General features: G+C 45.9%; 3 protein-coding genes and 1 long non-coding RNA gene across 9 annotated transcripts in view; 2 read left to right on the forward strand and 2 right to left on the reverse strand.

Annotated features, from left to right (window-relative positions):
• Window positions 1-12,310, forward strand: part of NCF1 (neutrophil cytosolic factor 1) — a 14,420-nt gene extending 2,110 nt beyond the window's left edge. Inside the window, exons 2-11 of one of the 2 annotated variants that reach the window (XM_082670389.1) lie at window positions 2,302-2,382; window positions 5,163-5,238; window positions 5,390-5,555; window positions 6,590-6,645; window positions 8,061-8,183; window positions 8,686-8,793; window positions 9,640-9,757; window positions 11,070-11,174; window positions 11,724-11,869; window positions 12,061-12,310. In XM_082670389.1, the coding sequence (XP_082526515.1) occupies window positions 2,302-2,382; window positions 5,163-5,238; window positions 5,390-5,555; window positions 6,590-6,645; window positions 8,061-8,183; window positions 8,686-8,793; window positions 9,640-9,757; window positions 11,070-11,174; window positions 11,724-11,869; window positions 12,061-12,191 (1,110 nt within the window). In that variant the 3' untranslated portion in view covers window positions 12,192-12,310. The remainder of the gene's footprint in view (window positions 1-2,301; window positions 2,383-5,162; window positions 5,239-5,389; window positions 5,556-6,589; window positions 6,646-8,060; window positions 8,184-8,685; window positions 8,794-9,639; window positions 9,758-11,069; window positions 11,175-11,723; window positions 11,870-12,060) is intronic. The other variant, XM_082670390.1, reaches the window with a different exon arrangement.
• A 6,831-nt stretch (window positions 12,311-19,141) lies between these two features.
• LOC309832455 (general transcription factor II-I repeat domain-containing protein 2) lies at window positions 19,142-72,638 on the reverse strand. The gene is made up of 16 exons (XM_082670269.1): window positions 72,287-72,638; window positions 64,202-64,305; window positions 56,977-57,115; window positions 47,245-47,364; window positions 45,541-45,724; window positions 45,360-45,388; window positions 43,863-43,917; window positions 43,506-43,549; window positions 39,863-39,940; window positions 30,349-30,405; window positions 27,531-27,593; window positions 26,207-26,284; window positions 25,197-25,280; window positions 23,215-23,398; window positions 23,063-23,091; window positions 19,142-20,957 (listed from the first exon to the last, which is right to left on the reverse strand). Exons 2-16 carry the CDS (start codon window positions 64,298-64,300, stop codon window positions 19,354-19,356), a joined length of 2,847 nt encoding a protein of 948 aa, XP_082526395.1. The 5' UTR covers window positions 64,301-64,305; window positions 72,287-72,638; the 3' UTR covers window positions 19,142-19,353.
• Window positions 72,639-83,932: 11,294 nt separating this feature from the next.
• Window positions 83,933-119,701, forward strand: RCC1L (RCC1 like). Of its 2 annotated transcripts, XM_082670484.1 has the most exons (11): window positions 83,933-84,283; window positions 94,380-94,509; window positions 96,644-96,772; window positions 97,625-97,691; window positions 98,235-98,286; window positions 99,989-100,073; window positions 102,605-102,786; window positions 105,635-105,722; window positions 106,560-106,733; window positions 109,133-109,218; window positions 116,463-116,671. In XM_082670484.1, exons 1-11 carry the CDS (start codon window positions 83,969-83,971, stop codon window positions 116,538-116,540), a joined length of 1,386 nt encoding a protein of 461 aa, XP_082526610.1. In that variant the 5' UTR covers window positions 83,933-83,968; the 3' UTR covers window positions 116,541-116,671. The 2 variants fall into 2 exon arrangements, with proteins under 2 accessions (XP_082526610.1, XP_082526611.1); XM_082670485.1 differs by lacking the exon at window positions 109,133-109,218 and having other exon boundaries at window positions 116,463-119,701.
• On the reverse strand, window positions 101,628-116,473 carry LOC309832573. 4 transcript variants are annotated; one of them, XR_014297696.1, is made up of 6 exons: window positions 116,380-116,473; window positions 114,148-115,418; window positions 112,459-112,933; window positions 112,046-112,130; window positions 102,906-102,959; window positions 101,628-102,819 (listed from the first exon to the last, which is right to left on the reverse strand). It is a non-coding gene; the product is annotated as an uncharacterized lncRNA (long non-coding RNA). The 4 variants fall into 4 exon arrangements; XR_014297697.1 differs by having other exon boundaries at window positions 112,459-112,924; window positions 113,976-115,418; XR_014297698.1 differs by having other exon boundaries at window positions 113,976-115,418.
• Window positions 119,702-128,121: the final 8,420 nt, after the last annotated feature.

The following is a 128,121-nucleotide window of genomic DNA, read 5'->3' on the forward strand; positions in this document are numbered from 1 at the left end:
TTCTAAAATACGCATAAACTTGTTTCAGAATAATTACACCCACGCCACTATTAACAATAAACCTACTAACCTATTAAGTCAAATTTAAGTTTTCTTTGCAGTTCTTTTGGTCCTTTTGGACTGAGAATACTGAAAGTGCTGCAACTAAAAGCTGCTTGGATTCTTTTCCATTTTCCTTTAATATTTAGGTTATCACCCATTTTATATATAGTTAAGTTCATTTGTTTCTGTTTGTTTCCAACTTTAAAGTTAAAAAAATCCTTGTTGATTTAATTTTACTTCTAAATATGTAAAATATTAGCAGGTTCACCCATTTAAAGTGCACTATGGCTTTGGGTATATTTAAAGTTCTTCAACTATCACAACCATCTAATTTTTATCATCCCCGTTGGTAGCTATTCTTTTTATTCCCCAAGATTATATTCTGAGAAACTTCAAATATACAGCAAAGTTGAAAAAAATTTTTACAGCAAAACAAAACCAAACAAAAAACCCAACCAGGGACCTCCCTGGTGGTGCAGTAGTTAAGAATGTGCCTGCCAATGCAGGGGACACAGGTTCAAGCCCTGGTCCTGGAAGATCCCACATGCTGCAGAGCAACTAAGCCTGTGCACCACAACTAACTGAGCCTGCCCTCTAGAGCCCACAAGCCACAACTACTGAGCCCGTGTACTGCAACTACTGAAGCGTCTAGAGCCCGTGCTCCGCAACAAGAGAAGCCACCGCAATGAGAAGCCTGTGCACTGCAACAAAGAGTAGCCCCCATGCGCCACAACTAGAGAAAACCTGTGCACAGCAACGAAGACTCAACGCAGCCAAAAATAAATAATTAATTTAAAAAAAAAAAAACAAACTCAACCAGACATATGCTTACTATCTTGATTATACCATTAACATTTCCTATAGTACTTGCTTTATCATGTATGCCTCCATCCATCCATCCACCCATCAATCTATCTTATTTTTGGTGCATTTCAAGGCAAATTACAAACATCAGTACACTGTCCTAAATGTTGGGTTGGCCAAAAAGTTCATTCCGGTTTTCCCTTAAGACCTTACAGAAAAACCTGAACGAACTTTTTGGCCAACCCAGTACTTCAGCATGCGTATCACAACTAGAGTTCAGTATTTTTCTGTAGTTTTTTTTTCTCTTTTGATGGAAAATTTATGTAAAATGAAACCCACAAATCTCAGAGATACATTTGCTGAGATCTGACAGTACATCTCCCTACGTAACCCAAACTCTCATCAAGACGTAGACTGTAAAAAATAAAAAATAATCAAAAGAAAAAGATGTAGACCGTGACCATCACCCCATCTCACACCCCAGTCATTCCTCCCCATCCCCAGGTTTTTTCCACCTTAACTTAGCTGTGCTTGCTCTAGGATGTCATAGATATGGAGTCACACGTAGCCTTTCGCGCCCGGCTTATTTCGCTCAGCATAATTGAATGATTTTGAGATTCGTCCACGTGATTGCACATAGCAGTAATTTGTTCTTTTTTGCGGCTGAGTGGTATTCTCCTAACTATTTTTGCAGGCCTATTTTTCCTTCCTGAGGTTTTTTGTTTTGTTTTTTTCTTGTTTGTTTTTAAATAATGGCTTTTTTGAGATATAATTCCCATGCCATACGATTAACCTATGTGAATTGTACAATTCAGTGGTTTTTAGGATACTCACAGAGTTGCACAACCATCACTACAATTGATTTGAGAAGATTTTCTTCATCACCCGTACCCGTTAGCAGTCAAACCTCAGCCCCCTTACCCCCAGCCCCGCCCAGCCCCTGGCAACCACTAATCTACTTTCTGTCTCAATAGATTTGTCTCTTTTGGACATTTTGTGTGTGTGTGCGTGTGGCCACATGCGTGGCTTGTGGGATCGCAGTTTTCCGACCAGGGACTGAACCTGGGACCTTGGCAGTGAAAGTGCAGAGTCCCGACCACTGAACCACCAGGGAACTCCCTGGACATTTCATAGAAATGGAACCATACAACAGCTTACTGAGTTCTTGTGTTGTCTGAGGCCAGCCCTTTCTCTATCTTACCTTCTGTTGACTCTCATACCAGCCTTAGCAGTGAGGTCCTACTTTTACCTCCAGTTTACAGATGAATTTGAGTTAATTTGAGAGAAGTCATCCCTCTTGCCCTGGGGACCATGAACTTGCTGCTCTTTCTATGGCCCAGGTTACCCCAAAGAGCATTCTGCCTCCCACCCCCAGTCCTGTGGGCTTCCACCATGGGGTGGGGGGCTGCCCAGGTGCATGGCTGAACGAGATGCCCTACCTCTACCGCCCCCCAGGTCTACATGTTCCTGGTGAAATGGCAGGACCTGTCTGAGAAGATGGTCTACCGGCGTTTCACTGAGATCTACGAATTCCATGTGAGTGCCCTGTGTTGGGGGTCCAGGGAGGGGATGCCACACCCAGTCCCAGTTCTGCCCTTTGGGGAGGGGAGCGGCCTAGGTGCTGACCAGGAGCTGAGGAACCCAGAGTCCCCCCGTCCCCTCCCAGCCCACAGATAAGGGGGCATTATTTTTTTTAACTTTAAAAAGCACTAAAGCAATTTTTATTTTGGTGAAATATACATAACATACATTTACCACTTTACCCATTTTAAGTGTACAAGCCAGTGGCATTAAGTACATTCACAATGTCACACAGCCAACACCACCACCCATTTCTGAATATGTCTGTCTTCCCAAACCAAAACTCTGCACCCATTCCACAGGATCTCAAGGGGGCCGTCTCAAGGGCCCTGCTTGCTCTGTCCCTGCAGGGGACAGCCTGCCAGTGTCACCACCGCAGGTGTCATCCTAGGAGCTTGCTCTTTCACTCACCGTCACTGGCCTGATGAGGACCCCTGGTGGATTAGAAGGAGGGCGGATGATCCTGACACCCAAGAAACCGGGTCCTCTTGCTTTGTGGGTGCCTGTTATCACCAAGGTTTACATGAGAGAATCCCTCAGGGTTCCCAACACCAGTGGCTGGTTGGACAAAATTGGGGGTGGTCATCGGGGGTCACAGTGCACACAGTGCTGGGTCCTGGTCTAAGACAGGGTCATATGGATGGAGGGGCCACAAAAGCCAGATGGGTTCCCCCAGGGCCCACTCCACACGCAGGGCCCTCCTTAACCAGGGAAGGGGCTTCAGGAAGCGTGCAGGTTCCTGCACTTCTCTTCTGTGAATTATTTAAAGTGAAATGCAGATAAATGCAAAGAAAACTGTAACCAGCCTTGTACACCCAGCACCTGGAGTCACAGCTGATATCACTGGGCCGTTTGCTATAAGGCGTTTTTTTGTTTGTTTGTTTTAAAATTCATTTTATTTTTGGCTACGTTGGGTCTTCATTGCTTCGCGCAGGCTTTCTCTAGTTGTGGGAACGGGGTCTACTCTTCGTTGCAGTACGCAGGCTTCTCACTGCGGTGGCTTCTCGTTGCAGAGCACGGGCTCTAGGCACGTCAGCTCAGTAGTTGTGGCTCGACGGCTTGAGAGCACAGGCTCAGTAGTTGTGGCACATGGGCTTAGTTGCTTCGCGGCTTGTGGGATCTTCCCAGACCAGGGCTCGAACCCGTGTCCCCTGCATTGGCAGGCGGGTTCTTAACCACTGTGCCACCAGGGAAGCCCTAAGGTGTTTTTAAGATAAGGTGTTTTTAAGATAAAGGAGATAAAACATTACAAAAGCAGTGGAAGTCGCCCTTCATCTCACATCCCGTCCCAGCTCCTACCCTGGGTGGCCACACACACGCACACGCACACGCACACGCACACACACACACACACACGCACAGCACAGAAACAACATGCAGTAGTGTGGAGCCTGCATTTTCTGTAGTGCATATAAATGCCATCAGTGTGCTTTTTGCCTCTTTCTCAATCTTATTACTGTCACTAGGTTACTTTTTTTTTTTTTTTTTGCTGTACGTGGGCTTCTCACTGTTGCGGCCCCGCCCGCTGCGGAGCACAGGCTCCGGACGCGCAGGCTCAGCGGCCATGGTTCACGGGCCCAGCCGCTCTGCTGCATGTGGGATCTTCCCGGACCAGGGCACTAACCTGTGTCCCCTGCATCGGCAGGCGGACTCTCTACCACTGCGCCACCAGGGAAGCCCACTAGGTTACATTTTTTGAGACTAGTCCATGCTGATACTTTGTGGGGCTTCATCTCACCTCTTTAAACTGTTCTGGGTTATTCCATTGTAGGATTAGCTTCTTTTATTAATTGGTCGACTCATTCATTCATCCAACCACTATTTATTGAGCACCAACTAAGTACCAGGCACTTTCTACTTAGTGAGAAGGAAATGCTGCTGAAAGGCATAAAAGACAGATGCAAATCCTTGCCCACCCTAGTAGACCTTATGTTCTAGTGGAGGAGTCAGGATAACAGACAAACAAAAAAATAAGTAACTTATATAGTACGTTAGATGGTCCTTAGAATTACAGAGAAAAATAAAGCAGGGAGGGGAGGTGGGAAGGGTGGGACAAGGAAGGACAGTTGTCAGGGAGGAGGCCTCACTGAAGTGGGAGATGTCTGAGCAAGGACTTGAAGAAGGAGAAAGAGAGAGAGAGACTGAGCTATGGATCTGTGTGGGGGAAGAATGGGAATCGCACATGCAAAGGCCCTGGGGCAGGAGTGGGCCTGGAGCATTCAAGGGTGGCTGGAGCAGAGTGAACAGCGGGAGAGTGGGGCAGGAGAGGTGAGCAAGGCAGGCAGAGGCAGGTCACATGGTGCCTTGTAGACCAATGCGGAGCCTTTGGCTTCCATTCTGAGTGAGCTGAGAGGCAGGGAGGGTTCTGAGCAGAGGAGGGACAGGATGCAACTTAGGTTTGCAGAGGATCCCTCTGGATGCTGGATTGAGGACAGACAAGGGAGGGGGAGGGGTGAGTGACCTAAGAAGGTTATAATAACCAGACCCGGTGGAAGCTCAGACCAGGGTGGTGGCAGCAAGTGTAGTGAGAAGAATCAGATTCTGAATAGATTTGGGGAGCAGAACCGAAAGAATTTGCTGATGGATTGGATGTGAGGTGGAAGAGAAAGAAGAATCCAGGATGCCACCAGGAGTTTCCAGCCTGAGCAATGGGAAGGGTATTTAGGTCATGTCCAATTTTGTGTTTTACAGTGCTGTAATAAAACAGATTCCTTCACATCTGCTTTTCTGTCTAGAAAATCTTAAAGGAGATGTTTCCTATCGAGGCAGGGGACATCAACTCAGAGAACAGGATCATCCCCCACCTGCCAGGTGAGGAGCAGGCCTGAGTCACCTGGGCAGGCTCACCTGTCCCAGCTCCCCTCACCTGCCCTCCAATTGCCCCTTCCACTCCCACCCTCTCCGGACTTGACCTTTCGAGTGTGCTCACTGGTCCTCTGGTGCCCCTCCCCGGTCCGCCCAGCCCCGCGGTGGTTTGATGGGCAGCGGGTGGCCGAGAGCCGCCAGGGCACCCTCACCGAGTACTGCAACTCACTCATGAACCTGCCTGTCAAGATCTCCCGCTGCCCCCACCTCCTCAACTTCTTCAAGGTGCGCCCTGACGACCTCAAGCTCCCCACGGACAGCCAGTGAGTGGCGGGAGGAGGAAAGGTGGTGGTCAGACCCTTGCCTGGAGCGGGTGGGACTATCCCCATGTTACACAGGAGGAGCCTGAGGCTCAGAGAGGGGAAGTGACTTGCCCAAAGTCACACAGCAGGGAAAGCCAAGGAGGCAGGATTCCAACTCTGGACACCCCCAGCATCCCTGCCAAGTTTCTACCTGGACCCCTCTGAGCCTCAGGGTGCTGGGGGTCGGGGGGGAGGCACTGTGGGCTGAGGGTCTAAGGTCCTAAGTCCTTGTCCTGACTCTGAGGCTGCCTGGCCGTGGGACCTGGAGCCTTCTGAAAGCAGCTTCCCCTTCTGTGACTGGGTGGTGAGGGCCAGATGCAGTAGTGGGTGCTGGGAAGAGTGCTTACAAACTGTGAAGTGTGGAGCCCCCGAGAGGACGTGGGGGGCCGGTGGCCTCTGTTCCTTCCTGAGCCTGTCTCAGGCCCCTGCCTATCCTTTGTCACCTCATTCTCTGCCTGCCCTCGCCCCAGGGATCTCCTGTGCTCAGGGCCCTGCGTGGACAGCATCGGAGATGCTGATGAGATCTCGCGGGAATGTGCTGCAGAAGGTCCTTCTCTCTGTCCCCCTCTGGTACTGAGTGCTGGGGGAGGCCTGGAGGACAGGGCTGCCGTAGAGACAGCAGGGCTCCAGCCAGTGCTTCTGGACCCTTGAACACATCCCCGGTCCTGGGCGGGGCAGTTCCCACTGGCCCTGGGGTTAGGGGCGCCCACTCCTGTTGGCTTCCCTCTCGAGGCTCCAGCAGAAGGGAGCTGGCCCACGAACCTTCTCCTTTGGGTCTGCAGGAGGCTGGGGCCCCTCCTCGGGCTGGCTGAGCAGAGCCTGTCCTCCTCAAAGCCCTGTCCTTCTAGTCCAGTTGCTACCTTCTCTCTGCGGCGGCCCCCATTTCCCACGTTCCTTCTGGGAACTCTCTTGGCAAGTTCTTCTGTAGGTCTGCCCGGAGCATGCTGTTCTCCAGGGGAAGCTGAGCGTCTAACCCAGACTGTTCTCTGATGCAGGGTGAAAAAGCCAGAGACATACCTGATGGCCAGAGATGGCAAGAGTAATGCTGCAGGTGAGAGGCCGGGGTCAGCCAAGTGAGGGTCACCCTAAGGGACTGCTGACACCATCAGGGACCCTGAGCTCGGTGTGTGCAGGGAAAAGAGCAGGAGTTGAGAGCAGCTGTGAAGGGTCTTGGTGGCTGCACTGAAGTGTTGGGGTCTTTGAGGGTCACTGGTCAGTGAAGGGAGCTCACCTCCATGGCTGCAGCGCCCAGCACAGACCCTGGCTCCCAAGAGCCTAGAGGATGTTCTGGCTGAATGAATGAACAGATTTAGGGGCAAAAGTGGCTTTTAGGGGTGACTCAGGGGCATGACAGTATCTAGTCTTTATTGCACGATAATTATTAATAACATTACCTAACATTTATCGAGCACGTACCCTGTGCCAGGCGCTGTTTTAAATGTTTTCCACGTATTAACTCATGTAATCATCTCTATAATAGTATGAAATAGGTACAACTGTGCTATTATCCCCATTTTGCAACTGGACAACACTGAGGCTTGATTTAAGTTGAGATTCTTGACAAGGGACACACAGCTACTAAATGTGGAGCACGATCTCAGCCGGTCGGTGGGACACACGGTCAAGTCCTCTGGGCCACTCAAAGTGTGGTCCAGTGACCAGCAGTGTCTTAGGTCAGGCTGCCATAACAAAGTGTCATAGAGTGGGTGGCTTAAATAGGAGAAATGAATTTTCTCATAGTTCTGGAGGCTGGAAGGCTGAGATCAAGCTGTGGGCAGGTTTGGGTTCCGCTGAGGCCTCTCTCCTTGGCTTGCAGACGGTTGCCTTGTTGCTTTGTCCTCACATGGCCTTTCCTCTGTGCATGCAGCTCCCTGGTGTCTTTTCCTCTTCCTATAAGGACACCAGTCCTATTGGATCAGGGTCCCACCCTTATGACCTCATTTAACCTTAATCACCTCCTTGAAGGTTTTATCTCCAAATACACTCAGATTCTAAGGTACTGGGGGTTAGGGCTTCAACATATGAATTTGGGGGTGGGGGGACACAATTCAGCCCATAACAGGCGGCAGCAGTACTGCCTGGGGGCTGGTTAGACATGTAGCCCCTCAGGTCCCACCAGAGGCCTGTGGAATCAGCACCTGTGTTTCCGCAAGATCCCCGGGTGATTTGTGTGCACCTTGAAGCTGAGAAGGGCTGCTCGCTACCCACATCAAATGAGAAAGAGACCGTGTGTAAAGTGTGTGACCAGTGTCTGGAACACACTGGGTGCTCAATAAGTGCAGGGCTGCGAAGACTAGCTTGTCTTTGCTGCTTTCCAGCATACAGGGCGTGTCTACCCCTGGCCTGTCCGGAGCTGGGTGGGGACGGGATGCCAGTGCCTGTTCAGGTGGCCTACACAGGGCCCACAGGGGAGAGCCAGGACGAGGCGCCAACAATGTCCACTCACCCTGCCCTCCCTCTACCCAGACATCACGGGCCCCATCATCCTGCAGACGTACCGCGCTATCGCTGACTATGAGAAGAGCTCAGGCTCCGAGATGGCTCTGGCCACAGGCGACGTGGTGGATGTCGTGGAGAAGAGCCAGAGTGGTCAGCCTCCCCGCCCAGCCTGGACCGCCCTCCCCTGGTGCCTGGGCCCATGGCTACAGGCCCCCACCAAGGCTCTGCCCCCCAGGCAGCCCCAGGCCTCCTCCCCGCCTGGCCCACTGGGGGGCTCTGGCTCCTTCAGGGGCCCTGACTGTTCTCCCCACACTGTGGGTCACCCTCTCTCTGAGAGTGTGCCCCAGGGCAGCTCTGGGGATCTGCACACATTCTGGGCTGTGACTGTGCGTCTCTGGGGGTTATATCCGGGTGGACAGGTGAACTTCTCACCATGTGTGTGATGTGGGTTCTGAGCTGTAGTTCTGTGACCCTGTGGGTACTGGTGTGTGTGATTTTGGTGTAGAGTGTGGTGAAGGTGACATTTCTGGATCTGAGTGTTGGACACCTGTGCGTCTGTGTCTGAGTGCTCTCACCCACCCCTACCCCCCGCCGATGGCTGAGGGAGGCTCCCAGACCCGCCCAGACCTACCGCCCCGTATCCCTGGCACAGGCTGGTGGTTCTGCCAAATGAAGACAAAGCGCGGCTGGGTCCCGGCGTCCTACTTGGAGCCCCTGGACAGTCCCGATGAGGCAGAAGACCCAGAACCCAACTATGAAGGTGCCCCTCCCCTCCTTGGCCTCAGGGGTGGGAGAGAGGGGCAGGATTGAAGAGCCAGAAGTGACTGCTTTGGGGTCAGACATGACTGTGGGCTGGGCAGGAGGGGAGGCAGGGCTGAGACCCTAGGTTGGGTCTGGGTAGGGTAGGAGGTGGTGCCCTTGGTCAGGACAGGGGGAACCAGGAGGTAGAATAGAGGTGAGGGGGATAAGGTCAGCCTGGGACACAGTGTGGCAGCCAGCCTGGGGCTGGGTCCAGTGGGAAGCTGCATGATGAGCCAAACTGAGGCTCAGGAAGGAGGGCTGCCTGGAGTGGGGGCATTATGGCTGACTAGAATGGAAAAACTGGCAGCCCCTGGGCTGGATGGGTCCCACGTGGGGTTTGAAAAAATTTAGTATTGGTTGCCCGTAATTTGCAATAGAAAGATCTTACAATTTTATATGGATTTATGACTCCTCTTTAAAAATCGGGAAAGGCGTGTGTATTGGGCCTGCAGCCCCACATGCCAATAGTGGACTGGAGTTGAGTAGCTCAGGTGCCACTGGATGGGTGCTCTACCTCTGCACTTTCTGCCTAGCCACTCCTCGTGTGCAGGTGCCTGGCCAGGTCTCTGCAGTCATGGGTGCTCCTGGCCTCTGGTGTGGGTGATGGTGGGTAGGAGCGGGCGAGCTCCCCTGGGTAGAGTAGGCAGAGGGCACAAGTCCAGAGTGTCTCCACGAGGAGGGGGGAGGGCTGGAGGAGAGAGGTCCTGGGCTCCAGCTGGAGGAAGCCCCAGGCCCAGAGAGGAGGGGCGGGGTGGCGAGCCCCGTGCTGGTAGGGGGCTTCACACTCTGCCCCTCCCCTCTCCAGGTGAGCCCTACATCACCATCGAAGCCTACACTGCCCTATTGGAGGATGAGATATCTTTGGAGCAGGGCGAAACCATCGAGGTCATTCATAAGCTCCTGGATGGCTGGTGGGTCATCAGGTAGGAGAGCTGTGCCCTCCCTCCCACTGCACCTGCCCTGAGAGTCAGCCTGGCCTGGGGTTGGGCCTGCGTAGGCTCAGTGCCGACTTGACTGTGTGACTCTGGGTAGGTCACTGCCTCTCTCTGGGCTGTTTCCATTTTGGAAGCAGATTCGTGATAATCCCAGCCTGCCCGTGTCTCAGGTTTCAGTGTCCTTGTCTGAGTGGGCACACCTTTCCTTTGTGACTTGGGGTCACGTCCCCTGACCAGTCCATCTATTCATTCTCCAGCAACACAATTAATTGTATTAATTATTATATTTGATAGCTGCTAGAGCAGACCCTGTCATCCCTTTTCCTTTTAAAATCCTTCATTGCAATTTCCATCTGTTTATTCCTCCAAGTGAACGTAGGAATACTAACTTGCTTTCCTGGTTCTGGGGAAAGCAGAATCCCAGGGTCTTGCACACGATTTCAGAGCCCTGAGTCACAGGGCCCATCCGTGACCCCAGTGAGCTTGTGGCCACAACAACCCCCCATCAGCGTAGCCCTTGGCTGGGGACTTTGAGGCAGGATTTCTCAACCTTTTATTTTTAAAATTTTATTGGCATATAGTTGCTTTACAGTGTTGTGTTAGTTTCTGCTGTACAGCAAAGTGAATTAGTTTTTTGACCCAACCTCAGTTAACCCCCATTATGCAGCCCTGAGACAATGTTTGTGAGTCTCCCACCAGCCAAGAAGAATCAGAGTTTTACAGAGTGAGGTTTGTATTATGCAAAGGTTGTTGTTTTTTTACTACCAAATGCAGTAGTGAGAATGGAAAGAAAAAGCTTCTCAACAAATGGTGCTGGAACAACTGGATATCCCTATGGGGGGAAAAAAATGAACCTAGACACCTGCCTCACACCATACATCTTTATTTGGAACATTTCACAGATTTTACCAAGCACAAAACCCAAAACTAAGAAGCTTTTGGAAGAAAGCATAAGGGAACTTGGTGACCTGGAGGTACGCAGAAGTTTCTTAGGACACAGAAGGCAATCACCATGAAAGAAAAAACTGACAAATACAATATTGCAGATGTTTTGTAGCAAACACCTGTCCCTGGGGAGATGGATCTGCTAACTTCCTCCCCCTCCCAGCGTCACAACTGGGAAGGCCTGTGTGGCATTGATGAGGAAACTGAGGCATACAGGTGCAGGGTCTAGTGTTGGCTGCCGTGTCTGCAACCTCCCAGCTGCCTTGACCCCCAACTGTTTAGAGGGAGCCTTGACCCCATGTCTGAGGCCCCGCCCCTGCAGCTGCTCAGGCCTCAAGGGCTGCCTCTGTTGCAGGAAAGAAGATGTCACAGGTTACTTCCCATCCATGTACCTGCAACAGGCAGGGCAGGACACAGACCAGGCCCAAAGCCGGATCAAGAGGGGAGCGCCGCCCCGCAGGTGAGCAAGAGCCCCCGGGGCGGGGCTGAGGAGGGTATACCACGGCTTCCGTCTGTCTGTCCAGGCCCTGGATAGGCAGTGCTGGGGCAGGGGAGATGGTGCAGGGCGCTCAGCCTGGCGGGGTAGGCAGCACCCTCACTGGATGGAGGCCCCCTCCCACCCCGCTCCCTCTCTGGGGCTGGCACGGGGGCGGTGGGAAAGCAGAGGGAGGTGGTAGCTCCGATGCCTAGAGTCCTCGGGATGGCCCGTGAGGGCTGCGGCAGTTCGGAGGGCTTTCCTGGGGAGGGGGTAGGCTGGAGGCTGGTGAGGGGTGTGGGAAATGGGCCTGGGCTCTGAGTCAGGGCAGGGGTCCGCGTCGGTGAGGGACAGTCGCCTTCATGCCCCGCCCAGGCTGTGCTGGACACCCCCCACCCCGCCTCCTTCCCACTCTCAACCTCCCCGGGCTAGTCTTTGGACTCCAGGGGTGGCCATGAGAGTCCCCTCGGGCAGGGACGCGGGAAGGGCAGGGACGTGGGGCGATGACCAAAGCCCCTGTCCTGCTGTGCCCAGGTCGTCCATCCGCAACGCGCACAGCATCCACCAACAGTCACGGAAGCGCCTCAGCCAGGACACCTATCGGCGCAACAGTGTCCGTTTTTTGCAGCAGCGTCCCCGCGGGGCGCGGCCGGGGCCCCGGAGCCCAGGGAGCGTGCTGAGTGAGTGAGGGCGGGGGCCTGGGGGCAGGGCCTGAGTCTGGGGGGCGGGCCCCGGGGCGGGCCGGAGGTGAGGAGGGATGTGGCCAGCATCGAGGGCGATGAGAGGCGGGGCCTTGAGGGGTGGGGCCTGAAAAGTGAAGAGAGGCGGGGCCGAGCAGGCGGGGCGGGCCTCAGCTGGCGCTGTCCTCCAGCAGAGGAGGAGGAATCGCTCAAGACTGAGCGCCCCAAGCCGCAGCCGGCCGTGCCCCCGAGGCCCAGCGCAGACCTCATCCTGCACCGCTGCAGCGAGAGCACCAAGCGGAAGCTGGCCTCCGCCGTCTGAGGCCGCCCCCACATGACGCTCTTCCCACCTCCAGCCCCTATCCCTGTATATACATGTATAGAGCCTGAGGTTTGGCGGCAGAAGGCAGCCCTTGGCCCCGCCCCACCTAGCTATTCGCCACCCTTAATAAATGTTGCTTGGAGTGGACTGATGGTTTGCAAAGTCGCGCTGCGGGCTGGGCAACACCCTTGGTATTTCTAGAAATAGGACTGAAGGCTGTGAGCTCTATTGGGGGAAGGTGCAAGAACTGAGGTCCGGTTGCATACTTTACTGGCCTTGCCCAAGACCAAGTTTGCACAAGGCCAAGTGCAAGAGGAAACCCCAGTCCCCTCTGACTGTTTGTCTGACAGACTGCCTGCTTGAACTCTGGCCTCACTGCAGAAGAGTTCTGAAGAAGAGTAGACACAGTGCATAGTTGGGAGGGGAGGGGAGCCAGGGCCCTAGGTGACCTTGTGTGTGCACCCCGATTACCAAAAAAAATGTAATTTAGGTATAGGGAGACACACCTTAGATGTAAGGACATAACACAAAGTGAAAGTGAAGGGATGGAAAAAGATACTTCATGCAAATGGAAACCGAAAGACAGCTGGAGTAGCTATACTTAGATAGAACAAAGACTGTAATAAGAGACATTGGCACTACATAACAATAAAGGGGTCAATCCAATAAGAGGGTATAACATTTGTAAATATTTATGCACCCAACATAGGAGCACTAACATATATAAAGCAAATATTTACAGACCTAAAGGGAGGAATAGACAGCAATACAATAATAGTAGGGGACTTTAATACCTCATTTACATCAATGGATAGGTCATCCAGACAGAAAATCAATAAGGATTTTCCAAGATAAATCATATGTTAGGCCATAAAACAAATTTTAACAAATTTAAGAGGACTGAAGTTATATCAAGCATATTTTTTCTAGCCACGATGGTATGAAACTAGAAATTAATTACATGAAGAAAAGTGGAAGACTCACAAACATGTGGAGATTAAACAAGTTATGAACAACCAGTGGGTCAAAGAAGAAATCAAAAAGAGAAACAACAGCAACAACAAAATACCTTGAGAAAATGGAAATGTAACATACCAAAATTTATCAGATGTAGTAAACACAGTCCTAAGAGGGAAGTTCATAGCAATAAATGCTTACCTCAAGAAACAAGAAAAGTCTCAAACAACCTAACTCAACACCCCAAGGAACTAGAAAAAGAAGAACTAATGAAGCCCAAAGTTGGTAGAAGGAAGGAAGGAACAAAAATTAGAGCAGAAATAAATGAAATAAAGACTGAAAAGAATAGAAAAGATCAGTGAAACTAAGAGCCGGTTCTTAGAAAAGATAAACAAAACTGACAAACTTTTAGCTGGACTCAGCAAGAAAAAAAGAGAGAGGACTCAAAATCAGAAATAAAAGAGGAGATGTTACAACTGATACCAAAGAAATACAAAGGATCATAAATGACTACCGTGGGGACTTCCCTGGTGGCGTAGTGGTTAAGAATCCGCCTGCCAATGCAGGGGACATGGGTTCGAGCCCTGGTCTGGGAAGATCCCACATGCCACGGAGCAACTAAGCCCACGAGCCACAGCTACTGAGCCCACACGCTGCAACTACTGAAGCCTGCGCGCCTAGAGCCCATGCCGTGCAACAGGAGAAACCACCGCAATGAGAAGCCTGTGTACTGTAACGAAGAGTAGCCCCCCCTCGCCGCAACTAGAGAAAGCCCAGCAACGTGCAGCAACGAAGACCAAACACAGCCAAAATAAATAAATTTATTATTTTTTAAGTTTACTATTCTTGAAAAATCAAAATAAATAAATAAATAAATGACTACTGTGAACAATTATATGCCAAACTAGAAGAAATGGATAGATTGGACAACCAAGAAAAAATGGATAAATTGCTAGAAACATACAACCTACAAAGACTGTGATGAAACAAAATCTGAATGGACCAATTATTAGCAAGGAGACTGAATCAGCAATAAAAAAAGTCCCCCAAAACAAAAGTCCAGGACCAGATGACTTCACTGGTGAATTCTACCAAATATTCTTCTCAAACTCTTCCAAAAAATATGAGGGAAACTCTTTCATATTTTATGAGGCCAGCATTACCCTGATACCAAAACCAGACAAGGATGCCACAAAAAAAGAAAATTGCAGGCCAGTATCCCTGATTACCATAGATGCAAAAATCTTCAAAAAAGTATTAGCAAATAGAATTCAACAATACCTTAAAAGGATAACACACCATGATCAAGTAGGATTTATTCCAGGCATGCAGTGATGGTTCAATATTCACAAATCAGTCAATGATACACCACATTAACAAAACAAAGGATAAGAATCATATGATCATTTCAGTAGATGCAGAAGAAGCATGTGACAAAACTCAACACCCATTTAGAATGAAAACACTCAAAGCAGGTATAGAGGGAACATACCTCAACATAGTAAAGGCCACATATGACAAGTTCATAACTAACATCACACTCAATGGTGAAAAGCTAAAAGCTTTTCCTCTAAGACCAGGAACAAGACAAGGTTGCACACTCTCCCCAATTTTATTCAACATAGTATTGGAAGTCTTAGCCAGAGCAATCAGGGAAAAAAAACAACGAAATAAAAGACATCCAAATTAGAAAGGAAGAAGTAAAACTGTCATTATTTGCAGATGACATGATATATGTAGAAAACCCTAAAGACTCCATTAAAAACTCTTAGTACTAATAAACAACTTTAGTAAAGTTGGAGGATACAAAATCAACACAAACATCTGCTGCATTCCTTTATGCTTATAATGAACTATCAGGGTGAGAAACTATCAGAAGACAATCCCATTAACAATTGAATCAAAAAGAATAAAACACCTAGGAATAAATTTAACCAAGGAGGTGAAAGACCTGTATATTGAAAACTATGAGACATTAATGGAAGAAATTGAAGAAGACTCAAAAAATAGAAAGATATTCTGTGCTCATGGATTGTAAAAATTAATTTTGTTAAAATATCCATACTACCCAAAGCAATATACAGATTCAATGCAATCCCTATCAAAATTGAATGGTATTTTTCACAGAAATTTCACAGAAATAGTACAAACAATCCTAAAATTTGTATGGAACCACAGAAGACCCCAAATGGCCAAAGCAATCTTGAGAAAAAAAGAACAAAGCTTGAGGCATCACACACCCCAATTTCAAACTATGTTACAAAGCTATAGTAATTAAAACAGTATGGTATTGGCATTAAAACAGGTGCATAGATCAATGGAACAGAGTAGAGAACCCAGAAATAAACTCATGCATATATGGTCAGTTAATTTACAACAAAGGAGCCAAGAATATGTAATGGGGACAGAACAGTCTTCAGTAAATACTGTCTGGGAAAATTGGACAGCCACATGCAAAGGAATGAAACCGGACCACTATCTTACACAATACACAAAAACTGATGACCAACTTAAGTGTAAAACCTGAAAACATAAAGCTCCTAGAAGACAACATAGACAGTAAACTACTAGTATAGGTCTTGGCGATGAGTTTTTGAATCTGCACCAAAAGCAAAAGCAACAAATGCAAAAATAAACAAGTGGGACTACATCAAACTAAAGGCTCCTGCACAGCAAAATAAACAATAAACAAAATGAAAAGGCAGCCTATAGAATGAGAGAAAATAACTGCAAATCATATATTTGATAAGGGGTTAATATCCAAAATATATGAAGAACTCATATAACTCAATATCAAAAACAAACAATCCAATTAAAAAATGGACAGAAGATCTGAATGGACATTTCTCCAAGGAAGACATACAGATGGCCAACAGGTACATGAAAAGATGCTGAACATCATTCATTCAGGGAAATACAAATAAAAACCACAATGACACAGCACCTCATACCTGTTAGAATGGCTATTATCAAAAAGACAAAAAAATAACAAGTGTTGGCAAGGATGTGGAGAAAAGGGAAGACTTGTGCACCGTTAGTGGGAATGTAAATTGGCTCAGCCACTATGGAAAACAGTATGAAGTTTCCTCAAAAAAATTAAAAATAGAACTATCATATGATCCAGTTATTCCATTAGAATCTGGGTATTATGAGAAGAAAATGAAAACACTAAAGATAACTGCACCTTGATGTTCATTGCAGCATCATTTACGATAGCCAAGATATGGAAACAACTTAAGCGACCATCAATGGATGACCAGATAAAGAAATTGTGGCATAAATACACAGTGGAATATTATTCAGCCATAAAAAATAATAAAATCTTGCCACTTGCAACAAAATGGATGGACTTTGAGGGCATTATGCTAAGTGAAATAAGTCAGACAGAGAAAGACAAATACTGTATTATCTCTCTTATATGTGGAGTCTAAAAGACAAAGAAAGAAACAAAAAACAACCAAGCTCTTGGATACATTAAATAGATTGGTGGTTGCAATAAGTGGAGGGTGGGTGGGGGGTGGAAGAAATGGGTGAATTGTTATTTACTTATTTCTTTATTTTAGTTTATATAAATTGAATAAACCTTTTTTTTAACTGGCAAATATAAACAGGAGAGTATAATTGATCTCTCATTCCAGATTCAGTTGAAAATAGCCATCCTGGGGCCATTGCTAAGGCACAGAAAGGGCACAGAAATTTAGACGTCTACCCAGTTTTCACTCCCTGAGACATAGTGGGGGTCTTGGCTAATAGAGCTGTGAATACTCAGTGAAGGACAATAGTTTATCACACACACAAAGAATTATAATTTAGCTATAGGGAGGGGCGCCTCTGATTATTCACTGAGAGGCTGCCCAGTTAGGAGGTTGTACCAGAAGGCGATTATTCACCACCCACACCAGCACTGCTGCTAGCCCATGGCCTCCAAGTCTTTGCTGGTGGGTCTGTCCCCAGATGCAAAGATACCATGATGCAAACAGGAGCTGCAAATCTCATAAAAGATGCAGCTTGTCTCGAAGGCCATGGGTAGCATGGAGAGCTTCTCTTCCTGTGTGGGAAGCAGCATATGAGGCTGGACAAAGCTGGTCACTTAGAGATAAGAGGAAATGGGTTTCTCCCAGTCTTGGCTCAGTCATATGGGTGACCATGCTGGTCAAGCCACTTGGCCCAGCACACACTACAGGTAGAGAAGGAACCTGGGAACCCCGGGAGTTGAATCAAAGCAGAACAGCCCCATGAATGGTCCAGCCAACAGAAGGCAGCCCAGACTGAACGCTGAGGTCACCTCCCTGTTACCTGATGGGCTAACCACCCGGGAGCCACACGTGACAATGATGAGCGGGGGCTCTATGACAGATGCCTGCCAGGTCTCCACGTAAGCATGGTGGCTGCTTAGAAAAGGAAGAACATGGACCTTGGAGTCACATGAACCTGGGTCTGAATCCTCTCCTGGCTGCGTGGCCTCAGGCAGGCCATTTAATCACTCTGAGCCCCAGTTGCCTGTCTAAAAACGTGGGGGCTGGTCTTTCCCCGCAGGGTTTGCAGGACCACGCCTCTCGTGTTCAGAGTCAACATCTGCTCAGGTACACCAGAAGCTGGCCTCCCCTGACTTCCGCTGTGAACCAGTCCATCCTTCATTCACTTCCCAGGAAGTGAGCCTCTGAGCCAGCCAGACCCAGCTGGACCTGCAGTCTACCTCCCAAGGTCAGGAACTGCCCAGGTTGGGTCATTCCTGTGTCTGAGGACATACATCCAGGCCCCAGCTGGGGCTGGGTCCGCTGCCCAGGTGATCACCTAGAGGTTGGTCTCTCCCCCCGGCAGCTTCCCTTCATTTCTATAAATGCCTTTTCCTCCACTGCTTCCTGAATGGGTCATCAGGTAGCATCCTCAACCTTTTTGTACCCTAATCAGATTAATTCCTCCAAATCTGGAAAGTATTCACAATTTTGGGTCACTAATTCCAGCAACTAATAGATATTAAGAACACAGATATCTCTAAGTTTATGTCTATACCTGTATCTGTATCTATATGCTTTTTTTTGAGTTGATAAATTTTTGTGACTTTGTGTGATTTTTTTTTGCAATTGAAGTATAGTTAATTTACAGTGTCATGTTAGTTTCAGGTGCATCTATATGTTTTTAAGTGACAACCCTCCAGAAGAAAAATTCTATAAAGGAAAGGACATTATTTGGTCAACTGACAAAACTGGAATATGAATGGTAAACCAGACAAAAGTATTGCATCCGTGTTCAATTTACTGGAGTTGGTAACTAAGTCATGGCTATAGAAACCCTCTTCTTAGAAAATACTCCCTAAAGTATTTAGGGATAAATGAGGTAAGCAACTTTCCCTCAAATGGTTCAGAAAGAAACTATGCACATAAGTTTATATACATTATTACAGATAATCATACAGTCATTTATACACACAGGCAATGTTATACACACACACGGGAGACAGAGAGGGGGAGAGAAAGCAAACGAATGATAAAATGGGGTAAAATATTAATAATATGGGAATCTGGCAAAAGGGCATTAAGTGTTCTTCAGGCTCTTTTCATTTCTGCAACTTTTCTATACATTTGAAATGATTTCAAAATAAAGGATAATATAAAAAAAAAGACAGCCCCCAAACCTCAACTTAGGCTTTGAAAACCTACGTTATTTGTTTTGGGATTTTCCATTTTAAGTCCTACCTTTCCAGGTTCATGTGGAGGCAGGGACAGCTAAGGCAGAGACACCACAGTATGTGAACACGTCTCTAACTGATTCTCCTTCAACTTGGAAACACGTGAGGTCACACGGAATTCCATGCCAATGGCGGGGAGATAGATGTGTGTGCACATAGACCCCCAGTGCATATATGCATCTGTCTCTCCATTTCTCTGTGGACTGATTTAAACTTTGGGATGCAGCCCCAATGCCCACAAGGGTCAAGCTAGTATGTGAGTGAGTGAAACAGGCCAGGCATAAGAAGAGTCAACTACTAGAAATACAATAAAACTTTCTTGATTTTTACTGGGCTATGGGGAAACATAAAATGTCATAGAAACAAGTATGATAACTGCAAATGACATTTCTGAGTCAAAGTGGGAAAAAACAGAAAACCAGATATATTTAATAACTCATTTTCTCATCTTGCAACCCCTCGGGCCTAGAGGATTCTAGGCTTCCAGCCCACGGGATCCTGCGGGAGTGTGTTTCATCACGTCGCGATGTGGAGTACAGAATCCCACTGGGAGTCCTTCAACTGGGAGCAGTACTCAGTTTTACTCAGTTTCATAATGGAAAAGAGCTGTTCACAAATGTAGGTACTCCCGAACATGGAGAGAATCTTGGCACAGTGGGTTTTGTACTTGGGATAGCTGCTCCAGAGGTATTTATAGAATTCTGGTATTCCCACCTTGTCGTATTTGGTTTTCAGGACCGTGTTGCACTGCAGATCAATTACCTCCATCTGGAGCGCTTCCTGGACGCTCTCGATCTTCATGGAGAAAGGGGAGCTGAACAGGGTCAGTTCACTTTCGTAGACTTTGAAATCAGACAGCCTTTTCTGGAATTCCGTCTTTAGCTCCACGATTTTGGGAATGTAGTTCAGCCCATCGCTTTCGTTTCTGGAAACCGACTTCAGGGTGGGAAAGTGGGCCAGGTTATTCCTGGCCAAATGAGTCTCCCAGAGGCACAGTTTAGCCAAGAACGCCCGAATCAAGTCATACATCTGTGTCACGATTTGGGAATGCCCTTGGAGAGAGAGATTCAACGTGTTCAGATGCATAGTCATGTCCACCAGGAAGGCCAAGTCTTTGATCCAATCTTGAGAGCTCAGCTGAGGCAGGGGCTTGCCTCTGGAAGACATGAAGGAGTCAATTTCTTCCAACGAGTCAAAGAACCTCTTCAGCACCAGCCCGCGGCTGAGCCACTTAATCTCCGTGTAGTACAGAAGGCTGCCGTATTGGCTGTCCAGCTCATAGAGCAAAGTCGTGAACTCGCTGTGGTTCAGTCCGCGGGAGCAGATCCAGTTCACGGCATTAACTACCACGCTCATGATGTGGTCCATCTTTAACTTTTGAGCACAGAGCGATTCCGGGTGAATAATGCAACAAACGGACTTCAGATCTGAGCCCTTGCAAGCCATCGCCACCTTGGACTTGAGTTTTGTGACCAGCCCGTCGTTGGCATCTACCATTGCAGGAGTGCCAGTTGAGGCCACACTTACTAATTTCGACCAGTCGATATTAAACTTTTTAAGACTTTTCTCAACACGCAAAAAGATCTCATTTCCAGATTTTGTCCCCGTCATGGGCACCGTATCCAAAAGTTCTTCCGATACATCAAAATTCTCATCAACGCCGCGGATGAATATGGCCAACTGGGTGGTGTTATTTATATCTGTGATCTCATCGATGGCAATAGAATAGGCCACAAATGATCTGATTTTTTCACGTAATTTCTCCCATAAGTTCCCAGCCACGTCTTCTATGGGCTGGACGGCAGGGTTTTCCTTTGGACTCACATTTGCAAACACTCGTTTTTGCTCGGGACACACGATGTCTGATGACCCTAAGAGATACTTTCTGAGCCCTTTCTTCAGCTCCTGGAGCTTCTCGTCGCGCATCTTCTCTGTGTACTGGTCATAGTGCTTGCTGTGGTTGGTTTGATAATGGCGTCTCAGGTTGTATTCTTTGGACACAGACATGCTCTGTTTGCATATTAAACACGTAGGGATATTCTGCACCTCCACGAAGAAATATGCTCTCTCCCACTTTTCTTGAAATACACGGCCCTCTTGGTCTATCTTTCTTTTTCCCACTTTTGATAGAAACATGGAGACAAGAAACAGTTCAGTTTTCTCTTAAATCGACTGTTAGTCTAACACCAGCAAGAGCATGATGACAAATGCAAGGGATAAGGTGGCGGGGTGGGGCGGGGTTAACTGGAGAGCACCCCAGCCCTGCAGAGGTGTGGGGTGAGGATGGGGGACACTCGGGGCAAGCGAACTACTGCCAGAGGGAGCATGGCCCTGGCCTGCCCAGATCGTCAGATTGCTAAAGAAACCCTGGAAATGGACTTTTATGAAAAAGTCCCCGGTTTTTCAATGTTGGCCACTAATTCCCTTTTTAAAAGGTAGATGAGGCAAGGGGCTTCCCTGGTGGCTCAATGGTGAAGAATCCGCCTGCCAATGCAGGGAACACGGGTTCGAGTCCTGGTCCAGGAAGATCGCACATGCCATGGAGCAACTAAGCCCGTGCGCCACAACTACTGAGCCTGCGCTCTAGAGCCCGTGAGCCACAACTACTGAGCCCGCGTGCCACAACTACTGAAGCCTGCGCACCTAGAGCCCGTGCTCCGCAACAAGAGAAGCCACCACACCGCAACAAAGAGTAGCCCCCGCTCGCTGCAACTAGAGAAAGACCGTGCACAGTAACACAGACCCGATGCAGCCATAAATAAATAAATAAATAAATGAATAAATAAATAAATAGATAAAATTAAAAGGTAGATAAGCCAAAAGAAAGACAACTTTGGTGAGGTTCAGCAAGTGGCTATGCTTGCCCATCTGGTTTAAATGAGAATGATTTGAAAGTGTATCTGCATTTTAACATATATTTTTTCATTTGATTTTCAAGAGAAGTTTGAAATAACAGAGAAGGGAATGAGCACAGAAGACGTATGATTTAACTGCTGTGAGTCCCAAAAGACACCGGTGATAGCCACAGACCCTCACAGAACTTACTTGTTTTCAATGTAAAGAAATGGGCCACGATGCAGGTGAGCTTTACTTTGAAAGAACATAGGTATAAAAATTCACTTTAAGAAAATGTAGGCAGAGACAAGCAGTCAATTTAATGGCTGCCTGGGGCTGGGGGTGGGAATGGGAAATGACCAGAAATGGGTAGGAGGAATCTTTCAGGTGGGGGGATGGAAATGTTCTAATATTAGATTGTGGTGATAGTTGCACAACTCTGTAAATATACTAAAAATCACTGAATTGTGTACAGTTTGCACAAGTGAATTTTACGGTATGTAAATTTATGCCACAATAAACCTATTAAAAACGTAAAAAGCTATTTAACAACCAGAGGAGTTTAGGAATAATAATTGTGGATTTTAAAAGAACACTTTAGTTTCCAAATTTAAATGAGGAGATTCCCTAGATGACTCTTGGGAACACTGTTACATGTTATGCTTTTTTTTCTTTCTATAGGTACTTTACTTTTTTAGAATTTTATTGAAATATACTTATTTACAATGTTGTGTTAGTTTCAGGTGTACAGCAAAGTGATTCAGTTATATATACATATGCATATATATATATAAATATATATATTCTTTTTTAGATTCTTTTCCATTATAGGTTATTGCAAGATGAGTATAGTTCCCTGTGCTATACAGGAGGTCCTTGCTGGTTACGCCTTCTGCTTTAATATCCAATAGGATTTTGACTTGCTTGCAAGGACTTTAGGGGAGACATTAAAAATATTTAACAAGTAGAGTGGCTGGGACATTGCCCAATCAGAACAGAAGTCAACTGGAGTGGGTTCTGGGAGCCCTGCTGTGCCAGGCCCTGTTGGTTCTGAACTGTGGGGAGGTCAGGGGTGGCCAGGCAGGTACTATTTACCAAATAAGGTAGAGTAGTATAGTAGTTCAGTATTATGATACGAGCCGCCCCCATAAAGGACTCCTGAATAAGAATGTGGTATGTTATCACACACAGCAAGCGCCATCGAATTGTTATATGAGAAAAAAGTGCCTGGAACTCGAGTCACAGAATTAGAGGGCTTTAAAAGAAGCAGGAAAACAAAATGCACATAAAGAGCGGCATGCTTTGCTCTTTCTGGTGGTGAGTGTCCACTGAGACAGCGCACGTGGCACAGCAGGGGCTAGGACCATCTTCTCTCCCCCAGAATACTCACCATTGCTGAGTTCAAGGCCGGGAAGTGGTCTGAAGAGAAAGAGACATTGGTGAGTGCAACAGAGGTCACTCTTCCTCTCTTGTCCATTTAGTTCTATTTGACAAACTTTTGTGAGTGTCATTCTCCTGACCAGGCAGGGGACTCTCACGTACCTGATGACTGTGAATTTGATAAATTCTGCGGCATCCAAGATCCTTCTCATGGAGCTGATTTCCAGGTAGCCAGGGGCTTTGAATACCACCCCCGGGGGCATGCCATCGATGACCACACAGCCAGGGTTGAAGGTGATCTTCCTGTAGGGAACTTTAACAGGGAAATCCACTCCAATTGCTTCACCTGTGATGATACAAAGAGTGTAAAACCAGTTGTGTGTCACTTGCTTTTCCCAAACCATGCTTTATCTTTAATGTCAAGATTTTAAAGTTAATCGCATCAAGTAACAACATTGGTGATCAGCCATTACTTTATTTTCCAGCCATGCTAGGGTGTATGAATAATTTTATTGATTTTGAAATGGGTAACAGGTAGTGTAGCAGACTGTTTCTCTCCCCATGAAATAGGCATTATCATAGTATCTACCTGAAAAGGGTTTTGTGAGGATTAAATGATGAATCACAAGTCAAACACTAAAAACAATACTTAGCTATGGTGAAAAGTCAGTAAGTGAAAGATAGCTATTATAATTATTTAAAAAATATTTTAAATTTATTTTTAATTGAGATATAATTGACATAACATTGTATTAGTTTTAGGTGTACAACATAATGATTTGATAAAGATAGCTATTTAAAAATTTTTTTTATTGAAGTATAGTTGATTTACAATGTCATGTTAATTTCTGCTGTACAGCAAAGTGATTCAGTTATACATATATATACATTCTTTTTTTATTTATTTTATTTTTTATTTTTATTTTTTTTTGTGGTACGTGGGCCTCTCACTGTTGTAGCCTCTCCTGTTGCAGAGCACAGGCTCCGGACGCGCAGGCTCAGTGGCCATGGCTCACGGGCCTAGCTGCTCCGCGGCATATGGAATCTTCCCGGACCGGGGCACGAACCCGTGTCCCCTGCATCGGCAGGCAGACTCTCAACCACTGCACCACCAGGGAAGCTCTACATTCTTTTTTTAATATTCTTTTCCATTATGGTTTATCATAGGATATTGAATATAATTCTCTATGCTATACAGTAGGACGTTGTTTATCCATTCTATATATAAAAGCTTACATCTGCTATCTCCAAACTCCCACTCCATCACTCCCCCAACCCCCTCCCCCTTGGCAACCAGCAGTCTGTTCTCTATGTCCGTAATTCTGTTTCTGTTTCGTAGATAGGTTCATTTGTGTCATATTTTAGATTCCACATAAGTGATATCATATAGTATTTGTCTTTCTCTTTCTTACTTACTTCACTTAGTATGATAATCTCTAGCATCCATATTGCTGCAAATGGCATTATTTCATTCTTTTTTTATGGCTGAGTAGTATTCCATTATATATATATATATATATATATATATATATATATATATATATATATATATGCCACATCTTCTTTATCCATTCATCTGTCAATGGACATTTAGGTTGTTTCCATGTCTTGGCTATTGTGAATAGCGCTGCTATGAACATAGGGGTGCATTGTATCTTTTTGAATTATAGTTTTGTCTGGATATTTGCCCAGGAGTGGGATTGCACGATCATATGGTAGTTCTATTTGTAGTTTTCTAAGGAACCCCCATACTGTCCTCCATAGTGGCTGCACCAACTTATATTCCCGCCAACACTGTAGGAAGGTTCCCTTTTCTCCACACCCTCTCCAGCATTTATTATTTGTAGACTTTTTAATGATGGCCATTCTGACTGGTGTGAGGTGGTACCTCACTGTGGTTTTGATTTGCATTTCTCTAATAATTAGCAATGTTGAGCATCTTTTCATGTGCCTATTGGCCAAAAGATAGCTATTATTATTATGAAATTAGTGTTTCCATGTAAAAGTTCTTCTTCAGTAAAAATACACACTAATTTTGATCACATCTCCTTCACAGAAAGATCAATTTCTTAGATAAAGTAATCAATTAGAAGGAAATATTTCAAATGTATAAAATTTGGTTATGTAACAATATAAAAACGTACCAAATTTTCGGCTAAAGAGGTCATTGACTTGTTCTCTTAGTTGTTTTATTTTTTCAATGCTTGATAATCTTTCCTTCTCATTATCTAAAAAAATTAAAAAAACAAGCAAACCAGGTTTATTCATTTATTTGCTCCCCTGAAAATCTGTTGGAGGAAACACCTGTTAGCACATGTGAAAGCACTTTACCTGGCTTATCATTCAGTTTACTTTTAGCAATAATTAAGCATTTTGGAAATTTGTAAATTTAAGGCATTATAGATGACAGAGAATTTTCCAAATTATGACTATGTAAATATAAGACATACTACCTTAGAGAACATTTTCAATATCATGCAAGATAAGGATGTCCACTTTCACCCCTACTCTTCAACATTATAATAGAGATCCTAGCCAGTGCAATACAGCAAGTCAAATGAATAAGATGTATGTACTAGGATTAGGGGGGAAAATTTTTTAATACTTGAAATTTTTATTCTATTTAATTTTGAATAACGAAAAGTGATTATGTAGTTCAAAATTCAGGTGATATAAAACAGTACATCATGAAATGTCTCCCTTCCATCCCTATCTTAGCTCTCAAGTTTCCTTCTTTGGAGGAATCTATGCTATTAGATTCTTTTGTATCTCTCCAGATATGTTTTATATACACCTATTCAGAAAAGAAGATAAATTGATGGGCAGCAAATACATTTCACCTCTGTGGCCAGTTCCAATCCAATGGTAGCCAGTGTTTGGAGTTGGCTGCCCTAAGGGGTATTTTCCAGGTAATGCACCAGGGCAGGGCTGTGAGAAGCAATATATCTGATAAACAATGCACAATATAGCAAGATATTCAGTGTGCGGCAATTGGAAGCATATTTTATATTCCTGAATTGTCTTTCCTTAGTTGACAGGGTGAACTTAGCAAAAAAATAGCTCCAAGAGACTAACCCATGTCACAAAGTGGTTAAAATATAACAAAATGAAAAACATAATCTAAATTATGATAAAGTCAGATAGAATTCCATACCTGGAACCGTCACCTGAACGATGTTAAGATCTTCAACACCGGCTGCAGAATTTGTAATATTGGATGAATTGGTGTTTCCTTAAACAGAAATTGAAATTTAGAACTTATAGAACATTAGGCTACTTCTCCTCTAAAACTATCAAATTGCCACTTTGATCAGAAGGCCAGACTAGGGAATTCCCTGGTGGTCCAGTGACTAGGACTTGGCGCTTTCACTGCCAGGGCCTGGGTTCAATCCCTGGTTGGGGAATTAAGATTGTGCATGCCAGGAGGCATGGCCAAGAAAAAAGAAGGCCAGGCTAAATTTTTAAAACTCCAGAGAACATTTAACTGGCTTGGCAATAACTGACGTTTGAGTCTCTGTAGTTTAATGTCGATGTCAAAGGAGAAAGGGCACCATGGCTTTTATTTAGTTCATAGCCCCTGATACTTCAGTCTAATTTGATTTAAAAAGAAGGGTGTTTAACAATATATTTCCTGGGACTTCCCTGGCAGTCCAGTGGTTAAGACTTTAAGCTCCCAGTGCAGGGGGCATGGGTTGGATCCCTAGTCAGGGAACTAAGATCCTGCATGCCACTCAGCCGAAAGAAAAAAGAAAAAAATGTTTCCTTTGTTGTTATTCTCGGCTTACAGGTGGGGGGTAGGAAAGAAGACATACGAATGTGTCCAAGAGGACACTTAGGAAGCAGATGTCCTATGAGAAATGAGGTAACAGACAGTCAGGGAAAGGCTCAGATGGGGTTAAATAGTAAAAGAACAGTTGACGTTATCATGATTTCTGGTCAAATATACACACGATGCTCCCTTAAATGGCGAATGTAAATGAGCCTGTCTAGTCCTTTCCGAGGGACTCGAAGTTCAAACCCTGTGTTCTGTGAAAGATCAACCATTTGGGTGTTTCAGATTCTGCATCTGAAGAGCAAGACCTCAAAGGGACACAAGGAGACACACCATCGTTCTTCCCCTCTCCCCCCTTCATTCTCCCTGCCTTCATTCTTCCCTCCCTGCCCCCTTCATTTCCCCCTCCCCCTTCATCCTCCCCCTCTCCCCTCTCCCTTTCAGTTTCCCCCTCCTCACTTCATTCCCCTCCTTCTGGCTTCATTCTTTCCTCATTGGACCAAGCACAGTTTGACCCTACTCTGGCCAGGGCTAATTTGCACAGCCTAATTCTGTTGTCTGACAAGCCTAGAGCCCTGGGTACCTGATGGGAATATGGGCTGCTCTGGTCATAGGTACACACACATTGAGTTCAACCTTTTCCCTTTCAGAAAAAATGAAAACCGTACTTAGCCGTGTGAATGTGGCGAGGTTTTTGGCAACCAACCTTCAATTTTCACCTCAGCTTCAGGGTCCTCACTCATTTCTGAAGGGGCAAGCTGAGTAGAATCTTGAAAAAAAAAATTTCTAACATGACATTCATTGTTTATGTATTCTCATGTTCCAACATTTTACTGCTCCTCTACTCAAAAAGTCGCTTATCCTGGCATTTTAAGTACATTTTATATTTACTAAACATAGAGGTATAAACATAAAGGTAATTTTAATTTTAAAAAGGAGAATAGGGTAATAAAGGATAATCTTATAAGGGATAAGAGGAGATAAGAAACTTTCAGATATTATCAAATAATATGAAGTTACTCGCAGTAATGGACACAGACTATCCTTCTATTTGAGCTAATGGAATACGTGCGGTCCTAGTGTTTTGTGGTTGTCATCGGGAATTACTAGGATTCAAAAAAAGCCATTTGCTCCTTTCTTATCCTGCCAGCAGCCCCCAGGTGATTCGTGGTCTATTATTACATGGACGCATGTAATGTACACGACATATACATGCTCAGTGAAATACGCCAATCACAAAAAAGCAAATATCATACGATTTCACTTATATGAGGCACCTGAAGTACCTAATTGAGTTTTCTGGTGGATAAGAATTATGACATATACATTAAGTTCTACATATAGACAAAAGCCTGGCTAGCTTACCTCGCCTAACTCTAGCTCATTTTAGAAAGATTTGTCAAATCTTACATTAATTGTTAGCAAAAGACTAGAATGCAAACTGTTTTGATATTGTACCATCGTTACGTAGGATGTAACCTTTGGGGAAAAACAGGTGAAGGTACATTGGACTGCTCTGTACTATTCTTGCAGCTTCTTGTGAATCTATAATTATTTTAAAATAAAAAGGTTTTAGGGAGTTCCCTGGTGGCCTCGTGGTTAGAATTCTGGGCTCTCACTGCCGTGGCCTAGGGTATAATCTCTGGTTGGGGAACTGAGATCCCACAGGCTGTGCAGTGTGGCCCCATCCTGCCCCAGATAAATAAATAAATAATAAAAAAAATAAAAGGACTGACATAAAATAAAAAGGTTTTAAAAATCAAACAAATTCAGCTCTATTGTAAATGGGCTTCCCACAATATCGTGATAATAAAAAAATCTGTTTAGATATGAACTATTTCGAGGGCCAACATCCCACGAAAACTTTCTGATTCTAATTCAGCACCCGTTCTACAACTGACCCCTACACAGGTCTTCTTCTTTCCAAATATTGTACTATCCATCCATTTAAAAAATGACCAAACAATACCTTAACAGGCTTTTACAAAGGAGAGTAAAATGACATAAGGGAGGAACAGATTTAAACTCAATTCAAAATAATTGTCCTCCTTTACATCCAGAGAAGGTCAGAGATTGAGTTAAAGAAAAGAAACAAAAGATTAATGGAAGAATCCTGACACACGCTACAACATGGATGAATCCTGAGAACATTATGCTCAGTGAAATAAGCTAGTCACAAAAAGACAAATACCGTATGATTCCACTTATATGCGATACCAAAGTAGTCAAATTCATAGAGACAGAAAGTAGAATAGGGGTTGCCAGAAGGGAAAATGGGGGAGTTGTTGTTTAATACGGATAGATTTGCAAGACAAAAAGTTCTGGAGATCTTCTTCCCAACAATGTAAATATACTCAGCACTACCAAACTGCACACTTCACAGTGGTTAAGATGGTAAATTGTATGTTATGTGTTTTTTTTTAACCACAATGAAAAGACGTAATTTAGAAAAATAAACAGGAGTTAAATAATGACAGAGTCCGCTTGTCTTCTTGGTTCTAAAGCAATGAAGTTCAAAATGAATTTGAATTTAATTTTATGAGTGAATGAACAATTCTAAGACTGGACTCGATCATAGTATGTTCTCTGGCAAAATCTACCAAAATTCTTCTAGGTCAGAGACTAGAAGAACCATCCTCTACAACAAAAAACCCCAGACTCCCTAAATCAGGAAAGCTATCGAAAATGACTGCAACTCGGCTCCTTGGAGAAAGTTTTTGATGTGAAAGAAAAACTCAAATCATTTTGGTACTGAGACAGATGTACAATCCCTAAAAACAAGATCAATTTGCCTGTAAACTGACAAAGACATTCATACTTCTATGTTTGCAGAGGAAATCTCCTTTATTAATTTTATCTTACATAAACCACTTTAAGAGTTTAGGCCTTAAATATGATGCTCAGGGTTTATATACGAATGGAGGGAAGTATATATCAAGTTCTACCTCTAATTCAAGAATTTCCTAAAATTCTATTCAACTTTGCTCAAAAGATTTTGGCAAGCCCATCAAGAAGACAAAATGAAATAAAGTAACAAAGGGCATCAGTGCAAAGTTTTCTTACCACTTAACCTCTATATCCAGGCACTTAAAGTAGAATCATTTACAAATCAAAAGAGTAAGAGAGTGACAGAGTTCTTAATATGACATCTTAGGATGAGGACTCGGCCAGTTCTCTAAGAAGGCATGTTGTCTTCTGTATTTCCAAATGTGTGTTTAAAAGAGTATATTCTTGGCTTCCCTGGTGGTGCAGTGGTTGAGAGTCCGCCTGCCGATGCAGGGGACACGGGTTCGTGCCCCGGTCTGGGAAGATCCCACATGCCGCGGAGCGGCTGGGCCCGTGAGCCATGGCCGCTGAGCCTGCACATCCGGAGCCTGTGCTCCGCAATGGGAGACGCCACAACAGGGAGAGGCCCGCGTACCGCAAAAAAAAAAAAAAAAAAGGGTATATTTTCTTCAAAATACTGTAAACTAAAAAAAAAAAAAAGAGAGAGAGAGAAAGAGAAAATGCCTTATTTTTCTAACCTTCCACTGGTAATTCCATTTCTATTACTTCAGTGCTGGCAGAAGAATGATGGCTCTCTGAAAGGAAAGCAAACAAGGCAGAAATACAAATTTTAAAAAAGAAATCATTTAAGAACAATGCAAATAATTCAAGACCCCCACAGGAATATACATGCAATACTTCGACTCCCTAATATCAAATTCACACAAACGATCCTTTCTTTACGTTTTTTCCTTTGTTTTTATCTGTGCTTTGGAAAAATTTCAAACACAGAAAAGCAGAGAGATGGCATCATGAAGCCATGTGCCCGTCCCTCAGCGCCAACAGTCATCAACTCACGTCATCCCGTTTTATCTGTGCCCACCCCACCCAGCACTGGTAGTTTAAAGTAAATCCCAGAATTCAGTGTGCAAATATTGCATAACTACAGGCAGGTACATAAGTAAAGTCTCTTCCTTTAACATTACCGTGATATTGCGATGACCCCTCCAAATGAACAATTATTCTTTATCATCATCTCATAGCTAGGCATTGTTCAAATTTCCTCAATTGTCTCATAAATGTCTTCTCTTAAAAAAAACCTTTATATTTGGAAATAGTTTTAAACACAGAAAAGTTGCAAAAATAAAATAGTACAAAGAAGATCCATCTACCCTTTACTCAGATAACATGATGTTAACAATTTACCCTGTTGGTAATCTTTGTCTCTCCCTCCCCCCACCCCCAATCTATATAGAGAGATAGATGTATATACACACATTTTTTTTTCCTGAAGCATTTGAGGGAAAGGTACATACATTATGGACCTTTATCTCTGAACACTTCCGTGACTATTTCCTTAGAATAGGGATATTCGCTTATACGATCACAGTATAAACTCACAGAATTTAACATGTGAGACAATTTTATTTATTCTACCGTTCGTATTCCAACTTTGTCAGTTGCCCAAATGTTCATTATAGCCTTTCCCTTTCAGTAGGGGATCCGGTTTGGGGGGTCAGGTCTTGTTTTTAGCTGCCACGTCTCCTTTAACCTTGAATGGTTCCATAGTCTGTCTTCGTTTTTTATGGCATTCCATTCCTCATTCTGAGTTTGTCTGATGTTTCCTCATGGTTAAGACTCAGGTCTTGCATTCTCAGCCAGAACACTGCCTAGATGGCGATGTGTCCTTCTCAGCATATCACATATACAGACACCTGGAATTGGGGGCTGGCAGGATTTTGAGTTGACAGGTCTCATCCTGCTGTGAAAAAATAAACCACCTAGGGGCCAATATACAGAGGCCATCTTTGGTTCATTTCTAGAAAACCATGTAACTTCAACGTTGCATCATCAAACTGGTCAGGCTGTGTAACACACAGTCACGAATGTGACAAAGATCAAATCACTTACATATAAAAGCAAGTCACGCACCCATGTTGAATCTCATTACGTGACTTTACCAAACAGAAGTTGAGGTAAGTAATTTAAAAAAACAAAAACAAATTGCCTCGTGTTAGGCTCAAGCCTAAGCAAGATCAAGATTACATTCTTTTCCTCCTCTTCCATTCCAAAAAGTAAAAAAAAAAAAACAAAACAACCCAGAACTAAATATCACACACAGTAAATTCAGTGTAGATTAACTTAAAATACTGACATGCTCTGGAAAGTGGGCATGGAGGAACAGACCTTTGAAATACTTCAAATGAGGAATTGTTTGAAGGACCTGCTTTGGAGCACAAATTTCATCATCAAATTTGGGTTAGAGATATGGATTCATAGCCATTCCATAAAGAAAAAAGGCAAAATTACAAATAAGTGAATGGCAATGAAATTCTGACACCTGCTACAACATGGAAGAAACTTGAAGACATTACACCTAGTGAAATAATCCAGTCACAAAAGGATAAATACTGTCTGATTCCAGTTATATGAGGCGCCAAGAATAGGCAAATTCATAGAGACAGAAAGTAGAATGGGGGTTGCCAGGGGCTGAGAGGAAGGGAATGGGGAGTTAGTGCTTAGTGGGGACAGTTTCTGTTTGTGATGATGAAAAAGTTCTGGAGATGGATGGTAGCAATGGTCACACAACACTGTGAATGTACTTGTCACTGACCTGTGCATTTAAAAATGGTTAAAATTGCAAATTTTATGTTACGTATATTCTACCACAATAATAATTTTTTTTTTTTTTTTTTGGCTGCACCGTATGGGTTGCGGGATCTTCATTCCCTGACCAGGGATCGAATGCGGGGCCTCGCCAGTGAGAGCACTGAGTCCCAACCACTGGACTGCCAGGGAATTTCCACAATAATAATTTTTTAAAAAGGAAATGAGTGCTAAGATGACCAGTATCAATTTACCAAGAGGACAAGGGCTCTCAGGTAAATTTATTCACAGTTATAGCAAAAATATTCCTGGTCTAGAGTTTTGACAACAAAAATCCTATGTACTGAATGGGTATCAAATGTGTTCAAAATGATCTGATAATCAGTGCTTTCAAGTCAAAAGTCAAAATTAATCACAAATTTTATTTTATACAGATTATCCAGGTTAATCTTACATTGAATTTGCTTTCTAAAAACTGAGATATAATTCACATACCATAAAATTCATCCTTTTAAAGTGTACAGTTCAGTGGTTTTCCATATATTCACAAGGTAGTACAACCATCATCACTATTTCTAGAACATTTCCATCACCCCCAAAAGAATCCCTGTGCCCACTAGGGGTCACTCCTCACTCCCTGCTCTCTTCAGACTCTGTAACCACTAATGGACTTTCTGTCTCTACAGATTTGCCTGTTCTGGACATTTCATATAAATGGAATCATACAATATGTACCTTTTCGTGTCTGGCTTCTTTCACTCAGCATTGTGTGTTCAAGGTTCATTCATGTTACAGTGTGTATCGGCACTTCATTATTTTTAATGGCTGAATAATATTCCGTTGTATGGATCGATCACATTTTGTTTCTCCATTCATCAGCTTATGGATACTTGGGTTGTGTCCACCTTTTGGTTATTAAGAATAATGTATACGTTTTTCTGTGGACATACATTTTCTCTTGGGAAAATGTAGAATTGGATATGTATCTAAGAGTGGAACTGCTGGATCATATGTTCCTCATTTAGTATTTTGAGGAACTGCCAAACTATTTTGAAAAGGAGCGGTACCATTTTACATTCCCAGCAGCAATGTACGAGGATTCTAATTTCTCCGCATCTTCACCAGCACTTGCTACTGTCTGCTTTTTTTTTATTATTTATTTTTTATTTTATTTTTTTTTTGAGGTATGCGGGCCTCTCACTGCTGTGGCCTCTCCCGTTGTGGAGCACAGGCTCCGGACACGCAGGCTCAGCGGCCATGGCTCATGGGCCCAGCCACTGCACGGCATGTGGGATCTTCCCGGACCGGGGCACGAACCCGTGTCCTCTGCATCGGCAGGCGGACTCTCAACCACTGCGCCACCAGGGAAGCCCCACCCATTTTTAAATTGGGTAGTTTGTATTTTTATTATTGTGTTGAAAGAGTTCTTATATATTCTGGATGCTAGGTCTTTATCAGATATATAATTTGCACATGTTTTCTCTCATTCTGTTTGTGGTCTTTTCACTTTTTGGATAATATTCCTTGAAGCACAAGAGTTTTTAATTTTGCCGAAGTTCAGTTTGTCTTTTTTCTTCTTCGGCTGCTCGTGCTTTAGATTTTATATCTAAGAGACCATTGTCTAATCCAAGGTCACAAAGATATACGTCTGTGTTTCTCCTAAGAGCACTGTAGTTTTAGCTCTTATACTTAGGTCTTTGATCCATTTTGAGTTTTTAAAAAAAATTTATTCATTATTTTTGGCTGCATTGGGTCCTCGTTGCTGCATGCAGGCTTTCTCTAGTTGCGGCGAGCGGGGGCTACTCTTTGTTGCAGTGTGTGTGCTTCTCATTGCAGTGGCCTCTCTTGTTGCAGAGCACAGGCTTTAGGCGCACGTGCCTCAGTAGTTGTGGCGCCTGGGCTTCAGTAGTTGTCACTTGTGGGCTCTAGAGCACCGGCTCAGTAGTTGTGGTGCACGGGCTTAGTTGCTCCACAGCATGTGGGATCTTCCTGGACCAGGGCTCGAACCCATGTCCCCTGCATCGGCAGGCGGATTCCCAACCACTGCGCCACCAGGGAAGTCCCGAGTTCATCTTTTTTAATATTGTGTGAGGTAGAGGTCCAAATTGATCTTTTTGCAGGTGGATATCCAGTTCTTCCAGCACCATTTTTTGAAAAGACTATTCTTTCCCCATTGACTAGTCTTGGGAACCCTTGTTGAAAATCAACTGAATATAAAAATATTGGTTTATTTCTGTACTCTCCATTCTATTCCATTGATTCATATGTCTATCCTCATGCCAGTACCACGGAATACTGATAATGACAGCTTTGTAGTAGGTTTTGAAATCAGGAAGTACACATCTTCCAACTTCGTTCTTTTTCAAGATTGTTTTGGCTCTTCAGGGTCCCTTGCATTTCCATATAAATCGTAGGAAAGTTTTCCAATCCATGAACACAGGATGTCTTTACATTTATTTAGTTCCTTAATTTCTTTCAACACTGTTTTGTAGTTTTTTGTTTTTGTTTGTTTTATAAAATAGTGCAGCCACTTTTTAAAAAATATTTATTTATTTATTTGGCTGCGCTGGGTCTTCGTTGCGGCATGCGGGATCTTTAGTTGTGGCACGCGAACTCTTAGTTGCAGCATGTGGGATCTAGTTCCCTGACCAGGGATCGAACCCGGGCCCCCTGGATTGGGAGCATGGAGTCTTAGCCACTGGACCACGAGGGAAGTCCCTGTTGTGTAGTTTTCAGTGTCCAAGTCTTACACTTCTTTGGTTAAATTTATTCCTAAGTATTGCATTCTTTTTGATGTTGTGGTAAATGGACTTCTTTAAAATTTCAGTTTTTGATTGTTCATTGCTAACATATGGATATACAATTGATTTTTGTATATTGACCTTGTATCCTGCAACCTTGCTAAACTTATTTATTAGCTCTAATTTGTGTGTGTATTCCTTGGGATTTTCTATATACAAGATCATGTCATCTGCAAACAAATAGTTTTACATCTTCCTTTCCAATCCGGATGCCTTTTTTATCTTACCTAATTGCCCTGCCTAGGACCTCCAGTACAATGTTGAAAAGAAGTGGCAAGTGTCTTGTTCCTGGTCTTAGGGGGAAAGCCTTCCGTCTTATTAAGTATGACATGAGCTATGTAGGTTTTCTGTAGATGCTTTTAATTATGTTGAGAAAGTTCCCTTGGATTCCTAATTTGAGTGTTTTTTTTTCTTTTTTTTAATCACGAAAGGGTATTAGATTTTGTCAAATGCCTTTTTCCTACATCTATGGGCATAATCATGTGGGTCTTGTCCTTTATTCATGATGTTGTTATTCCACTGATAGATTTTCATATGTTGAACTAATCTTTCCTTCCTAGGATCAATCCCACTTGATCATTGTATGGTCAGGCCATTCAAGATGGCTGTTCTTCTGTTCTCTGTACATGCCCAGCTCGACAAGTCCCTGCTTCACTCACATGACTACCCAGTCCTCCTAATTATAGGGCTTAGTTAGTAACTGGTACATGCTTGCCCCCTGCCCCAGCGCTGTGTTCCTGGTAACTGATGAGCCAACCTGATGTCGATTCCCTCTATAAATGGTAGCCTCCTTCTCCTCCAAGCAGTAAAGGTTGCGGTTACGTGCTGCCTACTGTTTGCCGCACGGTGGGGTGTTGCTCCAGGACTTTGCTTCAGATGTGTAAGATTCCCCCTGTCCAATAAGCCACTGATGTCTCCGTCGCTGGGCTTTCTTTGGTCTCGAGGCTGGGCAACTACAAGGCTTGCAGGCCTGTGGGGTGCAGCCCAACAGTCATGATGTATAATCCTTTTTATATGTTCCTGGATTCATTTGCTAGCATTTTATTGAAAAAGTTTGTACGTCTATGAATAAGCGATATTTTTCTGTAGTTTTCTTGTGTTGTTTTTGTCTGGTTTTGGTATCAGGATGATACTGGCCTAACAGAATGAGTTTAGAAGTGTTCCCTCCTCTATCTTTTGTAAGAGTTTGTGAGGGACTTTATTATTTTTTTATTTGTTATTTTTTAAAATTTATTTATTTTATTTTTGGCTGCGTTGGGTCTTCATTGCTGCGTGAGGGCTTTCTCTAGTTGTGGTGAGCAGGGTCTACTCTTCGTTGCGGTGCCCGGGCTTCTCATTGGGGTGGCTTCTCTTGTTTCAGAGCACGGGCTCTAGGCATGCAGGCTTCAGTGGTTGTGGTGCACAGGCTTATTTACTCCGCGGTGTGTGGGATTTTCCCAGACCAGGGATCGAACCCATGTCCCCTGCCTTGGCAGGCAGAATCTTAACCACTGCGCCACCAGGGAAGTCCCGTGAAGGACTTTAAACACTTGGTAGAATTCACCAGTGAAGGCACTTGGTCCTGTGCTTTTGTTTGTAGGAAGTTTTTGAATTACTAATTCAAATTCTTGTTATATGACTATTCAAATTTTGTGTTTTATCCTTAGTCAGTTTCAGTAGTTTGTCCATTTCATCTAGGTTACTCGATTTGTTTGCGATAGGCTGATTGCCCCCCACAAAGATATCCAAAAACCTGTGAACAGATGATGTTACATGGCAAGGGGCAATTAGGTTGCAGATGGGATTAAGTGTGCTCATTGCTAACCTTCAGAAAAGATTATTTTGCATTATCCAGCTGGGCTCCATGTAATCGATGTACGGGGTATTTAAATGTGAAATAGGGAAGCAGAAGAGTCAGTGTCGGAGTGGTGTGATTCGAGAAAGACTGTTAATTCCTTGATCTTGGGCTTTTGTATCCATGTTCCCTTGGGCCTGGAAGGCTTCTCTCCCATATCATGCAGCGTCAGCCAGGAAGAAAACAGAATGGTACTGATGCTCTGACATCCATCAGCATCAAGGAAGCCTGGGTGCACTATGTCTCAGCACAGCTTGTACTGTGCATTCTTCATTTCTGGGGACCCTGGAGATGGGGTCCTTGCACATGTAGAAGACCTACGGGATTTCCGTGGGCCAAGATGTTATGTGTGCACGTGTAAATGTGTGTCGGAGGTCTTCCGAGAGATCTGTGTTGCAGATGGATCGTGAGGTCCTGGTGGGGGTAGCTTCCGAGCACTGGTGGGGCCGTGTTCACTGGGGCTCCCCGAGGGCCAATCGCCGTTCTGAGCAAGTCACACTGATTGTCTTTTTGGATTTAAAAATGTCTCCCTTACTTAAAGGATATAGACATCAATACTTCAGCATGTGAGTATTTAACTAAATGGTTACAAAAACATTCAGTGCTATGGAATAGAGTCCACGATGTTAGGCAGTTTGGAACTTTTTGGCATCAAGAAGGAAGCTGTTCTACAAAGATCTCTTGAAGAGTTCTGTCATTTCCAAAAGCAGGAGAAAGATTATAAATTCACACATTTAACGTAAATGTTTTTCTTCAAATAATGTACTTCTTTCTGAAAAATTAAAATAGATCAACTGCAGGTACATCTAACTTGTTCATTCCACTGATGCCTTTTGGAGCAGAATCTGTAAGTATCCTATCCCTGACTGTACACGATTTGATCAACACCAAGGTCATTTAAGTTCAAAAATATATTCTTGGGAGCCAAGACGTAATTTAATTAAAAGTAGTTTGTTCAAAACAACAGTAATTTAGAAACAAATGTTACACTGATTCTTCATAAGGGTCACATTCAACTCAGCAAGCACATTCGAGTGCTCAGTATGTAGAAAGCCCAGGCTTGGGGCTCCAGGGCAGGAGTAAGATGCTGTGTTTCCTGCCACTAGCTGAGGGAGTCCTGGCAAAAGCATAGATAGAACACAGCAGGTCACACTAAACGCTGGAAGCTCCCTGCAGGAGTTGAGATTCTGACTGTGCCCAGAAAGAAGCAGGGGAACTCCTCAGTGGTCTGCAGGGTGGGAAGGGAGTCACAGGGAGGGATCAGCTTATATAAAAGCCCCGTGGAAGGTGGATTCAGGGCACGTTCAAGGAATCACAGACCGAGCTGTGTGTCTGAAGAGCCCAGGGAGGGTGATGGAGGCAGATGAAATAGGAGGGGAGACCAGAAAGAGCAGTAGGAACGTGGAAGGAAACTGGGACTTTACGGGTGGTAAGGAGTCACAGACAGTGTGAGTGGGGGACAGAGGTGGACAGATCCCAGTTTTCAGAGAACAAGTGATTGGGGTGGGGTGTGTGGGATGGATTGAAAAGAGATCCTCTGCTCAGAGGGAAGGAGACTGGTCACAAGGGACAGGCCAGGCGGGGGCGGACGAGGGTGGGGTGGGGTTGGCCCAGGACAGAGCAATTACCACAGAACTTCCACTGGTCTCTGCCTTTAGATATTTTGAAACAAGTTTTTTAGCAAAAGTTTCAGAGCTACGTAATGCTGCAGAAAATTTTTCAAAGTTAAGATTTTGTAGGAAACATTTCTGATCCGATAATGTTTGAGGATGTGACTGCAAATCGTCCTGCACTCTGTCTCCATTCCCAGTGGAGCTGGAAGATGGAGAAAGACTCTGAACACCGTACGGCAGTCACAGCGACATGATGGTACCATATCGTCAAACTGACATCACGCTGGGGTCCAGCGGGATTTTGGTCTTTGGGTAGAGAACCAAGCCACCTAACTGCACACAGCACCCACCTGTGCCATGTTTGGAAAGTTTGTGTATTTGGTAACAATTGTCTTCTCCCCGTTGAACTTGTATGCTGTCAATGAAACAACTATTAAGAAAAGGCACTTGATGGACTTCCCTGGTGGCTCAGTGGTTATGAATCCACCTCCAATGCAGGGAACATGGGTTTGAGCCCTGGTCCGGGAAGATCCCACATGCCGCGGAGCAACTAAGCCCATGTGCCACAACTACTGAGCCTGTGCTCTAGAGCCCGTGAGCAACAACTACTGAGCCTGCGTGCTACCACTACTGAAGTGTGTGTGCCTAGAGCTCGTGCTTCACAACGAGAAGCCACTGAAATGAGAAGCCCACGCACGGCAATGAAGAGTAGCCCCCACTCGCTGCAACTAGAGAAAGCCCGCGCACAACAACAAAGACCCAACGCAGCCAAAAATAAATTAATTAATTAATTTAAAAAAAAAAAAAAAGAAAAGGCACTTGAATTTCTTAACTCATCTCCATCTCTTTTAACACTTACTATTTTCTCAGCAACCTAGGGGACACACTGGACAGAAGAGAATTAAGGCGGGAATATTTTAGATCACACAAAATAATATTTAACAGACAAACTCTAGTAAAATGCAGCCTGAAATGTCTTTACATTCACGGATGCCCAGAATCATGTGGATTCAGGCTAAGTATCAATACAATCTATTTTATGACTGTAAAGTTGTTTCCCCTAATGGCCGTGTGTTAGATCCTGGGTAAGTGTACATGGATATTTACGACTCTTTTCCTGTTTTTCAGATGGGTACTGATTAAAATTTTCCATCACAGATAACTTCTAAAGAAGAAAATTATTAGAAAATGATATTACCTTGCATACTATATTCATAGTAATTAGGATCTTCTGATTCTTTCTTGACTGACATAACTGTTGCTTTCGGTGAAATGCCTTTGAACGCAATGGAAATTATAAAATTATGTGTTAGGCTAGACTTACGAACAGAGATATGACTGGTTAGTATATCTTCCAGGTTCTGTTTGGATCAACACAGCAACACGGCAATCAGCAAAAGAACTTGTAGCTCATGCAGTAGGAACAAATGGTTTATCCATATAAAAATATAAATATAAAATAATAATAAAACAACATAAAGCAAAGAAGGAAGGGAGGAGAGATGGATGGAAGGAAGGAGGAAAAGAAGGGAAGGAGAAAGAGGTCTAATTCCCAGTTTGGGGAAAGTTTCCCTTTCAAGATGGATGAATATGTACATGCATTTATATGCAATATAAGTATTGCAAATATTCTGCTGTAATGGGGCCCAAATTGGCACAGATAATCTTAATTTACTTACTACAACAAAATGAATTTCAAAACCTGGGGAAACTACATTGGTTAAACCAAAAGGCTTTATCAGGGAAAGGCGTAGTGGATGGCAAAAATTAGCCACAGATGTCTTCCATCCCAGTAGATACACCTGTTTGCAATGGAACTTTCCCACTCCTATTTTCTAGAAGTGGAAAACTACTCCACCTTTTGAATCTGGGCCTGGCCATGTGACTTGCTTTGGCCAGTGGGATGCAGGGAGAGGCTTGAAAAGTGCTCGTGCATCAGCGTCTGCTGTTTTTGGAGCAGAGTTGCCACGTGAATGAGCCTGGAGGATGTGAGACCAAGAGGAGAGGTAGGCCCAACTCTGGCAGCTGAGGCCTCGGCCCCGGGAGTGAGGCCAGCCCAGACCAGAAGGACGGCCTGGCCAACACACAGAATTGTAAGAAAGACTAAATTATTGTTTGAAGCCACTAAGTTCTGGGGTGCTCTTTTATACCGCACTAGATAACTGATACTGAAGTATACATATAATTTAACTGTGAAAGTTAATAGAAGCAAAAACAAAAATTGTGACAAGCTTGGGATTTCACTGTTCAGTGTTAATTTACAAGTTGGGGGAGGAGGTCTTCTGAAAACCTTTAACAGCTCTGTTGGCATAGGGATAGTAAGATTGGGTATTAACGAATGTGACTGTCAAAAAGAAAAATTTGTTAAACTGAGGAACAGAATGGACACGGCCGATGGCCATATCAGTGAAATGGATACTGCCCTTGAGCAAGTTGAGGAAATTGCTCAGAAGTGGGACAGAAAGGTAGTCTGATGGAAAGATTAAAGGAGAGCTCACAAATGGAGGTCTACTTGTGCATAAAAAAGAAAAAAGCTTTTTACATGTTTGTAAGTGATCTGAAAGAATCTGAAAGAGCTGTTGCCCTTAAAACGGGTATGGAATTTGAGGTGCAGTGAGATTTAAGAGAGATGGAGTTTTGAGAGGGGAGGAGTGAAGAGGAATTTTACTTATTACTACTTATTACACTACTTATTACCACTTCCTACACTGAATTTTTATTTAAAACATGTATAACTTTTGTAATTTATAGTAAAACTTTAAAGTACAAAGATTTGATAAATAGGTGACAGCTGGGCTGTCAAAGAAAAATTTCTTTTCAATGCAGGCAACTGAAAGCAGGTTTGCCGGTGCAGAATGCAGAATCGCTTCAGCCTTTCCTCAAAATATGAGGGGGGAGGGGGAAATTCAGAAGTTAAAACCATTTAAACGTTCTGTGCAGCAAGTGCTACACAAACATCACAGGAAATAAGGCCAATGGATGGTCAGCTCACAGAAGCCTGCAGGCACCTGGAAGCAATTCACATCACGAAATCCATGGTAGAAAGTCACATTATTAGGGATTGTTTACAGGGAATCACATCTCCAAAGAGAGGCCTCAACAAAAGAGGCCTTTTTTAAGGCTGGCGGGAAACACTCATCCACCCAATAGCTGGTGAGGACGGAAGGGAAGGCGGTAGGGCCGCGGGTCCTTGAAAGGGCCCCCCGGGGAGAGCCGACAACCCGTCACTCCCACCCCGTTTGTTTTCCCGGTTTCTGAGAGGAGACTGTGGCTTGGGGGTTTTAAATTCTCTGTTACCAACAGACATGCAGGCAGAATGTATCTGAGCTTGGAAACGCATCCAAGGCTAAGATTAAAGGGCAAGCGTGTAAGGTGTGTCACGTGTAAGTGGGATGAAGACGCCACAGCTGAATTCTGTTGGCTGAAATATCTAGCTCCTTTTTGTGGACTTGTGTTGGTTTGACCTAGAATACCTACAATGGACAGGCGCTCTTTTCAGGCTGACGTTGAAGGTGGAGCTTCTACCAAGCACATGTTATCTGTGGATAGGAGTGACCCTGGGGTATGACAAGGGTGGATTCAGGCTACTCCTGCCTCAACGGACTGGGGAGGCAGCTGAGCATAAACCACATCTCCCACCTTCGGCAAAGCTCGTGCTCTGACCTCCATCTCACTGGAGGTAACATCTCTCTTCGCCTCCTCTCTCCATCTTTTCTTTATATTGAATATTTTTCTTTTACATTATCTCAGATTTAACTTTAACTTTACATTTGGAACTGTTTATTTCTTATTTCTATGTTGCTTTTCTAAACATTATTAACTTCTCCTTTTACCCCGTACAGTCAGCTTGTGTTCATCTTTATCTTTTTGAGGTTTGAGTTTCAGTTTTATGTACTTATTTTAGGTTTTCTAACGTTTCTACTTCTAATGCTTTCAATACTTTTCCATCCCTTGAGTAAACATTTGAGTTAAAAAATTTTTTTTCTATTTTTAACCTTTAACATTTTTCCTTCTAATGCCTTTTTTTTTTTTTTTTTTGAGGCGTGGAAGAGCAGGGATGGGGGTTAACTACTCTCACCATCAAAGAGGGATTTTTTTTCCCAATGTACATTGTCATAGTAATGTACGTCTATTGTAGAACATTTAGAAATGACAGAGTGTAAGAAAGCAATAAAATAAGCTATGTCCAAAAATAAAAACACTGCTTTATTCATAAATCAAATTCATAGTCCAAATGTGTATTCAAGACTTTTTACTCATTTAGCAGTCAAGTTCTAATTTCCATATAATTAAAATAATAACTTTGTCTACAAATATATCTACTTAATAACATCTTAGTACCTAATATTTATTGAATTAGAAGGCTTTTTTTTCTAGATATTTGAGTAAAATATGATTATTCTGCAAATAAGGCCCCCGTTGAGGTTCATTAGTGACCTATCCCCATTATCTTGTTGATTCTTTGGGATTTTCTACCCAAATATGGACCAATATATCATCTGCAAATTAAAGACAGTTTTAGTTTGTCATTCCCAATCCATATATCTTATATTTCCTTTTCTTGTCTTACTGCATTAGCTAGGACTTTCGGTATGATGTTGAAAGGGAGTGATGAGAGGGGACATCCTTGCTTTGCTCCTGATCTTAGTGGGAAAGATTCTAGTTTCTCAGCATGAAATATGATGTTAGCTGTAGGTTTTTTGTAAATTTTTTTTTATCAAGTTGAGGAAATTCCCCTCTATTCCTGGTTTACTGAAAGTCCCATTTTTAAGTAAAACAAACGAAAGGAGTCAAATAATGACCTGCTGAACACCTGATTCTACAAGCATCAGTGTACATACCAGAATCTTCCATGGGTTCAGTCTTCACACTTATGGGGGCACAGCTAAAAGGAGAAGGGAATGCTGGTCAAGATGGGCAGGGTGAGAACTGCCCAAAGGCATCTGGACACACTGAATCTAATCCCCAGATCTCCATACCATCATAGGTTCCCCTCCCCCCATCAAACTGAATGCAAAGCTACCTCAACTTTAATGTTGTAACAAATTATTAAGAAAGTTAAAGGTGTCAATGAATATATTCTCATAATCCCAAACATCCTTTTGAATAAAGAATATGTAACAAAATAAGACATTCCATAGCCTAAAAACTAATACATTTGGGTTAGATGTGGACTTAATTTTTTATTTATCCCTTACCTTTCACTTGGTGATGTCACTGATCGCTCAGCATCTGTTACCAACCCAGGCACACCTGTGCATGAGTAAAAAGACACACGCTAGCCTCTGTCTGCACCTTGAAATATGACAACATTCAAAGGCATATAAAGGGAAAGCGAATACAAAGAGAACAGAATTCCTGGCTCTAGGTCATCATGGAACAGCAGTGGAGGAGAGACCAACTCAAAGCAGCCCCCAGGGCCTGGGCCATCTGTGTGGGCACAATGGGGGCCAAGGAGCAGACCTGTGCCGGAGCGACCTCTGGCAGGTTACTAAGCCTCCTCGTGCCTCAGTTTCCTCGTCTCAAAATGGTGGTTGGGTGAGGATTAATTAATACATGCAAAGTGCTTAGAACAGTGCCTATCACAAAATAAGTGTCAGCAGCAGCGATTACCGTTATTTCTATAATGACAATACAAGCCACCTGGGACAACAGTTACCTGGTCACCTGCCACCCCTCACCCTCCAGTCCCTCCTTTAATGTGAACTGGGGGACCCCAGGAACTCACAACTGCTCCAGAAATACCTGCTCTGTGAGTAGCCCATGCACAGGAGTGTCTCATGGCCCTCTATACCCCAAGGTAGTCCATGTGGACAGACCCTCCACCCACCCCTGCCACCTGGCTTCTGTACCTATATAGGCTCAGCATAACACCCTCTTTAGACCTGGTCTTTCATGAACAGCTATGGCCCAAGGTTTCCAGCTATGATCCAGAATAATAATCTGAGAAAATAAGGAAGTGGGCACAGATGGATCTCTAAATGTTCCTGGTAAACTTACTATTTTCTTTTTTGGTCCCTTCATCAGTTAAGGAGCTTATGAGGGGTCCTGGTTTCCCAAACACGGTCTCAAACACCCTGCACATAACTTTCTGCCTGACCACATGGAATGGGCTTCCTGGGGGAACCAAGCTATTGAGATCCTGCTTATCTTGGGGGCCAGCTCCTCCAGGAAGCTCTTCTGACCACACAATTCTAACCCCTTCTGGGGGCTCTCAGGGATTTCCTCCACGGGTCACCCCTGGTTCTCTGAACAGTCTCTTTCCTCCTCACAGATCATGTATCTCAGAAGCACGGGAACGGTCACACAGCCCAGACCACTCCTGAATCCCACAACGCCTGGCCTGTGGTTGGTGCTCAGAGACCAGGAAGTCACTCCAGCATCCTCACACTCCGGTGCACATGGACAAGGTAGATCTCCTGCCCTCCGAGGGCTGGACGCAGACGCTCGCCGGCATGTGAGCCGACGGGAGGGTGGCGTCCCGGCCCTTAGGCTGGGTATGTGTGTTTCCCTGAGCTGTAGTCCCTGCAAACATCCCCACCACCCCTGGCCCCGGGATCAGAGGTGGCCTCCTCAAAGCAGGAAAGACAAAGCATAAACAAGCTTTAGAATGTGCCAAACTTGCATTTGAATTAAGAAGCAGAACTGGTTTAGCAGTCAAGGGCAGTCACCAAGTATGAGAAGCTGTCACTTACCAAGCTGACTCACGGGACCCAGGAAGGGTCTGCAAGAAAACCAATACTGTTACCTGACATGAACACACAAGACGGACAGATTAAACATCTGAATAACCAACTTCTAAACATAACGGGACAGAACTAACTAACCGAAATTAAGTCAGTGTATCAGCTGTTAGGAGGGGGTAGAGCCTATCACCTGTTGATAAGGAATGAAATCCCCGCTTTGTTCTCCAAAATCCACTTCAGGGTTGCAAGGTCATAGTTCTCAGGGTGTTGAAAGGGGACCCCTTCTGGGAGCCCCTGCACCACTACGGCTGCCTGGTCCCTCAGCATCTTCTCGTAAGGAACAGGCACCATCGCTGTCGTCCCCAAGGCTTTGCCTAGAAGAAGCAGCAGGATGTCTTTAAATAATATGAGCATAAATCCCTGATAGTCAGTTTCACTTAGTGTCATAAACACAGGTGGTGATATTTGGTTCTGAAATTTATTAAAAGCTTAAAGTGTCCTATGCCTCTATATCTCAAGTTAATAAAATTTCCGACCAAAAGGCCAAAAGAAAAAGTATAAAATGTTTTCCTTTAAATCTTCACATAAGAGAATATAATAGGTTGCATAATCTATAAAAATATTGAATCACAGGGGCTTCCCTGGTGGCGCAGTGGTTAAGAATCCGCCTGCCAATGCAGGGACATGGGTTTGAGCCCTGGTCCGGGAAGATCCCACATGCTGCGGAGCAACTAAGCCCGTGAGCCACAACTACTGAGCCCGTGTGCCACAACTACTGAAGCCCGTGTGCCTAGAGCCCGTGCTCCGCAACAAGAGAAGCCACCACAATAAGAAGCCCGTGCACCGCAACGAAGAGTAGCCCCTGCTCGCCATAACTAGAGAAAGCCAGCGCGCAGCAACGAAGACCCAACACAGCCAAAAATAAATAAATAAAATAAATAAATGTATTTAAAAAAATATTGAATTACTATGTTGTACACCTGAAACTAATATAATATTGTAAGTCAACTATATTTCAATAAGTAAATTAATTAACTAAAAATAATCTATTTCCAAAAGAAAGAAAATAATAGGTCTTTTTCTCCATTCTCTTGGAGGTTGCACAATTCAGGGTGCTCACCCTGGTGCACCCAGGGCTGCAGGGAACAGCCTGAGGTTACTCAGGCTGCAGCCAAAGAGGATGAGAGCCCTGCCCAAAGCTTAGCTGTCCCTGTGTCACACTGTACAGATTGGGCCAACTTGCCTGTAGAAAGCTGAGTCCACCTGGGGATATGTCGGTGTCTCTGCACTGGCTGACCAGCCCCGAGGTGCTGGAGCTCCATTTCTCATATGGAAGTGTAGCCTGAGACCCTAAGATCCCCTGTGCTGGAGGAGTCCCACAAATCCAAATGGTCACAGGGACCTGCAGGTCACACAGATGTTTGCAGCTGTCTAGGAATGATGACCCAGGCCCTAAGATGCTAAGGTGCTTCTATCACAAGTACAACACCTGCAGACTTCCTTGTTATCTAGCTTTTTTAAGCACTGTGTAGGTATTAAAAAAAAAAAAATCCCTGTCTCCATGCCTGTGGGAAGATGTGGGTAGGTGGGGAGACCAATGAGGATGAGGCTGGTGCGTGAACCAACCATGAACATCTAATAACTGCATGGCCATGGGGAGGGGGCTCTGCAAAGACTGAAGGCTGATGAATTCAGAGGTTCCAATGGACCAGAAGAGACCAAGTGGTCTTCCTTAAGAAGACTTGATCTGGTACTTTACTGGCTCTTCCCTTGATGTGAATGTGGATTTTTCCAATGTTAGAGACGGTCTAAATAGTCACGCTGATAAAATGATTTCTAAAACCATCTTCTGTAGTGAACTATTCAGAGAATTAATGCTTAAAGTGAGCTTTACCGTAACAAAAGCAGAAATAGTCCTCGACGGCTTTTCTGAGTATTTCCGTTTCTCCTGAATCAATCTGCATCCCGTTGGCAGGGCCTGGGGGTTTCACCTCCTGCAGCCCTTCGGCAATGCCTGTAAACGAGTGATCAGTACAAAGTCAGTATCCAAGTATCTGTACTGTGCGTTTTCTTAACGTCCATGCTTCTGGTACTGAAAGGAAAAAGGAATAGACATAAAACAAGATCTTTTTTTTAAAAATAAATTTATTTATTTATTTTTGGCTGCATTGGGTCTTTGTTGCTGCGCGCGGGCTTTCTCTAGTTGCAGCGAGCAGGGGCTACTGTTCGTTGCAGTGCGCGGGCTTCTCACTGTGGTGGCTTCTCTTGTTGCGGAGCACAGGCTCTAGGCGCGTGGGCTCAGTAGTTGTGGCGTGCAGACTCAGTAGTTGTGGCTCACGGGCTCCAGAGCGCAGGCTCAGCAGCTGTGGCGCACAGGCCCAGCTGCTCTGGGACATGTGGGATCTTCCCGGACCAGGGCTTGAACCCGTGTCCCCTGCATTGGCAGGCGGATTCTTAACCACTGCGCTACCAGGGAAGTCCAAAACAAGACCTTTTAATTAAAAAAAAAAAATACACAACAAAGAACAGGCTATTTCTGATGAACAGGGTAAAATAACATAGTGATCACCTGTGAAATGAATCTACTGATAAACAATAAATAATTCCACATATAAGGAAATATTAGTAGTTCAGAGGAAATGGTAACAGAAAATTGTTTGCTGGGAATTCCCTGCCGGTCCAGTGGTTAGGACTCTGCGCTTCCACTGCAGAGGACTCGGGTTCCATCCCTGGTTGGAGAACCAAGATCCCGAAGGCCAAGTAGGGAAGCCAAAAAAAAAAAAAGAAAAAAGAAAATTATTTGCTATCCAGTCTGCAAGTGACAGTCACTGTGTAGGAAGACCCTCAGCACTGGGCAGGTTCGGGAACAGCCCCCCTGTCAGCTGCTACTGCAAAAGTTTTGAAACTGTTTGTTTTCATCAGGGTTAGTCAGGACACAGAAACCACACATTAATTTGAACAGGGAAAGTTTAATAAAAGAATCATTAGTGGGACTTCTCTGGTGGTCCCAAGGTTAAGACTCTGTGCTCCCAATGTGAGGGGCCCGGGTTCGATCCCTGGTGAGGGACCTAGATCCCACGAGCCATAACTAAGAGCCTGCATGCTACAACTAAGACTTGGTGCAGCCAAAAAAAAAGAACCAAAACAGAATCGTAGTAACAAGGATGAACTGCTAAGGGGTAATGAGAACTCTAAACAACACAAAGTAACAGGCAGCAGGAGCATCGACCACCACAAGGGCTGAGGGAGAAACTAATCCTGGAAGAGAGTCCCCCTGAGGCTGAGGTCCAGGCCTCTCTGGGGAGGAGGCAGAGTCTGCAGGGGTGCCATAAACTGGGGCTGGCAAGCAGGGACCCGTCCTCTAGAGGTGCTAGTGGAAACCACTGGCAAGTGGCCCCCGGGGTGCCGCCAGATTCGCTGTTGCAGGGAAGCTGTTCCCTGGGGCGGTGGCAGAACTCTGGAAACCACCCATGGGGTGATGCCAGCAGAACTTTCTAGGAGGCCTCTCTCTCAGGCACTGGTGGAACTAACTCCCTGGGAAACTGCCGGTGGGTGTGGTGCCCCTGAGATTTCTCTGGGAAGCTTCCTTCTGGAACTTTCTGGGACTTCTGTGTGACTTGCTGGGCAGCTGGCCGGGATGCAGGGGAGCCAACTGGATGCTGTGTGCGGCAGGGGTGCCCCTGGGAATCCCAAGTGCAATTGGTCACCGTGTGCTACAGGTACAAGCAGGTGCGAGCCCACTGGAAACGGGAAGAGGAGTGTCTTCCTCCTCCAGGGACCTCCTGAAAAAGCCTCCAAGGTAGGTCCTAGGCCAGCTGCCAAGGGAGAAATGTTTACAGGGTCCAGTTCCAGTATCACAAGGCAGGACAAAGAAGGGTGGACTTGGAGTAGAGAGGCAGTAACTTGAAAACCGTCAAAGTGATTTCTTGGGCCAGAGAGGCTTGTACCATGGAGTTACGTTCTAGGGTCAAATGTAAGGCAAAAATCATGCACAGACAGAATTATACTTGAAAACCCTCAGACATCCAGGAAGTACAGGATATATATAGTTCTGTGTAAACAATTCTGCAAAGCAATTCCTAGGCATGTTCACATATCAGAACCAATTAGGCTAAAAGAAGGAAGCAGGTGAAAACCTATGTGTGTTTGGTCATTCAAACAATTTTGGCCCACAGGTAAAATAAGAGGTAAAGAGAATAATTGACAGTACTGCCTGCAGGTTTAGTCCAGGGGTCAGTGAACTACAGCCTGGGGCCACATCCTGCCCGCGGCCTGTGTTTTGTATAACCTGTGAGCTAAGAATGGTTTTTCATATTTTGAAATGGTTAAATAAGTTCAAAAGGACTTACTTCATAACCTGAGAAAATAACACGAAATTCACATTTCAGTGCTGTAAATAAAGTTTTATTGACCAGGTGCATTCATCGCCATATCACCTGCTTCTACTTTCGTGCTACAAAAGCAAGGTGAGTGGCTGCAACAGAGGCTGTAATGACCCAGAGACTAAAACAGTTACTATCACTCCCATTACAGAGAAAGCTCGCCAGTCCCTGGTTTACTTTATATTGCTTTAATATTAAGCACCTATAACCCTAACCCAGGTTGATTCTAAATTCCTTCTGTTTTGAGGATTAAATTTGTGAATGCTTATACAGCAGGGAGTTGGTTCCTAACTTCAGAAGGCAGATAAATGTGTTTTTGATGCAATTCCATGGTAATTTTTCCTAACTTTCAAGACAACTTCTAGAGAAATAACCATCACACGTTCAAGAATGACACCCAGTATTACTGTTCCAGCGATGGCAGAGAAGTGTGTATTTGCCAGGAACAATGAACGATAAGCTCTGGACAAAATGAGAAGATAACTACTTGAAAGCACTGAAGAACAACCAGAAACAGGCGAAAGCAGGAAGGAATGCTATCCTCGAAAGAAGGGAAGCACACATATGGGATGAGATGCACATTGACCTGGCTTTTCCCCCATGGGAACTCCTGACTTCCTGTGGGACTCAGGAAGAAATAGAGCTTAACCAAAAAGCAGCCGTCTTAGTGAAACGAGGAAATCTATGTCACATATCAGGACTGCCATTGTGGTTAAACACTGAAAGGGAAATTCTGGAGAAAATGAGTCACAGAGGTAGGAGACCCAGTATCATCATAGCATCTTCCCTCAAATGCTTGCTTCGTCTCCAAACTCTGCAAGCACAGGGTGAGGCTTTAAGGAAAAGCAACATCTGGAAGGTAAATTGCTGAGAAGAGATTTAAACAGCTGTGTGGTGCCAGAAAGACAGGGGCTGGTATTCAAGATCCACCAAGCTCGAGAAGCTTGTTTAACACCTTGTGAAACTAAGGGGCACATCTTAGGAGGAGGGGCCGCCTTCTGAGACCAAGAGGGATGCTCTAGGGCCAAGGGCAACTCTCATCCGCATGGGGACAGGGTGACCTGCCAGTAACTTAACTGCCTGCCAGAAGAAAATGCAATTTAACTTAGCAGGTTTTTACAACATATCACGCATAATACCCAGTATAAAATGAAAGATTAGTAGGAATGTGAAGAAGCAGGAAAATGTGACCCGTGACCAAGACAGAAAAAAAAAATCTATAGACGCAGAACCAGAAATGACCCAGATGTTGAAATTACCAGATAAGGACTAAAACAACTGCTATAAACACATGAAAGACTTTTTATAGGGGTGGTGAACACAACAAATTAATATAAGGGAAATTGCAACAGAGAAATGAAAATGTTAACCACAGAAGGAAGAAAGAAAATGCAATTTTAGAAATGGAAAATAATCAGAAATGAAAATTTCACCAGATGGACTTAACAGCACCCTGGATACGGCTGAAGGAAGAATCAGTGCCCTCAAAGAAATGCCAATAGAAACTATCCAATCTGAAACTTGAATACAAAAAGAAAAAGTGGGGGGGAAAGGAACAGAGCCTTAATGACTTGTGAGACAATAAATAGCAAATTTCTGGACTTCCCTGGTGATGCAGTGGTTAAGAATCCACCTGCCAGACTTCCCTGATGGCACAGTGGTTAAGAATCCGCCTGCCAATGCAGGGGACACGGGTTAAAACCCTAGTCCTGGAAGATCCCACATGCCGTGGAGCAACTAAGCCCGTGCGCCACAACTACTGAGCCTGTGCTCTAGAGCCCGTGAGCCACAACCACTGAAACCCGCGCACCCTAGAGCCCACGTGCTGCAACTACTGAAGCCTGCGCGCCTAGAGCCTGTGCTCCACGGCAAGAGAAGCCACCGCACCACAACTAGAGAAAGCCCGCGTGCAGCAACGAAGACCCAATGCAGCCAAAGATAATTAAAAAAATAAAAAAACATTAAATAGCAAATTTCCTTCTCTGTGTAAATTAAGAAGAGAATCAGAATATTTGAAGAGGTATGAATGGCCAAAAATGTCCAACATTGATGAAGACGTCAACATGCAGATTCAGTAAGCTCCACAGACCAAGTAGGGTAAAAACAAAGAAGGCTATAAATAGGCATTTCATGGACAAACTGCTGAAAACCAAAGATGAGACAGAGCTAGGGAAAAAGATACAGTACCTTCAGGGGAACAAAAATAAGAATTCGAACCTGACTTTGTTATCTAAAACAGTGGCAACCAGGAGGAAATGGAATGAAACTTTGAAAGAGCTGGAGGAAGAGAATTCCCTGGCGGTCCAGTGGTTGGGACTCCATGCTTGCACTGCTTAAGGCCCAGGTTCAATCCCTAGTCGGGGAACTAAGATCCTGCAAGCCACGCGATGCGGCCAAAAGAGAAAAAAAAGGGCTGGAGGAAAGAAATTGTCAAGCCAGATTCTATATCGAGTAAAAGCAGTCTTCAAAAAACAATAAGGACCTACTGTATGGCACAGGGAACTATATTCAATATCTTGTAATAACCCATAATGGAAAAGAATCTCAAAAAGAATATATAAATATATGTATAACTGAATCATTTTGCCATACACCTGAAACTAACATAATGTTGTAAATCAACTATACTTCAAAAAAAAAAAATCTTCAGAAACGAAAGCAAGGAGAATGATGTTGGCAAGATGGCAGACTAGGAAGCAATGGGCCTTCCTTCCTCCACAGATACACCAAATTAACAATATACGGACCAGAACACCTCTGTGAGAACTCTGCAGACCAGCCACTGGAAAACCAAGAAGAGATGTTAGCACGGGGGTAGGAAGGTTTGCAGCATTTGCTGTGCCTATTCATGCTTCTCCCTCTACGTGGCATAGTGCAGAGCAGCTGCGAAGGAACCCCCAGACTGGGGCTCCTCCCTTGACGTGGAAACAAGAGTGGACTGTGTGTCCAACATTCTGGCTTGTCTGGGGGTTACTGGAGGAACTGATTTATATCTTGCCTGACTCAGAGCACTGACTTAACTCAGAGCTGCAGTTCTGTGGGAGACACCAGGGGGCGAAAGAGATTCAGAAAGGTTTGAGAGGTTCTAGAACAGCCAGCAGGGCCGATGGGTGGTCTTCCCCCTCACGGAGCCAGTAAGCAAAGACTGGGAGAGGTGGTTGTCTTTTCAAATGCCCAGGAAAAAATGCCAGGGGGGAAAAAAATTACAAGGCATACAGAGAAGCAGGGAAACAAGGTCCACTCAAAGGAACAAAATAAAGCTCCAGACACCAATTCTAAAGAAATGTAGATCTATGAACTACCTGACAAAGAATTTAAAATAAAGATGCTCAATGCACTAAGAGAGAGTATAGAAAGACAACTAAATGATACATGAACAAAAGGAGGGCACTGACAAAGAGGAGCTATAAAAATACCAAACGGCCCTCTGGGGCTGAAAAATCCAATAACTGAACTGAAAAATTCATTAGAGGTGTTTGAAGGCAGACTGAGTCCTGTTCCATGCTATAACGTGGATGAAACCTCAGGATGTTATGCCCGCCCAAAGTAAAATAATCCAGGCGTTAGGAGTGTAAGTACTCTGTGATTCCACTTAGACGAGGTATGTGAAATGGTCACACTCATAGAAACAAAGGAGAATGGTGGTTATCAGGGGCCAAGGTAGTGGGGGAAAGGGAATTGTTTATTTAGTGGATATAGAGCTTCAGGTTTGCAAGATGAAAGAGTTCTGGAGACCTGTTTCACAACAATGTGAATATACTCAACACTACTGAACTACCATACCCATAAATGTGGTTTAATGGTAAGTTTTATGGTTTTTTTAAACCACACACACACACACACACACACACACACACACACACACACACACACACACAAATGAAGGCAAGGTAAATACATTTTCTGATAAACAAAATCAGAGAGGGTTTCTTACTATTAGACCCACACTAAAGGAAATGCTAAAGAAAGTTCTTCAGGCTGAAGGGAAATAATTCCAGATGGAAATCCAGAGCTACAAGAAGGAAAAAAGGGTATTAGAAAGGGTACATATGTAGGTAAATATAAAAGATTATTTAAAAAAATTTTGGAAAGTGATTACTTAAAACAAACATCATAAGGCACTGCAGGATTTATAACATATTAGGGCTAGACAGAAGTAAACAGAATTATACTGTTTAAGGTTCTTACATTGTAGGTGTAGTAGAAAAATCGTAATTTTAGGTTCACTGTGACAAATTAGGAGGGCATATTATAATCCCAAGAATAACCAAAAAAAAAAAAAAACCTAAAAGAGCTAAAATGTCAATAGAGGAGATAAAATATAATACAAAAAAATTCTCGATCTAAAATAACACAGGGAGTTTCCCTGGTGGCACAGTGGTTAAGAATCCACCTGCCAGTGCAGGGTACATGGGTTCGATCCCTGGTCCGGGAAGATCCCACATGCCACAGAGCAACTAAGCCCATGTGCCACAACTACTGAGCCTGTGCTCTAGAGCCCACGAGCCACAGCTACTGAGTCCGCATGCCACAACTACTGAAGCCCACGTGCCTAGAGCCCGTGCTCCACAACAAAAGAAGCCACCAGAATGAGAAGCCCGTGTACCACGATGAAGAGTAGCCCCCGCTGGCCACAACTAGAGAAAGCAGGCGTGCAGCAACGAGGACTCAATGCAGCCAAAATAAATAAATAAATAAAATAAATTTATTAAAAAAATAAATAAGAAATAAAATAACGCAGGAAAGTAGTCTCAAAGGAACAAAGAACATATGAGATGAACAGAAAAGAAACAGCAACATAGAAGGCTTAAACTAAACCATATAAATAATGACATGAAATGTAAATGGATGAAACAATCCAAGTAAGAGTCAGATTTTCAGACTGGTTTTTACAAAAAAAACCTAACTGCATGTTTACAAGAGACATAGTTTAAATATAAAGTACAGAGAGCTGAAAGTAAATGAATAGAAAAGGCTGTGCTATGCAAATATTAGTCATAAGAAAGCTGGTGAGGCTATATTAATACAAGACAAAGGAGACTTCAAGATCAGGAGGATAAAGGAAAGCAAGAGGAATATTTTGTGAGGAAAGCAAGGGTCAATGCAGCAGGAAAACATTACAATCCTAAATTTATGTCTAATAACGTTTATATTCATATCTTCAACATGTGTGAAGCAAAATGTACTAACCAAAAGGAGGAACAGATATGCAATATAGTTGGCTATTTTAACAATCCTCTATCAATGATGGATAAAATAATAGGCGAAAATTGGAAATGATACAGATGAACTGAATAACATTTAACAACTTGACCTGATTGGTCTGTTAACTGCAGAATCTAAATTCTTTTCAAGGCTACATGGACTAGTCACCAACATAAATGATGTGCTAAGTGATAAATTAGGTCTTGATAAACTCAAAAGGATTAAAATCATACAGAGTATGTTTTTGGACCACAATGGGATTTAACTAGAAATCAATAATCCCCAAATTTCCAAATATTAGGAAATTAAGCAACATGCTTCTCAGTAACCATGGGTCAAAAAGAAATTACTAGGGTTCTTAGAAAATACTTTGAACAAAATCGTAATAAAACACAACATATCAAAGTCTGAGGATTACAGCTAAAGCAGAACCTAAAGGAAAAATTATAACTTTAAATATTTTTTAAAAAACTCAATGACCTAAGCTACCAAATCAAGAAGCTAGTAAAGAAAAGCAATTAAATTCAATTAAATAAGGAAATAATAAAGAGCAGAAATAAATGACAAAGAAAACAAAGAAACAATAGACAAAATCACAAAGCCAAAAGTTGCCACATTGGAAATTTAATTAAAAGAGATGAATGCCTTACAAGATTTATCAAGGAAAACAGAGAGAAAACACATTCAGAGAAATATGAATAACTTTATATATGAAAAATTAGCATGCACTGTGAAAATTTTTTAAAAATCTGTGATTCAATTTCAACGATTAGAAATCCAGTTGGCAGTTGACACTGATCTGAGCATACCTTTCTTGTTCATCAATTACATACTCACCGTCTTATTTAAAGATTGCTTCAGTTTTTTAATCTTCTTGATAGTAGAGACCCTAAGTTTGGTCTTAAAAGTCAATCTGAATCAATTATCCTCTCTCCTGTATATATATATATGTATGATCTTTCATAGATATAGGTTTGTTTTGTAGTAAAATGGTATACACTTGGCCCTTGAACAACATGAGGGTTAGGGGTACTGGTGAAAATCTGTGTATAATTTAGTGTCGGCCTTCAGTATCCACGTTTCCTCCGTATCCACGGTTCCTCATTTGTGGATTCAACTAACCACAGATGTTGTAGTACTGTAGTATTTACTATTGAAAAAATTCCAAATATATATGGACCTGTGCAATTCAAACCCATGTTGTTCAAGGGTCAACTGTATACATATATAGAGAGGATATATATAGAGTGCCAGACAATTTAAAACTCTGAGAGGACTTCCTATGCAGAAAACTCTATGACATAATTCAGAGCAGGTATACGTCCTTTGCCAACCCTTGGAGACATCTATATATCTATACCCATATCCCCCTACACACACACACACACACACACACACACACACACACACACACACACACACACACACACACACACACACACACGATAAACTTTTTTTTTTTTCCCTTTCTTGGTTCCAGGGAATACAAAATTGCTAATTCAATACCTGGCAGATGACCTACAGTGGTAGAGATAATCATTATACAGCATGTAGGTTTTAACACACTAGACTAGTTTAGCTCACAGATGACCACATATGCTCACTAATGCTCCTTGTAACACATATTGGCACATTGAAGGCTCCGAAAGTCCCACATTAAAAAAAAAAAAAAAGACAAAGGAGTATAATGGCTATTAGCTGAAAGAAAAACCGAATAGGCCTTGAAGGAGTTTCTCCCTTTCCTTTGGGAAGGAGTAAAATAAGAGTATTTTTGTTCCATTTGGTTTTATTTTAGGAATGAAAGACAGTTTCCTCTATGTTCTTCAAATGTATTCTACAAAAGCAGGGCCCTGCTGAGGATACAGTGTAAAATACATTGACCATGTTTCTTGGACTCAGTGTTTTGCTAAGTCAAAGGGATGTGTCAGAACCATTTTTAGGATAATGCTTATGACATCTTAGAAGAAAATAATACATAAGTCTTGCCTGCCAAAATTCTAAGATTTATGAATACAAAGGATAAAATTGTTAACACCTACAGTATTTTGCAAAATCCTTCTGCAAATCCGTTCTGGCATTGATAAAAGCACGTCCTTTCTCTGTTCCAACGACAAACACGTCTGTTTCATACATTGCAATGCAGGCCACTTCTGCCTTGGACTTGGCCAGTTCTTTACACTGAAATGGAAAAAAAAGAATAAAATGTTATCTGCAAGGGCAGATCTGGATTTTTGTGGGGCCTGTGAGGTCTGCCTTAAGAAAAAAAGTACAAAATTAGGTACAAAACAAATATTTCTTTAGAATGAGAAAAACCACCAAGAAAAAACAAAACAAAACAAATTTTATCAAGCAAATACCATTAACATCATAAAACCGTGAGAAGAATATTTTTATTCAGCACCTGTGATGATGTTTGTAATTTATAATAAGAAATGTATATATTTGGTTATCTTCCACTGTTTCTGGCACAAAGCTCCTAAAACCCTTGGAATTTTCTAAGAGTGAGATAAAGGTGTCTTTTGCTTTGTTAATGAGGTGACTTTGGGACCAGCCTAAGGATGGGGGCTGGCTGCTGGGAAAACCAACCAGGTGATTAGAAGGTGGGAACTTTCAGTCCCACCCCCCCTGACCTCTGGGGAGGGGAGACGGACTGTAGATTGAATCAATGGCCAGTGGTTTAATCCATCATCCCTAGGTAATGAAGGAAAAGACAAAAGGATTGATGAACAAGTGGAGATTTAGGGAGAGTGGTGCACCTGGAGAGGGCATGGAAGCTCTGTTCCCCTTTCCCCACACCTTGCCTTGTGCATCTCTCCCATCTTTCTGTCCTTGAGTTATATAGATCCTTTTATAACAGTCTAGTAAATCAAATGCTTCTCTGAGTTCTGTGAGCAGCTCTAGCAAATTAATTGAACCCGAGGAGGGGCATGTGGGACCCTCCAATCTATAGCGGGTTGGTCAGAAGCACAGGTGACGATGCGGGCTTGCCAATGGCATCTGAAGTTGGGGGAGGGGTAGGGAAGACAGTCTTGTAGGACTGAGCCCTTAACCTGTGGAATCTGACGCTCTCTCTAGGTAAATAGTGTCAGGATTGAGGTGAATGGTAGGACACCCAGCTGGTGTCTAAGAATTGCTTGTTAGTGTGGGGAAAACACCCATGTTGGAACTGAATGCAGAATCTTGACCGCCTGACACCTGACACGCCTGTCTCATATGCCTTTTTCCCCTACATCTTTGGCTGCAGACTCTTTGCCTCTTCCTGTGACAAAAATTTCATAATATCATTTTCTATGGAGAGAATAGAGATAATTTAATGTTTCCTCCAACGTGATTGATTACCTTTTTATTATTGATGATAAGGATAAATGAAACATGAAAATTCATACCACAGACACACTTGCTGTTCTTCGTGGTGCTACAGACAAGAATTCTGATAAATTCTACTTTATGTAGCTCCTTTCAACAATTTAAAAGAATGTTTGGTGTATTTATAACTGAATACGCTATGTTACTGAGTATCTTCCTGACCAGAGGGAACTTCTGTTTTGACAACGCATCGATGAAAAACAAATCCTCTGTTGACAATTACACCCATTTAATGACTGGAAGAATTTTCCACAGACTAGCTGCTGGCTCTGTACATTTAAAACCTTGTTTCCCCTCTACTACCCACATACTTTTGGAGTTGGGAACATGTTCACACCACAATATGACCTCGGGTCTTGTCCCTTGATGTCGAGTTACCGGAAGAGTTGACAGTCAACCATCGGATTATTCCTGGAAACCGTTCCTATACCAGGACATCTAGCAATAATTTACCCAGACACAGAAATAACATCAAGCCACGTAATACTTACCACTAAACTAAAACTAAATGTAATCTCCAACCCAGCTTCCCCTTCTTGAGACTCCCAAAATGCCCATCTCCACTCAAACATCACCTGACACAGTGGCTTATGGGGGGCAGAATAATGGCCCCTAAAGATGTCTACGTCCTAATCCCCAGAGCCTGTTATGTTACCTTACAGGCAAAAGGGACTTTGCAGATGTGATTACAGTTAGGATCTTGAGATGAGATTGTCTTTTTTTTTTTTAATTAAAGGTTTTCAAAATTTAATTAATTTATTTATTTTTGGCTGCCTTGGGTCTTCGTTGCTGTGTGCAGGCTTCTCATTGCAGTGGCTTCTCTTGTTGCAGAACATGGGCTCTAGGCACGCAGGCTTCAGTAGTTGTGGCCCACGGGCTTAGTTGCTCTGCGGCATGTGGGATCTTCCTGGACCAGGGCTCGAACCCGTGTCCCCTGCATCGGCAGGCGCATTGTTAACCACTGCACCACCAGGGAAGCCCGAGATGAGATAATCTTGATTATCTGGGTGGGGCCACAGGGGTCCCCTAATGAAACCACAAGGATCCTAGTATAAAAAGAAGGAGGCAGAAGGGGATGACAAGGGAATCCAAGGGCACATTGGTGCCCTTGCTGGAAGGAACCACAGGTCAAGGAATTCCAGCCCGAGGAGCTGGGAAGGGCAAGGCACAGTTTCTCCCTGGGAGCCTCCAGAAGGAGCACAGCCTGTTGACACCTTGATTTTAGCTCTGTAAAACCCACTTTCTGCCTTCTGAACTCCAGAACCGTCGTCAGATAAATGTGTGGCGTTTAAAGCCTCTAAGTTTGTGTAATTTGTTATAGGAGCAAGAGGAAGTTAACACAGGGCTGTGACAGAAAGAGGAAGGCAGAACAGGAGACAGCAACCTTAACTGATGTGGTGAAAAGATCTCACTTCAGCAAATTTTACAAAAACATATGTGCATGTGTTGCTAGGATCCCCCAAGGCCATGGAAGTGGCCAGTGCAAGGCAGGTGCCCAGAAGCTTTTAAGTTCCATTAACTTCATGGCAAATCTATCTCTGTGTCAAATGAACCAAAAATTCAGCTCTTTATCTAAAGTATAGAATCTGGTGTTAGGTGAAGTTATCAATCTTTAGTCTTACTTAGGTCATCATTGGTAGAAAATATCTTTTTAAAAGCATTTTTTTCTCATTATGATATATGCTGTTACAAAAATTTTAGCAGATACAGAAAAGTACACAGAAAAAGAAATCACCTCTAATTCCATTACCTAAAATTACCCACTATTCACATTTTAAAATATGCACACACAATTTTTAAAAACAAAATTAGAAACATTCTACTGTATATAGGTTGGCATCCTGCTTTATTCACTTTTCATTATTTCTGAGCATTTATAATCCTGAAAAACATGATTTTTGAATGAATATATAATATTCTATCCTATGTATATGCCATAGGTTAACCATTACATTACTGAAGTTATTTTCCTGTTACAAATGACACTACAATAAACATCTGAGTTGTATGTCAATTATACCTCAAAAAAAAATTCCGAGGATGTAAACATTTCCGTACACGTTTATTTCCATGGGCTGGAATCATGTCAGTGGCACACCTGACTCAAAGGGTATAAATTCTTTTATACCATCGTGCCACCCTGACCCAGTGATCCAGGTGAGCCTCACCAGTGACGCGTTGGTGCCACGCACCCCTGATGCGATGTGATGAGAAGATGAGGCATCTCACCTCTCCGGTCTTCTTTCCAAAACTCCATAACCCTGGTCTAAACAGGAGGGCTACATCAGAGAAACCCAAACGGAAGGAGATTCGATAAAATACCTGACCGGAACTCTGCAGAACTGTCAAAGTCATCAAAAATAAGAGGAGGGCTTCCCTGGTGGTGCAGTAGTTGAGAGTCCGCCTGCCGATGCAGGGGACACGGGTTCGTGCCCCTGTCCGGGAAGATCCCACATGCCGCGGAGCGGCTGGGCCCGTGAGCCATGGCCGCTGAGCCTGCGCGTCCGGAGCCTGTGCTCCGCAACAGGAGAGACCACAACAGTGAGAGGCCCGCGTACCGCAAAAAAAAAAAAAAAAAAAAAAGAGATTGAGAAACTGTCGCAGATCAGCGGAGCCTAACGGGACAGGATGATTAAATGCCATGTGGGATCACAGGGTGGAGCCTGGAGCAGAAAAAGGACATCAGTGGAAAAGCTGATGAAATTCGAGTGAAGTCTGGAGTTGGTTAATAGTGATGTACGGTATTGATCTATTAGTTTTGGCAAATGTACCATAGTTACATATAACGTACCACAGTTATGTAAGTTATGGGTGAGGAGTATGTGGGGGCTCTCTGTATGATCTTTACAGCTTTTATTTATTTATGTTTTGGGCCAGGCCACGTGGCTTGTGGGATCTTATTTCCCCAACCAGGGATCGAACCCTGGCCCCCTGCAGTGAAAGCACAGAGTCCTAACCACTGGACCACCAGGGAAGTCTCCAGCTTTTCTGTAAATAGTAAAAGTATTCCTAAGTACGATAACATTTTATTAAAACACACACACACACACCTCGGTTTCTGAAAGCTTGAGGAAGGGGTGAGTGAGAATAACTGTTTAATGAGGGCAGAGTTTCAGTTTAAGAAGATGAAGAAGTTCTGGAGATGGGCAGTGGTGAGGGTCACACAACAGTGTGAACGTACTTAATGCCACTGAACTGTACACTTAAAAATGGTGAAGATGGTAAATTTTACGTCATGTGTGTATATATATATATATATATAATATATATATATATATTATATATATATACACATATCCTACCACACACACAAAACTTGATTTTCTCAAGAAAATGTCATAGCTCCCATCCAATCCATTGGTAAGTCCTAGCAACTCTACCTTCATCAGATCTTTGTGGTCCCATCGCTTCTTATCTCCGCCACTCCCACCCTAGTCCAGGCCACCAAAACCTCCCACATGAACCATGGCCTGCAAACTGGTCTCCCTGCTTCCACTCGTGTTCCACAGTCATCGACTGTTGACACAAACACCCCCCGCCACTGCCATCACTCCTTTGCTCAAAACCTTCCAATGCCTTCCCACTACCTGAGGGAAACAGTCCCAGTCTTGATATGATCTGGTCACTAGCTGCCTCTTTTTTTTTTGGCTGCACCGTGTGACATGCGGGAATCTTAGTTACCCCGACCAGGGACTGAGCCCGTGACCCCTGGCATTGGGAGCACAGCGTCTTAACCAGTGGACTGCCAGGGAAGTAGCAGCCTCTTGTACTTGACCTCTGACCACATCTTCTTTCCTCACTCTGCTCCAGTGTTACTGGACTTCTTGGTACTCCTTGAAAACACCAAACTTGTTCCTGCCAAGGGGCCTTTGCACAAGCTGTTCTTGGTGCTTTGAACACTCTGCCCCCAGATACTGGTCTGACTCACTTCCTCACTTCATCTAGGTCTTTGCATAAAGGGCAGCTGCCCAGAGAACTTCTCCCAGACCACCCCCCTTAACCATCTGTTCTCTCCCCTAAACCTCTGTTTTCTGACCCTTGTTTTATTAATTATTTAAAAAAATATATTTATTTATTTACTTGGCTGTGCAGGTCTTAGTTGTGGCATGTGGGATCTTTAGTTGCGGCATGTGTGTGGGATCTAGTTCCCCGAGCAGGGATCGAACCCAGGCCCCCTGCATTGGGAGTACAGAGTCTTAGCCACTGGACCACAAGGGAAGTCCCCCTGACCCTCATTTTAAAATAATATTATATTTACTGATACACACACACAGACTTTGTTTATTGTCTGTCTCCCCAAGTAGAACATGAAATCTATGTGAGGGGGACCTTATCTGTCTTCTCAAGTCTTCTGGCCCCAGCACCTAGAAGACCTTGACATATAGGAGCTGCTTTATGAATATTTATCAAAAGAAGGAATGTGGTCAGTTCTGGGGTAAGATATTTCTAGTTCTCTTCAAATAGGTCTGATGCTTTTAAAAAAATTCATTCCAGGGTTGTTGTTTTTTTTTTAACATTTTTATTTACCCTCAGATAATCTAGGACAATCTCCCATCTCAAGATCCTTAGCTTAGTCACATCTGTAAACTTTCTTTTGCCAAATAAGGTAACGTTCACAGGCTCTGGGGATGAGGACAGGACATCTTTGGGGGCCGTTATTCAGTTTACCCTAAGTTGCTTTAAAATTTTCTCTTTATAGTTGGTTTTCTACAGTTTAAATATGATGGGTCTAGGTATGCGTGTGTGTATGTGAGTGAGTTACCTGTGTGTTTGGTATTTTGCCAATGGACCCAATAGTGTTCTATATAGAAAACGTAAATCTCTCTCTAGATTTTTTTCTGGTCCAGGATCCAGTCCAGGGTCGCACTTTGTATTGGCTGTCCTGTCTCTCCAGTCTCCTTCCATCTGGAACAGACAGATCTCCATCTTTGTCTTTCGTGAGACTGACATTCATGGAAGTGCAGCCCAGTTACTCTGTAGGATGTCCGTAAATGTGGGTTTGTCCTATGCTTCCTCCTTGGAGGCAGGAATGCCAGGACGCGGCACTGCCCCTCCTCAGTTCCTCCCACCAGGCAGCTCGGGAGGTCCCTCCGTCCCATTACTGCTGATGTTCCCCTTGGTCACTTGATTAAGGGGGTGGCTGTCAGGTTTCTCTACTTTTATAAAGTTACTGATGTTCCGTTTTTTAATCAATATGTTGTGATCAGATGCTTTGAGGTTACGTAAATCTCCCCTCAAATTTTCACCCACAAGGTAAGTTTTACACTTTGGATGTAAATAGATGCATATCGATGGATTATTAATTTTTTAAAAAATTTATTTTATTTATTTATTTTTGGCTGCGTTGGGTCTTCGTTGCGGTGAGCGGGGGCTACTCTTCACTGTGGTGTGCGGGCTTCTCATTGTTGTGGCTTCTCTTGTTGCGGAGCATGGGCTCTAGGCGCACGGGCTTCAGTAGTTGTGGCACGCGGGCTCAGTAGCTGTGGCGCACGGGCTTAGTTGCTCCGTGGCGTGTGGGATCCTCCTGCACCAGGGCTTGAACCCATGTCCCCTGCATTGGCAGGTGGATTCTCAACCACTGCACCACCAGGGAAGCCCCTGGATTATTAATTTACCTTTGACTTTAAACAAAAAGTATTCTCAAACAAGGTAACGGAGGGGCCTTCATTAAATTTTCAGATCTAGAGAGATTACATTTATACAATTCCATCCATAATGTAAGAAAAAAATTTCTTAATTATCTGACAAGCCCATCATCCCCTATAAAAAAGGATATGTGCACACAGATAGGATGTAACACTGAAGCTGAACATCAAAAGTGTCGGTGAAGTGCTCCACCGTTCTGCTCGGCAGGGATCCAACCACGTGACATTTTATAGAACTGCGAAGCCATCTCACCATGGACTCAAGGGCAGACACGAGGAACGTCACCACCATCCTGCTCTCCGAGGACTCCTCATTTGTGATGGGCAGGGTGGACATTGCTACTTGGGCCATGATCCCTAGGAAAGAGAAGTATTAGGAAAGTGAGTGGTAGAAATTCAGTGTCCTGCTCGACATGTTTAGAGCTGTGAGGGTCCTCACAGGTGACCTAGTTCAACCCTTCCTTTAAAGGTGAAGAAACCGACACTTAGAGACAGTAAGTGCTTTGCCTAAGATCTCTGTAGAGCAATGCTAACTTTCCATAGTGTATTTTCCACTAAACCTAGATATCACCTTCTCATAAAATAAATTCAGGTATGCTAGAGAGGCATGTTAACTATTTCCCAGACGAGGAGGAAGGAAGGTAAGGAAGGTCCTTTACTGATCCCGTGTTGTGTTGTCAGATTTCAGCACAACCATGTCGGGCACCACATTCTGGTCCACATACACAGGAAAAGGAGAGAAGTGGCTTTGTGGCATTACAGATGGGAAGAGAAGATCCCTTCCTTCCTTTTCCTGCGAGGACTTCTCCATGAAAGCTCATTCTAATTTTCCCCAGACTCTAAATCAAGTGAGCATTAAAAAGTTTCTTTGCAAAATTTCTTTAACATCATAAAAAGAGTTCTTTGAACTAGAGCATACAATGTAAGCACTTGTCATCGTGTCCTGCCCCTGCAATAGCTGGCTTAATTATGTTTGTAAGCAAAAGATAAACAGATCAACATAAATATGTATGTGGGAGGAAGCCTAAAGATCTACGGGGGTGAAGTACGGTGGTCCTATAAGGCTATTCAGAAATATTCGCAAACGTTTCTTTCAGAGCCTGTGGTTCAATTCCTTGCCCACTTGAAGGTATGTGGCTGCGTGCCTTGCCTTGGCCGAGGATGTCAGGGAAATGACGTCACTTCCACGCAGAGGTTCCTGCCACACTCCTTGCTCTGCAATGGATCTGCCACGTTCCATATGGTTGGGTTCCAGATTGGGGAAACTGTGGATCAGACCCACAGCCAATCACAAGAGACCTCTAGGGCAAGCAAGGAATAAATTCTTGCTCCTTGAACGCACCAAAATCTGGTGGTGTTTTTAACCATCGCCTACCCTAGCCAATCTGGAGGGATATAGCAGGCTGAAAAGGAATTCTAAAAATATAACTACTCATCTATCTAGATCTTCTGAAGACACTTGAGGATCCTTGAGGATCTCTTAAGTTAGAGCTGAGGTCTTCCTGAGAAAGAAAGAACGTAGACTAGCATGTACAGAGCCATTAGGATGCAAATTGTTTGACTTAAAATTTTTTTATAACTTTCCCTATTATGAAATAGAACATGAGAGTGTGACATCATACCAGGAACATAAATTAACAGGCAAGACCTGGGCATGAACAGGTGAGGAAATATACTTCAATTTGAGGACTTTATTTTATTTATTTATTTTTAAAAATATTTATTTACTTAGGCACGCTGCGAGGCTTGCAGGATCTTAGTTCCCCGACCAGGGATCGAACCCCTGCCCCCTGCAGTGGAAGCGCGGAGTCCTAACCACTGGACTGCCAGGGCAGTCCCAATTTGAAGCTTTTAAATAATTATCTTAATATCAAGACTTTGACACTCCTTGACACTTGTTATCACACCCATATTTGAGAACAGATAGAAGTCTGTGAATGTTGTTTGTCATAACAAGGACTCTATTCCCACAGAGCTGGAGTCAGAAAAAGCAGCAAAAGCAGCACCACGAAGGACACGTGTTAAGTCTTAGAAACTCTTTCCTCTAGCATCTCGATTCCATGATCATCACTTAGTACAGCAGGCCGAAGAAATGGGTATCACAAAGCATGAAACAGCAAAGGCACGCTATTTTTGCCACTTACCAGACTATGCACTTAGATTATGCCCTATCCTGATTCTTTGGGAGCGCAGAATATTTTCATTCATAATTCTTATTTTCCCTTTATTATCCCAGACAGAGAAAAAGGAGCAGATGTATTCTCAGGTTACAAACATGTTGATTTGTCCATGAAAAGCTAGACGCTGGGCAACTTCCTGCCTACTGCTGTTTCCACTTCTCACCTTCAATGGCTGTAGATCTGTTATGTCAATCACATTCAGTGTGTGTTAAGAAATGGGAGGGACACCATACCAACAGCCCGTGGGGATGCCACAGGCGAGGAGAGGTCCTATTCATTACCAGAACTTTTCAAGAGCATTTTAGTACTTTTTGATGGTAAGAACGCTGGAGGGGACTGAGTCCCCTCAGGCTTGATGGGGAAGGATGCATTTCATTTGGGGCTTTCTGCTCTCTAGAAACGGCTGTATCTGGATTACAACAGAAATTCACTGAACTGTTCTTTGCCTGTCCCAAGAGGTCATTTCCCTGAATAGTCCTTTTTTAAAAAAAAAAAATTTATTTATTTATTTGGCTGTGCCAGGTCTTAGTTGCGGCCACGGGATCTTTGTTGCCACGTGCAGGATCTCTTTTTAGTTGCAGCATGCAGAATCTTCAGTTGTGGCATGTGGGATCTAGTTCCCTGACCAGGGATCGAACCCAGGCCCCCTGCATTGGGAGCGCAGAGTCTTAGACACTGGATCACCAGCAAAGTCCTCCCTGGATAGTCCTTAGTCAACGCTGTTCATGGAACATTCCCTGCACCCCTAACCCGGTGGCTACATCCTCTCCTGCTCCCTTTGCCAGAAAGAAACTGCTATCACACAGTGGCATTAACAGTGAACACCAGAGGACACACCAAGTTAGGCTGGTGACGCAAGCTTACAGGGCATGAGGCATGATGGGCTGGTCCTCACAGAAGCAGGGGCCAGGAAAGCCAGGTTGTGGGTTCCCCAGACCACCAACCTGTTCCGGGACCCCAGTGGGCAGCGGCCCTCAGGTTCCTCCTCTATGACTAAATCAATCACTTACTATGAAGGTTCCTTTCACCTCTGAACTTCTATGGGCCCCCTCGTTTTAAAATCAAGGGAACCACATATTACATGAGTCTATGCATATGAAATGTCCAGAATAGGGACATCTATAGAGACAGAAAGTAGATTAGTGGTTGCTTAGGGCTGGGAGGTGGGGTAGCTAAAGGGTACAGGGTTTCTATTCAGGGTGATGAAAATGTTCTAACTTTGACTGTGGTGATGACTGCCCAACTCCATGCATATATTAAAAAAAAACCCACTGAATTGGGGGTTTCCCTGGTGGCACAGTGGTTAAGAATCCGCCTGCCAATGCAGGAGACACGGGTTTGAGCCCTGGGCCGGGAAGATCCCACATGCCGCGGAGCAGCTAAGCCCACACACCACAACTACTGAGCCTGTGCTCTAGAGCCTGCAAGCCGCAACTACTGAGCCCACGTGCCACAACTACTGAAGCCCTCGCACGTAGAGCCCGTGCTCTGCAAAAAGAGAATCCACGGCAATGAGAAGCCCGCGCACCGCAACGAAGAGTAGCCCCCGCTCACCGCAACTAGAGAAAGCCCGCGCGCAGCAACAATGACCCAACTCAGCCAAAAATAAATAAATAAATTTATAAAAAAAAAAGAATTCTGATTAAATTACTTCATATTAAAAGGTCCAACTTGAAATAATTTTTATTTATGCAAAATATTGGCAAAGCTAGAGTTTCACTCCAATTTCTTTTCTTTATCTTTACGTGTCAGCTGCATTACTTGTTGAAATATTAAAATAATTTTCCCATTGGAAGTTACAGAAATCTCACAAAGATTTTTAAATAAGCTTTCAAATATAGTGAACATGTGTTCAATTTTTATCTAAAATAAAGAAAATATTTGTTTTAAAAAAGGACTCACGTGGGTAAATTTGCACTGTTCTAAAGATAAACCTGGAACCAAGCTCTTTAATACCTTACTGTTTTTTAAAACTGTGATGAAGAAATATATTCTTGACCATTATCTTTCAGAGTTAACTAATTCAAACACTGTTAAAAAAAAAAAAAGACTATGTCTCATTCAGCGGAGTCGAGTCTTACAATGGAAGTAGGTATACCAAAAGGCAAATTCAAGCGTGGTCAACATTATCCGAGGAAGCAGTACATATCTTTCCCAGAGAGAACATTTTTCTTCCACGATTTCTTTCATTGTTTAGGGGACAGGCTTTTCTAGCTCTTAATCAGCAGATGCAACTTTGCCGACACCACACATTTTTTCAGGTAAGTGCTTCTGAAATCTGTCAACCACCCCCAGCGGGCTCTGCGTTGTCTATCACACGTCCATCCCCTCTTTGGTGGTGGTTTCCCTTTTTTCTTAGAGCTTTGCCATCTATAGATATGTCTTTAGATTTCACGTCGTCTAGCCATAACTTTAATACTTTGCAGTCTCTCTAAAGCCTATCACATACTTGGCTGGTCACTTAGCAGCTACTGGAACCCTCAAAGCCACAGTATGGTGACTCTCATGTTGATGACATGAATAGTGGATTCATCGTGACCGCTCTGTGACCTCTTGCTAAATCCTGCAGAGCCAGTTTTCCCTGCAGTGTTGACACGGGTCATTGTTTCTTCCATTAATCATCCAATGATGTAGTGTAGGGGCCATGATGTATGAAAAATACGCATTTTTAAACAGTAGAACCAGACACACTGTTGTGAGATGCTCACACTGAGAGCCACCAGAGATCTGAGCCCACTTAAGGGACTGGCATATTCCAGGCTCTTATGCTTGCACCTAATCTGTAATTACACCACAGTAATCTCTGAGAGGACTGTGATGCCAAAACTTTAACAGAGAATAAAATAACAGGCAGAATGAAACTAGGTGGAACTCAAAAAAGCTATTATCGGTTGGTGTCAACTGTGCTACCAGCAATAATTTTAAAAACGTATGTTTCATAATTATTGCTTTGTTTGCACCCTTTACTTAACAGCAAATGGAGGCAGGAACTTTGTCTTTTACATTTTATGATTTAGAACACACCATGTGTCAATACCACATCCAAACTAATGAACCATGGTTATAAGCTAATCACGTGGTTTCCCACCTTGAGGACATTTCCCTGAGAAACAAAATCATTGCATTCTAATAGTTAAAAATCCTTGACAATGAGAGCTTGTACCAGAGTTCAACCCCCCAAAGCCTATATGGTGATTAACTTCTCTACTGAAATATAAAGCACCAGCTTTGTTCATTTAGATCACAGATTTTATATAGTGCTTAACTTTTTGCTTTTTTAAAACTGGAGATGTAAACTGAAACAACTCTCAAATCTCACAGTTTTCCCAATTAACTTTGAGGACTTTCTCTCCTTTTCAACGTTATATTTTACTAATGAAAAGCAAACATCAAAACCAGACTACCACCTATTTTTATAAATAAAGTTTTATTGGAACATAAGCCACACTCACTGGCTTGCATCTTGTCCATTGACTGCTTTCCTGCAAAGGCAGGGTTGCATGTGACAGAGACCACATGTCCTCAGAGCTGGAAATATTTATTATCTGACCCTTTACAAAAAAAATTTGCCCATCCCTGTTCTAGAATTCATTTCCACCACTTAAATTTTGGAATGTCATCCACTCCATTTATCAAACCTCTGAAATCTTGAAATAGACACCTGCTTTATTTTTTAAACTGTTTCTAAATTTACCTTTTCAAAGGTTTATTTTTCAGGTCCCTGAGGCCTTGATTTTAATTAGCAAGTTCCCAAGGTGCCACCTTCTCCCTGACTCAGCCCAGGCCTACAGTAAGTGGAAACTACAAATGCAGGTGTACCTATTCAACATTCAACAGAAATGTATTGAAGTGGTCAAGGGGTACAAACCCCCAGTTATAAAATAAACTAGTCCTGGGGCATGGTGACTATAGTTAACAATACTGTACTGTATATTTGAAAGTTGCTTAGAGAGTAGATCTTACCACAAGAAAAAAAAATTGTAATTATGTGATGTGATGGATGTTGACTAAACTTATTGTGGTAGTCATTTCACAATACATACATATGTCAAATCACTATGCTGTACTCCTAAAACTAATACAGTGTTATATGTCAATTATATCTCAAGCTGGGAAAAAATATCCTAAAAAAAGAATAATAACAAATTCAAGACAACCAAGGACTCTTCTGGAATGACCAAGGAGTATGGAAAAGAACTAGACATAATATGTATTTTCAATGTCAAAAAATGAAAAAAAAAAGTCAAAATTAAATGCTTGGGAATTCCCTGGGGGTCCAGTGGTTAGGACTCCACGGGTTCAGTCCCTGGTCGGGGAACTAAGATTCCACAAGCCGTGCAGCGCGGCCAAATTAAATGAAAAAAAAAAAAAAGCTTAACAAATAATCAAGAACTTTAGCTTAGCCAAACAAATGTTTAAAATTTAAAAAAATGTAATGAGCACGTGCTATATGAAAATATACACTGCTGGCAGGAAAGACAAGGGGGAAACAAAGTGATTTTTATGTGAATAAAATCCACGTCCTGCGGTCTCGAGTTAGACAAACCTGCATAGATACAGAATAGCAGGTAATGAAGGCAAAATGAAAGCCAGAACCCCCCGAAATGGTTCTGAGTCAACAACCTGGGGGATGAGACTGAAAGCATGTTAGCAAGTTCTGCTTGCGAAGAGATCTTCCAGGCAGCAGGTGTGGGCAAAGACCCAGAGCTGTGGGGCACTAAACAACAGGAAGGCAGAAAGAAAGTTGACCCGCTCCACATGCATTATCACCTGCAGTAGCCTGGCGCCAAGCCCTGTGTCCACTGAAGGCAAGGTGGCCGGTCACACAGATCAAGCCTTCCTCTCCAGGTGGAAGAAAAGAAGAGACAAGGCTGCTCAACTCTTCGACTGCAGCTATGAGCAATATCCAATTTGCCAATTTCCAATCCCGTATTTAGACATCTGCTTACTTCAAATTACCAGCAGGAAACTAAACGGTGGCATTTTTGGCTCAGCCATTCCATTCCTTGGTATGTACCCAAGAGTTGAAAACAAATGTCCACACAAAAAATTGAACACTGATGTTCAACAGCAGTATTCATAATGGCCCCAAAGTGGAAATAATCCAAAAACATTCGTCAATTGATGGAAGATGAAAATGTGGTATATCCATACAATGAATTATTATTCAGCCATAAGAAGGAATGAAAGAAGCCAGACCCAAAACACTCCCTTTGATGATTCTATCCTTAGGAAATACCTGGAATAGGCAGACACACAGGGATACAAAGCACATTGGCGGTGTCCAGGGTGGGGATGGGAAAGGGGAATGACTGCCTAATCGATATGGGGTTTCTTTGGGGGTGATGAAAACGTTCTAGAATTACTGGTGATGGTTGCACAGCTCTGTGAATAAACAAAAACCACTGAATTATACACTTTTAAAGGTAAATTTCATGGCGTTATGTCAATAAAGCTGTTATTAAACAGCAAAGCTTGGGTTCGAAGCACGGGGAATATAGCCCTACAAACCTTTTTTCTCCTTTATCTCTAAATCATAATCGTGAGGGACTGTAGTCTAGGACCAGAGCCGCCTTCTGACCTCTAGGTTGGTTTTCTGCCAACAAACCGGCCACTGGTGGCCGCCCCAGTGACCACACCCACGACAAACCCCACACCGCGCGCCACTCGGCAACGTGAGCGACGTGAGGGGCGGTGTCGGGACACCGCCGTGGAGCCGGGCGCAGTTACCAGGCAACAGCGTCTGACCCGCCCCCCCCCACTAACCAATCAAGCGCGTCCGCACGCAGCGCGGTATCCCCACGTACGCCAGCTGGAGCGTGACCTCACGTACATCGGGCCTTAGAGAGCCCAGAGTCTGCAGCACCCACCCCCACCGCCTCCGCTCAGCCAATCAGAAGGAAGAGGTATGCGCGTTCCATGCGTGCTACCGTTGCCCCCGCGCCAGGGCTTCCCCGCCCCACCCCCACTCCTCGGGCCTTGCTCGCGGGGCGCCGGTTCGGGGGCCGGTCGGGCTGGCTGCGAAGGGGCTGCTTGCAGCCCGCGCGCCTGGGCGGGCGGTCTCCCCAGGCCTCCCCTCCGTCAGGCCCGCGGGACGAGAAAGTTCCAAGCAAAGCACCCGCTCTTAATGGCGGCTGCGGCGGGGGCGGGGTACGCACCTGAGGTCCCCGCCGGCGGGCAGCGCCCGGCCGGCCGCGGGGTCCGAGGGCTGAGCCACCTGGGAGTGGCCCGGGGGCCGAGGGCGGCGGCCGCAACCGCGAAGAGGCGAGGGCGCGGCGTGTGGGCGGCGGCCGAAGCCCTGCTCTCCACTATCCCTTCTTTTTCTCTTTCTTTTCCTTTTTTTTTTTTTTTTTTGGCTTCCTGGAAGGCAGCCTAGACTCGTGTGTCCGCAGCGCCCCAAGTGGGAGTTGCCGTTTCCGGTGCCGTGGAATAGTTCAGCTTCACAGTGAGCTTGTTTGGAAGTCCCTTAGTCTCGCTCTGTTCAAGGCCAGAAGTGCTCGTCCATCTTCAGTCTTAGATGAGTGGCTGCATGTGTCTGGTCTCGCCCCTGACACCGCCCCCGAACGTGGACTACTTTCTTGCTGTTATTTAATTTGATAGTTTCGTATGATTGCAGTTTGTACGTTTAAAGCGGTGAGGTCACAACTCCAGTGACCGGTGAATCTGCCTTAAAGCCAACGAGTTGTTATAATACTGTAACAACGTGTCCTCACCTTTTGATGGGGGTCAGTGACATAACCAACCCAACCATGAGCTGTCCATCAGATGGTGATGGCACTCCGGCAAGTAGTCAAATGTTACTATAGTGTTGTTTAAGCAAAGTTACATATTTTATATATGCCAAAAGGAGAATAGAAACCTTTTACCCATTGCTCCGATTTAACATAGCTGCCTTGTTTCTCGTTTTAAAGGAATATTCAGACGCAGTTGAAGGCAGCGTTCTCATTCTTGTTCTAATACACATTTTCTTTTGCAAAAAGACAAGTGTCACGATTCGCTGACATTTTTTTCTGTAAGTGGCTCACAAAGATATGCTTCCTAGCAGAAGCTGCTAAAAAAGATGTTATTTCAAGGTAAAGATAACCATCCAGCAGTTAGTTGAGATGGTACCTGCTTTTTTTGACATCATTTTTAAAAGAGATGTTTGAAAATATTTCCATTATGTTATAGTTGATTCTTTCTGTTCGGAAGAGTTATGGTCTATAAATTCTTAGCAAACACTGAGCAAAACTGAATACTGCTCCTAGGAGAAATACAGGATTAGGTTTCTGCCAGCCTCTTCACATTTTGGTAAAACTATCAATACATAACCTTGTTTTATGTGTGTGTCTGTTTAAAGACACCTTATTTAATGTATATTGTTGATTCATTAGTTGAACTCATGGCCAACAGCTCTATAACTCTTGTGTGAAGGAAGCTTAGCTAACACAAGTATTTTCTACGTAAGGCACATCGCTCCCTTGTGCTTGGGAATACTAGACAATGCTATGTTTGAGGACCATTTTAAACAGCAAAATCATCAAAAAAAAAAAAAAAGAAAAAAAAGAAAACCCACAAAATGTGGAAAGTGTAGCATTAAATAGACCAGGAAAAGGACACTTGTTTACAGTGGGAGAGCTGGTGTCACCTTGTTCTACCTCAGCTGGGAACGTGCACGGCAGGCAAAACAACTTTTTTTGCCACTGTACTGTGTCTGCTAATAAGCAGGGAAAGCAGGGTGAGTATTGCTTTTAAATTTACCTATAAATTGTAGGTGAATTCACAAGTATGGAGTTAGTGAATAATAAGGATGGATTGAATTTTGTTGCCCAAAACAATGGGAGTACAAAACTGTCATACTTGAAAACTTGGAAACAATTTTCTAATCTGCTTTAAAATCTTCTATATGGGGTTTCCCTGGTGGCGCAGTAGTTGAGAGTCCGCCTGCCGATGCAGGGGACACGGGTTCGTGCCCCGGTCCGGGAAGATCCCACATGCTGCGGAGCAGCTTGGCCCGTGAGCCATGGCCGCTGAGCCTGCGCGTCCGGAACCTGTGCTCCGCAACGGGAGAGGCCACAACAGTGAGAGGCCCGCGTAACAACAACAACAACAAAAGTTGTCCAGTAACTCTCCACCTCAGAGTTAAGGGTAAATGTCCAGACTTAGGCTTCTGGCCAAGGTAAAGTAACAAGGATTGGATTTTCCTGTTGCCTGAAATGACTCAAAAATAAACGAGCAAAATACATGATAATGAGGGAAAATTATGAGCAGGTTTTTGGCACTAAATTTGCCAATTTAAGAGAAATGGACAAATTCTTTGAAAGACACAAATTACCAAAGCTTCCTCAAGGGAAATAGATAATTTGAATAGCCCTATATCTATAAAAGAATTGGAAATTTAGTTAAAAATCTTCCCATAAAGAAAATTTCAGGCCCAGATGGCCTCACTGGTAATTTCTACTGAACATTTAAGGTAAAAATAAATTTACGCAAACTCTTCCCAAAACTTGAAGAGAAGGAGATACATTCTAACTCATTCTATGGGGACAGCATTGCCATGATACCAAAACCACACAAAGACATCACAAGAAGAGAAAGGCACAGGCCAATATCCCTCATGAACACAGATGTAAACATTCTCAATGAACTGTTTTTTCAAGATAAAAGGAATATATGTGAACACAAAGACTTGTACACAAATGTTCTTAACAGTTGTATTCATAATATCTGAATGCAGGGAAAAGGCCAAATGTCAATCAACAGGTGAATCAATAAACAAATTGTGGTACGTCCATATAATGGAATGGTACTCAGCAGTAAAAAAAGAACGAATTACGGGTACGTGGAATCTCCAAATTCATCATGCTTAGTCAATGAAGACACACATCAGAGCCCATATTTTATTATTGTTCATATATATAATTCTAGAAAGGACAAACTATTTTATAGTGGCAAAAACCATGTCAATTTCCTAGTACCGGGGTGGAGAAAGGGGTGGACTGCAAAGGACATGAGGATGATTTTGGTGGGGAAGGAATTATGCTGTATCTCAATTGTGGTGGTGCTCACACAGCTGAATACGTTTTTCAAAAATTTTCAAACTATAGTTTGGATGAATGCAATTTATTTTACATAAATTATACCCCCATATTGCTTAAAAAGCCAGCCCTCACATTCCTGTTTCATGAAAAATAATTTAAAATTATTTTAAATTAAACATACATAGTCACATTGTTTTTGCAAAAATCATCTTACCTACTGGTATTTTCCTACCACTACTATTTTTAATGAGAGCAAAGAGTTTAAAAAACACAATAAGATGTTTGTTTAAAAATTATTGTTTATTTAATCTTTATCTCATTATTTAAATAATTTCTTTGTATATTTCATAAAGTACATATTAGTATAATAATATGTGCAAATGATTTATATATATATTTTCATGCTCACAAATTTTACCCATAGAGATACATAATCAAAATAATTTGGAGACTACTGCCCTAGAAAGTTGGAAGATCCCTTTTCTCAGAAAACTGAAAGAAGAATTTACCTGGAAGCAGCGAGCTGAATTCATCAAGCAGATGGCTGAAGCCAATGGTAATATTAGAGTATACCACATTTACGTGCCACGGGAAGACTCAAGATTGTAAAATGTCATTTCTCCTAGTTAGTTTCTCTCAATTAGCTCATGAATTTAATGCAATTCCAATAAAAAAAATCCCAGTGGGATTTTTTAATGCAACTTGGCAAGATGATTTTAAAATTTATTTGAAAGTAAATGTTATGAATAGCAAAGGCAATTTTGTAAAAGAACAAAGAAGAGACATTTGAATAAAAATCAAAGCATATTATAAAGCTGTAGCAGGTGAAATCTTGTCATATTAGTTTGAGAATAAATCAGGAGAAACAAAAATTGAATTCAGAAATTGATCCATGTATGTGGAAATTTATCATATGTTATAAATGGCATTTCAAATCTTCAGATAAAGTCTGTTAATAGCCAATAATTTGGGGACAATCAGATATCTGTTTGAAAAAAATATCAAGAAATATACAATCTTGTCTCATACCACTCATAAAAATCAACTCCAAATCTACATAGAAAAAGTAAAAAATTAGATTAAGTGTTATACAGCTATTACAGAATATCCTTATTATCTTGGGTAGTAGTTTTCCTAAACTAGACACAGAAAGCAGAAGCTCTAAACAATAAAGTTAGTAAAACTGACTACAAGAAAATAAAATTGTGTAGGACAGAAGACACCATAAATTAAGAAAAAAGGATAAAATATTTCAACACATAAGGGTTTCTATGCATAATATATCGATTACTTCTATAAATTAATAAGACAAACAACCCAATAGAAATGTGGCCAAGAATATGAATAAACAAACAATTCTCAGTAAAAGACACATGAAATGCTAGTAACCATAGATGTTCAACCTTCCTAGAGATTACAGAATACAAAGTGAATCAGTAATGAGATATGCTTTAGGTATTAGATTGACAAACATTTTAAAAGTTTGTATCAGGTGTTTGGTATACGGAAAAATGAATCCACCCATATACTATGGTAGCACAACTTTTAGAGAACAAATTAAAAACACCTATTAAATTTTTTAAATGAGCATTTTCTGTGACCCAGCAGTTCCAGTTATCAGTATCTACCCAGGTTATACCCTTAAATAAGTGCAAAAGGAACATGTACAAGAATATTCACTGTAATAGAAAAAAATAGAAACAACTCAAATGTCCATGAAAAAAGGAGAATGGTTAAACAAGATGTAGTTTATTCACAGTAATATCCAAGAGTGGAAAAGAATGGGGTAAGTCCAAACAAACTGTTGTAAAAGTATCTCCAGGGCTTCCCTGGTGGCGCAGTGGTTAAGAATCCGCCTGCCAATGCAGGGGACATGGGTTTGAGCCCTGGTCCGGGAAGATCCCACATGCCACGGAGCAACTAAGCCTGTGCGCCACAACTACTGAGCCTGTGCTCTAGAGCCCGCGAGCCACAACTACTGAAGCCTGCGCGCCTAGAGCCCATGCTCCACTACAAGAGAAGCCATCGCAGTGAGAAGCCTGCGCACTGCAGTGAAGAGTAGCGCCCCCCCCACTCACTGCAACTAGAGAAAAGCCCGCGCACAGCAACAAAGACCCAATGCAACCAAAAATAAATAAACAAAATAAATTTATTTTTTAAAAAAAGTATCTCCAATATACTTTTGAGTGAAAAGATGAAGTTGCAGAATGAAATACATATTATCCCAATTTTTAAAAACACAACTAACAAAAATAAAATAATGGTTTTCCATGGCACCAGGTATATGTGGTGCTGTGGTTAAAGGAGCCTTTACTTGTAGCCATGTATAGTGTTTTATTTATTAATTTTTCTACAAAGGTAAAAGTCATAGATTAATTGTATAATTAAACATTAATAATAAAAATTAAAATATATAAGACTAATAATTAAGTTCACTCTTTCCTAAACTAGGGACTATCATATCAGCTACCCCAAGTAACAAAGAAATTAGAACGTCTACAGGAAAATGTCCTTATGGGTTGGGGGAAGATTTAGTTTGGCTAACAGTTCACAGACATTTTAATACTTTGGGGTAGCTGGTATTTTGCTGTAGAACCATCTTTCTGAATAGCAATTTGGACAAAAATGTAAGTACTTGCCAGCATACAGCCAGTATATAAAATCAACCAGGCTTTGATAGTAAAATATAAAAGCCCAGTAGTGACTGTAAATCCAGGTCTCCTTTCGCCAAACCTGGCTTTTAGGCTGTTTTATCCTGTTTCTCTATTAGTGTGAGCCACAAAATTGATGGGCGAGCATCGCCACCCAGTGGCTATGGTTCACATTTGCAGAGTTTCGTACTGTGCCCTTTTGTTCCTAAATCTCAAACCAATAGTGCTTTCAGATATCCCTTAAAAGAAAAATGTTCTAGAAATTCAAGAAACCCATATAGGGTTATCAACTTTTTAATTCTGGCAAGTAAAGATTTTTAAAAAGCCTACTAAATACCAGCATTGCCAGTTTTGTAAAAGAACAGATATTTAAAACCAAAAAATCGGAGAGGCCATACACTAGATAACAGGACAGTCCTGCTTATGAAAGAACAGTTGAAAATTTATATGCATTTCATACATGTATATTATAACTATATTAATAATCAGATGTGGTTAAATATCATTTCTGAGTGTGCCTGTGATGATGTTTCTAAAAGAGATGAGCATTTGTATTGGTGGCCTGAGTACAGAAAATGACCCTCTCCAATGTCCGTGGGCTTCATCCAGCCCATGGAGGGCCCCAATAGGACAAAAAGGTAGAGGAAGATTGAATGTTCTCTTTCTCTTTCTGCCTGTTTGACCCAGGACATCCATCTTGCCCTGCCCTCGAACTGGGACTTAACGCCACTGTTGCTCTGGTTCTCAGGCCTTTGGGCTCTGACCGGAACTACAGCAGCAGCTTTTCTGAGTCTCCAGCTTGCAGATGGCAGATAAGGAGTTTCCTATTTTCCTATTGGTTCTATTTCTCTGGAGAACCCTCATACAATAATAATTACATGATTCTCCTTCATCGGTATATGTCTCAGCTTTATCAGTAAAAGCAGAGCTGGAGACAAAGTCTTGTACACAGAACCTTAATTCTGGAGGTATCAGGAGTGAGAGCAGGGAGCGTTAATGAGTAGTATTGTCCTTTCCATATAGAGGCAAACTGCCTTTGATCCCCTTTACCACTGGGATTGAAAAGAGCCCATTCACCAGATCAGTATCCCCTGGGAAGTTCAGAAACCATATTGATCTGTTCCAGTAAAATACTACCCGTGACTCAGCAGCTATGACTGGACTAAGCACTTAGCTAAGTTTATAGTAGTTTTCAGCTGTCTTCCATAACCCATCTGGTGTTTGCAGGAGTCAAACATGTGAACTAAATGGAGACGTGATGGGAACCACCACTTCTGAGTCCTTCACCTCTTAGAAGTTGGTGCTCAAGTCTGCAATTCCACCTGGGATGCAGTATGTCTTCTCCTTTAATACTTCCTGGGTCAAGACAGGGTGAGGGAACCAATGTGAGTTGCTAAGAATGTCTGTCCCAACTGTGTAACTGGGAACCAGGGAAATAGCCACAGGGTGGGTGTGTGGACACATTTGACCCCCTGTGGGACATACTTGTACCTGGCTCCAGGTGCCCTCACTCTAACTGGGGCCTTGTTGGTGTTTCACGTCCTGTGGTGTCAGTGTCAGCTCAGACCCTCTATCCAGCTCTTGGGAGATCTGATTCTCGTTTCTCCAGTGGATGGTAACTCTGGTAAGTAACCACAGGTGCCTTTGGGAAATGATAAAGAGAATATTTATTGATGCTACTGCAGTGGCTCTGCAGGGTCCTTCCTCAAGTGGACCCAGCCTCCTCTATAATTGCTGGACTGTGGTCTGAGAACTGGGTTAGGTCCTAAAACCGGGTGAGAGATTGATTTTCATTGTACTAACCAATGTCAGCCTTCTGCTCACCAGATTTTTTTCCAGTTATACAAGGCAAGAAAGCACCTTAGCTGTCTGTGCTTCCATCTTATCCCTTGGAATACCGTGGTCAGATAGCCACACCGCAGATTACCGGTGCCAGACACTACAGTTGCCATTCCGCCCTTGCCTCTTGTTCTACCAAGTCCATCCACCTTGCTTCTGATGGCAAAGTCCAGCCACCTGGCTCTGCTGCTCTGGAACCTACCATTGTCTTTGGGAGTCTAGTTTTAGACCACCATCTGCTACTGTCACCCTAGCCTAGGCACTCCGAGCTTCTCAAAGATGCTAGAGCTTCCTCACCGGGACATCTCTTATTGCCTTAGTGACGGTCTTAAGAGTCCTCTGGACCCTTGCAGGGTGGATTAATCTGCTTTAACATTCCCACCTCCCCGAGCCTTTTGACTCTTTTCTCTTCCAGGGAGTTCCAGCATCTCCACCTCATTTATTGATACTGTTGTTATATGTAAGCTTCACAGAGCCATCCCAGCAGCATTAGAATTGGCTCCTTGCCAGGATGTTAAATCCTGAAGGAGCTGGCCCTGTGTCAACAAACTCTCTCCATCCATTCTTTTATTCTGTGCTTCTGGTCCAACACCCTAAAGGTACACATGCACCCACACATATTCCCTAGTCCTGCTGAGCCCAGTGCTGCAATTCTGTCAGTGAGTAAGCTGTTTCCTCTTACAATAGGGACTGCTCTTCCTCACTCAGGTTCTGCTGAGACCTGACTGAATACCAGTCTGGCAGCAATGAGGTGAAGTGGGTCGCACCTTGAGGAGGATAAGCGTCATCTCGTGAGGCGTCTACTCAGCTGGAGTCTTAGCATGGTATCTAGGCCAGGGGAGGCTGCTCCCCTATATCAAGGAGAGGGGGCCGCTTCTGCTGGACTGGAAATTAGAGTGGGGGCGGCATCTGTGTTGTAATATTCTCAGGTGCACGGTCCCGGTGCCCCATCCCAATCTCAAGTTCCCACCCCTGTGCTATCGGGGTTTGACTTCAGCCTAGGAGACCTGCTAAGGCTGTACATCTGGCCTCCTCTGCAGCTCTGTCACCCTGAAATCCCAGGCCTCTGGCTCCTTTTTGCCTGCAGCAGATGAAAGTCTTTTTAAACAGTATCATGGAGGCCTGTTGGTTTTCTCAGCATGCCCCAAGTGAATAGCTGGCTGATCTAAACCTGTCATTCTTTCTTCAAGGCTTCCTACACAGTTAACCAAGCCAGCTAACTCCACAAACTTACTATTACCCCCATACTATTCGTATCATAGAGATACAGCTTAACCAAATGCTCTGAGTCTACCTGCACCTTATCCCTCCACCTGAAGTAAAAAGAGCCTTAGTAATCATGATGCTACAGCAAGCCAGGGGTTATCACCGCCCTACTTCAGGTGCCAATTGTTTTAGCTTGTGTCCTTCCCCAAACAGCCTTACATAAAGACTTGCTCCCTGGTGGCTTACTTGGGAGGCGGTCGTAGGGAAGGAGAGAGGGGGTGGCAAGAGTCACACAGGAAAAGCAGACGTAAGGGTCACCATTGAGGCTGCCGCTGTGGTCAGCGGGGTCCTCATTCTGCCAGGATCCTGAGCAGTGCACAGAAGGCCTCCCCGAATGCACCTCAGTGGTGGCATTTATCCCTTGGCTCCTAAGCCCATTGGTTGCAGTTTGCGTCTAGGATGTTAATTCCCTCTCTTTTCCACATTGCATGTGTGTGTGGGCCCTGCGAGCTCCTTTCTGTGTCTGAGGCATCTGTGGAGTTTTTGGTAGAAAATTTAAAATGCCTGGCATGCACATGGGCCAAGAAGCTTGAAGAGAATCAAAGCTTGCGTGGATCTGCTCATCCTCCCATGTCAGAGATGTCAGACTAAGGACGAGCGGGGTGACTGAGGACCCTGGATGCACCTGCTCCCATACATATCTATAGAGTCACAAATTCAGGTAAAAGCCCCAAACTTTACCATGGCCCAAAGGCCAAAGGTAACTGCTGCCCTTCTTCCTCCATCCTTCCAACCTCGTCTCCTACCTCTGTCCACCGCCTCACTCAGCTCTAACCACCCTCCCCTCCGTGTGTGTGTTGGGGGGGGGGCTCCCAGACACACTCCCGGTGTGGTCAGTTAGCATTTAATCGGAGTAGCCACGCACCAGAGGCAGCTCCCAGGAACCTCCAGGCAGCTCTCTTTCCATCAACACGGGAGGGGTTGCTGATTAGCTTAATGAATGTTAGAAATGGGTTTAGTGAAATTAGTGGCTTGTTGGTGTATCAAAGTCCAGTGAGGAGACAGAAACCACCTTGTGATTTGAACAGAGAAGGTTTAATGTGAAGAATTATTAATGATAACAAGGGCTTGTCTGGTATGAAGAGAACTCTGAAGAATACAGGACTGGTAGAGGGAGGAGCCCCTGCCACTAGGGCTGAGCCAGGCTACCCCAGAAAGAGGCCGCCCCCCAGAGCTGAGACCCAGACCTCGGTGGGAAAGGCTCACCCATGGCTCACTGAATGGTAGGGGTCTCACTGAGAGGTAGCAGAGGTCACAGGAAATGTGCACTCTGGAACTTTACAGAAATCCACTCTCTTGGGGGCCAAGGAAGGTCGTCCATCGGGAGGTGCTTCATAGGAGGCACTTGGCTATGACAGTGCCCGAGGGGGCTGCTGGGGGAATAAGCTGTGGTCCGCTCTGTGCTGCTCGCCACCGCCTGCGGCAGGAGCTGGCTGCCGGTGGTTGTCACCACTGGTTGGGCTGCTAAAGTAGCGGCACTTTCCGGTCCCAGATGTAGGCATTTGTCTCCTCCGGTTTGGAGTAATTGAAGATGCATGGTGGGGCACCAGCGCTCCTCCTACAGGCCTGTCCTGATTCCAATTTTAGCTGAGTTTCTTGAATTAATTCCACACCTGGAAGGAATCCAGTTTTATCGTACTGTCAAGGCCAGTTCAAAACAGGAAGAGACAAATGCCCACATCTGGGACGGGAAGATGCCTCTACCCAACCAATGAGAAGCCACTATACTTTGGACTCCTAGCTTCCTCCAGTGGACTCTTTGGTTATCACAGCACCTCCCAATTACCCACTTTTCCATATAAAAGCAAGTTCCCTTTCGTTGTTCTCCGGATTTGCCTGTGGTCTGTCATAGTTTGTACTTCTCAATTTGCAGTTTCTCTTCTTATTCCTAAATAAGCTCACTTTTGCCGGCAAAATACTGGCTATTACATTATTAAAGTTGATACAGGTATCGAGCATATAAAGAGGAGAGAAAAGCAAGAGGAGGAAAAAGAGACAGTTTGCTCTCAGCATTTGGGACTAATATTCAGGAATGACTGTCATAGATCATAATGGGCTGCAAGAGATCCTACAGGCCATGAAGTTCAAAAATTCCGTTCATGTATTGATTTTTTTTTAATATCTCCTCATTTTAGAGGTGAGATCCAGAGAAGGGAGACAACTCCCCAACATCACGGGACAAGTCAGTAGCAGAGCCAGGACAGGAACCCAGGTCCCCAGACTCGCAAATCATTCATGAGGGCATGCCTTGTTCCTGGCTGCATGCTAAACTCTAGTACAAAACTGGTGAGGACAATGTGAATGAAGTTCTTGCCTTCGTGGAACTTCAAAGGAGGTGCTCCAGCTGGATGTTAGAAGGCGAGGAGTTTGCTAGACACCTGCAGGGAGAAGAGGGCAGTGGGAAGGGCATTCAAGGCGCTGTGTGCAAAGGAAGGCCTGAAACATCCCTGGGATTCAGAAATTACAAGCAGAGCCACCTGCCTTAAGTGGAGTGATGGGCTGAGGGGCGAGGTGACGCTGGGAGGAGGATGCACTGTCGAAGACAGCAGGGAGCTCTCTGTGGCTGGAGCGCCGACTGAGCGGCGTGGGAGCGGGAACAGAGGCAACAGGGCCAGGTAAAAAGTGTCGAGGGACAGAGGATAGGGGAGAGCACTACGCTGGAGTCGCGCAGAGTGGGCAACCTCTTAAATTTTACTCCTGCTGATTACCAAAAAGCAAAGGGCCTTTGCAAACTGAGAGCGCCCACCAGAGCCGGGAAGGTGCTCAGCAAACACGCGCTCTGCGGGAAGGCGAGTGAGTTCAGGCCGTCTGCCGGAGCTCGGAGAAAGTTCGCGCACTATGTCGGTAGGGCCGGGACGGGTCCTCTAGGTCGAGTCACTCAGGAACGGGCGATACCAGGCTCCGCCCAGTCCAGCCCAGCCCTCCAGCCTCCCTGAGCCATTGGCTGACCTCAAGGCCTTTGCTTTCAGCCAATAGTAAACGTGGCCGCAGGCTCTTCCGCCGGGGGAGGTCAAAGGTCGCCAATATGGCGGCGCCCAGGAACGGCTGAGGCGTGTAGCGGAGGATGGCGCTGGTGGCGGGGGCTCGGCTGGGGCGCCGGCTGAGCGGGCCGGGGCCGTGGCGCGGACACTGGACGGCAGCCGGGCGCTCGCGGAGCCGGCGCGAGACGGCGGAGGCCGAGGCGGACGCGCCCGTGTTCCAGTACGTGGGCGAGCGCGCGACCCGCGCCGACCGCATTTTCGTGTGGGGCTTCAGCTTCTCCGGGGCGCTGGGCGTGCCCACCTTCGTGCTGCCCGGCTCCGGGCCCCAGCCCCGCGCCGGCTCGCGGCCGCGCCGCAGGATCCAGGCCGTGCCCTACCGCCTGAAGCTGGACCAAAAGGTGAGGACTTCGGCTCCCTCTCTTCCTCCCTCTGTGCTGGCCTCCGGTCTCGGCCGCTCCTCCCGAGGCACTCGGCCCTCTCGGAGAGGTTGGCGACGCTGGGTGGCCAAACTTAAGAGAGCATGACCCTCGAGCGGGCTGCCGGAGGGGAGTGCGTTAGGGCGCTGCTAGCATGTACCGAGTGGCCGAAACGTGCCAGGTGTTGCGCCCGGCTCGCGTCATTCGGGAGTCGGGGTTGTTGCCACAGTTACGGGGGAGGAAAGGGAGGCTCGGAGAAGTTATGAGACAGGCCCACGGCCCCCCAGCTGGCAGGTGTTCGTACTTTGGGATTCGCCTTCGGGCCAATCAGACCCCAGAAGTTCTGCTGTTAGGAAAGCCGACTTCAAAAGGTCAGAGAAAGCGTGGGCCGGCTGAGGTCGGTGAACAATTCGGAAAGGAAATGTTAACTGGAGCAGTAACAGGAATGAGAGGAAGGATGAAAGGTCTAAACACAGTGGAATGGTTGCACAGGAGTCCCCTGAGTTGACTCAGATTTGAAAAGATGCAGCAAAGAACAGCTACCGGAGGGCGGCTTATCTCGGCAGCTAACATCCAGAAAAGCAAAAACGGATGTTAAGGATAGGTTCTTGCTCGGCGTGGTTGTGGACGTCTTGGTGGGTGGTGAAAAAGAAGCAGATTTGACCAGTTTGGCTTCTGATTTCTCTGTCAAGGATAACAAATGATCTTTTGCCCTAAAAGGGGAGATCGAGAGAGCCAGGGAATTTAAGCTCCAGAGGAATGAAAAGTTGGGTTTGACTTCTTAATATTGAGTTGTGAGAGTTATTTATGTATTCTGGATATAGGTACTTTATCACATATATGATATGTGCAAATGTTCTCTGCCAGTCCATGGATTTTCTTTTTATTTTTTTCATAGTGTCCTTTGGAGAGAAAAAGGTTTTAATTTTAATGAAGTTCAGTTGATCAGTTTTTCTGCTGTGGATTGTACTTTTGGTATATCTAAGAAATCTTTGCCTAACCCAAGATCACAAAGATAATTTTCCTCTGTTTTTGCCTGGGAACTTCATAGTTTGAGTTCTCATATTTATGTCTGTGAGACAGTCATTTGAATTGATTTTTGTGTATGGTGTGGGGTAAGGGGTTTTTTGGATGTGGCTATCCAATTGTCCTGTCACTAGTTGAAAACACTATTCTTTTTTTATTGAATAGTCTTGGCACCTTTGTGAAAATCGGTTGATGGTAAATGTAAGGCTTTATTTCTGAACTCTCAGTTCTGTTCCATTGATCTATATGTTTATCCTCTTGATTACTGTAGCTTTATAATTGGTTTTTAAATTGGGAGATGTTAAGTTTTGGCTCTTCAGGGTCTTTTGCTTTTCCATACAAATTTTAGTATTAGCTTGTCAATTTCTGCAAACTACCTGCTGGGATTTTGGTAATGATTACACTGAATCTGTAGATCAATTTGGGCACAAATGCCATCTAAGTAATTTTGAGTCTTTCAATCTATAAACATGAAATGTCTCCCCATTTACTTGGGAATTTAATTTCTTTCAACTATGTTTTTGTAGTTTTCAGTATACAAGTCTTGCACGTCTTTTGTTAAATTTATTCCTAAGTGTTTTTTTCTTTTTGATGTTCTTTTGAATAGAATTGTATTCTTAAGTTCATTTTTAGAGTGTTAATTGCTTTTACATAGCAATACAATTGGTTTTTGTATATTGACTTAATGTTTTGTGACTTTACTGACCTTGCTTATTAGTTATATAGATTTTCGTGTGTTCCTTAGGGTTTTATACATACAGGATCATATTGTCTGGTTGTCTGAATAAAGACAGTTTTACATCTTCATTTCCAATTTGAAACTTTTGATTTCTTTTTCTTGCCTGACTGCATTGGATAGAACCTTCAGTGTAGCAGTGGATTGAAGTGACATCCTTGCCTGTTCCTGATATTAGGGAGATAGTATTTAGTCTTTCATTTATAATTATGACATTAGCTATAAGTTTTTCATAGATACCTTTTGTCAAGTTGAGGAAGTTCCCTTTTTGTCCTGTTTTGTTCAGAGTTTTTCTTTTCTTTTTCTTTTTAAAAAAAATCATGACTAGGGATTAGATTTTTGTCGAACAATTTTTCTATGTCTGTTTCTGTGATCATGTATTTTTTGTCTTTTATTCTATTAATTGGATACATTACATTAACTGATCTTTGGATATTAAACCAGCCTTGCATTCCTAGGATAAATTCCACTCGATTGTGGTGAATAATCCCTTTTGTACATTGCTGGATTTGGTTGCTAATATTTTGTTAAGAACTTTTTTGTTGTTTTTTTCTTGTGATGTCCTCCTTGTCTGCTTATGGTATCAGGGTATTACTGGCCTCATAAAATGAGTTTCTGGAAAGGTTTGTAAAGAATTGGTATTATTTCTTGTTTTAATGTTTGGTAGAGGTCGCCAATGAAGTAAGTCATCTGGACCTGGGCTTTTCTTTATAGGAAAAGTTTTTTTTTTTATTACTAATTCAATATTTAAAAACTTGTTACAGGTATATTAAATTTTTTATTTCTTCTTGAGTCAGCGTTGGTACTTTGTGTCTTTCTGAGAATTTGTTTTGTGCCAGTTATCTAATTCTTTGGCATAAGTTGTTGATAGTATTCGCTTATGATCTAAGTTTCTGTAGGGTTGGCAGGTTGGTGACCCCCTCTTTCACTGCTGATTTTGGTAATTTATATTTCCTCTTTTTACCTTGGTCAGTCTAGCTAAAGACTTGTCAGCTTTGTTAATCTTTTGAAAGAACCAACATTTAGTTTAATTCATTTTTTGGTATTGTTTTCCTGTTTTCTGTTTCATTGATTTTCAGTTGAATTTTTATAATTTTATTCCTCTGCTTGCTTTGGGTTTAGTTTGCTTTTCTTTTCTAGTTTCTTTTGCTGGAAGGTTAGGCTATTGTTGAGGTCTTTCTTCTTTTGTAATGTAGGTGTTTATAGCTATAATTTTTTCTTTAAACACTGTTTAGCTGCAGCCCATAAATTCTGTTATGTTGTATTTTGACCTTTATTCACCTTATTTTTCGATTTCCTATGTGATTACTTCTTTGACCCACGAGTTATTTGGAAGTGTTTAATTTCCAAATATTTATGTTTTCCCTAATTTCTTTTTTCATTGATAGCCAATTTAATTCTGTTGTGGTTACAGAACATACTTTAATTTCAGTCCTTTTAAATGTATTGTGACTTTGTTTTATAGCCTAGCATATGGTCTCTCCTGGAGAATGTTCCATGTGTGTTTGAAAAGTATGTGTATTCTGTTGTTTGGGTGGAGTGTTCTATAGATGTCAAGGTCAAGTTGGTTGATAGCTTCTTGGTTAACCTGTTGTTTGCTCCAGCTGTTAGCCACCAGTATCTAGGCAGCTGCAGTATTCACCATTGGTCTCTGACAGTTTTCAACAAACATCCCTGGGGAAAAGGCTGTTTACCCTGGATGATATCTGGGTCAGATCAGAAAAATAGAGCATTGTGCTTGGGGTCTTACAGGGAACCACTAGATAGATCAAATGAGAATTCCCTGGGAATGGGGCTTTGAAATTTCTCCAATCCCATTTTGCCTCCTCCAATGGCTTCCAGACTGCTGGTTTTCACTATAATTGTGAGCTGTTGGTTTTCAGGAGCTGAGAAGAGGTGGATGGGAATAGGTCAAGTTAAAATGCTGCAAAGCTTGCTGTTCTGAGATTCAGCTGCTTTTCTTAAGTAAACATTCCCCAGATTGCTTTAAGTCCTTGGTTAATTTCCAGAGTTCTGAAAGAATTGTTTCTGAGAATGTTAGTCAGTGTTCTTATTGCTCCACCATTTTCACTGCTGTCCCTAAATCCATGTCCTTTTTTTTTAAATTGAAGTATAGTAGATTTACAATGTTGTGTTAATTACTGCTGTACAGCACAAAGTGGCTCAGTTATACATATATATCCTTTTAAAAAAAATAAATTTATTTTGTTTATTTTTGGCTGTGTTGTTTGTCTTCATTGCTGCGTGCAGGCTTTCTCTAGTGTCAAGCAGGGGCAGCTCTTCGTCCCGGTGCGTGGGCTTCTCACTGCGATGGCTTCTCTTGTTTGGAGCACGGGTTCTAGGCCCGCGGGCTTCAGTAGTTTTGGCTCGCAGGCTACAGAGCGCAGGCTCAGTAGTTGTGGCGCATGGGCTTAGTTGCTTCGTGGCATGTGGGATCTTCCTGGACCAGGGCTCGAACCCATGTCCCCAGCATGGGCAGGCGGATTCTTAACCACTGTGCCACCAGGGAAGCCCCTATATTCTTCTTCATATTTTTTTCCATTATGGTTTATCACAGGATATTCAAGATAGTTCCTTGTGCTATACAGTAGGACCTTGTTGTTTATTCATCCTGTATATACTAGTTTGCATTTACTAATCCTAAACTCCCAATCCTTCCCTCCCCAACCCCCCAACTGGCAACAACAAATCTGTTCTCTATGTCTGTGAGTCTGTTTCTTTTTCCTAGATAAGTTCATTTGTGTCATATTTTAGAGTTCATATATAAGTGATATCATATGGTATTTGTCTTTCTCTTTCTGACTTACTTTACTTAGTATGATAATCTCAAGGTCCATCCATGTTGCTGCAAATGGCATCATTTCACTCTTTTTTATAGTTGAGAATATTCCTTTGTGTATATTTACCACATCTTCTTTATCTGTCCATCTGTTGATGGACATTTAGGTTGTTTCCATGTCTTGGCTATTGTGAATAGTGCTGCTGTGAACATAGGGGTGCATGTATCTTTTCAAATTATAGCTTTGTCTAGGTATATGCCCAGGAGTGGGATTGCTGGATCATATGGCAACTCTATTTTTAGTTTTTTTTGAGGAACCTTCATACTGTTTTCCATAATGGCTGCACCAATTTACATTCCCACCAACAGTATAAGAGGGTTCCCTTTTCTCCACACCCTCTCCAACATTTATTATTTGTAGACTCTTTAAGGATAGCCATTCTGACCAGTGTGACCTCATTGTATCAATAGTTTAAATTTGCATTTCTCTAATAATTAGCGATGATGAGCATCTTTTCATGTGCTCATTGGCCATCTGTATGTCTTCTTTGGAGAAATGTCTGTTTAGGGCTTCTGCCTATTTTTTGATTGTCAATCCATGTCCTTTTTTTAAAATTAATTAATTTATTTTTTATTTTTGGCTGTGTTGGGTCTTTGTTGCTGCGTGCGGGCTTTTCTCTAGTTGCAGTGAGTGGGGGCTACTCTTCATTGCGGTGCGCAGGCTTCTCATTGCGGTGGCTTCTCTTGTTGCGGAGCACGGGCTCTAGGCGCACGGGCTTCAGTAGTTGTGCCTCGTGGGCTCTAGAGCGCAGGCTCAGTAGTTGTGGCGCACGGGCTTAGTTGCTCCACGGCATGTGGGATCTTCCCGGACCAGGGCTCGAACCCGTGTCCCCTGCATTGGCAGGCAGATTCTTAACCACTGCGCCACCAGGGAAGCACCATGTCCTTTTAATGTAATTACTAACACGGTTGGATTGCATCTGCCATTTCCCTATTTGTTTTTGTATGTCTTTTTTGTTTGTCGATTTTTCCTTTGCTGCCTTCTTTTGTGTTAGATAGGTATTTTTCTGTTGGACCCTTTAAATTCCTTTGTCAGGTGTTTTAATATGTTTTTTGAGTTTTTGTTTTTTTAGTGGTTGGTTTTGGGATTATAATATATAATTTATCATAATCTATTTTAGGTTAATAGTGACCTAATTCTGAAAGACTGTAGCAACTTTGTTGCAACATAGCCCCATTTCCTCTTCTCTCCTTTGTGTGGTTATTGTGATATATATTACACCTTTATACATTTTAAGCCCAACAATACAATTTTATAATTATTATTTTATGCAGTTTTCTTTTGTCTTTTTTTTGCGGTACGCGGGCCTCTCACTGTTGTGGCCTCTCCCGTTGCGGAGCACAGGCTCTGGATGCGCAGGCTCAGTGGCCATGGCTCACGGGCCCAGGCGCTCCGCGGCATGTGGGATCTTCCTGGACCAGGGCACGAACCCGTGTCCCCTGCATTGGCAGGCAGACTCTCAACCACTGCGCCACCAGGGAAGCCCTATGCAGTGTTTTATATTTATCTTTATAATTATTTCCACTGATGTTCTTCATTTCTTGTGACTTTTAGTTACCATCTGCTGTCATTTCCTTTTAGCCAGAAGAATTTCTTAGTACTTCTGTTTTTTTTTTAAAATTTATTTATTTTATTTATTTATCTTTGGCTGTATTGGGTCTTTGTTGCTGTGCGTGGGCTTTCTCTAGTTGCGGAGAGCGGGGGCTACTCTTCGTTGCGGTGCACGGGCTTCTCATTGAGGTGGCTTCTCTTGTTGTGGAGCACGGGCTCTAGAGCGCAGGCTCAGTAGTTATAGCACACGGGCTCAGTAGTTGTGGCTCACGGTCTTAGTTGCGCTGCGGCATGTGGGATCTTCCCAGACCAGCGCTGAAACCCGTGCTCCCTGCATAGGCAGATGGATTCTTAACCACTGTGCCACCAGGGAAGCCCTCTTAGTACTTCTTAAAGCAGGTCTGCTAGCAGTGAATTCTCTCAGTCTTTGGGAATGTCTTTATTTCATCTGCATATTTTTTTTAAACGATAGTTTTGCTGGATATAGAATTCTTGGTTGACAGTTTTTGTCCTTCAGCACTTTGAGTGTGTCCTTCTACTCTGGTCTCCATTGTTTCTAATGAGAAGTTAACTGTTAATCTTATTGTTGTTCCCTTGTACTTGATGAATCCATTTTCTTTTGATGCTTTCAAAATTTTCTCTTTGTATTTCAAAAGTTTAACTGTGATTTGTTGAGCAAGTTTAATCTGTGAGACTTATGGGTTTTTTAATAAAATTTGGTAAGTTTTCTGCCATTACTTGAGTATTTTTTTCTGCTTCTTTCTTTCTCTCTTGCCCTTCTGGAACTCTTGTTATGTAGGTGTTGATATACTTGATGTTATGTTTCAGATCTCTGAGGCACTGTTCTTTTTTTTCCCAATGTTTCTTTTTTTTCCTGTTCTTCAGAATGAATAATTTCTATTGATATTTTTTTCAACTTAACTGATTCTTTCTTCTGCCATCTCAAATGTGCTGTTGAGCCTATATAGTGAATTTTAAAATTTGGTTATTATACTTTACAACTCTAGAATTAGGCTTTTAATGTTTTTATTTCTGTATTCAAATTCCATATTTGTTGGGCCATTGTTGTCATATTTTTCTTTAGTTCTTTAAATATGATTTTAAAATATTCTTTGAATGATAGTTCAAACAATAGTTCACAAATCCAACATCTTGGTCCATTTAGTTTCTCTTGGCTGCTTTCCTCCCTCAATATAGGTCACACTTTCTTTTTTCTTTGCATGTCTTGTACTTGTTTATTGAAAACTGGGCTCTTGGATATAACAACTTTGGATTCTGATATTATCTTCCTTGAGTTCTTTGTTTTTGTTTTTTTTGGAGGTGGGGTAACTTTTCTGTACTTTAGGGAGTCAGTCTCCTCTGCTCTGCATGGCCAGTGACACCAGTGTCTTTGCTTGGGGTTTTTGTTTTGTTCCCCATCCTAGCTCCCTTCCCCTCCCCGCACTGCCTTTTTTTTTTTTTTTTTTAAGCCAGGCTTCTTCAGGGTTGCCCCTTATTTGCATACCTTTGTGGTCAGCCAGTGAGTTGGGCAGAGGCTGTGCTCAAACACCTTGAGCTTATAAGGTTTCTCTCCTTCACTTTTGATTCTGTGTGTGGTTTGGGGACCACATTGAAAGTTCAGCCTGATCTCAAGTCTGCCTTAGCTTTTCTTTCCGCTGGGAGCTCCTTTGTGCAGTTTCCCAGTCAACCATGCTTGTGTGGAGAGCCTTCCATGGCTCTCTCATTTCTAGGATCTTCCCATTAAATTTCTGGCTGGTCTGCCTCTCCTCTTACCCTAGTAAGGATTGCAACCTCAGGCTCGCTGAGTTGTGGGTCTTCCTTTTTTGTTTCCTGCTGAGTTTGCTGTGGAGCATGACTTTTCACCCTCTACCCCAAATTAAGTTTGTCCTTTCTGGTAACAAAGCTGACGGTTTTCATGGCCAGCTCTGCCCTTTTCTACCTTCTGTGCTGCCTGAGCTGCGGTAGATGGAGCAGCCCAGGACAAGAGGTCTACAAAGCCCTGATATTCTTGCCTGTAGTTCTAGCATCCCTTCATGAGTAACTTCTCCATTTACTTGTCTTTGATTGACTTCCGGAGCCCTGAAATGGTTGTGGGTTTGTTTTTTGCAGTTTTCTCCAGTTTTATACTTGTTGTTTGGGGAGAGATTCACTAACCTCTTCACACCACCATAGTTGGAAAGTCCCCTTCTAGCATATTATTGTAAAAAACATTGCTTAATGCTGACTCTGTGTCAGGTATTGTTCAAAGCCTTTTCACATATTAGATTTAATAATACAGTAGGTGCTTCCCAAATATTTGTTGAATGTTGAGTAAACAGATGAGAATAATCGTAGTGTGCTGGGCATCAGTTTTGGACTCACTTTTTTATGTTTCCTGCTGTGTGGTCAGGGGCTGGCTCCTCCCTCCCCAGTGGGTCATTTCTGTGGAGGTGGAGCCATTTCAGAAGGCCGGAGAACTGAGGGTTTTTTTGTTTGTTTGTTTCCTAATACAAGTGTACATGTATGTACCTTCCATGTGAATGTTACGAGGGAAAATGTCACAAGACAGAAGGAGGGATATATAACTTTTGGATGACTTGATTAAACAAGTCATCAAATTTAAAAGAAGTATTTAGCTCGCTTTCTTCAAGAAATGCTGGAGTTAAAAAAAAAAAGAAAAACCTCACGTTTGTTCATTATCAGTGGAAAGCTGGCATTTTCATCAGGATTAGGTTAGATTTCCATGTCTCTGAGACTGACTACATAGGCCTTTGGTAAACGGTAAACAATCAAGAGACAGTGGGGAATCATCAGGGTGACCGTGTAATTTCTCATCATTTGCTTGAGAGTGAACCTTGGGCCATCAGGTGTAAAGCAGGACTGCCTCAGGCCACTCTGGGTATTATGGAAAGGGGGTTGACCCTAAAACCAGGCTGCCTTTGGTGTGCTTCCAGCCCCACTGAAGCCTCAGTTTCCTCATCTGATCAGTGAATGTGGGGATTGATAACAGTGTGGGTAAAACACCCAGCAAACACACTGGCCCTGGCAATGTGTTATATTCACGGTAGCTGTAATACTAATTCTTCTTCATGGCAGTGGTGGTTTGAGAGTATAACAGTGTAGCATAAGGGTTAAGAACATGCACTCTGCAATCAGACAGCCTCCACTTACTAGCTGTGAGACTGTATTAGGCAAGCTACTTAATCTTCTAGGAGCCTTGATTTCCTTATCTACGAAATACTACTGCTACCACCACCACTAATAACAAATACTTTATATAGCTCTTACATTAAGTCAGGTACTATTTAAGGTTTTTTTAAAAAAAATATTTATTTATTTATCTATTTGGCTGCACTGGGTCTCAGTTGTGGCACGCAGGATCTTCACTGCAGTGTGTGGGATCTTTGCGGCATGTGGGATCTAGTTCTCTGACCAGGGCTCGAACCCAGGCCCTCTGCATTGGGAACACTGAGTCTTAGCCACTGGACCACCAGGGAAGTCCCTACTTTAAGGGTTTTAACTATGTTAACTCATTTAGTCCTCACAGCTACCCAATAAGAGAGACACTGTTGTTATCTCTTTTATAATAGAGGGAAACAGACACAGAAGTTAAGCAGTCTATCTCAGGTCACACAGCTGGTAAGGGTCTACCAGTTGTAAACCCTGTGGTCTTGCCAAGATTCAAAATAAGGTAGTTTTCAACTTAACTACTCTGCGAGACTGTGTCTTGGTGAATGGGGATGATTTGATACTTAGACCATTGGGTGATTGTGAAGATTAAATGAAATAGTACATATCAAGCCCTTAACACATAGTAAACGTCCAATAAATGTTAGTTGCTATAGTAATAGTGTGTGTTCTTGGAATGGATAAACAACCTGCCATATATTGCTGGGAAAACTTGATGTCACAAATCAGTCAATGCTTTATGGGAATTTTTTTTCAGATTTCATCTGCTGCCTGTGGTTATGGATTCACATTGCTGTCCTCTAAAACCAAGGATGTTACAAAAGTTTGGGGTATGGGACTCAACAAAGATTCTCAGCTTGGATTTCACAGGAGCCGGAAAGATAAAAGTGAGCGTTCTCACCTTGGTTTCTCTCTGCTGTGACTGGTCTGAAAAAGCACCCTTTGATTTTTTTTTTTAATGTATTTATTTTATTTATTTATTTTTGGCTGCATTGGGTCTTCGTTGCTGTGTGTGGGCTTTCTCTAGTTGCGGTGAGTGGGGGCTACTCTTTGTTGTGTTGTGCGGGCTTCTCATTGCGGTGGCTTCTCATGTTGCAGAGCACGGGCTCTAGGCGCCCGGGCTTCAGGAGTTGTGGCTTACGGGCTCTGGAGTGCAGGCTCAGTAGTTGTGGCGCACGGGCTTTGTTGCTCTGCAACATGTGGGATCTTCCTGGACCAGGGCCTGAACCCGTGTCCCCTGCATCGGCAGGCAGATTCTTAACCACTGCACAACCAGGGAAGCCCTGGTTGATAAGACTTTTAAAAGACTTTTGAGTTTGTGTCAGTCTTTTTCTCCTTGATATTTATTTATTGAAGAAATCATGTTGATTATCCTGTAGAAGTTTCCAGTCTGGAGTTTGCTGTATGTACCCCTGTGGTACTGTTTAACGTGACCCTCTGTCCTCTATATTTCCTGTCAATTGGTAGTTGGATGTGGAGCCAGATTCCATTTATTTATTTACTTATTTATTTATTTATTTTAAAAAGGAGCTGTAACACTTCAGATTCCCTTTAAATTTATGTATTTACTGCTTCCCAGGCCCTTAGGGGGTCAGTGAAGATAGTAAAAGGAGATGTAACGTTTTAGTATTTTAAAGTACTGTATTTTCGCAGCTAATAAGGCTCTATACACTAACAGCATTGTCCAGCGTCTTTGGTTTTGCTTAGAATTACATCATCTTATTGTGATAAATTTGTTATTTCATGCTGATCAAAAGCTCTGTTTGAAAATTATATCAGTCACTAAAAATACTAACAGGTGGGGGCTTCCCTGGTGGCGCAGTGGTTGAGAGTCCGCCTGCCGATGCAGGGGACGCGGGTCCGTGCCCCGGTCCGGGAAGATCCCACATGCCGCGGAGCTGCTGGGCCCGTGAGCCATGGCTGCTGAGCCTGCGCGTCCAGAGCCTGTGCTCTGCAACGGGAGAGGCCACAACAGTGAGAGGCCCACATACCGCAAAAAAAAAAAAAATACTAACAGGCAACTATAATAATAAGGCCATATATTTGGTAGACAAAATGTTTTCATTTTCATTTTTTTAATTTTTAAAATTTTTGGCTGCGCCATGCTGCATGAGGGATCTTAGTTCCCCAGCCAGGGGTCGAACCTGCGCCCCCTGCAGTGGAAGCACGGCGTCTTAACCACTGGAACGCCAGGGAAGTCCCCAGGACAGAATGTTTTTAAACATGAGGTTCATAGGAGAAAAGAGAGGGCTCATTAGTGGGGAGTGGGTTGAGAACCAGTGTATTTGCAGTTATTCTCATTAACTCCAGCCTCCATTATAAATATTCCAAAGCTCGTCGTTTAAAACCTACCATAGGAATTCCCTATATAGACCATTCTGGCTTCTCCAGTAGGATTATGAAGAGCAATAACGTTCTTTAGAGTGCCTTCTAAAACACTTCCCCCTTTCTTGCTTATTTAAATATTAGAATTTTCTTTTTAAAATAGATAACATACTTGCATACCTCAGAATCCTAAAGACGCAGTTAAATATATGGAGAAAAGTCTGCTTTCCACCTCTGTCCTCCCAGCCACACAGTTCTTCTCCCTGAAGACAACCTGTGTCAACAGTTTCTAGAGAGATTTTATGTATATGCAAGCACATGCATCTATGTATTCTTTTTACTTCCTTTTAATCTAAGTGGTATCATACCGTATATGCTTTTCTTCACTTTACTAAATTCTAGTGGGTATTGCAGGAAGAAAATGCTTTTCCTTTCCTTAAAAATCCAGAAGGTGGCACTTTCCTGGTGGTCCAGTGGTGGTGACTCTGCCCTTCCACTGCAGGGGGTGTGAAAAAAAATCCAGAAGGTGTTAAATGACGTGGGAAGAGATTTCTTTAATAAGTCTGCTTTTCAATAACCCAGCATGTGATGGAGGCCAAGGGCTGGGAGTGGGGCTGGAGTTCTCGTCTTAGCTCTGCCACTAATGTAGTCTCTCAGGCAGTGTAATGTATGTGCACCTTGTCCTTTTCGTTTCAGTGAGGGGATATGAGTATGTTTTGGAGCCCTCGCCCGTCCCACTGCCACTGGACAGACCTCAGGAGACGCGGGTGCTGCAAGTCTCCTGCGGCAGAGCCCACTCTCTGGTTCTGACAGACAGTGAAGGAGGTGATGGGAGAGTGGGGACCGCTTTTCCGCTGTTGGGCCTGAAGCGGCTCGTTCAGTTGAGCCACATCTAGTTAGTGAAGCTGTTGGCATTTCCCAAGCAAGTCAGTAGGATGGTTTCAGGAGAGCTGTGTTGGGCAGCCCTTGTTAACTCTTCTGTGTTCTCTGCCCTCTGTGGTTCTTGGAAAATCTCAGGTATTTATAAGTGTGATGGCGCACAGCAGGCAGCCTTATTTTGGCCCCCTGCTCCTTAGCCATGGAGCCACCAAGCCGACCATGTGTGTAGACGGCTTTTTCCCTTGTACTGAAAGCAGCCTGTTTGCTCACACTGCTTCCAGGTGGGGGGCTTCCATGGTCCAGGCTCCTGGCTCACCCCGGCGCTCTCTAGAAGAGCGGTTGTTTCCAGGGGAAGGTCAACTTGATTAACGTTTTCAAATTTCATTTTTTTTGGCTAAGTGTGCTTTGTAGGAAAAGGCAAAGGTGGTGTTAGGAATTCTTTCAAGAGGGGGCTTGGCATTGAGGGCAGCCTAGTGACAGGTACAGGGAATGGGGGCTGCTGAGGCCTTCCATGGAGTGTGCTCGCCTCACACTGTGGAATTCCTGAGAAGCGCAACCAGGGCCCGGGCGGGGAGATGGAAGGCACGGCAACAGTGGCCCAGGCCTTCGCGGCCAGCCTGGACCCCAGCACACCTGTGGGGGGTGCCTGCAGAGTCTGGGAATGTTGGAGAAGGAAGCCAAGGGGCAGCTAGGGTGAGTGGTCAGAATAGTGCCACTTTTGAGACCCCCTTCCGGTCCTGACATTTGAGGGTTCCATGAACCTGCAGAGCTGATTTAATTGGCGGTGTTATCCTGTAGTCTTCAGCATGGGGAACAATTCTTATGGGCAGTGTGGAAGAAAAGTGGTCGAAAATGAAGTTTACAGGTGAGTTCCCGAAAGGACTACCCCTTCCCCAAATTGTGTCAAGCATTAAACACCCCCTGAGTGATTATGATGTGATGGACCCACAGAGCAGTGAAACTCGAGGTTCCTCATGCTGGAGAGGAGCAGTGAGAACTCACTGGAAGGCTGTGGAGAGTATCTTTCCGGTGCAGGTGGGAGGGAGGGCGTGTGAGCGTTGACTGTGATGCGTGGAACTTCTTTGATTTTGTTTGTTATTTTCACCAAATTGATTAACTTAAAAATTCCTCTAGTCTTTAAAAAAATTTCCCTCTAGTTCCTCACATTATGCTGGTAGGTCTAAACACCAGTCAGAAATCTGCAGCATATTAAAATCACCAAAGGATTTTGTTTCATTTTCCTTTCATGCCCAGACCTACCGCTGCCTTATATTTGACCTTGAGAGTTTCCCTAACGTTGCTATGTGTGTGGGGAGGCTGCTAGTTGGGGTGACGGGAGGGGCCAGAATCGCACAGTGCTTATCATGACCGTATCTTTTGGTTCTCCCCAAATTGCTCCTGGCTGTAGTGAAAGTCACAAAGTCCATAGGATGCAGGACTTCGATGGACAGGTGGTCCAGGTAAGAGACGTGGGCTGAGAACCACTGGTCCCACCCCGGGGGGTGATTTTGAAAGGGTGGAAGTTGGGTGAGGTGATGGCAAATTGTTAGGGGGATTTTCTGAATTAATAAATTATTTTAGTAAATATTGCCTGCCTACTATAGGCCAGGATTTACGCTAGCTTGTGGGGATACAAAGTTTAGTAAAAATTGGGGAGGGCGGTAACACTCTAGTGGGGGAGGCAGGTTATAAAAACTAGCTGTTTCAGAGTATATTAAGGCTGTGTGTGTCCCAGGCTGCTTTATCTTGTACCCATGCTTGGGTACAGTGCCTGGCATATGGTAGATACTTAAATGCTTAAATATGTAAATGAGTGTCTACCGAAAGCACTTATGAAAGCACCAGAAGGAGAATAGTTACGTCTACCAGGCGTGGACTGGAAGGAGAGACAGCGTCATGGAGGAGGTAGCCGAGGAACTGACCAGCTGGGCCGGGGTGGGTGGTAGGAGAGGTGTTACGGCAGAAGGAGCAGCCTGAAGGCTCGATGGTGCCGAGAGCATGCAGTGTGGCTGGAGTGTGGTGTGCCTGCCTGCGGTGGGGCGGGGTGGAATCGGCTGGAAGACGGGTTGAGGGGATGATGCAGGGTCTTGTACACCTCATTAAGGAGTTTAGACTTCGTCCTCTTGGTGGTCAGGGGCTGCCGGAGGTTCTGAGCAGGGTGAGTGACAGCCAAGTCACGATCTGTTTAAGAAGATAACTTTGGCCATGGAATAAAGTTGAGGGAGGAGGTGAAGTCCAGGTGGGAAGCTGTGGGGAGAAGGGACAGGTGAGGAGACGTAAGGAGAATTGACCAGATTCGAGGCTTGATTAGATGGGCGGGGAGGGAGCTAGAAGGAGCCAAGTGTGACTCCACAGGCAGATGGGTGGCGCTGACGTTCTTGGCCCAGGTGGCAGAGTCCCGGAGCAGGGGAGGTGAGGAGCAGGTGGAGAGGGAACTTGTTTCCAAGGTGACGGTGGAGTGGAGTGTGCATCTTGCCCAGGCTTCAGAGCCACCTTGATGCGGGTTCAAGTCCCTGCTTGTCCACATGTTAACTCGGTGACTTGGGGCAAGTTACCAAACTTCTCTGAGATTCGGTTTCTTACTGGGTGGCCTTGGTCATTGACTTAGCACAGTGCCTGGCGTAAGGAATGTTTGCTAAATGGTGCTTTTCATTAGGCAGTTAGCAGAATAGGTCTGGGACTCAGCAGAGTGGTTGAGACTGGAGATGACCACGTGGCGGTGGCAGCAGAAGCCGTGGGGGTGGGTGCCATCTCCCAGGAAGCGCGCAGAGCGAGAAGGGCAGACCTCAGAGGAGGATTCCAGCCCTGTAGGGTCCGAAGTGGAGACTGAGCTAGTGACAAAGACGGGACACTGTTGGGGGGTGTGGGAGAGAGGCTTATGGAGGAGGGAGGAGGGTGGGGAGCTCCTGGCTTCGCTCCTTAGGACACCTGGCACTGTTCTTTTTTTATTAGCAAGAGCAGTTTCAGGGGAGTAGGAGACACAAGCTGGGCTGTGCTGGAATGAGAAAGAGTCAGATACGGAGCAGAGCGGGACAGCTTACCAGCCCAGCCCCCTTGGCACTCAGGAGCCGTGGGGAGTGGTGCCCGGCTTTGGGCACTTGGATCAGGACACCGGCTTCTAAGGATTCCTTCTCACCAACCTCACCTCTGTTTGTGTGATAGGTCGCCTGCGGTCAGGACCATAGTCTGTTCCTGACGGATAAAGGAGAAGTGTATTCTTGTGGATGGGGCGCGGATGGGCAAACAGGTAGCGTCCCTCCCACCCCCGCCCCCCTCCCTGTGGGATGGTGCCGCTGCCTTCATCTGACTCTTCCCTCTCCTGTCACTTCCTGGGAATGCTGTTCTGTTGTGTCCCCTCCTGTCCCCCTCACTGGCTCCCCTGATCGGATAGAGGATTGGAGAGTCCCGCAACAAGTCTGAGTCTTTTAAGAGACAAATGCCACCTAAAGGGAGCTCGATTTTAACTCATTTGAGAAGAATGTGATTAAGGGAGGAGGAATGAGGGATAAGCTTTATCATCCTTGTATATTTTATTTTTCTGTGTTTGATATTTGTCTGAAGGGAGGACCTTAAATTTAAGATTTAAATCTTGTGTAAATCCTCTATAACCCTGCTACCTCATCACATCATCTTTGTTCCTTGACTCATGTTTTCTCCCAAGTCCTTGTTCATATGTGAACATCTTTTATGGTAATCATAGCAGAGGTGTGATTTTATATGCTTGTTTTATCATTAAATTTACATGAAACATTTTTACATGTTAGTATAATTTTCAGTTGCAATTTTTAATATTTGTATGGTACAGCATCAAACTAATGTACCATAAGGTGAGTTAATCATTTTGTCAGGTGATTACTCATTACCCTGTTGTCAGGAGGCATACTTTTTGGGGGCTGCAGTAGCCACTGGAGATATGACATTTGTCATGTATAGACATCTATCTAGCTTTTCCTTTCATTTGGAGTGTTGCCCTAGATAAATTCCCAGGAGTGGGTCAGAGGATTAGAATATTTTTATTGTTTTCAGAATGTGTTGTTAAATTGCTTTCCAAAAGTTTTACTAGTTTATATTGCCATCAGCAATGTATAGAAGTAGCAATTTAATCATAGCCTCTCTAGCAGTGAGTATTGTCAATTTAAGTGTCATAATTTAATTACAATGCCAGTTTTTAAAATGTGCCTTTTTTTATCTATAAAGTGGAAGCTTCTTTTTATTTTCTAAAATCTTGGTGTGGGTAACTTTTAAAAATCAGCTTTTCATGAAAAGAATGAAATTGTTGATACATTTTGATAGCATAGACCAAGGAATATGGTGAAAAGTGAAAGTCCCACTCGCTGGAGATAACTGTGGTTAACAGTTTCCTGGTGCCATTCCAGAAGCTCCACTGTCACATGGCCCCACTGCCCTTGCTTGCCAGGCTCTGAGTCCAGCCCCACGAGCCCCCTGCAGCCTGTTCTTGAGCCTGTCCTCCTTTGTGCTGCCACCGTGCCTTTGTACATGCTGTTCCTGTAGCCTAGAATGCTCTTTTGTGCTCTCCTTTTCATCCTGTAGGCCTCAGCTTGAGGTTGTCTCTTCAGTGAAGGCTCCCCTGACCATTCTGTCTAAAGCAGTTTCTATCTCAGCATCCTATTTCTTTCATAACCCTTCAACATTTTGAATTACTTTTTAAAAATCTTTTTTATTATATATGGAGTACATAATAACAGGCTTTTTGCCTGTTGCTGAGGGGTGCTGCCAGTCTGACACTGCTTTGGGCTCCTTTGAGAAAGCCTGGTACAAGCACGAGTCTGTGGTTCAGGGTTCTACCTTGGTCTGCTGCCCAGGGGTTACTCTCCATTGCAGTGCTGATGGTGACATTTGTCCTCTGGGCAAGCCCCGTCTTTTCCTCTGGTCACTGTGTACCACACCAGTTTGCCAGTTTTGATTTGTTGTAGTTGGGGGATGGTGTGGGGTGTGGGGCTGAGGTGGGATGGGCTCTTAGAGATTTCTTTTATGTTCTAGCAAGCCCAGCAGTGCATTAGGAATTGCTTGTTGTAACTTTGGTTTCCCAGTGCTTATGGAAGTTATGTTTACACTACACTGTAGTCTATTAAGTGTGCAATAGCATTATGTCTAAAAAAATGTACGTATCTTAATTAAAAAATACTGCCTCCCAAGTGCCAACCATCATTTGACAATACAGGGTTGCCACAAACCTTCAATTTGTAAAAAATGCAGTATCTGTGAAGTGCAATAGAACGAGGTGTGCCTGTATGTAATACACAAGGTCTGATAGGTTCATTGTGTGTGGGTGTTTCATCCTGAAAAGGTATGTAACTTGAATCAGACTTAGAAAATATCAAGGGTTTTATTTATTTGTTTGTTTATTTATTGAAATTCTATTTATTTATTTATTTTGGCTGTGCCGGGTCTTAGTTGCGGCACGAGGGATCTTCGTTGCTGCACGCGGGATCTTTTAGTTGTGGCATGTGGGATCTTAGTTCCCTGACCAGGGATCAAACCCTGGCCCCCTGCATTAGGAGCGTAGATTCTTAACCACTGGAACACCAGGGAAGTCCCATCAAGGGTTTTAAAAGTAAACAATTACTATGATGGTTTTTCCTTTTCTGAGAGAACATGGAGAAGGAAGTTGTACAGCATGTAGAATAACAGATTAGGATTTTGAGTTGATGTTTGCAAAGTGCTTAAAACCGTGTTTGACACATAGTAGGTCAATGCAAGTGTTTGTTAAAAGAATAAACAATTAAAAGTAAGTAACACAGTTTTCCATTGTTCCAGGTCTGGGTCACTACAATATCACCAGCGCACCCACCAAGCTGGCTGGAGACCTTGCCGGAGTGAACGTTGTCCAGGTGGCCACCTACGGGGACTGCTGCCTGGCTGTGTCGGTCGATGGCAGCCTCTTCGGGTGGGGGAACTCTGAGTACCTGCAGCTGGCCTCTGTCACGGACTCCACACAGGTAAGACCCCACGAGGTCCTCTGCAGCCTGGGGCTGGGGGTTTGGAGATAGAGTGTTAAGGATGTTTAGAAGAGATCCTTCACGAAGGGGTGATGTATAGAGTGCCGTGTAGGCCTCACCTGTGCTACGGCTGCCTCTTCAAGGGGCCGAGTTCTTGGCAATCTCATTGGAGCCTGGAAAGAAAGCTTAGATGCAAAAGCCATCATTATCAATACTTCGATGAGATAGTCCTGGTTTAGAGCAGTAGTTTAGGTATGTCTGCATGCCCTGTCTTGTTCTGAAAGGGATGTGAGGCTGGTTACATAAGGTCCTGTGATGTCACAGTCGGCCTCTAGTTGCCGTCTAGTGTGTGTACCCCCAAATATACAGATCTGAGGTGTGCACCTTGGTGAAGACACCTGTGCGGCCCCTAGATCATGCAGTAGGGCATTGGCAGTCCTGCTGCTGGCCTCTCTCTGTCACACCGTCAGTACAGTACAGTAGGGCTTTCAACGTTTTATTAAGGAAAATTCCAAATGTAAGCAAAAGTAGACCTCACTGCATAATTAATCTGTGTATCCATCATCCGTGTTCAACAATTACCAACTAATGGCCCGTTCAAAAAAATAGGTAATTTACTGTTTTAAATTGTGTGACTTAGTGGTTTTTAGTATATTCTCAAGGTTATGCAACTGTCCCCACTAATTCTAGAACATCTTCATTCACCCTCCCACCCTGCTCTCCAAAGAGCCCCATACACCTAATGGCCAATCTCGCTGCATCTGTAATTCCATCTGCTTCTCTGTCCTGCGTTATTCTGAAGCAAATCCTAGACATCATATCCATAAGTCAGCATGGATCTCTAAGTGATAAGGACTGAATGTCATCAAGCTTCTGACAACATACAGAAGGGTTTGAAATATATATTAATAGATAAAGAGATATGCGCAAATGGATAAGATCAGCTAACTGGATGAAACAGTTCATCCTCTGCGGTCTGACACAGTAGCTTGAAGTGGCTGCAGATTTGGCTCTGAGCTCTCTAGTAGCCAAAACAGAGACGAAAACGTGGTCATTGAAGTGATTCATTGTTTCCATAAGATAAACAGCAAATAGAAGAGGGCCTGGCCTTCCGGATAGCAAGGCCTGAGATCAGTGTCTCCCACGGCCTTCCTGTGAGGGCAGATCTAGGGTCATGTCATCATTATCTGTGCTGCATGACAGAGGACCCCAACACGTAGCGGCTTAAAACAGCACACATTTATTGTCTCACCGTTTCTGTGGGTCAGGAACCTAGGGGTGGCTTAGCTGGGTCTCTGGCTCTGAGTCTCTCAAAGGCTGGTGTCACCTTGGGGTTCACCTTGGGAAGGCCCTGCCTCCGGGCCCGTTCTGGTTGTTGGCAGCAGGGTGTAGGTCCTCGTGGACTGTTGGCCCTGGGGCCCCAGGTCTTCGCTGGCGCTTGGCCAGCTCACAGTGGTTGTCCAAGCCTTCCTCGGCTCCTTGCCATGCAGGCTTCTCCAAGTGGTGGCTCACAGCGTGGCTTCGGCCGAGTGAGCCAATGAGAGGGCGAGAGCGCGTGTCGGTGAGACGGAAGCCAGTGCCTCATAAGTTCATCTTGGCAGTGCCTTCCGCCACGTTTGCTGGAATTCTGTTCTTTAGAAGCAAGTCGCTAGGCCTAACTCCCACACACAAGGGCACAGATTATCCACGGTGTGACTAGCACAGACGGGTCACTTGTTTTGGAAGCAGCCCACCGCATCCATGATTCTTTACGTGGTCCGAGCCTCATCCTGTCAGTGACAACAGTGGTGCGTTTCCAGTGGCTCTTTGCTGGAGGGTTTCTCAGCCTTTGCCGAGGGCCCTGTGCCAGAGCCCAGTTGGGTAGAGAAGCTGTGAGAGCCGGGCGGCAGACACCAGGCCATCTCAGATCAGTGAAGCCCCTTTATTCCCTTGGAGTCATCTGAGGGATTGCTACCCTCCAGCTGTCTCCATTTGCAAGTGACTGAAAAGATTCATGGCTGTCACAGAAGCACTTAAAATCTGTCTTGCAAAGTTATTTCTCAGTAGGGGTGCCAAGACCAAATCCTGCTGGACAGCTAAGTTGGCCACATTTCGTTCTCCCAAGCCGTGAGCCTCCGTCTGTCACTCTGAGCAGAAGTGCCACGGCCGTCTCTAGGCACCGCAAGTTCAGTGCATCCCGGAGTGAGTTCATGCTCAGCCCGGCATCCTGGCCCTTCTCCCTTGTTACCCACGTCCACTCACGTTTCCCTCTAGAAATCACGTCCCTCTCCCTTACTACCTCCCTGTTGTGCTTAGGATAGAGACCAAACCCTTGCCATGATCAACAACGTCCTGCGTGATCTGGTTTCCCTTCTGCCCACCGGCATCTTACAGATACTCCCCCTTGTGCCCCTGCGTCAACCACTCTGACCTTGTGTAAGCTCCTGAACGGGCCACACTCACCTTGCTCCCTTTGCACGTCCATCTCGCTGCCTCAGGATTTCCTTCTCTTCTCCCCTGGCCCGCGTACTCCTGATTGCCCCTCCCCGCACACCAGATCAGGTCCCCTGACACTCACGCCAGGGACCCCTGTACTCTCCTTCATTGCATTCAGCACAGATTCATCCTGTGTTAGGTTTGGCTGACATCTGCCTCCCCCATTGGACTACAGTCTGAGAGCGGGACTGCTTCTCCTGCTGCCTGTCATCTTCCCAGCATGCAGTTAGAAGCTTAGCATGTGTACGATGTTCAGGAGATATATGGGGAGGGAATGAATGAACCGGGACTTACCTACTCTGTACGTGAAACAGTATTTCCAAGTTCTCGCTGGTTTGTCTTCCTAGCAGTGTGGTCCCTTCCTTTGATTCAGGTGAACGTCCCCCGGTGCCTGCCCTTCTCAGGAGTCGGGCGGGTGAAGCAGGCTGCGAGTGGGGGCACAGGCTGTGCTGTACTAAACGGTGAGACCCTCTCGCAGGCAGTTTGCTGGGAAGCTGTGGGTGCCTTGGGTGAGGAAGGGTTGGCGTCCGCTGGATTCAGGCTGTGGTTTTCAGTGCGGGGAGCACGGTTGTGGGAAGATCTAGTTAGTTTAGTTCAGTTAATAGAGGGTGAGGGTGACATTCCTGACAGAAGGATAACAGCCATGATTTATAGGTTGACGAACAGCCAGCATAGAGCTGAGTAACTATCGCAAACCTCTGGAGTGGAGGATGAAGTACTGCTCCCTCCCGAAGCCTGGGCCAAAGCCCCCAGGCCTGCCTTCTCCAGAAAGGCCGTGCTAAGAGCCACGGGCACATAGGAGAAGAGCCTTAGGGTTCAGGTACTGGGAGCCAAGCCCCTGGGATTAAACGTCTGGCACCACTGATGAGTAGTAAACTTTTTATGACCTGAAAATCATTACGAATTTTAGAATCTAGCCAGAAGTTGTGTGTGTACTTGGCTTGGTCTCTGATCCATGTGAGACATAGCGCTGTTAGGAAAAGCTGCCGTTCTAAGGCTCTCCTGTGTTCACGTGGGGGTTGTGGCTGATTTATGGAGTGGCCCCGTCCAGCACACTCAAGATGTAGGACATTTGTATTGTGAGATTGGTTAGCTGGCTAGACACACTCCACAAGCAAGAATTTGAAAGAGGAGAAAAGAAACATTATTTTAAATATCAACATGTTCTTGCCAAGCAAGAAGAGGGGAAAAAAAAGTTCATGTGGATATAATGCATCTTGGTGGTGCGGTTTGAATTTCTAGCGAGGGAGGGCTGCACTTGGTTTGACTTCCTGACCGTTGTTTTTCCTGTAATCCAGGAGAAGGACATGTTTTCGTCTGGGGCTATGGAATTCTTGGGAAAGGACCAAACCTCATGGAAACTGCCCTTCCAGAAATGATTCCACCCACTCTCTTTGGCTTGACGGAGTTCAATCCAGGAGTCCAGGTTTCCCGCATTTGCTGTGGACTCAGCCACTTCGCCGCCCTCACCAGTAAGTGACCAAGCCCGTGTGGCCCCAAGGCCGTACCGAGCTTCACCCTCTCAGGTTCAGCCCCAAACCCTGGGCTGCTCTCAGTTTCCATCCATCCAGTGGAGTGGCACCCTTGTGTGGATAATTAGAGAGCAGCTAATCCAGAAGTTGTCTGGCTTGAGGTGGTCTAATGTGTGTCTCCTTTTCACCCGGGAGGTGTGTTTTCAGTTCATTTGGTTTGTGGTTAGGCTGGCGTTGCAGTGACTTTTCTCAAGTGGACGCAGTCGGTGGTGGGAGAGGGGACCCTCGAGTGGGCCGGGCTGCTGGGGGAGACCCGCGGAGGTTTGGTACATTGCGGTGGGTGAGGAGGAAATGAGCGTGGGGGGCTTCATCCCGGTCCCTGGCCAAGCCCGACCCTCATCCGAGCCAGGAGCGTGGGGTGGCAAGAGGCGTATTTATAAGACCGTCCTGTGGTTTTGACAGGGTAGATGTGCCCGGTTTCTCCAAAGTGCTGGGGGGAGTGATCGAAGGGGGGCTGAAATGGAGGTTTTCTCAGAGGGTTGCCCAGTTACAAAGCCACGACACACAAAGTTACTCTGCAGCCCTCCCGCGTGTCTGCGCTTCTTGATTACAGCTCTCATCCCCCCGCCGCGGCTGTCGGCTCAATTTGCTCCTCGTTAGTTGACTTGAATAGTAAGACGGAACTAAATTTCATTTTGTGATTCTCAAGTAAATTCACTTTTTCCTTGCAATTTAAAGACCGTTTTATCTCACGGCAAGCTGTTGTTCCCTTTGGAAACATCTGGGCCGGGACAGGCAGTTTGGGTGGTCCTCGTCTGTGTTCCCCGGCCTCGCGCTGCTGTGAGGACTGCTGCAGGCGAGCACGCTGTTGCAGAGTCCTCGCTGCCGTTCAGTCAGTGTCTGCGTCTCAGGGTTTGGGGCTTGAGCGGCAGCAGCTGCAGCGTGGGCCGCTGTGGAGGTGGGGGGAGTGTTGTCTGTGCGCTGAGGCACTGGGTGGCAGCAGTGGCGCCCGCGGTGGAGGACCCCTCACACCCCTCACGCAGGGTCAGCCACCTTCATCTGCAAGTGCGTCTGTGTCACGTTGGCGTTTTAAAGCTATTTTGATGTAGCAGATAGAGTCAGCGTGGGCGAATTCTGGAGGTAACAGTAACCTATTTCCCCAATGTTTAAGGCTTAAACTACATGCAAAGTCATGTACTTAGAAACCCGGACGAAGCCTTTGACTAGGGTAGATTGCTTTGTCTGCTGTCGTGCCATGCGGCCATTTGGGGTCACACTGGAATGAAATCCTACCTAGATTTCCCCCAAGACCCAACAGCCACCCTCCAAGTGCCAGTGACTGTCCCTCAGTAGGGGGAGCCTCAGAGCCTCAGTAGGGGGAGCCTCAGAGCCTGGCTTCCTCTGGTTTGCCCTGAGGTCTGCTAACATGTTGGGGGCCAGACTGAATTGTTCTGTTAAACACGACCTCTGAGGTGGAAGACCACGGACGGCAGCAGGACCAGAGGCCTTCTGTCCCAGAAGGATCCCTTACTTCATCAGCCGGTTGTGTCAGTGCCGGCTCCCCCATGTCTTCCCTTCTTCCATGACCAGCGCCTCTGCCAGAGGGGGCTGGTAAATGGGGCCTCCGCGCCGAGGTTGCCCCCGGCTGGTGTGGACGGAAGTCTGCACTGAGGGCCCTGCCCAGCCTGAGGGTCCATCCTGGAGCTGGCGTTCCCAGAGCCCCAGTCTGGACTCAGCCTCCTGGCCTGCCCCTCTGGCACCCTGCCTGTCCTTTTCCTTCATGGCACTGTTTACAATTTGAAAACATGCATTTGTTGGTTTAATCATTTGTTTAGTTTTCGCTCTTCAACTAGCTCCAGCCCTGTGAGGACAGGAACATGCGTGTCGGTCCCCATGCTGTCCCAGCTCCTAGCACACAGATATACACTCGACCCAAAGAGGCACCCAGTCACCGTGTGTCACTTGACCAAATGCTCCTGAAATGTGGAGACCCAGACAAGAAATGACAAATTGTCCTACTTCTCACTCTGTCAGGGCGTGACCAGGATTTGAGGATGCTGAGATTTCAGGATTTGTGGAGGGCAGGGTTTGGTTAGACATAAGTGGGCGATGAGGGTGTGTGTGTAAGGGCCGCACAGAGCGGGCCCGGGCCGTGTACAGGAGCCCCTGGGCCCACCTCCAGGCATGTGTTCATCTCCCATGAGAGGGACACAGCATGACTCTGGGCCGGGACATGTTTTTGGTATGGGAAAGCATTAATGCCTGGGAGAAATTGAAGTTTAACTTCGATCTTTTTGTACCTGGTTCTAGAAAGCCTATTCTCATGACCCTTCCTCCTCTTGGAGACTTGCCCTTGGCCTCAAGCCCCAACCAAGCCGTTTTTCTTTATTTATTTGCAGACAGAGGAGAGCTGTTTGTGTGGGGCAAGAACATCCGAGGGTGCCTGGGAATCGGTCGCCTGGAAGACCAGTACTTCCCGTGGAGGGTAAGGCTGGGCTGGGCGGGCGTGAGGGCGGCGTGCCTGCAGAGCACACTCACCTGATGCAGCAGCCCGGCCGGCACAGGGTCCCCGGGCTTCCAGTCCCTGTGGTGCCTGTAAGAAGCCTCCTTGGAGGCTGGCCTCGGGCACACGGGTGCCTCAGGGAGGAGCGAGCTGCAGGCCGGGTGCCTCGGGGCTCCGAGAGGGAGAGGGTTGAGATGAAGAAGTTGACGTGCCAGGAGCTGTTTACAGAGGCCAGTGGAGAGGACTATTTTACAGCGGATTTAAAAGAAAGCGGGATGTTTAATGTTCAGAGTGCCTTACCACAGCCATCAGAGTGAAACATGAAGGCTCTTCTGAGGGGAGGATGCAGTTACACAAAAAGGCTCATTTCAGAATTAAAGGGGAAGAGGGTTCCTTCTTACTTATCTTAGTGTCGTTTACTAAGTCAGTTCTTTAAGTTCTTCAGGAAAAAAAGAGGCTATTTATTTTTTTGAATACAGAACATATGGACGTGGTACAAAATGTATTATGAAAGATAAGTCTCCCGTCTCTTGTCCCAGAGGCAGCCACTGGTTCTGGTTTCATTGTTCCCTTCCAGAGATAGGCTCTGTGTAGAGGAGCAGGCGCTTGTGTGCGTGAACGCCTGTGTGTGTGCACTTGCGTGTGTTCGCGTGTGTGTACGTGCCTAAGTGTTTTCTTTGAAGGTTAGGTTTTAACGTGTTTTGAGGTTGTGTAAAGCATTTTTTAAAAAACACATGTAAAAGTGCAAAAGAAATGTGTAATAAAAAAAATAATAAGGGGGACTTCCCTGGTGGCGCAGTGGTTAAGAATCTGCCTGCCAAAGCATGGGACACGGGTTCGTGCCCTGGTCGGGAAGATCCCACATGCCGCAGAGCAACTAAGCCCGTGTGCCACAACTACTGAGCCTGCACTCTAGAACACGTGAACCACAACTACTGACCCTGCGTGCCACAACTACTGAAGCCCACGCACCTAGAGCCCGTGCTCCGCAATGAGGGAAGCCACCACAATGAGAAGCCTGCGCACTGCAACGAAGAGTAGCCCCTGCTCGCTGCAACTAGAGAAAGCCCATGTGCAGCAACGAAGACCCAACGCAGCCATAAAGGAAGGAAGGAGGAGAAAGAGAGAGGGGGAGGGAGGAAGAGAGACAGAGAAAGAAGGAAAGAAAGAAGAAGAACAGAAAGAAAGAAAGAAGGAAAGAAAGGAAGGAAGGAAGGAGGTAAGGAGGAGAGAGAGAAAGGAAAGAAAGAGAAAGGAAGGAGGAGAGGGAGGGAGAGAGGAAGAGAGAGAAGGAAAGAAAGAACAACAGAAAGAAGGAATGAAAGAAAGGAAGGAGGTAAGGAGGAGAAAGGAAAGAGGAAGGAAGGAGGAGAGAGGGAGGGAGAGAGGGAGGGAGAGGGAAGGGGAGAGGCGGAGAGAGGGAGGGAGAGATTGAGGGAGGAAGAGAGGGAGAGGGAGGGAAGGGGAGAGGCGGAGGGAGGGAGAGAGAAGGAGGGGGGGAGAGATGGAGGGAGGGAGAGGGAGAGGCGGAGAGGGGGAGGGGGAGGGAGAGGGAGGGGAGAGGTGGGGAGAAAGGGAAGGGGAGAGGTGGGGAGAGGGAGGGAGAGGGAAGGGGAGAGGCAGAGAAAGGGAGAGGGAAGTGGAGAGAGGGAGAGAGAGAGAGGGGGAGAGAGGGAAGGGGAGGGGGAGAGAGGGAGGGGGAGAGAGGGAAGGGGAGAGGTAGGGAGAGGGAGGGAGAGGGAAGTGGGGAGGGGGAGGGAAGTGGAGAGAGGGAGGGAGAGGGAAGGAGAGAGGGAGGGGGAGAGAGAGGTGGAGGGAGGGAGGGGGAGAGAGAGAGCAGGGGGAGAGGCAGAGAGGGGGAGGGGAGAGGGAGGGAGAGGGAAGGAGAGGGGGAGAGGGAAGTGGAGAGGGGGAGGGAGGGAGAGAGGAAAGGGAAGGGAGTGAGGGAGGGGGAGAGGCAGAGGGAGGGAGCGAGAGGGGGAGGGAGGGGGAGAGGTAGGGAGAGGGGGGAGGGAGGGGGAGAGGCAGAGAGAGAGAGGGGAGGGGGAGAGGCAGAGAGAGAGAGGGGAGGGAGAGAGAGAGCGGGGGGAGAGGCAGAGAGAGGAAAGGGAAGGGAGCGAGGGAGGAAAGGGGAAAGGGAAGGGAGCGAGGGAGGAAAGGGAAGGAGAGAGAGGGAGGGGGAGAGGCGGAGAGAGAGAGGGGGAGAGAGAGCAGGGGGAGAGGCAGAGAGAGGGAGGGAGAGAGAGGTGGAGAGAGGGAGGGGGAGGGAAGGGGAGAGTGGGGGAGGGAGGGGTAGAGGGAAGGAGAGAGGTAGAGAGGGGGGAGAGAGAGGGAGGGGAGAGGCAGAGAGAGAGAGGGGAGGGGGAGAGAGAGAGCAGGGGGAGAGGGAGGGGGAGGGAGAGGGAAGGGGAGAGGCGGAGAGAGGGAGGGAGGGGAAGTGGGGAGGGAGAGGGAGGGGGAGAGGCGGAGGGAAGGAGAGAGAGGGAGGCAGAGGGAAGGAGAGAGAGGGGGAGGGAGGGAGTGGGAGAGGCGGAGAGAGAGAGGGAAGGGGAGGGAGGCAGAGAGAGGGGGAGGGAGGCAGAGAGAGAGAGGGAGGGGGAGAGGCGGAGAGAGAGAGGGAGAGAGGCGGAGAGAGAGGGGGAGGGAGGGAGGGGGAGAGGCAGAGAGGGAGGGAGAGAGATTGAGGGAGAGGGAGGGGGAGAGGCGGAGAGGGAGAGAGAGGGAGGGGGGAGAGGGAGAGGGAGATGGAGAAAGAAAGAAAGGAAGGAAGGAAGAAAGGATTTATCGGTCAGTGTTTCAGGGCACTCACTGTGGTGTTTTAGGGGCTCTTTCTCTCAGCTCCCCCTGGCTGCTGGCTCCCCTGAGCTCGGCAGGCCCTGACTCCGGTGCTTTCTCTAAGAGAACAGGTCAAAAGGGAGACTTTAAACTTGTTAGAAAGAAATGGCTGTGGCCCAGAGCCGTCCCCAGCCTGGCCGGTGCTGACCCGCTTGTTCCCGGGGCCCCACCCCAGGTGAGGAAGGGGATGGCGGCGGCTGGACCGTGGCCGGCAGCTCAGGGATACGGAGCAGTTAGAATCCTGCTGCTTCTCTTGGGAGCCACTCGCAGCCCTCTCTTTAACAGCCCCCCTCCCCCCGCAAGGGACTTCCTTCTGAGGGGCAGCTGGGGAAATGGCCAAGCAAGTGGGTTTTGAATGAATGACCGTTGGGACTAGGGGCTCCCCACCTGCCTCGTGTCCTCCCAATTAGAGCGAAGATCAGCTGTGAAATCAGGTTTGAGAGCGTTTTCGTTGTCCAAGTGGCCGGGCCAGGCTTGGCCTCTGTGGTGGAGTGCCAGGCCTGGGGGTGGATGCCCCGTTGTTCAAGCCGGACCCCTGCGCCGAACGTCCCTCTGAAGTGTTGTTCCCGGCCTCCATGCCATCAGGGAAAGGTCACTCAGGTCTGTTCCTGTGACGGCTGCTTTCATGCCCCACACCATTGTCTCCCATTGTGTGTCTGTAGAGCTCCTTCGCCCCCCGTGTCACCTTTTGGTAGGGGTTGGGAGCGTGGTGCTGAGGTCCATGCCGGCTCCAAGATGCGAGGCTGGGGCTCTGGGAGGGTGGTGGTGACAGGAACCAGGTTTTCAATCAACTAGGTTGGATTCCTTAAAGGTTAGTCTCTTGTTGGGTAGTTGGACCTTTCTCCAGTCTGTTCTGTTGTTGCTTAAAAAAAAAATTGCAGGTGATTTTTATTCTTTAAACACTATTTTCTTATTAATCTTAAGTAGGGGATATGTTACATCATTTAAAAAGTATTCCAAGAAAGAAAAAAAAGAGTAAAGCCATATTTGTAGGTCCTACAGTGCTATTAACTAGTTATTCTTAGACTTCCTTACAGAGCCTGGGCTTTTCTGATGATTCGTAGGCCTAGGAAGTGACATCTGAGTCGCCTGATTGAAACCTCTCCTTCCGGAAGCTGTCCAGGAGGTTTTCCTCCTCCACATTGATGCTCAGAGCTCAGAGAGGTTCAGTGATTTCTCTAAGGTCACACACCTAGTAAGAAGCGGAGGACTTCCCTGGTGGCTCAGTGGTTAAGAATCTGCCTGCCCATGCAGGGGACATGGGTTCGAGCCCTGGTTCAGGAAGATCCCACATGCTGCGGAGCAACTAAGCCCGTGGGCCACAACTACTGAGCCTGTGCTCTAGAGCCCACGAGCCACAACTACTGAGCTCATGTGCCACAACTACTGAAACCCGTGCGCCTAGAGCCCGTGCTCCACAACAAGAGAAGCCTGCGCACTGCAAGGAAGAGTAGGCCCCGCTCGCCACGACTAGAGAAAGCCCGTGTGCAGCAACAAAGACCCAACACAGCCAAAAATAAATAAATAAAGATATATATTTTAAAAAAAGTGGAGCCAAGAATCAGACTGAGAATTTCTGACTTTAAGACGTCACCATGGTCCCCCTCCTCTTTGAGGGCCTGAGCTGGGTTCCCCTGGAGTCCCCGCGGTGGAGGGAGGGCGAGGTGGAGGTGGGGACCCTCTGCCCGATGGCAGCCCTGCGGGCCTGGGAACAGGACACTGGGGAGAGCTTTCGAGCGGTGCCACCCCCACCCCCACCCAGGCCCTAACTTTCCATCGCACATGACCGCCATTCTCAGGGCCCGGAGCTGTCCCGGGGGCCGGTGCTTTGCACCATCTCTCTAATCCTCAGAACAGCCTGTGAAGGTTGGGCTGCCCCCCAGCCTGCCCCCGTGCACACTGACCTCAGGATTCGAAGCCGCAGGCCCAGTCTCTCAGCCGCGCAGTGGGTGGGCTGCGACGTGACCTCGGTGCTCTGAGCGCAGACTACGCTTCCCCCTCGCCGTGCGCCTCTCTGGTGGGGCTTGGGTTGGAGCACAAGCTGGGAACCCTCTGCTTCCTGGGCCTCTTTCTTACCTGGCTGCTTCAGGAGCCACAGGCCCCGGCAGTTCTGACGCCCCAGGGGAGGGCACGCCGCAGGGGCTGGGCCTCCTCGCAGGCTGAGCCAGCTCCCCTCCCGGGTGTGGCCTGGCTTCTGGGCGCGGGTCAGGGCATCCCGGGTACAGCCGAGTGGGGACACGGCAAGTCTGGTGGCCGGATCACAGCTGGTCCAGCGCTCCTCTCTGCCTTCCTCTGCCCTTCACCTGGTGGGTGTGTGTCTTGGGAACTTGTCCTCGTGCAGAGAGCTGTTCCTACACTGATTCTGCTCAAACTTTTCAGAGTCACTCAGGCCAAATATGGTTCGTTTTCTGGAACTGTTTGCCTTTGCAACAATTTGAGTATAAATTGGTTTAGAATAGAAACTCCTTTTAACCCTGATGAGGCCACAAATAAAACGTGGCTGAGGGCAGCCTTCTCTTGGACTCAGTTCAGAGGCAGACAGTGAGAGGCAGTTGGCCGGGGGGAGCTGGGGCCCCGGGAGCCACCTGCTGCTCCCCAGAGAGGCTCCTGGGGCCAGCGTCAGCCGTGACCATCGTCCCGGCGAGCCAGCCAAGGTGAGGTGGCTCCCTCTGCTTTGGGTTCTGACGGTCACAGCCCTTGGGGAACAAGGACAGAGGTGCCCCAGTGTGACAGCTCGGCCGCAGGTCAGCGCGGAGAGCGGCCCTTTCCTGGGGAAGGTCAATAAAGGTGCTCTCGTGGCCCGGGGAGGTTGCTAGGAGCTCACCTGGCCTGGTCACCCCAGGCAGCATGTTTTCTTCTGCTTCTGTGGCCAGCCTGGAACGCTTTCTGCAGCTCTGGGCCTTTGCGATGAGCTGAGGGCACCGCCGCATGTTTGTTCAGTGATTTCTGTAACAGGTTTTGCTGAAGGCGTTTGTTTAGGGACGGGTGAGTAGCACGACTTGGTTGCTAGCATCCGTTTGCCTTGTGGCTGGGAGACCCTAATGGACTTGTCTCTGAACGGTTGATGTTGCTGCCTCTGGGCTTTTAGGGCAGGCCATCTGGACGAGGCCTTTCTCTCTGAAGCTCAGTAAACTCCGCAGGCTGTTACAGATCCCTCTGCAGCTGTCATGCTGCCCCGCTGAGCGCTGCCCCGGGGGAGGGACGGCAGGATTCGGATCCGGTCAGAAGAGCAGCATCAGCATCGGCGTCCTGGCAGGGCTGAGGGGGAGGTGGTGCAGGTGCTCTGTCTTAGAAATTGCCCCCTAAGAAGACACTACACTTGCACTGGCTTTCTGCGTCTAGAAGCTCTGGAAAGACAAAAAACCAGTTAAAAGTAGTTTCCAGCTCAGAGGGAAGGTGGGGAGCAGGGCACGTGATGACAGGGTGGTGTCCAAGGGTATTTAATACCTTTTCTTCTTTTCTACTGAATGTCATTTTATATCGTAGCCACATGGCTATCACCTATTCAAAGTAATAATAATAATAACATTTATAATAATAATACAACAAGAGGAGAAAGCAAAGTGCCCCTCTCCTGGAGAACTGGGTGGCTGTGTGCACCTGAAGATCCCACCTGTGTTGTGGGCACCATGGAGTTTGGAGGGAGGGGGTCCATCTCCACGGCCCAGCTGTGGGGCAGTGAGTCCCCGTCAAGGCCAGCAGGCTGGAGCCTCCACACGCACGAGGCTGCCTGCACTTCACCTGGAGGGTTGGGCCTGCCTGTGATGAAGTGATGTCAGTGTGGGTGACAGTGTCGGCAGGGCTGCCAGCCAGGCCTCTGGCACCTTCTGAGATGAAGTAAATACCCCTCCTCCGGGGTGCGCAGGACCTGGGAGCAGCCTGCCTGGGTCTGGAGCTGACGTGTAGAGCTGGTGAAGGCACTGGGCTGGGAGGCTTCCTTCCCACAGTGGACCCTGAGGGCAGGGCAGGGCAGGGCAGGAGGGTTTCTGGAGCTGCTCCAGGGAGCTGTCTGGTGACCCCTGGGAAGGGTCTCTGAACAGCTGGCTTGAGCGCAGGTTTGGCCTCTGGGGAGTCACACTCACGGGGAACGGCCTCTGTGGGGTGTGCACGTCCCAGGACGGTGCAGGCCAGGTCCGTGCGCGTGTCCAGAGCGGCCTCTAGGGGGGTGCTGCCCGGGTCTGGGTGGGGAGTCAGGACGGCCCTTCCCACGGTGGGTGCATCTACCCTTCCCAGCAGACCTGCCGGGTGGGTGTAAGCACCCCATTTCCAGGTGAGGGAGCCGAGGCTCAGAGCAGTTAGGTCACCTACCCAGAGCAGAGCCAGGGTCAGGCCCTTGATCGGCCACCGCCAGGCCATCTCTCCTCACGGTGTGCTGGTTCTTGTTTGTTCAGGTGACGATGCCTGGGGAGCCTGTGGATGTGGCGTGCGGTGTGGACCACATGGTGACCCTGGCCAGGTCCTTCATCTGAACGTCCTCCCCGGCCCGCTCGAGCCAGGCCTCGGCCTCAGGACCGCTTGGACTGCACTGCAGAGGCAGCCGCTGGGGCTCTGGTTGGGGCCCGAGAGGGTCGGGGCCCTCCGTGTGGTGTGCCACGCTCCCCGGCAGCCCGGAGCGGTGTGACCGGAGGTTCCGGGACGGGGTCCCCCCTCCTGCCGAGGGTGAGACGTGCTGCACGCAGCACAGATGCCGCCGTTATCGGCCGAGCCCCAGGGGTGCGTGGCCCCGGCAGGGCGAGGATGATCTGCTCATCTTGGCTCCTTCTGGGGAACACACGACGGCTTCTGGTGTCACGTCTGGTCTTTGGAAAGCTTAGCCCGCTCAGCCGTCTCTGCTTGCTGCTGGGACACCAGCCGAAACCCCTTGCACTGGAGGTCTCCCTGGAAATGCCAGTGGGCGCCAGCCCAGGACCCTGTGGGCCCATGGCTCTCAGCAGCCTTGTAACCATCCTTACTGCCTGGCTTAGAAGACTTGAGAAGCCCCCACGGGAGGAAGAGCGAGGCCAAATTCTTGTGGGCCAAGGGCTCTGAACACATCCTGCGAAAGCTTGGCTGGAGTACTAGCCTTGGAGAAGGAAAATTCTGTAACAGTGACAAACATTTGCATTAGTAGCGTAACTTGTCTTTTTCTTTAAAAACTTTTAAAAATCTCTCTTGGAATAAAGTCTATTTTCTGCTTTTTTGTTTTTAAGAACTGGAGAGGCCTTTTTATTTTAACCTGATCATTTAGAGATTAGCTTTCAAAAACAAGGCTTTTGGTAAAGAGGCAACTAGAAACCAGTGAAAAATACTCTAGAAGACAGCCCCACTTGAAAACTGTTTTCTGACCAGAGTCTGCTCCCGCAGTGCAGTTGGGAGAAAATGATGAAGTATAAAACCAACTGGGCAATCATGTCACAAAGCAGGCTCTCACTCACGGTTTGCCTACATCCCCCATCTTTTATTCATTCACTCAACAAGCACTTACTGTTGTACCCCATACTTGTCAGGTACTGTTGATCCCACTGGGTCACGTGGTGGCAAACAGAATCCCTGTAAGCAGGTCTCATGACACTTACATTCGAGGAGGCAAAACAGACAAGCAAAATGCAAAGTGCATTAGGTGGTTGCGTGGGCTGTGGAGGAAAAGCCGGAGAGGGACAGGTGGTGCCGGGCGCGGCGGTTTAAAGCGGAGCCGTCACTGACCCGACATCCTCGCTGCGACCTGAGGCAGCTCGAACCGGCCAGGCGGTGTCTGGGGCAGCGGCCCTGGGACCCCTCACCTGGGCTCCTACCACCTCCACTTCTCTGTAGGGGGACCAGTTCTTATGTTTATTACAGCAAAGTTTTTCCATAAACTTGAAACAGAAATTGAAAACCATCTGTCATTTTCCTTCCTGGAGCTTCTAGTTGGGCCGAGGACCACGTCACCCCAGTGGTGAACGGCAGTAATCCATCCTCAGAGAGATACACGCCTTGAAGCACATGCTGATTTGAGGAGGGTGATGTCCCCGAAGGGCAGGCCGGGGCCCCCTAGTGATGTTCAGGGACCGTGGGGGATGGTGGTGATGGAGGGTCTCTGTCGAAGGTGGGAATGGTTTTTAGCCTCCCCTCGTCCCCTCAAGTGGCAACCATGACTCAGGTCCAGTAACTACTTCCACCTTGGACACAGCACCCAGGGTATATTAAGGGATGTCTTTGGATTTGTCTTAAAACCCAGTGTCGGGACTTTCCTGGCGGTCCAGTGGTTGAGACTTCACCTTCCAATGCAGGGGGTGCGGGTTAGATCCCTGGTCGGGGAGCTAAGATCCCACATGCCTCATGGCCAAAAAACCAAAACATAAAACATGCAGCATTGTAACAAAGTCAATGAAGACTTTAAAAATGGTCCACATAAAAAAAAAAAAAAAATCTAAAAAACCCCCCAAAATCCAGTGTCTCCCAGTGGGGTCTGTGCCCTTTGTGGCGACAGGGGTTCCCAGCTGGAGCGCATCTGCCAGGCCCTTCCCATGGCTGTCCTCTGTGCTCCTGTCCCTTCTCAGCTCTGGTCCTGTTGTTCCCAGCCTCTCCCAGCATTTAACAGAGGCCTGCTACACCATTGGCTCAGCTGCTGTGATTTCTCATCTTGTTCCTGTGAAGGCTCAGTGTTTCAGGCTCCGGGCTCCTCTCACGTTACCGAGTGCATGGATGACACCCTGGGTGAAGCAACCATGGGCCACCTCCGACGTGATCTCTCTTCTCACACTCAGACTCCGTCCATTCACAGATGTTGGGGCCAGTGCAGAGCCCTGAGAAGGCGTAGGGACTCCACCGCCGTTTGGGTGAGTGGACAGCCCCTTCCAAGGCACTTGGGTCTCCGCCTTCCGTCCCCTGAGCCTCCGGCAGACGTGCAGGCTGCCACTTCATAACGGTTCTGGCTCTCACTGTGCGCAACACCTTAAATCAGCTAATAGAAGACGCGGCTCACCACTCTCGTCAGGTCAGTCCTGACACACTCAGAATCCTGTCATGACCACGCTTGTCCCCTGAATAGATGGTCGCCCATAATAAGTGCCCAAACACTCATGCACTTGCTGTGTTCTGTGCGACAGTCGGATGCTGAGAACATCGAAACGGTGCTGACTTGGCCCAGCAGGTGACGGCCTGGCCACGCGCCCGGCCAACCAGGCCCAGGGCAAAAGCTTGGGCTGCGTCCGTGAAGATCAACACTGTTCTCCTGTGTGACGCCCGGTCCCAGCACCTCCCGACCGGCAACAAGACTGACTCAAACTGTCTCGTGGGCTATTCTTTTTTATCAGAACTGATGAGCTGCCTCGTGTGGTGTGACGTACAGACAGACCTTGGGGCAGCACCCAGCACAGGCCCGGCCCTGTGAGACAGCCATCGTCCCAGCGCCCGCCCAGCCCAGGACTGACCCCCAAGAACTTATCCCCTCCCCCAAAAGCCCCATACCTGACTTTCTGTCTTCCAGGATGCATTACCAGCCACCCCCAGAGACTCAGATTGCATTGATCAAGAAATCCCGGCCTTTCTTCCACACGAACCTTGCTATTTAACCTGGAGCAACAGCCGGATAGATTAAGCTTGAGCTGAGACAATGCTTGGAGTCCTTCTAAGATGTCTTTTCTCAGATTTGGGGCCACACTGAGGTGTGTGCTCAGCAGTCATATTTACAAGGATAAATCCAGATACCGTGCTCACCTCCTCAAACCAGGAGTCCACTGTCTTGCCAAGGAGGCAAACAGGTGAGATGTAGCTGGTGGGGGCGGGGATGGCCCACGGGGCTGGAGGGTAGAGTAGTTTAGTCTTGCCATCGCTCTGGTAGCCTGGTGGCAGCACAAGTGCCAGGAGACCAGAGAGTAGAGGACATGAAGCCATGCCCATCAGAAAATGCCCTGTTTGACAAACGAGACCTCATCAGACTTAAAAGCTTTTGCACAGCAAAGGAAACCATCCGCAAAACAAAAAGACAGCCTACGGAATGGGAGAAGATATTTGCAAACGATGGGACTGACGGGGTTAATAGCTAAAATATACAGACAGCTCATACAACTCAATAATAATAAAAAAACAACCACCACCCAATCAAAAAATGAGCAGAAGACCTAGATAGATGTTTCTCCAAAGAAGACATACAGATGGCCATCAGGCAATGAACAGCTGCTTAACATCGCCAATTATTAAAGAAATGCAAATCAAAACCACAATAAGGTATCATCTCACCCCGGTCAAAATGGCCAGCATCAAAATCTCTACAAATAATTAACGCTGGAGAGGATGTGGAAGAAAGGAAATCCTCGTATACTGTTGGTAGGAATGTAAATTGGTGCAGCCACTATGGGGAACAGTATGGAGGTTCCTTAAAAAACTAAAAGTAGGGGCTTCCCTGGTGGCGCAGTGGTTAGGAATCCGTCTGCCATTGCAGGGGACACGGGTTTGAGTCCTGGTCCAGGTAGATCCCACATGCTGTGGAGCAACTGAGCCTGTGCACCACAACTATTGAGCCTGTGCTTTAGAGCTCGCGAGCCACAACTACTGAAGCTCGTGTGCCTAGAAGCCCATGCTCTGCAACAAGAGAAGCCACCACAATGAGAAGCCTGTGCACCACAACGAAAAGTAGCCCCAGCTTGCCGCAATTAGAGAAAGCCCATGCACAGCAATGAAGACGCAATGCAGCCCCCCCCCCCAAAAACCAAACAAAAACAAAAAAACTAAAAGCAGAACTACCACATGATCCAGCAATTCCACTCCACTCCTGGGAAGATGTCCAGAAAAAACAAAAACGCTAATTTGAAAAGATATATGCACCCCGGTGTTCATAGCAGCACTATTTACAATAGCCCAGACATGAAAACGACCCAAGTGTCTGTCAACAGATGATTGGTTTAAGAAGATGTGGTGTGCGCGCGCGCGCGCGCACACACACACACACACACACACACACACACACACACACACACACACACACACACACACACACACACACACACACACACTGGAATATTACTCAGCCATAAAAAAGAACGAAATATTGCAGCAACATGGATGGACTTGGAGGGTATTATGCTAAGGGAAATAAGTCAGAGAATGACAAAAGCAGTATGATATCACTTATATGTGGAATCTAAAAAATAATACAAGTGAAGCTATATACAAAACAGAAACAGACTCAGACATAGAGAACAAACTCATGGTTACCAAAGGGGAAAGCGGGGGAGGGAGGGATAAATTAGGATGGGATTAACAGATACACCCTACTACACATAAAATAGATAAGCAACAAGGATTTACTGTATAACACAGGGAACTATATTCAATATCTTAAAATAACCTATAATGGAAAAGAATCTGAAAAAACATATACAAGTTAATCACTTCCCTGTACACCTGAAACGAACACAATATTGTAAATCAACTATACTTCAATTAGGAAAAAAGAAAATGCCCCATTTGAGTCTACCCTTGCAGACAAAAACTGACCGTAAGCTGTCCCATAGCTGCAGTTGACCTTCATTCCAGCGGGGGAACGTTGAAGAAGCAGAGGCTGATTGGGTACATTCTCCGGAGCACCCTCCATATGCCAGGACCTGCCAGTGTTTGGGGTGCGGCCATAAGGATGCATCATCCTTGCAGGTGCACTGGGGCTGACTGCCCCTGATCACTCTGGCCTCAGAATGGAGGAAAGCAGGATGAGGCCACTGCCCCACAGAGCAGCCGAAGGAGGCGGTGTTCTCCATGGAGACTCTGGGATTCCTTTAGGCAGCTTCTGCCCCTTAACCCTGGCCTTCTCAACCTCGCCTGTGTAACAGAATCATCTGGGGATGTTTCTGTTTTGTTCCTGATAAACATTTTGTTTATTCATTCATCAGTTGATGGATATTTGCGTTGGCTCCACTTTGGGGCTACTGTGGATAATGCCAAAACATTCATGTACACATTTTACATTAGCCCAGAGTTTGATTTTTTCGGAACATTCCCATACAAGGTTTTGGGTGAGTATGTTTTCAGTTTTCTTGGGTAGATACCTTGGATTGGGATTGCTGGGTCCTTCATTTAAATTTTTAAGTTTTGACACCTGTATTGTGGAATCCACAACACACTGTAACACTGAGTTCCTAGACACTGATTATCTATTTCCCGGAATACAACTTGAGCTGCTGCCTACAGGCCTGTTAGGGGGTCTCTGCTCACTTCTCCTCAGCTCTCTCTACTCAGGACCCTCTCAGTGCCCGGTGCGTATTAGTGTGGGGAGACGGGCTGCGGTCCAGCTGATGGCTGCCAGAGCTTCCCGCTGGTCCAGCTCAGGTAGACAGCTCCTGGAAAACATCTCCAACGAGATGCTCCAAGACCAGCTTTTGCAAGGGAAAGACCTCTGTGGTCTTTCTACTCCTTTATGCTGCCCTCCACTGTGCTTACAGGAACTTTCTTTAACCATCAAGGATGTTAGACTAACTCACATTTTCTTGGCCGTCCTTCCTGCTATGCATTCACACCTCTTGCCTTCTCTACCACATTCATTTTTTTAAAAAAATTGAGATGTGAGTCACATACCGTAAAACCATTTTAAAGTGTACAATTCAGTGGTTTTAGCCTATTATCTGTGTGGTGCAACCGTCACCACGATCTCATTCCACACTCCCTTTGGAGAGCTAGTGTTCACCATCGTGAGCCCCTGCTTCCCCACCAGCTGAATAAAAACCAAGGGGAGGCAAAGTGACTACAGAGCGTGCTCTTTCCTTCTGTGGCCCTGCATTCCTTGTATTACTCTTTAAAAAACTTTTATTATTTTTTGCCACACCACACAGCATGTGGAATCTTAGTTCCCTGACCAGGTATCGAACCCTCACCCCCTGCATCCCTGAATTGGAAGCATGGGGTCTTTAACCACTAGACTGCCAGGGAAGTCCCCTTTTTATTACTTTTTAAGAGCGGGTTGAGGAGCTTTAAAAACTATACTGAAGCCAAGATGAGTTGAATCAGACTCTTTGGGGTAGAGTCCTGGCATAGGTAACTCTCCCCACTCTCCAGGGGAGTCCAATGTGCTGGGGTAAGAACCCTGCCAAGATGCAGCCAAAGCTGCTCCCACGAGGAATTATGCCCTGGCTGGGGGAAGGGCACATGCATGGTTCGGAAGGTGGGATGCCAGCCAGTCCTCTACATGTGTGATGCCCCCCGCCTTCCTGACTGCACTGCGAAGGCCCTTGAGTTGGCCAGGGTCATCTCTCCTGAGAAATGAGGCCAGGATCCTGGCTGCCCCCTTTCCTCCTTCTATCAGCCATGTTCAATAACCCAGACTCACCATTCAGATGCTACGTTTGGTCTCCTGCATGAAGTCCTGCGTCGCTCCCCATGGTCTGTAGCAGACTGTGAGGCCCCCAGTTGGCCTGAGAACCCACCTTGCATTTCGGCCTCATTTCTACCAGCCCCGTCCATTTCCTCCCTCTCCCACTTTGCTTCTCCATTCCAGCTACGCTCCCCTCTAGGCCTTCTGCGCCTTTGCTGTTCCCTCTGTTTGGGTCCCCCTGCTAAGCTTACCAAGCTCAACCCTAACGTCCTGGCTTCTTGTTCCTCCTACTGCCGGACAGTGGTCATGGCCCCAGGGCACAGCATCCCCTTGTGGTGGAGCCTGGCACTGCAATCCCTGGGAGAGCCTGTTTTCACATCTTTACACCTCCTGGAGCAACTCAGGCGCAGGGGCCACAGCAGCGTCATCTGGGTCTCCAGCCCCGGGCACAAGGTCTGGCACCATCCTAGAGACAGTGAACATGAGTGAGTGGTGGGAAAAGGAGGGCTTTGCTACTGTTTTGGGCAATCAAGAGTGCCCACCCATGTTGTGGCTCCAGTGCGATATGTGAAGGGTTGCAAACCCCAGAACGGCAAGCCTTCACAGCAGCCAGAATTTCTTGGACTCGGGGTGGTGAGTGAGTGCTTTAGCTCCCATCTTCCCTCCCTTCCATCTCCAGGGCTGCTTCTCCTGTGAGGCAGGGGTGAGGGGATGGTGGGGCCCAATGTAGGCAGAACCCTGCCCTGCTCACACCTGCCCTCCATGGAAAACATCAAAGAGGGGCAGGGTGAAGGGCGTCCAAGGTCCAGGACCTGCTGGTCTCAGGCCTCTTTCTTGCCTGGGCAGTCCCAGCATCCACCTGCCAAGGGGGCAGGAGCTCAACCCCAGAGCGCCTGTGGGAGGGACGCCAAGCACCGTGCCCTCCCCTCCTGCCCCCAGGGTGTCTTATCTGGAGGCATCAGCTCCTGGGCTTCCAGCACCAAGAAACCTTTCCTGGGGGTGTGACATTCACAGCAGGGTTCCAGCCCCTGATCCTTCCCCTGCCACCACCAAGGTCCTATCCTGCTCCAGGGGACCCCGGTCCCCCAGGCCCACCTCTGCCACAGATTTGGGGAGGAATGGTGAGTGTAGAAGCCAGTTTCCAAAGTGGCCCCCAAGGTTACCTTGACCTCTTGGTTTTCACACCCCTGTGTGGTCTCCTCCACGGTCAAATCAGAGCTGGGCTGCATGACGATAGAACATGATGGAGATGACGGAACGTGAATTCTGAAGCTAGAAGAAAAACTTTTTTTTTTTTTTAGGTTCTACCTCGGTCCTTGAATCCCTTGCTCTAGGGGAAGCCAGGCGCCATATGACGAGGACACTCAAGCAGCAGAGACCCACGTGGAGAGGAACAGGCTTCCTGCCGACAGCCAGGCCCACCTCGCCAGTCATGTGGATTAAGCACCTTGGAAATAGACCCTCTAGCCCCAGCCGAGCTTCAGATGCCTGCAGCCTCTTGAGAGACTCTGAGCCCAAGCTGCTCACACGGCTCCCAAATTCCTAACCCACCAAAACCAGGACACACAAATAATCATTTTAAGCCTTACATTTTGGGGCCACTTGTTATGCAGCACTGGGTAACTAATACAGCCCCTCGCGTTCTCAGGGCTATTTATTTCCTCTCTCGGATTCTTGCTTTGGCTCCTCCCAGCTCCTGGCCTAATGTTCCCCCACCCACGGTATGAGAAGGGAGAGAGATGAGACATAGCCCTGGATCAGCACAAAATCAGACAGCCGTCAGCCAACATCATTTTTTTCTTCCATTTTAATGAACACTTTACAAAGTACAAAATATACTGTCTTTTTTGGGGGGAACATTAGGTACTTTTTTTCTCTCTGTCATACAGTACATGAATCTCAAGGGTTTTGTGTTTTTTCAAGAAAGAAAGAAAGTGTGAGGGCCTGGGGTACGGGGCTGCCCTGTTCTCCCCTCGCCCAGACCTTGGGACAGATGCATGTGCCGCTGCTACTGCTGGTGACCCGGGGCGTATGCCAGGGGAGGGCCAGACCCCCAAGGCGAAACCCTGGGCAGGGCAGAGGCCCCTCTGAGCCCTGCTGTGCAGCCAGCATCCACTCACCCCCATCTCAGGATAACGGAAATGATTTTGGCAAAGAGCAAGTGGAGGGCTCGGGGTTTTGTTTGCTGTTACACCTCCCCACCCCCAGTTTTGGAGCCAACCCTGCCCAGCTCTTCCTGGACCATTTTCTGAACAGGTAAACTGAAGCAGTGGACAGGAAAATGCACTGGGCTTGGCCTCTGCCTTGGGACCTGAATTTGGCCTGTTTTTCACCCACCCCACCGGCCCTCCACTCCGGTTTCCAACTTTGTTGGATGCTCTGCATGGACGAGCCCCAGTAGGCAAAGGGGCACCAGCCCCCAGAACCCCTCCCTGTAAATACTGTCTTCAGGATTGGCTGCTTCTGAGGAGTCCGCCCAGCAGGTCTAGCCCTTGGCTGCAAGGACCTCCGGGCCTCTGCAGGGCAGAGCACAGCCCCTGCAGGGACACCTCTGCCCCGTCTGTCCGCAGAGCAGTTTTAGCAAAGTCAAGGGGGGTGGGGCTGCCTTGCGTTCGAGGTCTGCTGCCCGCACCCCTTCAACTCTACATGTGGCCCTGGGGTAAGAACGTACCCAGGCCTCGAAATACTGGACGAGCCAGTCCCTCCACTCGGATCTGGGCTCTGCACGTGTGTGCTCGAGTCCACACTACAGTGCGTGTCACAGCGCACACTCACGTGTGCGTATACACACACGTGTGGTCCTGCTCAGAACACTGCTCTGACGCCCAGCACTTGCCGCGTTCACAGCCTCCCGCACCGAGAACCAAGAGCCACGAGCTCCCTCCCCACCAGGCTGCCCACGAAAGCAGGGGCCAGGCCGCCCGCAGGCTTCTACCTGTACTCCAGGCCACTCCTGGTGCCCTCAGCCCCAAGGACAGCAGGCTGCCTCGGCCAACAGCTCCCAGCCTTCCGTCCCAAGAAAGTAGGCGTCCCAGGAGGGCGTGGGTTTCAAAGCTGAAGGCCATAGCCCACCCCGCAGCTTTCTCTCTCCCTCGGTCAATGGAAAAGGGTCCTTTTGCTGCCTCTAATTTGAAAATGAAAGAATGGAAAAGAGCTGGCGTGTGAGAAAAGGTATCTAGCTATACCAGGGCTCATCTCCCCTCACAAGTCCCGTCCACTCTTCCCAAGCCCACCCTCTGCTGGGCTGACCACCGTCTGCCATCTTGGTTGACCAACATGCGCCATCTTGGTGGCTCCCTTCCCAGGCGGCCTCCTTGAATAGAGGGCCACTGCCCCCTCCAGGCCTAGCCCCTGCCTCAGCACAGTACCCAGGAAACCTGAAGAGCCCAAGCCCCTGTCTTTCCACCGCTGGGAGACCCCGTCGTCCTCCCCCAAGCTCTGTCTGCCAAGCCAACCACTGACTCTGCTTCTCGGCGGCCGTGACGGCAGTGCCCGGGGGGCTGCTCCCCAGCCATGGCCTGCACTGGCCACAGACACATACACTGGGGGTGCTTCCTTCCTACCCGCCGCCCTGCCACAATTTTCCCTCAGGAAGGAGCGTCAAAAATTCCTGGCCCAGAGCCGTAGCGCTACCACCTGGAAGGTCCCCAAGGTCCCCTCTCTTAGCTGGGGCTGGGAAGGGCCCTGCTTGTGCCCACATCCAGATCCAGAGGCCCAGAAAGGTGGCCCAGGGTGGCTGGGAAGTGTGGCCAGAAGGGGCAGGAGGTGGGTGGGCAGGTTCATCTTTGATTATCAGGAAAATGGTACCGCTGGCTTGGGGTAGGGGCCTGGCCCTTCCTATCCCCCCCACAGCCTCCTCTCCTGAGCTCCGTGGCGTCCTCTGTCACCACAGAGGGGACAAGCCCCAACCGACCATGCATCTTCTGGACACCACACTGGCTACCGAGGCCATGCTGCCCGCATGGGGAGGCCACAGCGGCCAGCTCCGGGTCACCCGGTCCCTCCCTTCCCACCAGGGGCCTGTGGCCCGGAGTTGATGGGAGGGGGAGAATGCTGGTGCTTGGGGGGTTCTGGACCCCCGGAATCCTGGGGAAGGGAGGTCTTATGTGCCTCTCCTGCTTGGATGGGTGCCCTGGGCTGAGGTCAGTGGTATAGGCACCGCCTCCTGGGGGGCTCTGGAAACCCCTGTGGAGGAAAGAGGTGCAGAGCGGGCACTGCCCAACTCTTTGCTGGGTCAGGACTAGGGCCGAGGGAGAATGGGGTTTCTTAGGAACCAGGGGCGCCCATGTTGAGAGCTGAGCCCAAGAGGCAGATTTTGATAATTGGGGGCAGGGGTGAAGTGGGTGATCGCGGCCCCTGGTCTCCCTTAACCTCGCGCCGCTCTGCAGTGCGCAGGGACCGGGCGGGTGAAGAGAGAGCGCAGCACTTAGATGGTTTGAGCTTTTCTGACCAGCGAACAGCACAGACTCAAAAGACACACCTGGAGCCCAGGTGGCAGCTCCTGGGCCACCCGCTCACCCCCAAGCCAGAGCCTAGAGTGCCTCAGCCTGACAGGGCACCCTCTTCAGGCCACCTCTCTGGGGGTCTGGGGACCCCTGCACACAGCAAAGCCAGAGATGGCTGGGGGCAGCCAGCCACCGGGGAGACCACTCATTCTTCCCCCAGATTGCTGGAGACCCAGCCGCTGACTCACGGGCACACAGAGGCACCGAGGATGTGCCGGTCTCTGCACACAGTGGGAGGATGGGGGTGTGCGAAATAGAGGGGGCAGGTTTTCAGGGTGTCGGCTC

This window comes from Grampus griseus (genome assembly GCF_964374135.1).
Source record: "Grampus griseus genome assembly, chromosome: 14".
Taxonomy (NCBI): domain Eukaryota; kingdom Metazoa; phylum Chordata; class Mammalia; order Artiodactyla; family Delphinidae; genus Grampus; species Grampus griseus.

Coding starts and splice junctions, on each gene's coding strand:
- LOC309832455 (XM_082670269.1), bottom strand. CDS start 64,300: ATGGCCCAAGTAGCAATGTCCACCCTGCCCATCACAAATGAGGAGTCC. Junction 45,725..47,244: donor CTATTTCTGCTTTTGTTACG/GTAAAGCTCACT, acceptor TGCTTCTTCTAG/GCAAAGCCTTGGGGACGACA. Junction 27,594..30,348: donor AATGGAATTACCAGTGGAAG/GTTAGAAAAATA, acceptor TTTTTTTTCAAG/ATTCTACTCAGCTTGCCCCT.
- RCC1L (XM_082670485.1), top strand. CDS start 83,969: ATGGCGCTGGTGGCGGGGGCTCGGCTGGGGCGCCGGCTGAGCGGGCCG. Junction 105,723..106,559: donor AGGCTGTGCTGTACTAAACG/GTGAGACCCTCT, acceptor CCTGTAATCCAG/GAGAAGGACATGTTTTCGTC. Junction 106,734..116,462: donor CCACTTCGCCGCCCTCACCA/GTAAGTGACCAA, acceptor TTGTTTGTTCAG/GTGACGATGCCTGGGGAGCC.